The sequence below is a fragment of the Poromitra crassiceps genome (genome assembly GCF_964638095.1).
Source record: "Poromitra crassiceps genome assembly, chromosome: 10".
Classification (NCBI taxonomy): domain Eukaryota; kingdom Metazoa; phylum Chordata; class Actinopteri; order Beryciformes; family Melamphaidae; genus Poromitra; species Poromitra crassiceps.
In genome coordinates, this window is record NC_139631.1 from 31,743,898 (window position 1) to 31,868,930 (window position 125,033).

The following is a 125,033-nucleotide window of genomic DNA, read 5'->3' on the forward strand; positions in this document are numbered from 1 at the left end:
AACTCTGGACCAGTCAGGAGGCAAAGCAGCTTCAGAAGGACACAGAGACTCCACATATTAAAGATGAACAGGAGGGACTCTGGATCAGTCAGGAGGGAGGGCAGCTTCCAGGGCCGGAGGAGGAGGCTGATATCACCAAGTTCCAATTCACTCCTGTTTCTGTGAAGAGTGAAGATGGGGAAGAGGAATCTCAGTCCTCACAGCTTCATCAAAGCCAAACTGAGGAGAAGAGAGAGGCAGAGCCTCTAGCCAGCAGCTCAACTGAACAGATGAAAACAGACGCTGATGGAGAGGACCATGGAGCATCAGAACCAGCCAGTGCTGGCAAAACTTCAGACTCTTCTGAGACTGACAGTGATTTTTGGCCAGAAACTACTAGTCAACCTCAGTCAGGTTTAGACTCACAGAAAAACAGTGACATTGTTGGGAATAAATACTTTAGTTGTTCAGTTTGTGGTAAAAGATTTGTTGATAACAGTCACTTGAACAGACACAAGAGAGTCCACACAAGAGAGAAGCCATTTAAATGCTCAGTCTGTGGTAACAGTTTTGGTTGGAAAGGAAACTTGAAACAACACATGATAGTCCACACAGGAAAGGGACGATTTAAATGCTCAGTCTGTGGTAAATGTTTTGGTTATAAACAAAACCTGAACAAACACAGGATAGTCCACACGGGAGATAAAGTGTTTAAATGCTCAGTCTGTGGTAACAGTTTTGGTTGGAAAGAAAACTTGAAACAACACATGATAGTCCACACAGGAAAGGGACGATTTAAATGCTCAGTCTGTGGGAAATGTTTTGGTTATAAAAAAAACCTGAACATACACATGATAGTCCACACAGGAGATAAACCATTTAAATGCTTAGTCTGTGGGAAATGTTTTGGCTATAAAAAAAACCTGAATACACACATGATAGTCCACACAGGAAAGGAATGGTTCAAATGTTCAGTCTGTGGTAAATGTTTTAGTTACAAAGGAAAACTGAAGGAACACATGAGAGTGCACACAGGAGATCAACTGTTTAAATGATCAGACTGTGGGAACAGTTTTGCTCATAACCGAACCCTGAAGGTACACATGATAGTCCACACAGGACATAAACCATTCAATGCTCAGTCTGGGAAATGTTTTGGTTATCCTCAATCCCTGAAGAGACATGATACTCCACACAGCAGAGTTCACTTAATATTGGGCTAGACAATATTTCAATATCATTGTCCATCAGTTGAAACATATTGTGAGACCATTGATTGATTGATTTTCATAACAATTCCGTTCTAAATTAATTATAAAATGCGAATCATTGTCTCAAAATTAGATTAAACAAATGAGAGAATATAATTTTAAAATTATGTTTGTATGAATGTATCTTATATATCCTGCATTTCAATTGAAATGTAATGGGGCAATAGTCTCCACCCCCTTTGGCGTTGGTAATGGAGCTTGGCAGGGGGGTACTCCCCACTCCCCACCCCAGCTCTCTTTAATTTATATATGGATGAGCTAAGAGGCTGACTAGTTGTATGATCGGCAACACCTTGGACACAAAAACACAATTGTCCTTAACTAATAATTATTTTATATTGTTGCTTTTAATGAATTGATCCGTATTTAATAATTATTTTATACTGTTGTAATGTAGTTTTTATTTAACAAATTTAACACGAGAGGGAGGGGGTTGTGGGCACATTTACCACTGGTACAGGGTTGTGGCACGAGGCGAAGCCGAGTGCTATAAACCCTGTACCAGTGGTAAATGTGCCCACAACCCCCGACCTCGAGTGTTAAATTTGTTTTCTACAACAGCTACCAAATAATATAACAAATACACAATTGTAACATCCAATTCATTTATTTATAATCATTACTGGTTTCAGAATGCATTTATCCTTCCGCCACAGAATATAGTTCCATACACAAGATCAATGATTGCACTAAACATTTAGTTGCCTTTGAGCCAAAAAACAACTAACCTATTCCTTAACGGGATTCAGTTATTGATACATTGCCTGTAAAAGTACAGTTATTTAAACAGTTATCTAAAGCAGCCCGTTTTGGTGGTGGTGTGTTGATATCTGGTGACGGACGGCAGAGGGCGTTTGTTTGTTTGACAGTCCCAGGTTCGGGGTCCGGGCGCTAGTCCGAACTCGTGACAACTCAAGCTCAGCCAGTTCTCTCTCCCCAATTTCACCATGTCGTTCTTTGTTCACTTCACCTTCATCTAACCACTGCTCAAAACTCAATCCACCCAGTAAATCAAACGTTACTACGAAATCGGACATTTCCTTGTGTTAGAGATCGGCCATTTCCTTGTTGAAGATTTGCAGACTGACAGACTAACAGTGGGCGGAGTCAGCACAGGGAATGGAGTCAGCATCAGGGAGCGGAGTGATACCAAAGAACTTTTATGGAAAGAACTGACAGCTCCATATTGCCCCATTGCAACATCAGCGCCCAGCAGCCTCCGCCATTTTTTATTTTTGGAAGCGTGACAGCGCCAAAAGAACCTCGCACAGGCTCGCAGTGGTCAGCTGCGGTAGCGCGGGCCCCTATAATCAGCCTCTCTAAACAGTAACTCAACGGGAGAACACTCTAAATTTCGTGGATTCACATCTTTTCTGGGCATACTGCAAATCTTGATTGAAGTGGTGTAGTGCAGGGATGTAAAACAACAACCATATTGTGGAAACTAAGCAAAATTTTTCGTTTTCTTTGTTTAGTTTTTTCAAGATAAATAGCTAATGCGGCTGTCGTCCACTCCGTCAGAAGTGCGTTGCCGTGGTTTTAACCTCGGGTCCTTTGCATTTACTATTTATCTTGAAAAAACTAGTTTCCACAATATGGTTGTTGTTTTACATCCCTGCACTACACCACTTCAATCAAGATTTACAGTACGCCCAGAAAAGATGTGAATCCACGAAATTTAGAGTGTTCTCCCGTTGAGTTACTGTTTAGAGAGGCTGATTATAGGGGCCCGCGCTACCGCAGCTGACCACTGCGAGGCGCATTCTGTTTCCAAAAATGGCCGGAGTGTCCTCTCTTTCCTTCCATGCTCTTTGGTGATACTGCGGTTGGAGCCGAACTGTAGATTGTTGGCGTATTTACCCAGGGCCGTTCCTGGCCATTTGGGTGCCCTAAGCGTAATTGTTCTGTGGTGCCCCCCCCCCCCCCCCCCGTAAAACTTTCAATAACTGTCAAACGAAAGACTGCAAAATCATTAATTATGAACGATACTAGTGTATCTCACATTTCATTACATGTGGGAAACAAACAATTGTTAGAATTACTGTACATGTCAGCAAACAAGTGATTGTTAAACTGTACATGCAAGCAGGGGCGGACTGGGATCATAATTCAGGCCGGGCATTAGATACCAAGCAGGCCAGGCCGATACAGGCCGACGTGCGTGCCGGCGTCCGAAGGGCGGCGGCGAAAAATTTGGGCTGTTTGAAGCCCAATTTGGGCCGTTTGAAGCCAGATTTGGGCTGTTTGAAGCCAGATTTGGACCGTCTGAAGCCCGATTTGGGCCAGTTGAAGCCAGATTTGGGCCAGTTGAAGCCAGATTTGGGCCGGTTGAAGCCAGATTTGGGCCGCTTGAAGCCCAATTTGGGCCGCTTGAAGCCCAATTTGGGCCGAGTCCAATTTTACAATGAGATGCACGCACCCTGAATAAAGTAATAAAACCACTAGTAAACCAGTAGGCGGCGCCTGGCCTGCTGTTCAGTGAGTGGCCTGACTGAGGGCACCAAAAAAAAAAAAAAAAAAAATTTTTTTTTGTGCCCTCAGTCACGTGATGCCCTACGCAGTCTGCGTACTCTGCGTAATGGGTTGGAGCGGGCCTGTATTTACCACTGTTGCTAGCCAATCAGAATCCAGTATTCACTCATGCCGTTGTAGAAGTAGTTTTTTTTGCTTGTTTTAATGTTTTGCATGTAAAGCACTTTGAGCTGCATTATGTATGAAAGGTGCCATACAAATAAAGTTTATTATTAAGTGTGAATTTGACATTTCGCCAACTGAACAGCAATGCATCACTATATCTCATGCTCTCTTCCCACAGTTAAAGCAATGCCATAACTGTTAGTTGAAAACAGTTTGCTTCCATAAAACATTTTCATTCTACAGGGTGTGGGTATCTTGTAGGAATTTGTTAACTTCAATTGATCCATTCCCTCCCTTGTTTTTATGTACTAATGACCTTAATGTGTTCTGCTATTTGATCACAGTTTTGTTTAACTTCATTAAAGAGCTCCAGTTTCTCCTGTAAGGGCTTCAGCGACTCCTGAAGTTCCTTCTTGTGATGCCGTGCAGCTTCCTCGATGGGTCTGAATCTGTGGTCGGTGTGTGTTTCTGAATCTCGACAGATGATACACACTGGCTGCTGATGGTCCAGACAGAAGAGCTTGAGTTTCTCAGAGTGCAGACTGCAGAGAAGCTCAGATCCTGCTGAAGCTCTCTGATCTCTCTCCAGTAAGAAAGCCTCACACATGTTCTTCAACACCGAGTTACAAGGTGGTTTACTCTGTGAAGATGTAGCCCTACACACTGGACAGGCATGTATTTGTTGACTTCTCCACCATCTCTGCAGACAGGCTTTACAGAAGCTGTGGCTACACGACAGGATGACTGGATCTTTAAAGATGTCATGGCAGACAGGACAGGAGAGATACTCCTCTGATCTGGAAGCCATTTTCTCTCTCAGTTAAGCTGAAGACAAACCAGACAGAGATGAGTTATATTAAATGAGGAACGAAAGGTAATTACTGTAGATAGCTAAATATTGTATATTATTAAGACTATGTTTTTTTAATCTCACGGTTATCGTCATGAGACCCCTAATCCACACGTCCCTTTTCTTGTCCCTACATTTTTTACAGACAATGCTAAAAACAGGCACTCTCCTAGCAATGAGAACTACTAAAGCATATTTTCTTCTTCAGAGATCTGAATTGCCTGGTTATTAAACCCCAGAGAATATAAAGTTGAGCCTGTGCGATCATCTGTGGAGTTTGAGTACCTCTGGGCAGACAATCGTTCTGATTCTGTTACTGGCACACATGAGGCCTTACATTGACCATTGTTACTCCATCTAGGCCTAGAATGGACACTGCTTACACCCAGTCTGAATTGACTTTAGGGAAAAGAATAGGACATTAATATAGAATTTGCTGTACGGAAATAGGAAACGGATAGTTTCTTATATGCCTTTGGTTTGTTATCATTTTAATGTAAATACTAATTGTAGAAAGGATAAATCAAAGTGTGAACTTTGAAACAAAACCAACTCCCCATGTCAGTAAAAGATCAACAGTCTGTGGTTTTCTGACTCATAACCTCTGATCATATCTCTGCAGAGGTCGGGGGGGGGGGCAGCTTGATAGAAGTCCTTGTAGTTTTTTTAAATACAGCTACTGTAAACAGATGACATGCTCCCATGTTCAAAACATATTTTTCACTTATAGGCAGATATACTCAAGTAAACATCTATTATAATTAGAGCTGCTGCACAGTGGTGAGTCGAGGCAGTCATTTTGAGGAGGAAAAAGAAAGAAATGAGAAATACATGAGGGTCCATCAACGAAACTTTATTGCTCTAAAATGTCATTAAACCTTGAAATAATGTGTCTCTAAACTGGGGACCCCCCCAAAAAAAGAAAAGACAAACCATCACAATAGTCTTATCTATAAAATATGAGATGAGAGAGTTTGTGCATAAATGAACATTCCAGACCATCTATATCCATTTATTGCCATTTGCACAGCACATTAACTGAACTTGCTTTCATAGGCTGTATATATCGTTACATACCAAAATACCCTAGTAAAGGCTTGGGCAATATTTAGGTATCCGGATTCTGACTTTATTCTCAGAATCCTGTCTTAAACTCAGAACTCAAACAAATGTTTCACATGTGGCTTTAATCCACTTTGGTAGTTTTAAATTGTAAAAAAAAAATCAGGCGACCCCAAGGTTGGGAACCACTAGTGTAGAGAACCTACGAATCTGGAATAAAGTCAGATCAAATAAATTTAACACTTCAGATGAAGAACCGAAGAACACAGGATGAATTGTTACCTGCAGTCTAAATAGAGAAAATGACTTTAACAAGTAGAACTCGCCTACGGTATGGCAAAAATAAGAAGAAAAAAGTTGCCTATTTCAGCTCAGCACCAGCACTTCAAGTCCTCAACATGTTGGTTGGTGGACATGTCCCTAACTGTGCTGGTCCACTGTTACAGAGACCTTCACATGTATAATATTCAGAAAATCTTCATCCCAAGTACAAATGTATGGAAACAGCCTGTCGGTGAAAAAGTGTGTGAAGGTGTGTATGTGTGTGTTAGTATCAGGATCAGAGAATGACAGCCTTCCTCTGTTCCAGTCAAGATGCACTCTGACCTTCTGGGGCTGCTTCTCTAGTGAGACATCAGTATAATATGATAGCGAGACTGCTCTGTATTCACCCATACTGAACCGTATTACCCATAATTCAGACTCTAGAAACTCTCCCTTCCTCTGGACAGATTCTGGTGCCACACCTACATCCCAGGCTTCACTGTCTCCAACCTCAACAACCCAGCTGTGAGTTCCTGAGTTGAAGCCCTCAGAGCCAAGGACAGAGCAGGAGTCACAAAACCTCTCTGGATTTTCAGGAAGATGCTCTCCATCTCCAAATGCTACACTGGTCAGATCTTCAGACAGCATGAGGCGTGGGCCAGCAGTGTTGGGGTCCAGAATCACAGGCGTGTAGGAGACCATCTCCTTCATCTTGTCCCAGACTGTGAACCTCAGGTTGCCCAGGTGTTTGGCCTCATCCATCAGAGCTCCTGAGACCGGCAGCTGTGGATCATCCAGAAGGGTGTGCTGGACTCTTTCCACTGTAGCCTTATAGTTCTGCAGGAACCAGACAGCGTCTCCAGCATCTACAGCTCTGATTGTGTCTGAAAGAGCTGCCATCTCTCTGCTCAGACCCTCAATCTTCTCCTTCATCATCTGACTCTTCTGCTCCTCTTCCTCCCTCAGTGCAGCGATCCTGGCCTCCTTTTCCTCTTGGAGAAACTGGCGAAGCTTCTTAAACTCCGCATTAATCTGCCTCTCTATGCGTCGGGCCTGGACCTTAATGTGTTCTGCTATTTGATCACAGTTTTGTTTAACTTCATTAAAGAGCTCCAGTTTCTCCTGTAAGGGCTTCAGTGACTCCTGAAGTTCCTTCTTGTGATGCCGTGCAGCTTCCGCGATGGGTCTGAATCTGTGGTCGGTGTGTGTTTCTGAATCTCGACAGATGATACACACTGGCTGCTGATGGTCCAGACAGAAGAGCTTGAGTTTCTCAGAGTGCAGACTGCAGAGAAGCTCAGATCCTGCTGAAGCTCTCTCATCTCGCTCCAGTATGAAAGCCTTACACATGTTCTTCAACACCAAGTTACAAGGCGGTTTACTCTGTGAAGATGTAGTCCTACACACTGGACAGGCATGTATTTGTTGACTTCTCCACCATCTCTGCAGACAGGCTTTACAGATGCTGTGGCTACACGACAGGATGACTGGATCTTTAAAGATGTCATGGCAGACAGGACAGGAGAGATACTCCTCTGATCTGGAAGCCATTTTCTCTCTCAGTGAAGCTGAAGACAAACCAGACAGAGATGAGTTAAATGAGGATCAAAAGGTAATTACTGTAGGTAGGTATTGTATAGTATTAAGACTGTATTTTTTTAAATCTCACGGTTATATCGTGAAACCCTAATCCATACGTCCCTCTCTTCTTGTCCCCATATTTTTATCACACCACACCAGATTTCTTGTGCGCCTTGTTTTAAGTTCTGCCTCTCCCTGTCTGCATTTTACTTTCAGCTCCCAGCTGCTCTGCTGGGTTCATCTTTAGAATTGAGCAGTATGAAGATGTTCTGTCTGACAGCCCGGGCTAGTCTAGGAAAAACGTGTATGTGTGGTCCCAAATTATCCTAGATGCAAAGTTGAGATTTTATTGAAATAAGTGCTGCCTCCAATGTGCCTATTAGCCTGTATGTTGAGTTATGCCGAATTGAAGGCATCTCATAACAATTCTAAATAGCTCTTCGCTCATATTAAACCTGGCCTATAAGCAGGCCCGTTTTTTTAAAACTGTGTTTCCAGTGCTCTTCATACAGACACGAGACCGTCACATATCATGGCGTCCTGAGCTGAATGTCCGATGTTCGTCCTACTATGATTGATTGATTTTCTTTATTTAAGTGTCATGCTTCCAATGAAGCCCATGTGGGCTTACAGGACACTTTTACTGTTCATCATTTAAACAAACAATGATCAAACATAAAACCAACAAAAACACCCAAAATACATATAGTGAAGTTGTACAGCATGAAAACCACAGCCTGAACCTACTTAAAAGAGCTGTGCTTGCCTTCTATTCCAGGCCTTAGAAATAAAGTTAACAGTCTTAAATACCTCAGTCTTAAACAACCACTCCAACTTCTGCCCAGAAGAGCTCAGGTGTTTGCTTTTGCATTTCATCAAATAAGGAAATCCATACAATAAAACATGACATGAAACTAATTTGCAACATCCTTTAGGTCACAGACATTGCATATCCTGTTCTCTTCTGGTATAGACCAAATCACCGTGACGTCACCATGTAAACAAATTTACTTCCGGGTACCACTTGGGGAAGGCGGCAGGTTTAAATGTGCATGTTGTCAAATAAATGCTGTCAAACCCTCTCGTTGTTTTCGGCCGACTACTTTCAATTTAAATGGTTAAACGGTTGGTAAACATGCTTGTCCGACGTATCTAGCCTTTCTTCTGTGTTTGTTTTATGTAGTGTTAGCTAGCCAGGGGCGCCGTATAGGGGGGGAAAGGTAGGACGATTCTAAGGGCCCTTGAAGCTGACAGGGGCCCTGTCAGCTTCAAGGGCCCTAAAAGCTTGGACACTAGGCAATTTTTTGCAGTATTAAATTATTAACCTATTGTAATGAATATACTATTTTATTCAATGTACTAGTAAAACGAATTGCTTCTTTTTGGCAAAAAAGAAAAAATCCTCTTGCATACACACCCCCCTTCGATTTTCAAGAAATGGTTTCTCCCTGCCCAACACTGACAGGAAAAATAGGCACGCCTCCCATCCAGGCAGCGTGGGGCAGCAGCAACACTACGCAGTACGCGCTGAGATCAGATGAGAGGAGAGAGCAGAGAGGAGACGCAACCAGCAACATGCCAAAAGCAAAGTCAGGTTTCAAAAAGAGAAAGGATAGGCAAGAAAGAGAGCAGAGAGAAAAAAGAGCACAACAGTGCCTCACGCAGTTTTATAGGAAGGCAGGTGAGTGAGCTGGACTGGTGCAGCTGTCTGCCTGTCTCTGTGTGAGGCAAGGCAGATAGCCTACGCTACGTTAATCACTCTGTTAACCTAGAGAACTGTCTAGTCTGTCTGGCGCCATCAGAACATTTATTCAACTTTTCTTAACTACTGGAAATGACCCTGTTAGACCTTAGTGAAATATGCTTACTTCACAAAGTGTTTACATTTCCCTCCTGTCCTGTCTAGCAAACATTTAATCAATGCAAACAATTGTTTGCAAGCCGTTCATATAAATCAGTTGTCCCTCCCTGCCTGCCTCTTGCCTAACACAACAGATGCAGAATCAGACACAGCCCCCCCCCCCCCCCCACCACCGGCACCTTCCAATGAACCAGTCCTCCTAACTGATGAAGGAGGTGAGACACACACACAGGAGCAGTATTGTGTTGAATGACATGGTAGTTGGCACAATTGCAGTGGGTCTGTGGGGATTTATTTGTAATACTAATAATAATAATAATAGTAATAAAAAAATAAGAAGGATCAACACAATTTATTTGTCCACATAATGACCATTATATGAAAGGAAAAGCAGCCCACAAATGACAGCCAATGAGAAAAGGAGAACATAATGATATTAAGACTGAATAATGATATCACAACAGTCTCATGCTAAACACTCTCCTGTTGGACTCCACATGTGTATCAATATTATTTCTAGTCATTAGTTGATAGTATTTCTTTGTTCCCTCTGGTGTATTCAGAGCAGAGAGAGAGTATGATGATTCAACAGGGATGGTGGTGAGATGAAGGTGGGTGAGAAAAGGAGCAAATATTGATGGTTAAGACTGAATAATGACAACACTACAGTGTTATCCTAATATAATTTAAAATGCGATATTATCCTCTAAATCAGCTTCAAACAGCCCAAATTTTTCGCCGGCGCCCTTCGGACGCCGGCATCAGTGGGGCCCATGCTATGTCCTGTCATGGGGCCCAGAATCCCTGGCGGCGCCCCTGTAGCTAGCTAATAACCTTTGTTTGTCTGTCAAACTCGCTGTTTTTTTACGTTACAGACAGAGTAACCTCGCGTCACCAGGCTCTTCTCGGCGAGAAAGAGCCTGGCTCTTCTCGGCGAGAAAGAGCCTGGTACAGACAGAGCTATAGCTTCAAGTCTACTCTAGTCTGGTCCAACAGGTAAATTAGCTAGTCTGGTCTCCACTAACGTTAGTGAAAGTGTTGTTATGAATGATATTAAACAACAACACAACACGGACGAACCATTTTTGTCTTCTTTGTCTGTTTTTGTCTTCAACACGTCAGTTTGTGCCGTCCACCGCCATTATAATGTGTGGACCTCAGGGGTACCCGGAAGTAAATGTAAACATCCCGCTGATTTGGTCTATAGCTGTGAACCGCCCTACTATACTTCAATGGCAAGAGGCAGGATACTTCTCAGCTGAGCACATAAAGAACTCTGGTTTCTGGTTAGAAAGGAAGTAACATAGGGCTCAGTCAGGACCAAAACGCTGCTTCATCTGAACATAAGCGTAGGTTTAGACCTATGTCGTTTGCCCATTCCTCTCTTGTTTCACCATATTAACGTTACGGTTACAGCAAAGCATGTTGTGAAAAATATATACCAGGTCTGCCTCTCTAAAAATGTCCTTTATACAGGAGTGACGGGGTAAAATGTGACTATGAGTGAGCTTTGTCCCAGGTGAAAGAAGGTCTAAAGTAAAGCCTAAGTATCAAAATCTACTAGATTTTGATAACATCTAAACAAAACATCACACATCAGAAATATAGCTAAATACTTACAGTAAATAGTCGTTTTGAGCAGATTGAATGCCGTTTACTCACAGCTGTTCCGTGTTGGTGGGAGCTATTTGGCGCGCACACATGTGCACGCGCGACCGGAACACCTTCTTCTTCTTCTTCTTCGGATAGCTTTCCGGCAGACTAGATGCCTTACGGCACATTGCTGCCTCTCACTGGTCGGAAATATTACTGTTTATGGTGTTTCTAATTCCACAGGAGTAATCCTGCTGTGGCGATGAATTCAAGGACTGCTTTCACAGTCCTTGCCTGATTCTCAGTGGGATTCAGCAGGCTCTTCATTCATATAGTCTTTGTGCCCAGGCTTAATACAGCAGCATACAGCCTTTCTCTTTCTTGTGTGTAACAGTTACATTCCATGAGTACGTGTTTCACAGTTTGTTGTTTTTTGAATGTTGCACACAATCCATCTTCATGTTTTCCCATCTTTGTCAAGTCCCATGCCAGTCCACAGTGCCCCAGTCTCAATCTAGTCATCACAACTGTGTGTCTTCTCTCACTCCCTAAAAAACAATGCTCTTTTCTTACACTATTTTGATTATCGAAGTAGTGCCGCCCCTTCTTTTCATTTTCCCACTCTTTCTGCCACATAGCTTTATCCTTCTTTTGATAATGGATCTACACTCATACGTCCCAATGGGCACTCTCAGATCGACAGCTCTCTTCAGGGACTTTTTAGCTGCCATGTCAGCTACCTAGTCCCTTCCTTCCACTCCCACATGGGCTGGCACCCACAGAAACCCCACTGAACCTCCAGCATGCTCAATCCTATACAACAGAACCAACAGCTCCACTACAAGATCTGAGCGGGCTCCCAGGCTTCCTCCCCCCATATTATAGCAATTAGCCTAGTTCTGTTGTATAGCCTGCACTGAAACCCCCTCAGACAGTCGTCTAGATTTCACAATTTCCAAATCTGGAACGTAAAATGCAAATCCATATTTTCCAGTTTTGGGATACCTACTTTACTATAATCCGTATTCTCATGTTTTCTTATTGTTTCTAGAACAGTGAAATCTATTTCTGGTGTAGGTAAAAGCCACGGTGGTACAGGCCAGTGAATTATAGGGGGTGGGGCCACCCTACCTGTCCCAACTCTTCCATCTCTTTATTTGAATATGAAATACTCCTTTGCTCCGGTAACGCTTTAGAATACAGCCCGCAAATAAGCATGTAGTTAGAGTATAACAACGGGGTTTAGGGCTGTAGTTATAGTCTAACTACGGGGTTTAAGGAGTGAATTATAAGATCTGTACTTATAGTCTAACTATGGGGTTTAAGGAGTGTAGTTATGGTATAACAACGGGGTTTAAGGAGTGTAGTTAGAGTATAACAACGGGGTTTAAGGAGTGTAGTTAGAGTATAACAACGGGGTTTAAGGAGTGTAGTTAGAGTATAACAACAGGGTTTAAGGAGTGTAGTTAGAGTATAACAACGGGGTTTAAGGAGTGTAGTTAGAGTATAACAACAGGGTTTAAGAGTGTAGTTAGAGTATAACAACGGGGTTTAAGGAGTGTAGTTAGAGTATAACAACGGGGTTTAAGGAGTGTAGTTAGAGTATAACAACGGGGTTTAAGAGTGTAGTTAGAGTATAACAACGGGGTTTAAGGAGTGTAGTTAGAGTATAACAACGGGGTTTAAGAGTGTAGTTAGAGTATAACAACGGGGTTTAAGAGTGTAGTTAGAGTATAACAACGGGGTTTAAGGAGTGTAGTTAGAGTATAACAACGGGGTTTAAGGAGTGTAGTTAGAGTATAACAACGGGGTTTAAGGAGTGTAGTTAGAGTATAACAACGGGGTTTAAGAGTGTAGTTAGAGTATAACAACGGGGTTTAAGGAATGTAGTTATAGTCTAACAACGGGGTTTAAAGGAGGACTTACCCCCTAGATATGTATTAGAACAGTGATTTGAAAATACCTATGGAAAAAACCAAGAAATGACATATGCTCTTGTCTATACTGGACTCTTTGGCTGTGTTGAAGTCCAGATTTTTTTTCTGAAATCGACGCCATTACAGTTTGCCTATTGCCTCAAAAATAATTTATTTGAGAGGGGCCATATCTGTATAAATATCAACAATTAGCCAACGCTGGTGGCCTGTATGGAAAGAGCTTTGCTCAAAATGGTTGAAAGTTATATAAATTTGGTAATTCAGTGGCGAACTAGAAATTTAATTATTTTTCTGCATGTAACTCTATGGAAACTACTCAAACTACGTTACTAGAGCAAAGTGACATGGGCTCGTTAACAGCAGCACACCCACAATAGGACAAACCTCTCGCTCTGGGGTAACACAATGCGAGATTTCTCCACGTAATTCCCTCGTCTAACTAGAGATAAACCGCGCAATGAAATCCGTTTTTAATTTGCGTTTCGTGATTCTTGTTAAAAGTTACTGCAGGCAGGGCAGTGTCAGACCTGTGAAGAGCTCCGCCCGCGCGTCCCCGCTGCCTGAGCACACAGCAGCTCGTGCTCGCGCTCTAAAAGGCAGGGTGCCTACGAGCTGCTGCGTGGCCGCAGAAAGGGCATCAGACTCGGTGTGATAATCCTCTAACAGCATTTGAGCTTATTCAGGTAAGATATTTATAATGTAATGACACATTCAGCGATAAACTGTCTACAATGAAGACATATGTCAAATATGACAACGTGGTGTTCAGTATTTTAAGAGCACAGGAGCTACTTCCCTGATCAAATCCATTCCGCGCAGCAAAACACACACACAGCGAGTCCCCCCCCCCCCCCCCCCAGTCCCCAGTCCCCAGTCCCCAGTCCCCAGTCCCCAGTCGCTGCTGACATTTCCTGAAAAGTTGGTGTTGCTTGTACACAGTGACGTTATTATAGTAGCCGATGTGTTTAGACCAGCTTTGTCACGTTGTCACGTCGTAGTATAGCGTTATATTTTACATGTGCGCTGCGATAAGATTTGTTTGCGGAAGGATGAAATTGAGGCTCTCACTTTGATGCTGGGCTCTCGGAGCTGATTGCTGCAAACACACAATAAACCCCTCCCTCCCTCCGGGCAGTCAGTGCAGCAGCTCTGTGTCCCCAGCGAAAAGGGGCACAGAAGACCACCAGTCGTCCTTGAGAGGATTCCAGCATTCGTTGTCTCTCAACCTAATTATATGGAATTCTGGACAAAATCATATCTAGGCTATAAAAAATAAAAAATAAGATTTACATGAGACCAAATCTCATCATAGGGCCCCTTAGTATGAAAAAGGTTGGGAATGATTTACTTGCTATGTCCTTCCTTTTATGATTATAGGGGCGTTTATTGATAGTATTGTGTTACATAGGAGTTGGTAGGAAAATAACAGGCGATTGTAATAAATTAACAGGTCAAGTGACATCATGGCAATAGGCTTGGAGTTGTGAGGAGCCGAAAGGGTACAGGGGGAGTAGGGGAGTAACTATCTTGAAATCCCATAGTCTTTGGTTCACCATGACGTCATGACGTGTCAAATATCCCATTCATTTGAGAAAAAAAAAAAAAGCAGTGTTACACCCTTAGAGGGCGCTTATGCCAGGTATGCTGCTGAAAAATGATACAAATGGTAAAATGGCAACAGTTTGGTGTCAAATGTGGAAATTTTGACCAGAATTCTTCACACATCACCCCCAAAGTCATATATATTGGTTAAAAGCTGAAAAAAAGTGTTTTGGAGGTAAGTTCTCCTTTAAGGAGTCTAGTTAGAGTATAACAACGGGGTTTAAGGAGTGTAGTTAGAGTATAACAACGGGTTTAAGGAGTGTAGTTAGAGTATATAACGGGGTTTAAGGAGTGTTGTTATACTCTAACTACACTCCTTAAACCCCGTTGTTATACTCTAACTACACTCCTTAAACCCCGTTGTTATACTCTAACTACACTCCTTAAACCCCGTTGTTATACTCTAACTACACTCCTTAAACCCCGTTGTTATACCATAACTACACTCCTTAAACCCCGTTGTTATACTATAACTACACTCCTTAAACCCCGTAGTTAGACTATAAGTACAGATCTTATAATTCACTCCTTAAACCCCGTAGTTAGACTATAACTACAGCCCTAAACCCCGTTGTTATACTCTAACTACATGCTTATTTGCGGGCTGTATTCTAAAGCGTTACCGTTTACTTATGTATTCCATTGCTAGTTTTGTTTGTCGTATTCCCAATGGAGTTTCCCCCATTTCTACAAGTAAAGCTGGAATTGGAGAGGTACGGAAGGCCCCACAGCAAGCTCTCAGTGCCTTTGCCTGCACTAACTCCAATTTCTTGAGAGATGATTTGGCTGCTGTTCCATAACATAAACACCCATAGTCTATTCTTGATCTTATCATTGCTCTGTATATCATCAATTGTGTGTCCTGACCTGCACCCCATGTACTTCCTGAGAGGGACGGCATTACATTGACTACCTTTTCACACTTTGTGACTATGCTGTCTATGCTTTTTCCATGTTAACCTTTCATCAAGGTGCACTCCCAAAAATTTGAATTCTTTTACCCTCTCAATTGCCTGCCATACATAAACAAAACCTGACACTCAGTTTTCTTATTATCAAATACAACATACTTTGTTTTTTCCACTGATATCTTAAATCCCCACCTGCTTCCCCAATCAACTATTTTATTCAGTGCTTCCTGCATTCTCTCAGTTGTGTGTTTAATATTTCTGCCTCTTTTCCAGACTGCCCCATCATCTGCAAATAGGGAGAGTCCAAAACCAGCCCCATGTCGTGAAATATGTCATTTATCATAATGTTAAATAAGACTGAACTAATCACACTTCCCTGCGGTGTTCCATTATCAATAGTCTACTTGTACCTACAGAAAAAATTTAAGCCTCACCAACCTAACCTGCTTTATACAGCTTTATAATCAACCCCTCCTTCCATGTCGTACGCATTTTCAATGTCAAGAAACATGGCGACTACTCCCTCTTTATTTATCATGGCTTTAATTTATCAGAAAGCGATCACATGGTGTTCCTCCCTCTGCGAAACCCACTTTGCTTTGGAGTAAACCACCCCTCCTTCTCCAGTTTATACACTAACCTATCAGTGACCATTCTTTCCATTATTTGACATAATACCGCTGTCAGTGCAATAGGCCTGTATGACCCTGGCTGTGCTGCGTCCTTCCCTGGTTTTAAAATGGGTACCACCACTGCTTGCTTCCAGGATGTGGGAATATATAATGTCAGACCACAAAAAAAAAGAAAAAAGACTGTCAGACCACAGCTGTTTTTTCATGAATGAGATTATTAACTTCAAGAAAGCACTGAAATAATTATGTAAAAACCAAACAAGCCTTGAGTGTGTACCCAAACATATTTCTGATTAGAACTCTTTTTTTTTTTTTTTTTTTTCTATTTATAATTTGTTTGTGCCAGATTTTGTTAACAGAACAATAAATAAAAATATCTGAAGTTTTCAGTGGTGCATGATAACATCCAGATGGGCGGTGTGAGTGTGGAGAGCCTGAAACTGTCAAGCATGTTTTCCTAGAATGTAACAGGTATAGGAAAGAAAGGGAAATCTTTTATAAGAGGTTAACAGTATTAGGAGTTTCGGTAACACTTCATAATACTGTAACACAAAAAATGGGTAGTTACTGAGGAACGAGTAAGGAACGAACCATTAGTTCATGAATAGTTAATGATTAGTTAATGAGTAGTTGATAGGTAGTTCCTTAATGGTAGTTACTTAAGAACTGACCATTAGTTACCATGTTAACGAACCAGTAAGTAATGATTACTTCCCTAAAAAAAACTTTTTTTCATTTGTTTTCATTCACTAGTTCATTAATAGTAAATTGGTAGTTCCTTAAAGATCCTTAATGGTAGTTACTTAAGAACTGACCATTAGTTCCCATGGTAGTTACTTAAGAACTGACCATTAGTTACCATGTTAACGAACCAGTAAGTAATGATTACTTCCTTATTTATTTTTTTATATTTCACTAGTTGTTAAGTAATGGTAAAGTAAGCAGGAAGTAATGGTGTATTCCTTAGTAACTACTCGGTAAGATGTACTGCTTTACTTGAGGGGGCACAAACATGGGAACTAATGGTAAAGTAAGCAGGAAGTAATGGTGTATCCCTTAGTAACAACTCAGGAAGATGTACTGCTTTACTTGAGGGGTCACACACATGTTAAGTAATGGTAAAGTAAGCAGGAAGTAATGGTGTATTCCTATAGTATATACCGAGTTGTTAGTAAGGAATGCACCATTACTTCCTGCTTACTTTACCATTACTTAACATGTGTGTGACCCCTCAAGTAAAGCAGTACATCTTCCTGAGTTGTTACTAAGGGATACACCATGACTTCCTGCTTACTTTACCATTAGTTCCCATGTTTGTGCCTCCTCAAGTAAAGCAGTACATCTTACCGAGTTGTTAGTAAGGAATGCACCATTACTTCCTGCTTACTTTACCATTACTTAACAACTAGTGAAATATTTAAAAAAAAAATAAGGAAGTAATCATTACTTACTGGTTCGTTAACATGGTAACTAATGGTCAGTTCTTAAGTAACTACCATGGGAACTAATGGTCAGTTCTTAAGTAACTACCATTAAGGAACTTTAAGGAACTACCGATTAACTATTAATGAACTAGTGAATGAAAACAAATGAAAAAAAGTTTTTTTTAAGGGAAGTAATCATTACTTACTGGTTCGTTAACATGGTAACTAATGGTCAGTTCTTAAGTAACTACCATTAAGGAACTACCTATCTGCAGGAGTGTACTCCCGGCCACTAGGGGGCAGTGCAGTACTGCCTGTGGAACAGTCTAGGTTAGTCTTTAGAGTGAGTTGTTGTTGCCACGTCCTTTTCCTTCCGGTCGTGTGAGAGTGTGCATTTTGTCTCTCCTCTCTCTTCAGCATGTGATTGCTTGTTTGATGTAAGTCTGCTAATATTTATATGCTTTATGTTACAAGATGTATGTTAACAGTGTTCACTCATGTTATAGTGTTTTGTCATGCATTCGCTCATATATGTTATGTCACCCGCAGGGTGTTCTCATCTTTGTCGGAAATAAAATTGCTAGCAGACATTGAGGAGTCTTTCTTCATGAGAACACCATCATGCTGGTCAAATGCCCCTTCCCCGGCTGCGACTTTGAGACCGGAGACGTCTCAGAGGGACTTGCCATCGCGCTGCTGACGGCCCACGGACATGCCCATCGGGATGCAGCGGCCCGGCCCCCAGCTCACCAAGGCCCGAAGCTGGAGCGGCCTAGAGTCGACACCGGCATCTCGACAGAGGAATGGAATGTGTTTGCCCGGCGTTGGAATGTCTTCTGTGCAGGCTCGGGCATAGGAGCAGTCCAGGCCCCGTTCCAGCTGTTTCAGTGTGCCGGGCCCGAACTTGGTGACAGCCTACTGAAAGCGGACCCGGACGCCGCCTCCGGGACTTTGGCTGACCTACTCGCCGCTATGCGCTCGCTGGCCGTTGTTCCGGTCGCCACATGCGTCCTGCGCACAGAGCTGCTTCAGTTGCGTCAGGAACGCGATGAGACATTCCGCGCCTTTACCGCCAGAGTGCGTGGGAAGGCAGAGACATGTTCCTACGTTGCTGTCTGTGAATGCGGCAGGGATGTGAGCTACACCGATCACATCATCCGCGATGTCCTTGTCAATGGGATCTACGACTCAGACATACGCCGCGAGGTGCTAGGCACACCTGACATTCTCACAAAGCCCGTGAACGATGTGATCGCACTCGTTGAGGGCAAGGAGATGGCTCGTAACGCCCTCCCGTCATCCGCCCTGTCGGCCCTCCTTGGCCCCGAGCCCAGCTGATATGGCGAGACGAGCCGCGTGCCCAGGATGTCAGAACGCCTTTCCTGTCTTCACAGAGGGGTCTCGTGGATGGAATACCAAGCCTCACCAGCTCTGTATCGACTGTTTCAGGGCCCGCCGACGCAAGCGGCGGCCGCCACCATTTGACGGTCAGCACGCCACCATGGGATCCGAGGAGCGGTTGCAGACGCCGTCTGATGGTCAACAGGCCGCCCTGGAGTCAGAGCCGATCTCCCAACTCTCGACCATTCAGTCTGAGGCGCACCCAGGCCACGATCGCGGGAGCCGTCGCCAACGCCGCACGGCAGCACCAGTCAGACTCGAGCACCATATCTTCTCCAAGGGCGAATGGAGGCGGGCCAGGCTGAGGGAACACCCCCGGGCACTGATCACCGTCTCGGTTGACAATCCAGTCAGTCAGGGGGACGGCGTCGGCTGTCGGCCATCGGGGATCAAGGTGAAGGTGTCTGCTATCGCAGACACAGGTGCGCAGTCGGACATTTGGTCTCTAGAGGAGTACCTCGCCTGCGGATTCTCACGTGACGACCTACGCCCTGTCAGCCTCAGCCTCTCGGCTGCCAACCGCTCCCCCATAGCCATTGATGGCGCATTCTTCGCTAGACTCTCTGCGGTCCCCAAGAGCGGCGGGGGGTCGTCCTGCCGCTCCATGGTGTATGTAAGCAGCTCGGTCCGGGGCATGTACCTCTCCTATGGGTCGCTGCTCAACCTCGACCTCCTGCCCAAGGACTTCCCGACAGGTGGTGCGGGGCAACCCAGGGACGAGCGCGATTCCGCCACCCCCTCCTCGCCGGACCTGCCCTTGTCTGTCAATGCAGTGAGGTACGCCAACGGCGGCTGCGACGGCCATGACACCCATGGCGCCCGGTGCTCGTGCCCACAGCGCGCTGTCCCTTCGTCGCGCTCCGCGGCACTGCCATTCCCCTGCACGCCTGAGAACAACGACCAGATGAAGAGGTGGTTGTTTGAGAGGTACGCCTCGTCCACATTTAACACGTGCCCCCATCGGGCGCTGCCTTGCATGGAGGGGCCGCCCATCGAGATGCACGTGGACCCTGCCGCCACTCCTAAAGCATGCCACACCGCAGCCGGTGTGCCTCTCCACTGGCAGCACAAGGTCCGCGACGGCCTTCTCCGGGACGAGGCCCTCGGTGTCATCGAGCGCGTGCCATACGGCGAGCCGGTTACATGGTGCCACCATATGGTGGTTACCCGGAAGCACGACGGGTCCCCCCGCAGAACCGTGGACCTTTCCCCTCTCAATAAGTTCTGCCAGCGTGAGACTTTCGCAAATGAGTCCCCATTCCACCTTGCACGTCGTGTTCCGAAGGGCACCTGGAAGACTGTCACGGACGCTTGGAACGGTTATCACAGTGTGCCCCTGCGCGAGTCTGATCGTCATCTGACAACCTTCATCACTCCCTTTGGCCGGTGGCGTTACACCAGGGCGCCACAGGGTTTTCTGTCGTCGGGTGATGGCTACAACCGCCGTTTCGACGCTGTCCTCTCAGACTTTGAACGCAAGGAACGTTGCGTGGATGACACGGTCCACTACGACACCGACCTGGAGCAGCACTGGTGGAGGACCATCGACTTCCTGACACATGTCGGGCGGTCGGGCGTCGTGTTGAACCCGGACAAGTTCCAATTTGCGCAGAGGAGCGTTGATTTTGCTGGCTTCAGGGTGTCGGAGGCTACTATCGAGCCACTTCCTAAATACCTGGATGCCATTCGGGACTTCCCCCGCCCGGTCTCCACGACGGATATCAGGAGCTGGTTCGGCCTCGTCAACCAGGTGACTAACTACGCCCAGTTGCGCGACACTATGGCCCCTTTCAAGCCCTTCCCCAGCCCACGCTGCAAGTTCTCGTGGTCACCTGAGCTGGAGGAGGCCTTCCAGGCGTCCAAGCATGTCATAATTGCGGCCATTCGCGAAGGTGTGGAGATCTACGACATGCAGAAGCGCACCTGCCTCCGCCCGACTGGTCCAGGCGAGGCATTGGCTACTTCCTTCTCCAGCAGCATTGCAGCTGTGCCTCAGGCGTGCCGGACTGCTGCCCGGGGGGTTGGAGAATCACACTCGCTGGGTCGCGCTTCCTGTCCCCGGCGGAGCAGCGTTATGCGGCTATTGAAGGGGAGGCCCTGGCCGTGGCCTGGGGCCTGGAGCAGACACGATACTTCACGCAGGGATGCGACAACCTCGTCGTGGTCACCGACCACAAGCCCCTGGTGAAGATCTTCGGGGACCGCACTCTCGACGAGATCACGAACTCACGCCTGTTCAGGCTGAAGCAGCGTACCCTCCCGTGGCGTTTCGAGGTTGTGCACCTTCCTGGCAAGAGCAACCATGCCGCTGACGCTGCCTCGAGGCACCCTTCCCCCTCGGGCTCGGCTAACGGCCTCTCTCTGGAACCGCCAGGCGTGCCTGACGCCGTGGAGTTGGCGCTCATGGCTTCGATCCGCACCGATGCTCAGGAGCTCGGCGCCGTCTCCTGGCCCCTCCTCGCACAAGAGACAGTGGCTGACGCGTCCCTCGGCCGCCTACTTGGCATGATTGAGCACGGGAACGGGGTGGACGCGCATGACCCTGCCGTGGCGAGTTTGTCACCGGTCTGTGACTCCTTCTACGCGCAGGACGGGGTCTTGCTGTACCAAGATCGCGTCGTGGTTCCCCTGTCCCTCCGTGAGAGGGTCCTTCGGCACCTTCATGCTGCCCACCAGGGGGTTTCAGCGATGGAGCAGCACGCCCGGGCCATAGTCTACTGGCCTGGAATGTCAGAAGATATCCGCGCTGTCAGGAACGGGTGCGCAGACTGCAACCGCAACGCTCCATCACAGGCGGCCACGCCCCCTCTGCCATCTCCGCCACCGTCCGCCCCATTTGAGGTTTTTTTTGCTGACTTCTTTGACTACGGGGGCCGCCACTACCTGGTCGTCGGGGATCGGCTCTCGGGTTGGGTGGAGGTCCTGGGCGCTGCGGCCGGGACTGATGCTGGAGGCGCGGCTGGCCTCGTTCACCACCTCCGCTCATTCTTCCGTACCTTTGGTGTGCCTGAGGAGCTTTCGAGCGATGGCGGCCCGGAGTTCATGGCGAGCCACACTCAGGACTTCCTCCACCTGTGGCAGATCAGGCATCGCGTGTCATCCGTCAGTTTCCCGCAGTCCAACGGGAGAGCGGAGGTCGCTGTCAAGACTGCGAAGCGCCTTCTGGTGTCCAACATTGGCCCGGCGGGCAGTCTCGACCAGGATCGCTTCCTGCGCGCGATGATACAGCTGCGCAACACACCCGACCCGGACTGCAACCTCTCACCGGCGCAGATCATCTTCGGTCACCCCCTTCGAGGGTCGCTCTCCTTCGTCAACCGGCTTGAGAAGTTTTCGAACCCACATATCCGTCTGCTCTGGCGTCAGGCATGGGCTGCGAAGGAGGATGCCCTTCGTACGCGGATGTCCCGCACTACCGAGTCTCTGGGGGCTCATTCGAGACCGCTCCGCCCTCTGGCTCTCGGTGAGAGGGTGTTCGTCCAGAATCAGCAGGGCCCGAGCCCCAACAAGTGGGACAGATCCGGGGTGGTGGTAGAGTCGCTTGGCCACGATCAGTATCGGGTGAGAGTCGATGGTTCAGGACGTCTGACTTTGCGCAATCGGCGGTTCCTCCGTGGCTACACGCCGGTCGCCCCCTATACCCAGCAGCTGCCGTCGCCGCCTCCTCCGCTTCCTCCCTCCCTGGGATGTCTGCCCCCGGCTACCCCCCCTGGCCCGGTGGTGCCCCAGGGTGACGCACGGGAGTGGACAGACGGGCCCCGTGATGCAGATTTGGGCCCCTCTCTGCTGGCGCCCTCAGGCGGGGCGACGTCTCTCCCCGCGCCCCTTGTTCCCGCTGGTGTGGCCCCTGCTACAATTCTCCCAGCACCGTCGCCAGTGCGGCCCGCCCCTGCTGCATCTCTTCCTGCGCTGTCGCCGCTACGGCCCGCCCACCCGGCCCGCGCTAGGGGGCCGCCTAAGCGTTACGAGCCGGAGACCGGCCGATGGACTTTGAACTGAGACCGTTAACCTGCGGTGGTTCGTGGCTTCCCGGTCTGGGGGGGATGCAGGAGTGTACTCCCGGCCACTAGGGGGCAGTGCAGTACTGCCTGTGGAACAGTCTAGGTTAGTCTTTAGAGTGAGTTGTTGTTGCCACGTCCTTTTCCTTCCGGTCGTGTGAGAGTGTGCATTTTGTCTCTCCTCTCTCTTCAGCATGTGATTGCTTGTTTGATGTAAGTCTGCTAATATTTATATGCTTTATGTTACAAGATGTATGTTAACAGTGTTCACTCATGTTATAGTGTTTTGTCATGCATTCGCTCATATATGTTATGTCACCCGCAGGGTGTTCTCATCTTTGTCGGAAATAAAATTGCTAGCAGACATTGAGGAGTCTTTCTTCACTATCAACTACTCATTAACTAATCATTAACTATTCATGAACTAATGGTTCGTTCCTTACTCGTTCCTCAGTAACTACCCATTTTTTGTGTTACAGTACCGGAGTTTCTTCTTTCTCTCTAAAATCTTTCTTTGGCCTGAAGAATAAGAACCACCAGTTGATCACAGAGGCAGTGCTGAAATTTCTGCATGAATCAGAGTTGTACCAGAGGATATAATGTTTATTTTTATTTATTTATTTATGCGTAGTTAATTTTTTCTCAATTGTGGGCGTAGTTGAAGTATAGAACCTGAGGAGGGTAGTAATACGCCATGTAGCGTTTACACTGCCGGAAATAAGAAAGAAGAAGAAGAAGAAGTGGTGCATGATGGTCATTGTAGTTTAAAGGAAGTAGGTCAGCAGTTGTTTGTTTACTCGGCGGGTCAGGGAGGACGGGGCGGAGTCGGACCCTACTGTCGACAGCAGTTATTTTGTTTAGTTGTAATATTTGCCATCCATCTACGGAATCAAGATGAAATTATGAAGCACTGAGGATCTGTATATTATCGTCGCGTACACCGTCGCCTTCTTGGGCAAGGTAAAGACTAGAGACGCTTTCATAATCTATTTTACGCTGGCTAATGTTAGCTAGCTACTGGCTAGTGACCGCCGCGCCCACAGCCATTTGTTATTTGTGGCTCCGTTGTTGATTTTAGGTTAACGCTAAGGAATATTTTGAGGGAAGGGCGAACTAAATCAAACGAACCAAGCCCAGCTATTCTGGGAAGTCAAATAACGTTAACATTAGCTATCGTAGCTAACGCTTTAGCGTTATGTTTGCGTGAGACAGTTGACCTAGTTTTGGTTCTTCCGCAGGAACCCACTAGCGTTATGCTAACGTTTAATGTTACTTTAATTCTCTCCAGTTATCTTAGTCGGTATATAATTATGAGTTCTCACTAGTTTATCTCGGGCTTGTTCTATGTATTTGTTTTTGATTTATGGTCTGGTTTATGATCTGGGTTTAGTAGGTTGTGGGTCGACTTCATGATATCGACACCCGGTGGGTGTGGTTTAGGAGACCAACACAATGTCCCACAATGCCCTCTTCTCCCCTCTCGAGTTTTCACTTGGACCTCAACACAGAGCCGCTGAAATATGATGTTGTTTTTCAGGATGAGGGACCTTCAGAGCATTGACAGCTTGCTCTTGCAAGAGCTGAAGTCATGTTGTGCAAAAGAGTACAACTTTCTTCCCAGGGAAGCTGGCCTGAAGATGATGGAGTCGCCTCCTGCACAGGTAGCCCACTGACCTATTTTTACATTTTTGGCTGTGTGTGCACTGTGCAGGCAGCAAGTGGAGATGGTTTTGCAAATGTCTGCTATTTCCCAGTGCTTTTGAGCTAATAATCAATTGTGTGTTTTCAGCATCACAATGGCATATCAGCAAAATGCAGAAATGCCAAAGTGGAGGACCTGCGGGGCCTGACCAATTTCTTTGGCTACAGCACCCAGACTTTTGTTCAAGCTGTCAATCTGCTGGACAGATTCCTCGCCATTATGAAGGTGTGATTTGAATAAAACAGCACAGCCACATGTGTAATATGTATTTTCAGCTTTTTTTGGTTTTGTTGTGTCTTAAAGGAGCACAACAACAATGTCCTGACCTCATTTGACATCGCCTCATGTGATGTTGACTCGCGTATCCCTGTTGTGGTATCTTGACAGGCGCAGCCCAAACACTTGCCCTGTATTGGAGTCTGCTGTCTCCACATTGCAGCCAAAATGGTTGAGGAGAAGTGCAATATCTCACCCGCCCATGAACTCATTCGCATCAGCCAAAGCAAGTTCACCGTATCTGACGTCTGTCGCATGGAGAAGATCATCTCCGAGAAGCTCAGCCTGGAGCCCAAAGCCGTGACAGCCTTAACCTTTCTACACCTCTACCACTCAGCCTTTGTATCCCTGGCTTTTGGAAGGTAAACCTTTTAATTGTCTTATTTTTTTTGTAATTATTGATGATGCATTACCCTGGCATGACGTTGGTCAAAAGGATTGTGCTTCATGAGCAATATACTGGAGGATCACAAGTAGGGATGCACGATATATCGGCAATCATATCGGTATCGGCCGATGTTAGTCATTTTTTAACATATCGGTCATATCGGTATCGGTCAGATGTTGCAATGTTAATATCGGTTATCATTATCAGCCAAATTCTTCACATTGATATGAAATAATGCAGTAAATCTATGATTTATGGGCTTTTCCAAAGGCTTTGCAAATAAAGAAATGCATAACTTTTTCAAATTCAGTGTTAACATGTGTTTTTCAGTATGTACAAAATGTGATGATCATAAAAATGTGGTTTTATACAGATCATATCGACATCGGTAAATATCGGTTATCGGCCATAACAGCAATGTTAATATCGGTTATCGGCATCGGCCAAAATTTTCATATCGGTGCATCCCTAATCACAAGGATTCCTTCTGTATTTTAAGGGAGGAGATCCCAAGCATTGGGAGACTGGAAGCCCAGCTAAAAGCCTGCTTATGCCGACTTGCTTTCTCTAAGGCAAAAGTAAGGATGGTTCTCAGGTGACAATTTCACAGCATAGCAACACTGACTGCGAGTCACAGGTCTCATAAAGTCTGTTGTTTTTTTCTCCCGCCACAGCCATCGGTGCTGGCACTGTCCCTCATTGCTCAGGAGTTTCAAGCCCTCCAGTCCAGCACCATGTTGAAGATTGTAAAGCAGTTCCAAAGACACCTAAAGGTATGATCAGGACTATGTATTGACACAAGTTAGTCCTTCATTATGTGTGCTGTTGTCTCTCGTGTTCTTGACAAATAACCAGCAAGGCCTTTCTTATTCTCATAGCTTATTAGCATATATTTATGCTAATCATGGCAGAAAACTAAAGCCCCAAACGCACTGGGAGTGTCTGATGCTTGCGTTTTGAAGTCCACCCGTTGTTTTAAACGGCCGAACGTGCACCAAGAGCGTTCTGACGCGCGTCAAACCCTTACCACAGTTTGGGAACCACTGCTATATGGCTGATGTTGTGACTTACTTGCCTGGTCATGTGCAGATGCAGTGATGTTGTGACTTACGATGCAGTGATGAGGGGCGGCTGTAGCTCAGGAGGTAGAGCGGGTCTTCCACTAATCGCTTTGGATAAAAGAGGTCGGTGGTTTGATTCCCGGCTCCTCCAGTCTGCATGTTGAAGTGTCCTTGGGCAAGACACTGAACCCCAAATTGCTCCCGTTGGTGTGCCAGCACCCTGCGTGGTAGCCTGCCGCCATCAGTGTGTGAATGGGGTGAATGTACCTGACTCTAAAGCGCTTTGGATAAAAGCGCTATATAAATGCAGGCCATATACCATTTACCATGATGTTGTGACTTACTTGCCTGGTCATGTGCAGATACAGTGATGTTGTGACTTACTTGCCTGGTCATGTGCAGATACAGTGATGTTGTGACTTACTTGCCTGGTCATGTGCAGATACAGTGATGTTGTGACTTACTTGCCTGGTCATGTGCAGATACAGTGATGTTGTGACTTACTTGCCTGGTCATGTGCAGATACAGTGATGTTGTGACTTACTTGCCTGGTCATGTGCAGATACAGTGATGTTGTGACTTACTTGCCTGGTCATGTGCAGATACAGTGATGTTGTGACTTACTTGCCTGGTCATGTGCAGATGCAGTGATGTTGTGACTTACGATGCAGTGATGATGTGACTTACTTGCCTGGTCATGTGCAGATACAGTGTTGTGGAAACAAACGTGTGACACACAGTGACCGCGTATTTCAAGACTATTTCTGTCCTCTCTTTCGCCGGCCTCTCAGCTGTTTTCTGTTCCTTTCCTTCACAGATCAGTGACAGTGAGCTGCTCCAGTGGAGGGAACATGTGGCCAAGTGCATGGCCGAATACTGCTCAAGTGAATGTACCAAACCAGACAACAAGAAGCTTGTTTGGATCGTGTCCAGACGGACAGCACAGAATCTGCAGGCCAATCACTTCAGTGTACCTGGCCTGCCAACCATTCCTGAGGGCAGCTGGGATGAGAGCGAGAGGTTAATAGTCCAGTTCCATTTCACTCCTACTGCACTTTTTCTTGATTGAAAACACTGTTACTGTATAATGAAACATTGACAAAATAATCAATCCAGAGTGCCATGGCACCCATAGAACAAAACTGATGACTTTTAAATCTGCAAGCTTGAGTAGTTTTTGGTGTCGGTCTCTTAGGCCATGTTCAGACTAGGAGGCCAAATCCGATTTGTAAACTTTAATGACCTATTAATGATTCTATCCAGATTGGTTTTATGAGTCTGGACGCTCCAAGTCTGATTTGTGTCACTTGTCCCAAACCACATAGGGAGGTAGTTTCCAATCTGCTTTTGACTGATGTGACTTCTGTGTGGACGCGCTGATCACAGAAATCAGATTTGAGAGTGTCTTTTGCAGGGGGCGGGGACTTGAAGAGCGGAGAGCAGACATGCAAACACTGCCAGAAACATTGTATGTTGGCTCATTGCATCTGGACACACAGATCCGACTTGAACACTTGCCCAAATCAGATTTGTGGCAGTGCGGACACACTCCCAAATCAGATTTGGGAAACCAATCAAGATAATGACTTTAGCAGCAAATCGGATTTGCCTGCCTGTAATGTGAACATGGCCTTACAATGGAAGTGCTAGGGCTTCTTTCTAGACCCCCCGTTTTGCCCTGACATTAAACAATCCTACAGGAAGAAATCGATCATAGAAGAGCAAGAGATTTTAATTTCTCCACTGATAGTAGTCTCAATAGCCCAGAATGCAAAGCAGCCACAAGATGTGTTGCATAGAGTAAGGGACGTGAGCCTCACTTATTCTTGACTAGAAACACACTCTCCACCTAAAGGTACTGCTCAGTGCAATAATAGAGAGCCAAAGTCCCTCCCCCTTCTGGTCAGGGCCGACACACACCAGCGTCTGAAAAATAGAAATGTTGGTGAATGGGGAGAGACGATATTTTTTTGGATCCCATTTGAATTATGCCATGAGGTACACACACACGTTTGTCAATTATAACTTTGCAAGTCAAGAAAGTCGCAGTTTGTCGTAAAACTGCTGCACTCTATAAATCAGAAAGATAATGCACAACCAGTCGCATAAATGACTTCACTCTCACAACGCCATGTTGGAGTTGGTGTGACGTTTATTGTGCGAGACAAGGGATGTAGTTGATTGAGCGATATCGTACAAACGTTACATATCAGTTTTACGACCAGCAGCGACTTTCTAGAGATGCAGTTATCTTTTATCTTTTAAATTGAGGGGAAATCACGTGTATTTCATGGCACAATTCAAACTGGATCAAAAAATTATTGACTATGTTTACATGCACACAATATTCCGGTTTTTCCCATATTCGGAAAATGACAATATTCAGACTAAATGAATAATCCACTAATATTCCTGTTTACATGCAGCCGTAGCTCGTCCTCCCCGACACATGAGGGAGAGGGGAGAGGGGAGAGGGGAGAGGGGAGAGGGGAGAGGGGAGAGGGGGGGGGGCAGGATAGTAGCATACGTTGTTACCTCGCAGCATTTTGGACTTCCGTGGGCACCACTCTCTCTTTAAATATCTCTCCTTAAATCGATGTTTCTCATCTCCTCCCGATCAGAAATGTGGACTTTTCTTTTTGCATGCCAGAGATGATGGATTATATGATTATATCGCCTCTTGTAGTGCTTTCTAGCACACATCAGCTGACCGCAAACAGGCAACATGCGTCGCAAACTGCAGTAAAAACCCTGATTGAGACGCATATTCCGAATGCGCTGTATACATGATCAAAGAATCCTAAAACCCGAATAATACTGGAATAAACCACGTCTTAATCCGAAAATGCTAAATTCGGAAAAAAGCCAAAATCGGAAAATGCAACTGGAATACTGTTTACATGACCCTTATTATCAAATTCAGAATATTGTCATTTTCCGAATAACAGTGGAATATTGTGTGCATGTAAACGTAGTCATTGTCTCAGCGTTGACCACCACTCGTATTTTTTTCGAGGCTGGTGCGTAGCTGAATCAATAAGTAGCTGTTCTCTGTCGGGTGGGGTGTCAAAAATGAAATCTGGGAAATGTAGGATATATGAGTAACTGAAGTGGAAGTAGACAAGGCAGATTGAGGCAAAGTGGGTTCTCCCAAAAAAGTAAATTGCACTTAATCACAAAAGAAGACCTGGGATGCACTGAACATGACAGATTGATGATAGGTAACAGTGTGAGAGCGTCTGAGGGAGGATTTCTCCTTTGAAGTTAATGTGTCACAGGCTCGTTAATGATCTCCTCCTCCTCCCTCGTAGTGAGGACTCCTGTGAGGACATGAGCTGTGAAGAGGACAGCCCGTGTGGCTCTCCGGGGAGCGACGCCGAAGGAGCCTTTTTCCCCTCCGCCTTCCACAACTGCAGAAAGTGATGGTGCTTCCTCATCATCTGGTAGATGTGTGACTGTCCCCTCAAGTGTAACTACTTTAATGTGGTCACAGACGCCATGTTTCTGATTTCCTTTTTCTTGTATTGCCATATCATGTGCACCGTGAGGAAGCTAAGTGACAGGTCTGGGTCATCAAGTGCCTGTGTTAATACAGTTCTCTGTTTCCCTTTTATTTTTTATTTTTCTCTCTCTTTGTTGTAATCACACAAAACTGAAAATTGCAATATATTGGCAGCTTCCGAACATCCGAATGTCTTTTTTAAGATATGTGTGTCAGTCCGTGTCCAACCTTGACACATTCCAGGAAACATACTACAGTACAATGGAAACATTTCTCGGTACGCTAACTGTTGACCTGCTACTAGCACATCCTCAACTTTTTTCTTTGTATCTTTTTTTAACAAGTTTTTATACTCTAAAGCGATACGTATTGTGCAAATTTGTGTAATAGCTACACAACTAATGTGACATGTATGATATCGTAGTGTGAAAATACAGGACTGTATATGCATGGAGATTTTGATGGAAAACTATTATTGTGAATGGACGTTATGTTGATTAGTCTATTGTAAAAAAATTTTTTTTCAAAAACAGAAAAAAATGTACATAACATGTAAAAAAGAGAAAAATATATAAATTTGTTTTGTGAATGCATTAGTGTCTTGTATATCAACGTCTCAAATGAAACATGTTGCAGGGAATGAATCCCTCCAAATAAATAAATACCTCTTTATATAACAGTTTTGTCTTAATTTAGCTTTTTGTATTAAGCCTTTGCCTAATGCATTATACGGAATTTTCGACTTTAATGGTGGTGAACTGAGGCATGAAGGGATTTATTTTCAACCCATTCACTTTATTATTAGACAATCATTCCTTTATGCTGCGAGTTGAATGGCTTGGTACGGGTGGGAGGGGGCTGGGTGATGGGGGCGTCTTTGCTGGCTGGATGTGTTGACACGCATCTCCGATCCATCTCATGATTAAACTGGCTGCCGACCGAGAGAGGGATTGCAGCGGGGTCTGAGAGCCAGGGGCTGGGGCGCACACAGTCACAGGCAGGGATGAGAGAGGACGGAGACGCGGCATCACCATGCAGCCGACCACCATCGTCCATTTTTATTACGCGATATGAAACGATGAAATCGACCAGAGATGACAACCTCCTATGCCGACGACGTATCGCTCGCAAACAGGGAATGAAATAATACTCCTGCCCAAGATGGTCCGCATCGCAAACGCGCTGGGTCTGGTTATTCTGAGCGTCGCTCTCCTCATCCTGTCGCTGATTAGCTATGTATCGATCAGAAAGGACAGCTTCTTCTCCTCCTCTAAATATGACATGGGGGGTCCGAGGATCATGTTCCATGCTGGATTTCGGTAAGTACATTTTAATTTCAATGCACAATTGTTTTTGCTTGATGAGATGCTGTGTAAACATAAAAAAACAGCCACATTAGGCCTGCACGCAACCTGCAGCAACACAGGAGTCCGGCCTAGTAGTGTGCATAAATCAAATGGAAACTGCATGATACAGGCTTATAAAGGGGAATGGATCGCTTTCCCTCCATTCAGCCTTGTTTTGAATAGGCCGTCCTTCCATCAGCCTCCTTTACAATCAAAACCGGAGAGCTGTCCAAGGTGCTGAGATTTGTAGTCTGATTGAGGTGCTGGCCAGCATGACCTAAGGCTGGCATGATCATATGTCATATCATACCACATTCACGTTTTGTTGCTCAAGTATATATTTTTACATAACGACATTGTTGTTCTCAGGTCTCAGTTTGCCATGAATTTCCTGGACCCGTCCTTCATCCCGTTAACGAACGCCCTCAACGAAGAGCTGCAAGGGAAACCTTCCAGGTGGAAATTCAATAGGACCGCTTTTTATCAGCAAAGGTAGGATCATGCTCTTAACTTATTCTGTTTTGTGTTACACCACCATCACCATGAAACCAAACCCATCGATTTGATCCATTAAAGGGTGGTTTATATGGGATATTATATTCATGAGTTGATTCGTGGAGATGCCAGTAGACTAATTAGCCTACTTTTTTGGGGGGTCTTTGTTGGGGGTATTGATGGAAAGTTTCGGCCTCTTTCATTATATTATATTATATTATATTATATTACAGAGGAGTAGTCAAAAATCAAGGCGGGGGGGGGGGGGGGGGGGGGGGGCGATAGTGTTTTAACCTCTCCCCAATAACTCCCTAATTTCATGTAGATTTTGAATTGATTTTCTATTTTATTTTTTTGCAGTGTCACAGTCTCAGAAAGGTTGTGCATCCCTGAATAGGCTTTCTGTCATCCTGAGGATATGCCATACGCAGCCTGTCCACAGTGAGAGGGACAGGACAGTTTCCTGTCAGAGGGACAGTTTGACCTATCGGTTATGATATGAGGATCCGGTGTTGGCAAGCAGCCGCCCTGCTGAGGTGTACCTTAGACACTAAATCCTGTAGCAGCTCCAGGAACTGCTCCTCTCTGGAGTTGGGCCCCTCCTCTGACTTCCCTGATGAGGGAGGGGGGAAGCAAAAAAAAAAAAAAACATATCACATTACTATAGTATTGCATCTTTAAAGGAACACTTCACCCTCGGATACTGTTACACGGTTGTATGTCATCAATCTGTGACGTTCAATCAATGCACTCCATTATTTTGTGATGAAGCGTTGTAATTTACTTCTTTGGTTGTACCCACTTTCCCCGCAACCTGCCTTATCTATTTCCAAGATTGCCTTTAATTCCCAGAGAAGGGATGTGAGCTTGTTACATTCAGCTGTGGGTAGATTATGGTCACGTAAGAGAAATTGATATTTTCACTTGCATTCCTCCCATTATGATTGTGAATGTGGGTGCAAAAATGCTCGAGAATGAGGTCCTTGCTCTATCTTGAGGGACTGACTCCAAACCTGACATTTACCGTTGATGATTTAGATAGGTGAAGGTTTTCTGCTATTAAACTCCATTGTAGGTGCTGGAAATATGTAGGAAGTATGTGGAAGTGATGTTACATTGTCTTGTTTGGCCAATAAGAAAAAGACACCACCAAACAACAAAATTAACACAGAAATGCAAGGTGCATCACCAATAACTGTTAGGGCTGGATGATATGAACAAAACAAAATACCACAATATTTTTTGATATCAATATTGAAACAATATTGTAGGGATGACTAAATTGACTATTGGTTTTACAAAAGATTTTCGATGAATAATCATCAGTAATATGGATATAATGACTAAGTGGATAAAGGCAAATAATAGAACAGCTAGAACAGTCTGTAAGTTCAGAAAATTACATCACTTTACTGTAATGCAGCCTTTAAAACCAGGAAAAAGACAACACTTATGCCATATCACGATATTAAGATATCCAAAATCTAAGGCGATATCTAATCTCATATCATGATATCGATATATCGTAATATTGATGTATTGTCCAGCCCCAGTAACAGTGTTGAAGTATTTTATGGTGGATTTCCCCCTCCCTGTCTTTCAGGAAAGAGATCTACACCTTCATTGACATCGCCAACAACTTCTCCCTCACCAAGAGCGGCGTGCGCGTGGGCCAGCTGATGCACTTTGACTACTCCAGCCACAAGTATGTCTTCTCCATCAGCAACAACTTCAAGTCCCTGCTGCCGGACACCTCTCCCATCATCAACAAGCACTACAACGTGTGCGCCGTGGTGGGCAACAGCGGCATCCTGACGGGCAGCCGCTGCGGCAACGAGATCGACCAGGCCGACTTTGTCTTCCGCTGCAACTTTGCGCCCACGGAGGTCTACTACAAGGACGTGGGCCGGAAGACCAACATGACCACCTTCAACCCCAGCATCCTGGAGAGGTACTACAACAACCTGCTGACCATCCAAGACAGGAACAACTTCTTCCTCAACCTGAAGAAGCTGGAGGGCGCCATCCTGTGGATCCCCGCCTTCTTCCTCCACACCTCGGCCACAGTAACCAGGACGCTGGTGGACTTCTTTGTGGAGCACAAGGGCCAACTGAAGATCGAGCTGGCCTGGCCGGGCAATATCATGCAGGACGTCAACAAGTAAGCAATGTTGACCTTATTTTATTTTATTTATTTATTTCAATTTTAACAATATATATGAACAAAAATGAACAAGCTCAGGCACAGTAACGGAAAACAAACAAACAAACAAAACATACATATATCAACAGTTATCATAATGTGGTGCTACCATCCGTATAAGGTGCTTATATACTTGTAAGAGATGTCGCACATGGGGTCCCACGCAAGGCGTCCAACAGAAACCAGCCGGGCAAGTCACCCACCGCCCCTAACCTCGTCGAGGACGTAGGCCAGAAACGGCTCCCAAATAGCGAGAAACTTCTTAAGTGAGTTGGTTCTCGAGGATCTGAGCCTCTCCATCCTTTGAATCCAGAATGTCCGTCAACCACGCAATGTTGACTTTATTGTTAGTTTCGTTTTTGTACAGCTCAACTGGGTAACAGAACCTAAATGGCAATACAACACAACAGCATTAAACGACATGGGGGGAAGAAAGTCATTTCAAATAGACCTGATGGAGAAAATGACTTAATAAGAGAGATGAGATATAGTGAAAAGGTTGAATTTCAGATGGAAGGGATCACTCGTGGTATTATCCTCACAGTGTTATCAGATACTGCTTTTGTTTTTCAGAGAACGCTGAAGCCATTTTGTTCCTAGTTTCTGTAAGTTCTAATTTGGTCATTTATCCGCCCACAGATACTGGAAGACTAAAAACCTATCCCCCAAACGGCTCAGCACTGGAATCCTCATGTACACTCTAGCCTCCGCCATGTGCGACGAGATCCACCTCTACGGCTTCTGGCCCTTCGGCTGGGACCCCAACACGGGCAAAGACCTGCCCTACCACTACTACGACAAGAAAGGGACCAAGTTCACCACAAAGTGGCAGGAGACCCACCAGCTGCCCAGCGAGTTCAAGCTGCTCTACAAGATGCACGGGGACGGTGTGACCAAACTCAGTCTGTCACACTGCGCTTAGACATTCCGACGGTCAGGAGGCGATGTCAGAGACCCGCCGTGGCCCAGATACATCGCGACTCAGCTCAGCTCATCTGTTGTGACGCACACCTGCAATTGCATGATAAGCGTTAAGACATTTCACACACACACACACACACACACACACACACACCCTCCCCCCCCCCCCTCATATTCTAGAAGACACACACTCATGTCGCCAACACTGCATCTAGCCTCTCTCGGCCAGTCACATGGTTCTTCGCACCAGGACGCTGGGGACCTAAATGATTGACTTGTCACAGCTGTGTTGTTGCTCCTTTGGTAATGTTGTGTTCAGGTTAGACACGTGCTGCTCACTCGCTTCCCATGATCCTCCTTTGCATGGCTGCTGGTAGTGGCTAAACGTCATTGAGTAGAACAAACGTCGTGTATTTATCTTAACTGGAGTCCGCAGGGGATTCAAACTGTGGAAAGTACACGAATAATCAGATCTTCCCAATTCCATTTTGAAAGAGAACAAAGTATCGATTGAGGTACAATGCTACCATTAAGCCTTTAAAAAAAAGGTATACTGATTCTGTACACTTTAATCACTGCCTAGTCTCAGGGAAGGAGTTAGATCAGTGTTTTTTTGTAATCAGATTCAATGCCTCGATGGAGGTGCAAATCCTGTGTTCAGTCCTATGTTCCCCTGAAGGTGCCAGGCACCGCTCCGGAGGTGCCAGACACCGCTCCGGAGGTGCCAGGCACCGCTCCGGAGGTGCCAGGCACCGCTCCGGAGGTGCCAGGCACCTCTCCGAAGGTGTCAGGCACCGCTCCGGAGGTATCAGGCACCTCTCCGGAGGTGCCAGGCACCGCTCCGGAGGTGCCAGGCACCTCTCCGAAGGTGTCAGGCACCGCTCCGAAGGTACCAGGCACAGCTCCGGAGGTGCCAGGCACCGCTCCGGAGGTACCAGGCACGGCTCCGGAGGTACCAGGCGCCGCTCCGAAGGTACCAGGCACGGCTCCGGAGGTGCCAGGCACCGCTCCGGAGGTGCCAGGCACCGCTCCGGAGGTGTCAGGCACCGCTCCGGAGGTGTCAGGCACCGCTCCGGAGGTGTCAGGCACCGCTCCGGAGGTGCCAGGCACAGCTCTGGAGGTGTCAGGCACAGCTCTGGAGGTGTCAGGCACAGCTCTGGAGGTGTCAGGCACCGCTCTGGAGGTGCCAGGCACGGCTCTGGAGGTGTCAGGCACAGCTCTGGAGGTGTCAGGCACCGCTCTGGAGGTGCCAGGCACCGCTCTGGAGGTACCAGGCACGGCTCTGGAGGTGCCAGGCACCGCTTTGGAGGTACCAGGCACCGCTCTGGAAGATGGTATTTGTTTACAATACTGAACCTGTATGTATGTCTTTTATCGTCCTAAGACAGCACGACTGTCCACGTCAAATCTTTTGGAATAAGAATCAACATTCCAACAACAAGCCATAGACTCACCTTATTTTCGGAGGGACAATAGTATCTTATCATTATAATACAGAATTTCAGAAAAAGGTATAGGCCTACATTAGGTTCTGAGATTATAAGACATTTAAAATATCTTCAAAAACATTATCAGGAAATACGGTTTATCTAACAGTTTGAGCACTCACATCATTTTTTGAAATATGTCATATACACCAACAACTGATATTGTTGTCGACCACCATTTCATTCTTACTCAACCACAACTGACACCTTGAATCCATGAATTGGGATTAGTTATCAGAGCTTTTGTTGACCAGAGTTTTTGTTGGCCAGCGGGGAAGTTATTTATTCAGCACATAACCATATCACTTCCAATATTTGACACAGATCAGAGAAATGAACTGTTTAATGACCTACTGCATCTTGTTTAAAGAGCATGAGCCAGTATTTGAATGGCATTGCATGCAAGAGGCACTAACAAAATCTTTTTGGGACGTTTTGTACAACCTTTTTGAAGATTGTTTTGAGGGTAAAAATTGAGTTATTTGCTATTGTTTATATTATATTCCTGATGATATTCCTTAGAATGTTGCCAGTGACTTTATATGAGAGATGTTTCGAGGAAGAAGAAGAAGAAAAAAAATCCTATTCCTATATTCCACATGGGACCAAACCTCTTATTATTGCTCATTTCGTCTCAGACAGAAACAAAGATCCGACTTTATTTTTGTATCTGTAACGTTAGATTATCTTGGCTTCTCAGAAAACAGGGCAACCCTATCATGCCAAACTGAACTGAAGGGGACCAGAGTCGACCGGCGTGTCGGGGGGGTTGGGGAGGGACCAGACAGGCATGTCGGGGGGGGTGGTGACTGCAGGAAGACTGGGCCCAAACAGGGATAGCCAGCCCCATGATTCCCTCATGACTCGCAACACGTGCTCATGTTGAAAGTCGAGCTTTAGTCAGTCAAGTGTACTGTGGTGGTATATTATGCCTTTGTTGTTCAGCTTTAGCATGGTAGGCATACAGATCCGTTTCTTTTCTCCGTGCAGCGAGGTTAATCACTCACACGTCTCCTCTCCCAATCACAACAACAACACACATCACGAAAAACACAAATCTGACATTTTAAGTTTTAATAGTGGAATCTTAGGCTATCTAGTTACCGTCATGAATGTGTATATTTAAAAGAGTAGCTCAATTCTATAGTCACACTTAATGTTTTTGTAACTACACCAAAGAGAAAAAGGTTACCATAATGTGGGGTGATTTCAGATGCTGTATGACAACTACTAGTACATGTTATCGTAGAGGAATATGGAATGTCATTGTCGTTCTCCTTGATTTGATGTAGGATGTTGTGGCACAAAGGGGAATTCTAGCTACTGTGTGGTAATCATGAAAAACTTGGCTTTTTTGGCTTCATTTCGGTGGAATTGTAGCCTACTGTCTGTCTGTGACCCCATGAATGTCCTCTTAAGAATAGTTATGTTCTTTGACAAACACACCAGCACTCACCATGAACTGGACATTCCCCCCCCCCCTCTTTTCAAAACCAATATATAGAATGTGTGTAAAACAATGATACTAATGGAATCTGTGAATATTGTAATTCCATTCACAATAAGAGTAAGAGCTTTCTGTGCATTACTTTTTCCCATGACAAGCGGCATACATCGTTTCAACATAAAAATGACTTTATTGAAAATGCAGCTTGACACACAGCTCCAGGAACCCTTTAACATTCTTGTACTTTCTTCAATCTGCATGGCAATTTTGTTCCGTCATCCATAAAAAAAAAGGCTTAGCTGCTTATGTACATGTCGTATAAAAGTCAGAACTCATGTAAGGGACTTTGTATCTTGGTTGTTCTAACAAAAACTATTGTCCATATAACGAAATGTAACCATGACCTAAATGTTTTTTGATTATACTCCATGATAAATATGTTATGTGCCTGCATATTCTTTCCATCAATGCCTCAATGTGTCAAATTAAAAACAGTATTTTTCTCTGATATGACTTTTTCTGAACCCAACTTGGTGTCGTGTTAAAACACAGATCCCAGTTTTTCAGCAGGATCTATTTCCAGTTCCTATTTACATATTTCAAAAAAGGGATTTGACTGTGCGGCACACTGTACTGTGCTTTCCTGAAACATTTGAATATGGGCACCGAACAATACACAGGTTGTGGAATAAATAGCATTACAGTGCAGCAAATACCAAGAGAGGAAAACACACTGTATAAACAGTAGGGCCAGCTGTCAAAGCTCTACTACTCTCAAATGTGGATTTTGGTTCATTTTAGCATCTGGAATAATCTGCTGTGTTTATCTGAGCAAGCCCCACCCAGCCAGCACCCCAGACAATCTCAAAATACAGTGTGACCTGGGGCAAATATGACAGGGTGCTATCATGTCCGCATATCTTTTTAGGAATGATCAAATCAATTCCATCAATCAGTCAGCAGGCGCACCACTTCCTGATGGGGGCCTCCTCCACCTCGTGGCTGGCGACAGGGCTGCCGTTGGGTTCGATCATGTGACCCCCAGCTGTGCTCTGCTCCATCCGCTTCATCACCAGGTCCAGCAGGGTGGTCACTGCCTGGTCCACCTCAGCACCTGTGGCCGCGCTCGTCTCAAAGTAGGGGATCCTGAGGAGAGGAGAGGAGAGGAGAGGAGAGAGAGGACTCACATTGATCTTGGTTCATCTTGGCTTGATCTCGGAAAGCCACATTCACTGTGTTTATGAGCGGTGCAGCTCAGTGCCTCCATCTACTGGTGAACTGATAGAAATAAGCGACATGGGGCAAATGCAAACCTATCTACAGCATAATTCAGTGGTTCTCAAATAGTGGGTCACGGGATCATTTCAGGGGGGGTGGGGGTGGGGTGGGGGGAGTCACCTGATGATTTATTGGGGGGGGGGGGGCACACAAAAGAACAACAACACATATTCATACTTTACCAGGGCCGCGGGAAGTAGGGGTGCTGCCTAGATTTTTTCCTTTTTTTTTTCTTTTCTTTTTTACAAATGTAATTAAAAATATTTTGCAGTGCACTATGTTCCTTTCTTGTTTAAGAATGTTTTGGGAAATGATTGCATTATTGATATACTGAAAATGTAGCCTATTTAAATAGAATTATCAACAATAACAATCAAGGAAGTTACATGCTTGTAGGCTAGAGAAGAAGAAGTTGTGTTGAACCAACCAACAACCAATACGAATTGTTTAATCTGGCAATAAAGAAATGTGAACTTGACATGCTATTTTAATAGCCTACTCAAAAATGCACCTCCCACTATACAGCAAAGAGAGGAGTAAATATTTCTTGATATATGCCATTCAGATCAGAATAATGAGTCTAGTCATTAAGTTTGCTGATAATATTTCTATCATGTTAAGTCTGTGTCATGTTAACTGGTGTATTCAGAGCAAATAGGGAGATATAGAGCATTATCATCATGCTATATATCTCCCTCTTTGCTCTGAATGAGTGAGAAAAGGAGAAAATACTGTATAATTACATCACAACAGTATCATAATGTTAATTTAAAATGAGATATTCCTCTAAATATGGCAAAAAAAGGTAAAAAAAAACACACCAAGAGAGTCCCTTCCTCCCAGCACCCCCTGCTTAAAGTGACTTCCAGCGGCCCTGTACTTTACAAATGTATTATTACTGTAATATGTGTTTTGTTTTGTTTTGTGAAATACTGAATTCGTTTTCAGCTTCTAGTACCGCTCTTATAATCTAATCAATGAAACTAATAGTCCATGGGCCAGACCAGATATCGGTATCACTCAAGGTGGCAAAATCTAGTCACATTTTTTGAAAAGGTACATGTCCATAGATGATATTTTGGTATGATAACCTTTGCTAAGTGGTAGCTTTGTCACAGTTATCAGCACATTAATTTAACCACCCCCTACAATAAATTGGTATTTAGGCGCTGGTGCATATCCTACTTTAGGCTCATTTTCAGGACCTTTACTCATGTTTTATGAAGGCATGTTTGGTCTAATTTTGAAGGGTAGACTCATAGGTTCATTTAAGCACAGTTGTGAGTTTGTCTAATAAACATATAGGTCACATGGGCTCTTCAAAGTGTCAACAACATTCGTTTTTCCACCATTTCCGCCTAAACTATAGTCTTTATTTGAGCATTGTGACATGTAGGAACATCACTGACACAAATAACAAAACCTGAAATACTCACAGGACTGTAACAACTTAGGAAATGTATAATCTTCCCATATTATCCCACAATGAAGGCTGATTGTGGGCCTTAAAGTAGAATATGAACCCGGGCCAGAATTTTCACTAATTGGTAGCACCCAAGTTGACAAATTCTAGTTTTGTAGATGATATTTCAACTTGATAAATCTTCCCAAGTGGTATATTAGTCACAGTTAACCCACAATGACACCAAATGTTGATCCAAAGAAAGAGACAATCGTGTCACTTTATTTGAACAGAACATGTGATAGAAAAGAATCAAGAATTCTAACTTTCAATCATTTATTTAACCAATGATCTTTATCATCACCACTATCACAAATATAATATTAAACAGTATTCATAATCTGTTTTATTCATTATCATCATTATCATCATAGTCATCCAGGGCCACGGCAACTTCTACATCCAGGGGGAGCATACGGGTATTCGCCTCCTCATGGGAAGACTTTAGCTCTTCAACAACATTACAATCTTTTTTGTTGAGACAATAGCATGTCTCTCCACAGGTTGCAAATAGCTGCTTGTCATGAAGCTTTACCCAGTTCTGTGGCAGCTTTCACTGGTCCACGATGAATGTTATCAAGGCAGTTTTCCTGTCTGGATTACATAACATTTTTCTCCACTGCACGACATTGTGTCCTGGGGCAATGTTCTTCCATTGAGTGCTACTACTTGCTGAACCACAACTGCATCTCTCGGCATTCTTGATTGATGTTTTCCAGTACACATCAAACACCACATCTATTCAGTTACTGAGTAACTGAAAGAGAGAGAAAGAGTAACTGTTACTCTTTCTCCTTCATGCAAAGCTAGGTTCAACACAGAACCAGAAATCTCAGGGGGCATGGTGGCTCAGTGGTAGAGCTGTCGCCTCACAGCTAGAAGGTCCTGGGTTCGATTCTCACCTGGGACGCTGTGAGCGCTGAAGGAATGCGTGCATGTCCTCGAGTGCCCACAAAAAGGCCTTTCTGTGTGGAGTTTGCATGTTCTCCCCATGCCCCCTGGGGGTTTCCTTCATATAGGAACCCCTCACCAAAACATGCAATATCCTGGTTGCTAATGTGGCGCCTCCTCTGGTCGTTACGAGCGCCTGTTCGGAGGGAGGGGAACTGGTTGGAATAGCGTGAACCTCCCACGTGCTATGTCCTACCGGTGAAGCTTCCCCTGTCAGGTGAAAAGAAGCGGCTGGCTAACTGCCCATGTCTCGGAGGAAGCATGGAGCCATTTTCGGCTCTCCCCAGATCGGCAGAGGGTGGAGCAGCAACCAAGATAAATAAATTAAATTAGCACTAATGGGGGATAAAAATGGGATTAAAAAAAATCGGGGGGAAAAAAGAGAGAGAAAAGAACAAGAAATCTCTCCAAAAGTCTTGCCATCATCTTTCAGCATGAGTGGTCTCCAATATCTTCAACTGCTAATGTTGATTTCTCTAGCGAGTGCAGCGGCTTTGTTGGTTTTCCGCAATGAGACATCTGGATTGAAAGTGACCAAGGCAGTGGACCATGAGCCCCATGACATCTTCAATGTGGAGATCTTTATTTTGCGAAGCAATGATCATATGCCCAAAAATATTTCTATCTGGTTTCAAGACCAGCTCCTTGTTTTGTGTTTTGTTTCCTCTATCTCTTTTTGTGATGACTGAGAATCTCTTCAGATTCTTTTTTTCCTCACTTTGTCATGGAACTTGGTTGCTGGTTACTCTTTCTCTATATGATTGTTCAAAGTGTTATTATTACTACTGTAATTGCTACTGTTGTGTCAGCTAGAATTAGCTAGACATATTTTATGTGAAGTCCTCTGAGACATGCTTGTGAATTAGGGCTATACAAATAAACTTGACTTGACTGACTTGACTTGGTGACACAGCAATTCCTGTGGAAAGACTGATGATATTAGACTGATCTGGACCTAGAGGGTTTACCCAGCTTTTCTCCATAAGCTCTACAAAGGCATTCACATCTGCCCTATCCTTCTCTATTCTGGGCTTCTGTAGATCGTGATGACTGAAACAGTCTGTGGACTTGTTGCCTCTCATGTCCCTGAGCTGCCTCAGATACTGAAGTGACTGCACCAGTTTTCAGGCTGAAACTCTTGGTTCCTCCAGCAGTCTGATTGTCCTTGTTTATGGTCTCCTCAATTGTCTGGTCTACCATAATCTTTCCAATATGGAATAATTTGTCTGCAGGACGTATGCACCGTCATCCAGTGTATGTGATGCCAACAATCTTTGCTACCTGCTGTTCTGCACCAAATGTCTTCGAGTGCACACCGCCCGGGTGGGGTCGTCAAAAGGGCCTTTCTGTGTGGAGTTTGCATGTTCTCCCCGTGCCCCCTGGGCGTTTCCTTCATATACGAACCCCTCACCAAAACATGCAATATCGTGGTCACTGAAGTGGTGCCTCCTCTGGTCGTTCGGGGCGCCTGTTCAGAGGGAGGGGAACTCATTGGAATAGCGTGATCCTCCCACGTGCTATGTCCTACCGGTGAAGCTTCCCGTCAGGTGAAAAGAAGCGGCTGTCTACACTACACTGCCCATGTCTCGGAGGAAGCATGGAGCCAGTTTCAGCTCTCCCCAGATCGGCAGAGGGTGGAGCAGCAACCAAGATAAATAAATAAAAAATTAGGACTAATGGGGTCTAAAAAAAATAGAAAAAAGAAGAAAAAAAATTGACTGTTTAATATTATATTTGTGATAGTGGTGTTCTATTCAAATAAAGTGACAAGATTGTCTCTTTCTTTGGATCAACGTTTGGTGTAATTGAGGGTTAACTGTGACTAAGATACCACTTGGGAAGGTTTATCAAGTTGAAATATCTAAAGGTACAGACCTTTTCAAAATACAAAACTAGAATTTGCCAACTTGGGTGGTACCAATTAGTGAAGATTCTGGCCCGGGTTCATATTCTACTTTAAGGCCCACAATCAGCCTTCATTGTGGGATAATATGGGAAGATTATACATTTCCTAAGTTGTTAGTCCTGTGAGTATTTCAGGTTTTGTTATTTGTGTCAGTGATGTTCCTACATATCATAATGCTCAAATAAAGACTATAGTTTAGGCAGAAATGGTGGAAAAATGAATGTTGTTGACAATTTGAAGAGCCCATGTGACCTCTATGTTTATTAGACAAACTCACAACTGTGCTTAAATGAACATATGAGTCTACCCTTTAAAATTAGACCAAACATACCTTCATAAAACATGAGTAAAGGTCCTGAAAATGAGCCTAAAGTAGGATATGCACCAGCGCCTAGATACCAATTTATTGTAGGGGGTGGTTAACTTGATGTGCTGATAACTGTGACAAAGCTACCACTTAGCAAAGGTTATCATACCAAAATATCATCTATGGACATGTACCTTTTCAAAAAATTTGACTAGATTTTGCCACCTTGAGTGATACCGATAAGTGAAATTTTGGGCTTTGGCCCATGGACTATAAATGAAAAGGGGAAAATAATGTTTCGGGGTGAGCCGTCACTCTGAATAAGAAGCCTGTGACCGCTTTGAGAACCACTGATCTTTGTGGATTGTGCGCGTGAAGCAAGTTATAGATATTTGTGTGATGTGGTTCAGCTGAGGGAAATCACTGCCAAATCAAAGTGGCCATATGCTTTTAATTTGATTCACGTTTCCAAATAGATTTCTGATGTAACTTGCACCAATGCAAATAGGTGCAACAATGTGTTGAAAGGGAAGGGGTGGACGTGGGTGAGAAGGCCACTTTCATCCCAGATGATTTATTTTGGCCCATGGCAACCCCAAAAAAAACACCCGCCCCGCCACACATAGAAGATGTATATTTATCTAAACACTCGCCCACAGATAATAGCAATTTATGCCTCACCCATATCTGTCGGCCAGATCTTTGGCCTGCCTGGCATGAACATCTCTCATGTCCTGCAGGTCTGCCTTGGTACCCACCAGCACGATGTCTGGGCTGTCACAGTACGCGTTAGCCTGTAGCTGACCTGAACCAACACAGAGACAATCATTTACTCCCATATAGCGCTAATTAATGTGTGCAACAGAGCAAATTTGAACCCATGTCTGCCAGTTAGGACACCAAGCGCACAGCTAGGGATGAAACGAGTACCGGTTTAATGATAATCGGTGATCAAATTCCTGACGGTTAGTATTACCGTTTACATTTTCATTATCATTAAAGGCATGTTATTATGAATACCGTGTTGCCGTGATTACAGCTCTGTGAAAAACGGTAAATGCTGTCACTCATCAACCAGTTTTCAATATAAAACTTGGGCGAAATGAGTGCATCAGTACTTTTTGAAAATTTTCAGTACGATAATACTGATAATTTCGGTCACTATCGTGAAATGAAATTTTCATACCGTTTCATCTTTAAGCACGGCATTACAGTCCGTCAGCCATCAGTCGATGAATAAATGTTCAAGTTTTGAAGGTTATCATGTAGGCTCACTAGGCTGACTGACATAGTGAACTTTACATCTCACTTTTTGCAACAAGAGGGAATACATTTTTAATTTTTAATAGCATACTCTTGACTGAGGGAGACCAGGTTTGAAGTGTGATAGAGGCAGTCTGACTGAAGCCAGACCATCGATCTACAACACAACAGGCTACTTGGATGACACCTACTCATCCAGTTCCTGACGTTGAGGAAGCTTTGCTGATTGGTCAAGTCGAACATCAGCAGAAAGCCCATAGCGTCTCTGAAGAAAGCTGTGGTGAGGCTGCGGAACCTGAGGAGGAGTGCAAAGCTTTTATTACACAACTTAAAATTACCCTTTCTAGATTTCCCAAGTCTATCAAAATACTTGTAAATTATATACAGTATACACACCGTATATGTGGTGGTGAATGTAAGGGACACGAAATAACAAGAGGAGCTCAACTGAAATCTTTAGTGAACATCTAGTCATAGGGTGTGAATACCTCTCCTGTCCCGCTGTGTCCCAGAGCTGAAGGTGAACACTGAAGTTCCTCTCGGTGGTCCCATCAGCACCCATCCCCGTGTACATCTGACGCAAAGCACAAAGCATCACAGGCCAACACATGTGACTTGCATGCAAAGACATAAAACACTGGTTTGCTCCCGAGCTGTGACAACCTCTACACACTTCTGTGCTGGAGGATATTTTAAGACACATGACAAAGACATTGTCAGTTATAAACAACAAGTAATACTGTAGCCTTTAAAGTCACACTGAAATTATTATTATTATTATTATTATTATTATTATTATGCCTTTTTAGGCCCTTTAACTCTCATACCATACACATATTTTACAAATTCTGCTAAAAACCAAAACAAATAAACGCAAATTTTCATGCAATTCTAGTTCAAAATCTTATTACTTCTACTTCCTGGAAAACTGAAAATGTTTAGTGGTGACTTCATCGTGTACCAGGACCGCCCTTCAACCACATAAAACATTATTTCTTTCCCCAACTGAAAAACCCATTGATTTAAGCTGTTGCATGATCTCCACGTTATGTCGCCCCCCGCCCCCAATACCCTGTTTCAACAGGAAATACATCACATTACAGAGGCAAGATGCTCCCAGAATACAGTTGTGTTGTGACATGTATGTATGACATATTTATGTACCTGTATAGCAATAAAGACAATTTATTTTATAATGCAATTAAGATAACAGTTGTCGAGTTTTTCCAGTGCACCACCCACTCACCACTCGCTTTTCCCTGAAGTCGATCCCCACTGTGGTGGTGAACTTGCGGTTGAACTTGTTGTCGGTGTACCTGTAGAGGAAGGTGGTCTTGCCCACTCCCGAGTCCCCCAGCGCCAGCAGCTTGATCAGATAGTCATACTCCCCGGCGTCGGCCATTGTGCAGCTGGTTTGCTCACCCTGCCCTGGAGCTGAAGTCACAGTACCATCCTATGCTGATTCCATGCATCATGTACCAAAAACTCCCAAGCAATGAAACTCGCTGGAGGGGGTCACTCCAGCACCTAAATGCACTCTTTGTTCTGACGGCGCATCACTACCCTGTTAACATGACAGTAAGTGCTTATATAGGGCGAGTCTACTAGAATAATGTGAAATAGTTCCACGTTCGGAGGCATAGCTGACCATCACACACAGGCTTAGTGGGACGTCATAACTCCCCGCTCATTAAGACGGCGCTGATCACAGAGCAGCACATGACCGGAGCCGCCTTCCACATGAGCAGTCAAATGCCTCTCGAGACTTTTCTCTAACGGAGCACAACATTGGCCCGTTTCACAGACAGAACTTCTTTTATTGACTATGGCCAGCCAGCTCAACGCTGCGTGACGCCACTCGGCTCAATGCCTTCAGTTACACTTGCGGCTTATGCAAGACGGCGTATTAACGGTGCCACGGGAAAATCATATTTAGTTTAAAAAATTCATAGCCCCTCGTGGGCAGAAATAACCTTAAAGGATATCAGCTACTGTCATGCAACTCAGATTGCATTAGAACAGCAGTGACATGAAGATCCTCCCATGAAATCTACAGTCATTTCCCAAGTGCGTGATTAAATGTATTGGATTCTATACAATCAGCAGAGCAGGAGAGGGAGGGCAGAGGCAACAACATCATGAGACTAACCTCTAACTAACAGCAGGTACTATAATTGTCTGACATTTATCTGACATATAACAATTTCCTCGAGTAAATTACAGGTTTGAAATTATCTTTGTAGAGGAGTATCAAATTGTCTTTTTGGTTATTTTGTCAAACATATCCCACAAGGCAAATCAAATCCAGACGACATCAAAACTCATCACGCAGCACAATCACGTTTCCCCTCCAGTAAATATGGCCTGGAGTGGACCCAGTATCCAAACGAATTATCACAGCAAACCTGAAGATGAAATGATGAAAGCCAACAGCAGTGCCCACGGCTCGCTTGAGCCAACTAAAGGTAAAAAAAAAAAAACTATCTCACCAATCTAGCCGGAAGAAGCACCAACGTCCATTCAGAAGGAGCTCAACTCGTTCTGGTCAAATAAAACAGTCACTATCATGATGCGACGGGACAGAACTACAGTGAACCTTTCCCCCCTCTCACATGTGATTCCAGGGAGGAGTTTCAGGTTAACGCAAACCAAGCAGGGCTCTGTGTTCACAGACCAAGCAGGGCTCTGTGTTCACAGACCTTGTGTTTTCTGGTATTTCTCATGAGGAAAGAGGCTCTGTGTGCCTCTGTGGATTTCAGTGGAGATCGTCCAACCGGGGGAACTGGCCCCACTTCCAGAGGCTCAGGGAAGTAATCCGTCTGCCTGAAACAAGGGTGCACAACAAGACAAACAGAGTGAACCTCGATCTATAAACTATCAATGCTTTGCAAAATATTGCCATTAATATGCCTGGTGCACTGTGCAACTGTAGAACAGCCGCAATTAGCTTTATAATAAGCGATGACATAATGAGGGCAAAGAGAGACTTGATTTTGGGGGAGGAGGGACTCCACAGTGTTTAATGCGCGTGCAAAACCAAGCGACTTGCCAGTGTTTTTAATTTAATATTCAGTTTCATAAAAGGAACTGAGTTTTATTTCCAAAAAGGTAACTAATCTGCATATTTACATACTGTATGTACAGTTCACACCATATGAGAGAAATGTAGAATCTCCGAAACAAAAATATGATGTCAAAATATGTGTTTGTCCGCATTTAGCATCATCTTCAACTGTCTTTGGTGGAATCCAGTTCACAATGGGCTACGCTAATTGGGTTTGAAATACTTGAGCAAGCTGTTTGCCTGACTGCCCTTTGCTGCAGCCTTTCTGCCTTTGGTCACTGAGCTCCTCCCCGGTTTCCTAGAGGAGGGGGTCTTCATAGAGGAGGGGGTCTTCATAGAGGAGGGCGTCTTCATGGAGGAGGGCGTCTTCATGGAGGAGGGAGTCTTCATGGAGGAGGGAGTCTTCAAAACTGGCTTCCGTTGCTCCCATTCAGACATCAACTCCCTCTGGACGTCCGGGGGGAGCTGGGAGAACACCTCAGGGTCCACGTCTACCGGGAAGCGACAGTCAGAAGACCGGGCAGACGGCGGCCTCCCTCCCTCCATGACGGTTTCTCCTGGTGCTGCTCTCGGGCCCGGAGGCCACTGCTGATTCACGGTGATCATTTTGTCAGATGAATCCAAGTCGCTTACAGTCTCTTTGCTGTCTTTGAGACTGTGTGACTCGGTGTGTGTGGGGGGACCAGTGTCTTCTCTGTCTTTGAGACTGTGTGACTCGGTGTGTGTGGGGTGACCAGTCTCTTTTCTGTCTTTGAGACTGTGTGAGTCAGTGTGTGTGGGGGGACCAGTCTCTTTTCTGTCTTTGAGACTGTGTGACTCGGTGTGTGTGGGGGGACCAGTCTCTTTTCTGTCTTTGAGACTGTGTGAGTCAGTGTGTGTGGGGGGACCAGTGTCTTCTCTATCTTTGAGACTGTGTGAGTCAGTGTGTGCGGGGGGACCAGTCTCTTTTCTGTCTTTGAGACTGTGTCTTTGAGCCTTCTGAGGCTGTGGGGCTGCTACAGAGATGGCAGTGCTCTGCTTTGAGGGTACTCCGTGTAGCGCTCTCTTCACTCTGGGAGAGCTTTCAGCAGGTATGGTCATTTGTAAAGTATCCTGAGCACTCGTACCCTCTGTGCTAATCCCACCTGGAGAGAAATTGTCCTATTGGAGAAAAAAGGGAGAGGAGCACAACATGATTCCCAGAATTTTAATTTTAATTAACTTTGATTTCCAGAGGGCTTCAAACCTTCAATCACAGGCTGATCGGTGCTTATCAGGAGGGACATTCAGTACTCATCACATGTAGCATAGCAGCAGAGGATGAACGGATGACATTCTAAGCAAATTCCAACACATTACGAGTCCCGGCTCCCAGACAATTGGATATCTCCGCCTACCAATCGGCAAGGAATGCCCATCTTGAAATCAAAAATAGTAGTTTGAACGGCAGTGAAAATGGCCGATAACAAAACTTTGCATCTTTGTCAAGTTATCGGAAATTACGCTCTCTCCCCCCGTTATCCTCCGCAGCAACGTCCCGAGCAATGTTACATTATTTGATTCCGTTTTATTTGTTCACAAGCACAGGATGTCTGCATGTCACCGCCCCCTTCTGCATAAAGACTCTGGATTGGTTCTGCAATGCAGGTTTTTTTTAAACTCTCAAATTGTTTCCACCCAGTTTCAACTACGAAAGCTGGGAGAAAGTTCTCGCGGATAGAGACTGAGAACTGAGTCTACATTACTCACAGATAACATCAACATACTGTAAGTTTATACATGTACCTTCAAGGTAGAACTGAACAATGAATACAATAAAATCTCAATATGAACTTCTGCAATTTACAAATCACAGAGGCTGCAATTAATCAGGTAAGGTGTTCTGTCAAATAATCACAATTAAAAAATGTTGGTCAATATCTTTCAGCCCTAATTCAAAGGACTCTCAAAAGAAAACAAACAAACAACTGAAAGGTGATGACAAGCCTGATGGGACAGTGTTACCTGACTGTCAGTTATGATTAGAAAGTCGTACCTGGTTCTGCGAAGCGTTCTGTGTTTTTCTGGGAGAAGTGAAGAAGGAGGTAATGGCGCCCTTGCGGCTGGCTGCAGCCCCTCTGGCCTGCAGGTTAGTGAAGCAGACGTTGATGAGGGTGAGGTGGAAGGCTGTGCCGCCGTCCACCATCTTGTGAAACAGCTTCATGGACAGGGAGAGCAGCTGGACCGGGGCATCACTGCTGCCTACAGGAGAACAGATTTAACGGTACTTAATTTCATCACTACATTCATGGGGAAAATAATAAACAATAAAAAACAGGTTTCCCACACTCACTCAGAGATCAAATTAAAGATTTCTTTTTTAAAAAATTTTGGGGAGGGCATTTTTGCCTGTATTGGATAGGACAGTAGGCAGACAGGAAAGGTGGGGAGAGAGAGAGGAGATGACATGCGGCAAACGACCACGGGTCAGATTCGAACCGGTCGCGCGAAGGACTAGTCTTTGTGAAGGACTAGTCTTTGTGAAGGACTAGTCATGGCGAAGGACTAGTCTTTGTGAAGGACTAGTCTTTGCGAAGGACTAGTCTTTGCGAAGGACTAGTCTTTGCGAAGGACTAGTCTTTGTGAAGGACTAGCCTTTGTGGTACGCATGCTACCAGGTGAGCCACCGGAACGCCCCAAATTCAAAAACTTTTTAATGACTTTCAATGTCTTGTTTTCGTGAATTTCAAGCACTCAAAATTGGCCCGTATTAGAGTCAAACATGTTATTGGTCAAAATTGGGACCCCACGGAAGCCTCATTTTATTGACTGATCTATTACTCATCTTGTCAAGCTAAGAAATCATGGAAAGAAAAGATTTGAAACACTAACTCCCAAACCCAAAACTGTGTAAAGCCTGACCTCTAATGGTCAAAACTAAGCATGCTACTGAAATACTGTAGCTATTGTTCTAGAGTACCGCAGGGATGACATTATTTTTGTAGCCTACTGTAGGCCAACAAAGAAGCAATTTGTAGTATTTTCTGTAAATCGTGATCTTTAAAATTTGCATTTACGCTTCACAAAATATCATAAAAGTGGTCCTCATTTGTGAAGATGATCTTGCTGAACACAAGGTTCGCAGTTTCATAAACGTTTCATAACCACACAGACCTTACAGTATTTTCAGGCATTTAACCCAAAATCCCAATAGAAAAATCCCATTGACTTTGAGACGAGGGACATAGAAATGCTAAAATCCGGGTCTTAGGACTCGTTCCTGCGGTTCTCTATGGCTGATCTTTGGTACCAGGTCACCTTGAGTACAACAGGTGGTGACATCACCTGGTAGATGTCAGGCCTGGTGGGGTTTCGTTAGTCTTAAAAAAAAAGGGAGGGGGGGGGGGGGGGGGCATCCGTTCATCTTCCAAAGATTCACACACTTTCAAAGGTTTTTCAGAGCCAGTGGGAACTGTGATAAAATGCCTACATATGATATGGGATGGGATAGAGACACTGCATGAAATAGGCCACGCCCATCACGGGGGAAAAGCTCCGTTCATTTCCACACCAGCGTCATTTTCCTTGAATTAAACATAGCTAAAAGCTGTTGTGTGGTGGGGCTGCGCAGACAACAAATGTAAAAAAAATCGCCAGTTAAAGTTTTTTTGTACTCCCGAGGAAAACAAGGAAGTCATTGAGAATTGGCGAGAAGAAAAATGTGGATGTTGCTGCCAATGAAGTAAGTTGGAGTGTTCATCTTCCGTATATATATATATATATGATATATAATATTATAATATATTATACATTATAGGTATGCTGGATTTAATGGTAGCCAAGGTGTTTGAGGTGGGGGCGACCTGTTGTCGGCCAGCCAGTAACTGAGCCGGTGTCTCAACCGACCCTGTATTTTATTAGATTTTATTTTATTTTATTTATTTTACTTGATTATATTTTATTGTACGTATTTTATTAGGATTTGTTGGGTTTATTTTTAATTGCACTAATTGTCTTTTATTTTATTTTATGCTTATTTTTATTGATTATTCACTGTGCCCTACTTCCCCATATTATCCTCCCCCCTGCGTGGCAGGCACACCCACGCGTTACTCGCAGACTCTGACAAGTGCTTGATGCACTCATACTGTTATACACTTACACACATCCAGGCATACACACAACAGTGCACATTTTATCACAGTCATCTTAAGGACCGCAATGGAAATAAGCTGTTAGCTTTATTGCGTTTTTTTATCCTTTTGATAATGGTGGGCCTGTGTATGTATATATGTATATATTGTTTGTTCATTATCAATAAAGAACTCAATCAATCAATCAATCAATATAGGATATTTTTGTGCAACACCCGACCATGCACGCGACATAGGAGAACGCCAGGATTGGACGGGAGTTTGTGTTTTTTCCCCCGTTTTGGGCGTGGTTTCTGAATGATGACTCGCTCCGCAGTGTCTCTACGGGCCTACAGGACAGCATTTCTACAATAGACTTCCTCGTGTGGACGAGCCTACCAGAGGTGACCTTCTGCCCTATGTGGTTGGGGATGGGACACTGGCGACTCTCCCGACTGAGCCACTTGTTGATGGCGGAGTATCTGCGGATGGTGAGCCGGAGGGTTTGCGGCTGCCTGCCGTCCTTGTGCATTCTGGTGTTGAGACAGATTCAAAACAGCTTTAGATTCAGTGGCTCACATCCTAACGGCTGCCATGACAGATGGAACAGGCTGTGAAATGATCCCACCTCTCCACCAGACTGCTCAGCAGCTCTTCAATCTTTTGCAAAACCTCTTTAGTTGAGGACATTTTCTTGAAAGAGTCTTCGTCGCTGAGAGACTGAAATATCAAGGACATACGAATCAGAAACAAAACAAAAATGATAGTGCAATGTCCGTGCAGTGTGTCAGGCTGCAGTGTGTCAGGCTGCGCAGACATTGTTAGCTCACTCACACACAGAAACTTTGCATTCTTATTATAGTTCTGATCGTGATACGCATTCACTGGCAATTTAATCAGGCCTTGCTCACAGAGTTGGCATGCAGAGGGTTTTCATCGTAGTTCACTTCCCTGGCTGATTCCAACTCTCAGCTGTGCTCCTCGACTCAGGTGAGCTCCATCAGTAGCTAACGAATGGAGCTCTCCATGGTGCTGAACCTGTGTTCACTCATTTTGGTCCGCTTATTAGCCATTTTTGCCCATTTAGTCAGCCCTACTTACCTGATTAAAAATCTGGCTCTGTTAGGTCACCCGCAGGGGTGCTCTTTACACTTCCTGAAAGATTCAGACATAGAATGGCATAGCCGTGGCTGAACACAATTTGCGTGCGCGCATGCACACATACACACACACACACACACACACACACACACACACACACACACACACACTTTGCATTCTTATTATAGGATTAAAGGGTCAATATATATATTTTCTGACTTTCTCACAGCACAAAATTACCAGAAAATGTGTGTGTGTGTGTGTGGGGGGGGGGGTGTGTGTGTGTGTGTGTATGTGTGTATGGTGTATGTGTGTGTGTGTATGTGTGTGTGTGTGTGTGTGTGGGGGGGGGGATGTGTGTGTGTGTGTGTGTGTGTGTGTGTGTGTGTGTGTGTGTATGTGTGTGTGTGTGTATGTGTCTGTGTGTGTGTGTGTGTGTGTGTGTGTGTGGGGGGGGGGGGTCAGATGGGTTTGCTGCTCAATATCAATGAATCAACAAGTACTTTGCCAGATGCTGAGATTTTTTTGCTTGATTTTTTACTTTCAAAATTAACGTTTTTGGCCCATAGAAAATATAGTATGGTCTGGTAGAAAGTGTAGTACCGTTGAAAGAAAAATCCCCTTCACATTGGAATTATGAAAAAATATAAAGAAATACAAAATGAGGAATGCCTCAAGGCAGCAGTATGCCTCTACCAGCTGTCCTTATGAATCTGTGAAAACAATGGAAGCCTTTTGTCTTCCAGAAAGTCGGGGAAAAGTGCAGTACAGAGAGCAGGAGCTTCTGACTGTGACTAATGCTGCCTTCAAGTGGGCTCGTGTTTACCGTGAATACGACATAAATCCACTTGAACGGCCCCCTCATGTGGTATTCACCACTTGGTATGTGGAATCTTTCTGAAAGCTCCGAAGCTCACGACTTGTGACGTGCCTGTGACTTTTTCACAAAATGGCGGGCGCCATAGACGTTGATACAAAGTAAATATATTGACATTTTAGCTATATAGAGCTTTTCATAGTCATTTTATAATTATGTCAGGGACATGTTGATATTCTCAACAGTCTCATCTTGTTTACTCTGTCATTATGCCTTTGCATCTCCTGCATTAAATTAGTTAGCGGCTTGCTAGCTAGTGGTAGCTAAATGGTTAGCCTCGGTGGCTTCTAGTCAAGTGCGCATGATCACGAGGTGACCACTTACTAGGTGTACACGACTTCTGGTCTCATATTCACAGTAAACGCGAGCCCACTTGAAGGCAGCAATATACATAGCAGGCTCTAGAGACCTTTCATGGGCATTAATGTGACAGGAAAAAAATAAAATCGTACTATTATCCTTTAAGAAGATCATTTGATTGCAGGCCGATCCTGCCCTACCTGTGGTGCCAGGCCAGTAGGAGTGACAGGTGAGTCATCGATTCCCAGAGACAGATTCTTCAAGCGCTGAGCATTGGAGTCTCCGAACTCTGTTGCCAAGTCAGCCAATGGGAAGAGCTGCAGGTCCTGCACACTGACCAATCCCAGGGCCTGAAGCTTCTTACTGGTCTGGTGTCCCACCCCTGAGAAGACATGATGGAACCATATAGGGAAGAATAACTACTATGAACCGCATGGGACAAAGAATGGGACAGAATAATGATGATTATGAATACATAAAAAAATACTGCCCTAAAAAGCCAAAAGAGAGCAAAGAAAAACATGTATGATTGACGATATATGTCGGGGGTATGTTTTTTTTTATGTCATTATTGTATAATGTTTGTTCTTTCCCAAACACAAATAAAACAAAAGGAAAATAAAGCGCAAGAGCGTAAAATAGCGAAACTGAGAAACATGAAAAATGACTTATAGTATTGTCGGTACATACAAGTCCACCCTAAGTACATAAGTCATTTAACAGCATTAATGGATATAGCTTTTGGTGATAGTAAATCTAAGGCTGCTTTCTCACTGGGAACGATTGCTTTCGTTCCGTTCTGTTCCGCACTCGGGAACGATTGCCCCCCCCCGCCCCTCTCCCCCGCTGGTCAGCTTTCACATTACAGCATTTCTTCCGCGCTCGGAAACGGAACAGGGTGCACTTGCATCATCAACTATGCCCGGAGTTTATCGTCGCCTGTTTGGGTTAGGGTTAGCTTTGTAACGGTTGGCTTGCACACTCGCAAGTGTTCCGTGCCCGGGCACGCCAAAGCGCTCCCCAGACCACCTATTCAAGTGGATCCTGTCAGCGTTCCCTGTTGCGCGCCCGGGCGCGGAACAGAACGGAACAGTACGCAACGTTCACAATCGTCAAATGTTTCCGAAACTGGGGTCAATTTGCATGGGGACAAGTGCGCTCGCGAACGGTACCGGGGCGCCAGTGAGAAAGCACCCTAAACCTGAGTCAAAGCCACCAACAGTAGTTTTTAGGACAGGATCAATAGCTAACTTCTGTACCTGGCACTTTGCGTAGCCCGCTCAGCCGGCCCATGATGTCGCCGACGTCCTCCGGCAGCAAGCTGGTCTGCTGGTTGGGTTTGAAGGAGCCCGACACCAGTTTGGCCAGCAGCTTGTTGGTGGCGATGCCGGCACAGCCCGTCAGGCCCAGTTTGCTGCTGATGGCGGCTCTCAGCTCTGCTGCGATGTGTGAACCTACAGCCAGCCGCGGGTGATCGCTGGCTTCAGTATCTGCACCTGAACAGACCAAGCGCCACAGAACCGATCTGAACACTTGACAATATCTTCGAGAATATACTTGGCATTCTTCAAAAGATTAGAGTCCAACACAGCGAAATACTCGCTGCATAGAAAATGCACCTTTTTCACCAATTTTCCAGCGATAATGAGTGTTGATATTTTCAGTTATTGGGAGTTGACAAGAGTTGATTAGAGTGTAGTTTGTCCACTCCTATAGCTGATATGGCTCTGGGCCTGGCTGTTCAAACTATCCATAATTGTTAACTTATAGACCAGGGGTTTTCAAAGTGTGGCAGAGTGAGCCTCCCCTCAGAGAACATATAGACAGCTATAGAGAGCAAAAACAACACATCAACACTCATTATTACCAAAAAAAACCTGCCATGAACCTTCTATGCAGCTGGAAACTGAGAGCCCTATGCAAATCTTTGATCGTTTTAGCCACTCGGCTCGTTTCACAACGCATTTCCTGGTTTCTATGAGCACTCTGTCTCTGGGCACCGAGGTGACTTACTGACATGGTTGTAGACGTGGCCTTCAAACGAACAGCCGTCAGACTGTGGTGTGTGTGTCAGCCTTCTCTCTACCATCTCTGTGACGTCCACAAAGTTCTCGTCAAATCCAAGCCTCTCCACTGATGGACAGCAGGACATCAGCAGCTCTGCATGAGGGACAAGACAAGATGAGGCGAGGTGAGACATAGATACTGTAGTTAGTAGCAGAGCTGGACGATGATTCAATATTATAATATCATTCATCGTCTTTAGGTGGAATCATATGGTGATGATATGGTGATTTTGAGATATGGTGATTTTAGGATATTGTGATACGCAATTCTGCTGTCAAAGCAAATTATATTTAAAAACTCTGACTAAAATGAGGTATGGTGGGAATATTATTTGAAAAGTTCAGTTTCGTTTGACATCACAACCTAACATTAGCCTCCCATTTGGTTCAATGGGATGAAAATGAGGGTGTATTTTCCCTGTAATGTTTTGTTTGTGTTGATTACTGTGATGACAGACAGTAGAGATACTACAGTACCTGTGACTTTGTAGGACATTTCCCTGTAGTGAGTCAGGTCCTCTCCTTTAACGAGCACCAGCTGAGGACATTTCTCCTTGGCATCAGTCACAGACATCATCTTTGTGATGCCCAGGTCTCTTGCCACATAGTTGCAGGTGACTATGATATACTTCTGCTGAACACCTGTGTGTGGATTGCAAAAGTCACTGTGCCATAAAAAGTCTCTGCTTTACCACAAACACATTTGAGGACCAACTTTTTTCTACCAGTACATTAGATCTGATAACTACCTCTTGTGCAGATCTTGTGTGTATTTTTCATTGTTTTCTCGAGATATTGAGTTCTTTATGTCATATTTTCTCGAGATAATGAGATAATTTGCATTTAAATTTATTTTTTGTAAACATTGGCTATGATCATTCTGTGGTGCAATGTCAGAGTACTACTGTAGGACTACATTGACATCACATTTTTCTTTAATCAAAGGACTGGCACTTGACTTTCACATCATCATAATGTGATGCACCTGGATGCACCAGGGTTGGAAATCTTTTAATTTACTCTTGTTTTCTCGAGATAACGACCTTAATCTATGCCCATTACTTTGGTATCATCTATACTAGAGACATTTAACGTAAATAACGCGTAATATCCAGAAAACAATGAATTTGTTACCATGATGAGTGGTATAAATAAAACATATAAATATATGTCCTCAATGTGCTTCTATAGTGTATTCTAGAGGAATAGATTAAGTATTCAGTTCACCTAAAGGGACATTCCTCAGTTTGGGGTTTCTGATCATTTCCACCTGGGCATAGAAGCAGTCCATGTCAAAATGTAGGATGACTCTGTGTGCAGGTGTTGGTGGTGGTATCTTACTGAAGCTGCTGGGCCCTGAAACAGAGAATTATTAGTAACAATTAGTACTCAGTAATGCATTGCCATGACAGCTGTCAGGCAAATGCTTTCTTCTGTTTGTCAAACTAAAACTCTCTAAATAGATACTGCTATATGGGTGTCCCAGGCTTTCCATAATGACGGTTTACCAGCAGCCGCAGCAACAGGGGCAGGAGTGAAGCTTCTCTTCCACTCAGCTTCATCCTCGTCCACTTCGTCCTCGCTGTTCTCCATTTCAAACGCCACAAGTTATCTCGATTTTTGGATTTCTTACACGCCAATGGAGTTTGGGTGATCAGAGGAACATGTGTAAAAAAAAAAAACAAGATTAATGGACACTATTTCAGATATCAAAGCAAGACGCTTCAATTTCAACTCACTTCCTGTATCTGTGCCACCGAGCGAGGTGAGTTTCGCCATTGCCACGCCTACTTAGGAGACTGGTCAGCCAATGAAGCTTCATACTATTGACAGACAGCCAATCACAAGCTGATAACCACGCCCATTTAAGAGACCGGAAGAGTACAATTTCTTATTGTTGGCGGAGCCTGGAGTGGAGTGTCTCATATATTAAAGGTCTCTGTTTCAGTTTTGTGGTGCACAGCCGCACAGCCTCTACCTGCCGGCCTGGAGGCTTTACTGCAACACAATAATCAACGATTAAACTGGGAGGGGGTAAATGTCACCGCAAAAAGTGAAACTATTACATGTGTTGGACAAGAAATAATAATATTAATCTTGTAGATTTTTTTTTTATTAATTCCAAAACACATAGAAGGAGTTAAACTGCCTCCTCCTCGCGTCCCGAGCGGTCCCGAGAGGCGATAAAGACTGACGTCAGGCCAGGCTGACGGCCACACGTGTCAATTGATTAACCAAGCGTTGCTGATAGTTGCTGATGTTGCCGCGGTCTGGGCTCTTTGCTGATATCGCGTGTCCTTTCTTGAAGCGTGGACTTTGTGAGCGGCCTCACTGTTTGTACAAGCATGCCAAAGAAGTGCGGGATATGTTTGGTGCCTCGTGCAAAGCATCGGTAGTTGATTTTGCAGGTCAGTGCTGCTTTTCTCATCAATTTAATTTACCTCAGGTGTGCGTTCGCGGCCAAAGGAATCGTTTTACTTGTGGACCTGGATCAAACCAAATGTAGGTCTGTGACTGTGTGTAGGTCATTTTCACTGTGTTTTCAGTTAACCCAGTTCAGTTTCAGTTAAGTTGAAAAAAAGTGGAATAACATTACATTCGCTGGTGCCTAAACCTTTTTTGGGCTGAGATTTCTAGTAGGCTACACATGCCTCTCTAGCTAGAGCTATTCTCTGCTGTCTCTGCCTACCCCTCTCTGTCTGTCTCTTTGTCTCTGTTCCTGTCTCCCTCAATACAATCTAATTTAATTTTTTATTTTAATATTCTTTCCCCCCTTATAACGAGGCTAACTTCCCCCCACCTTTTATTACCCCCACAGTTAGAAAGTGACTGATAATTATTCTGATAATGTTTCAAATATAATTTGCTTGTTATCAAATTAGACCTATCCCAAAATCACCATATCATCACAATATGATTACCAATGAAAGACGATACACTTGTTTTGAATCATCACCCAGCCTTGACTGTGTATTACTGATAATGAGAATATTCCAATGCATTCCCTCTGTGAGCAGGAGTCCAACATGTCTATCCCTCTGCTGCCAGTGGGCCACCAGTGAAGGCTGAGACCAAAGATGACTGCTTCCAGCAACTGGAGCGGATCAACAAGGAGATAGAAGCCGCGAAGAACGAAGTGGAGAACGAGCGAAGGAGACTGTCCCGCTACCAAACGGTACAGATCGGCGGTCAGAAAGCTCTGTCCAAGTTCTCCGTTTCCAAGTCGGAGACGGCAGGTAAAACTGTAGACGGAGATTATTACAGACCGTCTTCACACACAGACTTCAGTAAATGTAACTCCCTAGTGAGGAAGTACGTGGTTGACAATTCAAAACCTAGGACTGATTTGGAATATGACCCTCTGTCCAACTTTTCTGCCAGCTTGCGGTCTTACAGCTCATCGTCGAAAGACCAGAAAGCCAAAAGTGGACAAGGTGTGAAAAGAGCGAGAGACTCTGTATGTAGCGACCAGAAGCAGCTGGTCCTACGTGAGGCCCAGGTTGCTAGATCAGCCTCTCCAGAAGTACTGGATGACTCTAAAGAGGAAGGGGTCCTCATCATAGATATTCCTCCCTCGCCGGACAAAAAGAGAAGTCGCGCTGAGAAACCTGGTGAGACTGCTGCTAGCAAACCCCAGGATATAACAGACGAAGCCAAGGAGGTCAACCCAGCTGATTCTCCACCACCCCGACCTGCAAGCCCCGAGGTGTTCAAGGCCAAATCCCCACCTGAAGCAAATAAAGTTAATCATAATTGTGCTGAAAACACTCCAGATCCTTCTAATTTCTCTGTGAAGCAGGAATGTGGAAGTAAACTAATCAATGTAAGCGTGTTTGACTTATCTAGATGTTTGGAAGGCCTGAGGAGTGAAAGTGAGACTGCCGACCCTGTAGTCGAAAACGGTCTTGAACCAGAGAGTTTTCCTCGGACGTCCGACTCCCTCGAAGATCACCATTGTGAAGATTTGTTGGTGAAGCAGGAAGTGAGTTCATCTCCTGTTGAATTGTCTGAGAAAATGCAGCCAATGCAGCCACATAATGTCTCACAAAAAGCCACGTTTCCTCATAGGAATCCGGCTACCAACTCGTTCTTGTCTCATCACCACACCGGCCAAGCCCAGAGAACGGAGCAGCCCGTCCAGGATGCGCTTCACAATCACTGGTCTCCCGTGCCGAGTGTGTCGGGGCCTCCATATGGTCAGAAAACCTCGAGCCAAACGCCAGGACAAATGCAAGGGATGCCCGCTGTCAACCGTGCTTCACCTGCAACTTCAAGCCAACCTGGGCGAGCAGAAGCAGCTTCAGGCAGCAGCCAGTGTCAAGCTCCACAAGCTTCATCAACTTCTGTCCATTCACATTTGACTAATCTAGTGCAATCAGTGTCTGCAATGGCCGGGCCACTTCCTGTGGAGGCAGGAAGTGAGGGGGTGATCGTTATCGACAGCTCACACTCAGATGTGGACTTGTCAGACAGTGACCCCATGGAGGAATGCTACAGAATCTTCATGGAGGCCAAGGAGGAAGAGAGGGCAGTTTCAGAGCCGCCACCTGACGTACCAGTAAGTGTACTGTAGTAGTGTGCTACTTATAAATGGACGAGACGTGCAAGAGCCAGATGATTGAGTGTTGCTTTTGTTCCCTTAGAGATGTTTTTACACCTTTTGGATATTAATATTTTCCCCCCGATAGAAATCTCCAGTAGGTCCTATTGTGTTAAAAAACAAGTATACACCCCTTTGTTATGCCTCTGATCTTTCATTGAATGTTTAATTCTGCTGTATTTTTGGTAGTTCTGCCTAAAACCATCAGCATTCGTTGGGTTTGTAGACCACAGGATAAAGAGCAACACCTTTTTTTCCCCCCTGGTCATTATGATTCAGGTGGGATCTGCTGATGTGGAAACACCAGAGCTTCATGTCAAACCTCCAGTTTTGTCAGGACAGAAGAGGGTGGCTCATCAAGCCAAACATCCCGAGGTACTAGATGGATCATCTGAATTTCACATTTCCGACCATACATTCAGACTTTTAACTGAGATACTGAGTTCCAAAAAAAAAAAAAAAAATCCACAGGACTTTTTAAATGAATGACATTTCATCCCTCCTCCGGGAAATTTCCCATCGCTAAGTAGAACTGATGGAGCTTCTTGGATGAGTGGCGAAACCTCTTCAGCTCTTCATAGCCTACTAAGTCCAGTGGATTTTGTTCCTTTTATTACATCTTCCTACCTGAGTGACTGACTGAAATAAATCGACACAGACACACAAGATAGTGACATTTTTTCATGGACTGCCCTCGTTTAGGTGGCCAAGAGCCAAATTCAGCCCCAGATACTGGTTCCCCTGCGGGGGCCAGTGGCGCCGGGCCCGGCCTCCCAGCTCTCCATTACCGCCAGGATCCTGCAGGGGCAGCAGAGGGCCTCCATGCTGATGGCTTCCGTGAAGGGAGGCCAGGCCTTCATCTCCCCCGTGCCTCAGAGGAAGGCAGAGATCAGGACTGCTCCTCTTCCACCTTCTCAACCCGCAGCAATTAAGCCTGTCATCATACCAAACGGTAAGTAATGGTTGGGTGATGCGAAAGGGAGATTGATATGGGATTAAATAGGGCAATTGTTTAAAATCATTGTATGCCATACAGGAAATTTTACGCCACCAAAATATTCATATTATCCAAGTGTGTGGGCAGTAGTAAAATAAGTACTTTAAAGGTATTTATTAATTTAAGTTAATTGAATACTTTTGTATCATTAGTTTTGCATATCGAGTGCCTTTTTTTGTCTGTTTTTACGATTTTTGTTAATTTACCAGCAACAAATTTCAGTAGTGCCTATTAAGTACCTGTAAGTACCTGTAAGCACCTGTCCTGCCTTTTTATACTCTGCGGGTCCACACAACATTTCTCTCTTGGAGCAAATTGTTCTAACAATTTGTAGCCATGCTGTATTTTGGTAGTTGTGCATAAACACGTTAGAATTAAATGTGCTAGAATTTAATTTTGTCCCCCCCCCAGGTTATATATATATACTGTATATGTATGTGTGTGTATATATATATATATATATATTGTCCCCCCCAGGTTATAAATATATCGACGTGGGCAACAACTTGCACTTGATCCTGCCAGAGGGCTACCCTCTGCCCATCACCTCCATCACCAGCCCCATGACTTCAGTCCTGACCCCGCTCATTCCGGTGCAGACGAGCCCAGTCATCCCGATACACACGTACCATCCCGTCGCTGTTGCCCCTTTGCACAGATACCGCCAAACCCTTCCTCTCCCCGTTCCTCTACACATTCCCGCTCCGGGGCGAAGATCCTCTTTGACCTCGTCTTCTATGTTTGCGTCGGCACATGCGAGTCCAGCCACCTCCTCTGCTCCACAAGCTGCCATCAATGTTCCTGCAAAGGTAAGAAGCAAGCAACAAGATAGGGGAATTTGTACTTGAACTAGACCTTAGAGTAGACTAACCTTCTGATCTGGGTTAGAATTGGTCATTGACATGTTGCAGTGAATCAGTGTTCAGTAGTGAATTTAGCAAGTAAATGATTCATTTCTGCCCTTTATTATTATTTTTTAGCCCGTGTCCACTAAGCGTAAAAAGCAGCAGCGCTCTGAGGGAGCCAAAGACAAAGTGCCCCATGATGTCCGACAGCGCTACGTCAACATGTTCACGGAGGAGTTCCTCAAAACGTCGCCCACGGTTAAAGACGCTTTTGAAAAGGTGGGAGCTAAAGCCATCAAGAATTTCGATCACAAGGATCTTCATCAGAATGATGAAGATCAGAATGATGAAGATCCTTGTGATCGAAATGTCCATAAACTGACCGGGAGCTTGACACTTCAGTGTGCCGACTTTATTTCTTTATTGTAGTTGATCATTTATTTGTCCGGCACCTGCCTACTGGGTGGATGTGCGCGCTCTACTTTCATCTTCATTGGCTAAAGCCATCAAACCTCATCCTTGCCCTCACTGATGAACAAGGCACTGGGTATTCAGATTTCTTTTTCCCCACTGTTATTGTCAATAGGCCCTCGCTGAGGAGAGGACTGTGTATAACCGCAGTGTCAACAAACTCAAATATCTCAGTGTTGCAGTGAACGCAATGAAGAGACTGAAGAACCAAAGCGCTGTTGCTGCCAAAGGTGACTCTTTTCTTTCTTTTTTTTAAACCTTTTATACGGGGAGTCTCACTTTTCTTTTTTGCCCCTTGTTCACATTCACACCTGGAAGCTGACTAGTACAACCACAGCCTGATCTGCTGACCACTGAGCAGTGCCACTGGAGTGGTTTGGGGTTAAGGGCCTTGCTCAAGGGCACCTCAGTGGTGGTAATGAGAGGGAGGGGCAAGCACTGCCTTTTCATTTTGCCCACCCAGATTTATCCTGCTGGTCCCGGCAGGGATTGAACCTATGACTTTGTGGTCACAAGCTCGCTTCTCTAACCTTTAACTATGGTTGAAAAAATGCAAGGAAAGCTGCGCTGTTCTACATCAAACGTTTGTGACTTATGTCAAATGTGACGATCGCGTCGCTGAACGTTCTTCATTTACGCTCTTAATTTCTCTCCTGGTGTAGATCATGAGAATAAAGTCTGCAGCCAAAGATCTAAAGGCACTATACCCCTCTGCTTTACAAAGCTTACAGGGGACGGTGAGCACGAGTTTCCCTTCGAACACACTTCAAAAGTTGAATTCAGTATTATAAAAAGATTATCATTTTTGATCAAGTGAATGCACTTTTTTTCCTTGACTCTGGCAGGTGATGCAGCCTTGTATGAGAGTTTGAAGGAGCATGTTTTGACTGAGGAAACGTTGATTGAGCGTAACTTTCCTCTTAAGCACCCAGAGAAAGCTGACAGTGCTGCTCTTTTTGCTGATAATAAGAAAGGCACCACAGACCGTAAGTGCAGTACACGATTTTCTTTTAACCATTTAAAATATCTCTAGAAAAAAAAACTATTCCTTCATTTGTTGACAAAGATGCCATGCTCGGATCATGTCACTAGAGGGCGTACTTAACCTATGCTGCACTTAGACTAATTGGGTTTCCTTGTCTGTCTGTTGGTAAAAGCCCTGAAGAGGATCTGCTGTCGATGTGGAGCGACATACTCTGTGAGCCAAATAGGCAAACACACTCGCAAGGAGGAGTGTACCTACCACTATGGGAAAGGAGTTGAGAAAAAGGGTCTGTATACTATAGTTTGATGCATTTTTAGATGTACAAAATACTCTTTTTGGGGGGTTGGCAACAGAATCGAGCACTTTTTAGAATTCCAATCTACTAAGTTCCTAGCCTGGGTAAACCCAGCCCCCACGTGACCTGCTCTGAGTTCTCAGTCACTGGGCGCTGGGTTTACCCAGGCTACTAAGTTCCTAGTGTAAATGATGGCACCTAAGTTTAATGAATGCTCCAGTGGATGGCATTCATTAAAACCTGTAGGTGACAAGAGACTCATTCTGAAGGAGTGCAAGTCCCCCTCTCCGCCTTCTTTTCAGCTGTGGCTGACGGGACATGGTTTCGGATTTCTAAATCTGATAATTGACCAGAGGGGAGAGTTTTGCAAAGTCTGATGGTTACAATAATTTGGACGACTTAACATAACGGGTCCATTGTTGAATTATGAAGAAGGAAGTAGCTCATCAGCGGACTTTATTTCATTTCTCATTGTTAAATGACCATGAAATTGAGAAATGAGTCGTTTCACTGTACTTTTTTTTTTTTTTTAAGCATTGTGCCTGTTTTCACACTGTTGCAGTCCCAGGAGGGGTGGAAACCCGCTACAGCTGCTGCGAGCGCGTCATGGGCACACCTGGATGCCAAGTCTTCAAGGTAGAAGCAAGAACAGAGCGAGATATTCCCATCAGTAAATGTTCTCATGGGCTCGAAAATGGACTGGTTTCATGCGTTTCTCTCTTCCCCAGCTGCATGTCCATGATGCCGTCAGTCTGGACGGGTTCCTGTCCACCCTTCCCAGACCGGCTTCAGACGTGAGCTGTCCGGGGGTCTACTCTGTGGACTGTGAAATGGTGATGTCACCCTCCTCTAGGAACTGCTTTAAAATATTTCTCATGTCGAACTCCAAGCCGCAAGAAAACTGCTCCGTCTTTAGTTGATCAGTCCCTCCAGGAAATGGCGATTTTGTGATCGCAATAATTACTGCAAATTCAACCAATCTCCGCAATATTAGCAGGGGTTTGCCATTTTTCTAAATCTCAGTGATTTTGGCAAAGCAGGTTCCTCAACTTGCAACTTGCAAAGTTTTATTTGCCATGAGATCAAAAAGTTTACGAGCGAACAACACATTATGCTTCCTGCTTCTTCACGTTCGCTCTTTGCGGCGAGAATCAGTATTATGCAATAGTAGAAATAGCAATTTGGAATGGAGTGCTTCCAGTTGTTTCTACTACTTGCCAAACAGAGTTAAATTAATGCACGTAGATTTGCAACTTTTAATTGTGCAAACAGGCGAGTAAGTTTTCAACATTATTGTGTTGACTCTGATGAAGACGATAGTGTTGACACTTTAGTCACCTGTTGGCACAGTTAAAAGCTGCAAATCTTATCAGTGTGCTCCAGCCCCTCCTTGCTGTCCTTAACCTGAGAAGCACCTGATCCAGCTGCGTTTTGCTGGAAGGTGCACGGAGAACCCTTTTTTCTACCAGGGTTGAATTAATACTCGGCTCACTTATTTTTCTTTGAAGTTACAATGCATGTTCACACTTGACTGATGTCAGTAGTGATTACCGGTAATCACATGGAGCTGGAAGTTGAAATACAAGAATAGTGATTATGAACTTTCATGTTGAGTTGGTCTTGATTCTGCTAACTTGATGATGTGAAATCAATGTGTGTCCTCTGTCTCTGTAGTGCTACACCACTCATGGTTTGGAGCTGTCCAGAGTGACAGTGGTCAACTCCAGTCTGCAGGTGATCTACGACGCCTTTGTCAGACCTCGTAATGAGGTCATCGACTACAACACCAGGTAGTCTTAACTGGACGCTAGGCTCTTAAAAAAAAAATCCTTTTTATAAGTGTCATACAAGTAATTTGCATAATATAGTGCAAGTCACTCAGAATTGTCTGCAGTACTAATGTCAGAAAAATACATGAAGGGGGACTACTTAATGTATTGTCGTACACGAACGGCATTTATATTCTCGTTTTGCACTGTTCCTATTCAAGGATGGGGGGAAGGGATGTCTAAAATAGACTGAAGTGTCTGGCTTTACCTGTTTTAAGCCCGCATTGTATCATAATCTCAGCAATTATGCAGATGGACATTGTTTACCTTGTGTATAAGTTTTCTCCATCAAGAAATACACACTCGTCTGCTTGCAGAAAGTCCGCCCCTGCCAGCTGGTATGGGTAATTAAGGCTCTGATGTAATTCTCAGTGGATGTGCACATACAGAAAAAAGAAAAGATCTGTAGTTGGATCAGTCGCCCTCGAGCAGAACAGCTGTTCACTTCCGTGTCCAGAATGACACGGTTTGCGTCATTCCGGACATTCTAACATGGAGGTGCCTGGAATAAACTGCAAAGCTCTCAGCGCAGGAAAACATGAAGACAAGATAAAGGCTGTTCATCTGCATATATTACCTACATTATAATATTTACCTATCTAGGTTTTCAGGCATCGGTGAGGAGGATGTGAGGGGAACCAGCACCTCCATCAGTGAGGTCCAGCAGACCTTGCTGAGCTTCATGAGCGCTGACACAGTTCTGATCGGACACGGCCTGGAAACGAACCTCTCTGCCCTGAAGGTGACATCCAATCAAACCTCTGCCCTGAAGGTGGCATCGAATTCAAACCTCTGTGCCCTAAAGGTGACATCCAATCACTTTAGTTTTGTCCAGCTCGGGTCATGTGTTTGGTCCCCACACCATCGGTGTAACATGACATACTTGAACATCTAAGAGTTAACTATATTTACATCGACAGTGGGTGCCGGGTTAAGAGCTGAACGTTAGTAAAAAGTAGAACCCACATACACAAATATGATTTAACTCGGTCGTTCAATAGAGTTAAATCATACTTCGGGGTGCGGGTTCTACTTTTTAACTTTAGTCTTTCTCATCACTAGTTCTCAAATTTCACATTTAATCAGTCTAATGCTGTGTTCAGGTCATATTGGAAGAATGGCATGACAGTTTGTTGCTAAAACCTCATTCAAAAGCATTCACACATTTTAACATTCGTTGGGACTGCTCGCATCCAAAATAATTTTGTCTTCTTGCATTTATAATAAATCATGAGAAAACCGCAGCAGGTAGTGCTCACATTAGGCTTGATTGTTTTCATGTGAATATAACTGTGATCGGATTCCCTGGCATGGTTGCCACTTAGATTATGGCTAATCAGGCCACCAAGTGCATCCTGAAGAAAAAAAGAGAAAAAAATCCCACATATCCTACTGTAATGATCATTACCAGGTAGACTACCTATGAAAGTCTGCTCCCAGTGATCAGAGCTTCAGCGGTCTCCCTTTTTTCTTATAGTTGCTCCATGGGACGGTGGTGGACACGTCGGTGGTCTTCCCCCACCACCTGGGCCCCCCGCACAAGCTGACCCTCAACAACCTGACCGCAGACTACCTGAGGAGGATCATCCAGGAGAGTGGTGGGTCATGGATAACTACAGCTGCCACACCAGTGTTTGTTATCTGAATGTCCATGAAATTTAAACTCTTTGATTACAGGTCCATTTGAAATGAAATCTCACCAAATAAAGGAATAGATTGCAATAAGTTCATTAGGAAATTAGGAAAATGTGATTAAACTTTTATAGAATTGCAAGAGATTGGTTAGAGTGGTTACGGGCAATAACTGTAACGGGCATTATCTGTAAGGGGGGATTTAATTATCTCTTGTCCTGAGAAAAGTGATTCTTGTTACAGAAAGGGATAATTGTAGCACCTATGGTTCTAATTTTTAAACTTGAGTCATGACTTCATATTTTGTTTACACAAAAACTAGTTGCTGCTGTTTAGCCCCTTTAGGGCAGAATAGTGCTGATGATTGGTTGTCGGGTGTTGACTTAGCAGTATGCGTGTTAATATGTTACTGTCCCTCGCAGTTTGTGGCCATGACACTGCAGAAGATGCTGCTGCTTGCATGGAGCTCATGGTATGGAAGGTCAAAGAAGATGGAAAATTCAAAAAATGATCATTGAAATAAAACCTAATGTTGCTCTCTCTGTTCATACATAAAAAGACAGGTACTGTGCCTATATATGTTATATGTCATATCTTTGAAGCTGCTTCTTGCTAGCCTGGGTAAGCTTCTTGCTGCCTCTGTGGTTGAAATGGACATGGGAAGGCTGCTTTTTTGTTTTGCATTACATCACTTGATCTATTTTGACTGAATAATCTTTCCTTGAATTTTCTTTTTTATTTTTTTATTTTGCAGTCTATTCTTCCATGCCTGTGAGTATTTTTTGTTTGCACTGTGCTGGGAAAACTTGAGATGTGGGTGGGGAAATCATTTCATTTTCAAAATAAAAGCACAGGATGAAATCCTTTTGTGTGGCTTTTTATTTCAACCAGCCAATGAATGCCTTTCCTTAATGCAAATTGGTATCAGTTATGTACAATTATGCAAATTAGGAAACCGTTAAGTGTGCACCTGTTGGCAATTGCAATCATTACTGCATAAGGTGATTCAAAGCATTCCTGGAGCAAACTGGGGGGGAGGGGGACTGAATGTCAACATAGAAAAACAAATCTATGACATGAGTCTATATAGGTGCACATTAAGTCTTCACCCAGCTGAAATGCTCATAGTGCGCAGACATTTGAGTTTAGTGATATCGCACTGTAAAAAAAAATCAAAAATGGACCGAAATCAGTGTAGCTCCTCCCCCCTCAAATATGCAAACTACACTGACTGGAGTTTCTAGAGAACACACTGTAAACTATTTCTCTTAATCCTTTTCTAAACAGTTCTCCGACACAATTGGCGAGTCAATCACTCCGCCTTGTGCTTTGTCCTTCCCTTTGTGCCGCAGCACCTCCGGACGCAGAAGCTGCAGCTCTTGATGAAGAGGAGGATGAGGAGCAGAGCGACGGCGAGGAAGAAGGCGAAGACGTCCAGGCTGTGGTACTGGTACCAGGTGAGCTCGTGGGCCTGCACCCTCAGGTGCTTGGCTCCGTTGTTTCTCATGGTGTACTCGATCCAGAACACGGCTTCGTCCAGAGGGCTGATGGGCCTGTCATGGTGGATGGTGGACAGCCGCAGGGCGTTCTCCTTGTACCTGGAAACAAAGTGATGTAGTGATGGGAAATATGAATTAATATGCAAAATACTGGGGTGTAGGCCTACCATGGAAATGCAATGCTAAAAAAAATCTGTTTTGATTGTTTTCTTTTCTTTACCAACAATGGAGGGAGTTTTCAGGATCCTAATTTTTCAACTCAAATACCTCAAAAATGTCAGGAAAAATGACCTAAATTAGATTTAGCTCAACTTACGATGGCTCGTTGATGACAGCATTGCCTTAAGGCACGCGCAAACAGGTGCGCAAGCGCTATTAGGGGATAGCGCCTGTCGGGAGATAGGGCCCTAAATGACCTACATTAGATTTAGCTCAACTTACGATGGCTCGTTGATGACAGCATTGAGCGCATCTGTAAGATCCTGTGTCTGCATGAAGTTGAAGTCCATGATGAGCGCAGCACCCTTAGCCTTCATATGGACCAAGTTGTCCGGCTGGTCAGCGAACATGGGGATGCCCACCATGGGAATGCCATGGTAGATGGCTTCATAGATCCCATTTGTGCCACCATGGGTGATGAACGCTCTGGTCTTGGGGTGACCTGATGGGGCCAAAACACACGAAACATACGTTACATTCTCCCCTTCACTCAAGACAGGATGTTGTTTAATTTGTCAGCATTGTATGACAACACTCCCAACTGTATATATTGAGCATTGGCCGAGACTTGTGAGAGGAAGGTTGCCAGATCAAATCTTAGACAGGCTTGGAATAAACCAGCCAACAAGAGTCTCCACTCACTCAACAATGAATGTTTTAGATGCAAGGCACTCCTTTATTTGTCCAATTCAAGCTACTCAGTGGACCTGCCTGTTCAGTTCCCTGAATAAATAAACGTTTAAAAACAATAGTCTCTGCTGGCAAAATATCAATTCTAAGGACGAATGTTCTTTCATGTGTTTTCTCCTACTCTGTTTCTGTTTCAATAATGGACAAAATCTAATGTGGTAAAATGTCCTCCCTCCTTTTAAAAGTACCAATCAGCAGGATAACTTTTGAAGGCCTGTCCATTACAATAGTTTTGACCAAAGCCTTATGTACCCAGCAGGTCATTCTGAGGGATCCAGTCGTATATTCTGGTGTTGGCACCCAGAGTCTTTGGTTTTTCTCCTTTGTATCTCCAAAGCACCTGTTAAAAGTGAGTAAAACACATTTAGACTTTCACACTGTAGAAATCCTGCTGTATACAGCATTATTAATCTGCTGGAGACAGATTTTAAAGTTGCAATGAATTGAAAACTGACTTTTTCACCTTGGTGGCTAATTTCCCATGTCATAATATTAATATACCAAAGCCTACACCTATGCAACAATAAATACTAAACATGTACATTTCTATTTTCTTGTTTTTATATCAAAGTCCCATTACTTTTACAGGGGCATCCCAACCAATAATACCATCACATATTAATAACGACTGGCAAACACGTGCGCTCGATTCCTAGGCTCACCCGCTGCGCGTGCTCACGACTTCGCCTGCCCTACAGCTCGCTCGCTGCGCATTGCATACGCAGCTCGGCTGCGCGGCCTCGCCCGCAACTCGGCTGCTGCGTGGCCTGGCCTGCTCTATTGGCACCAGGAAGGATGGCATCACTGATGACATCACATCATTAGGTAATTAGGGCAATCACCTAATTAAAAAATCCGTCTCCATTAGGCATAGCTGGGGCCAGACAAAATTCTGCTCACTCACACACACACACTCACACTTCTCATTCCCAGTCTCTCTCTCTCTCTCTCTCTCTCTCTCTCTCTCTCTCTCTCTCTCTCTCTCTCTCTCTCTCTCTCTATATATATATATATATATATATATATATATAGCTGACTAGAATGGTCCTGACCTTTTGTGGGATCTGAGCAAGGGCCGACGCAATCATGTCCCCCTTCTCTGTGGTGATGTTAGTGATGAAGGACCCCAGAGAGAAGACCACGATGCCAGCATCTCCAGAACTCTGCACAAACTCTTCCATATCCTGGAAGAAGAACAGATTCAAACAAACGCAACCAGCAACATTTTCTTTGACTTTATGTGATAAAGTCTCGGCTTGTCCTCTTTGTCCTCTTGGTTGCGTAAGCCAAGAATACTGTGGAGATGAATAGGGTTATAAATGGTGGAGATATCCAGACCTCTGGTAAGGACTTGGCTGGTCTGCAGTGGATTCCACCAACAAACTTGAAGTTGGGGAGGAAAGGACGAGGGAAGTCAAAGTCCCAGTAGGTTCGTATCAACCAGATGTCTGCTCTGCCCATCATCTCACAGAAACTGGTGGGTTTCCCTGTCGCAAAGCAAATGGATGACAATCAAGTTTTGTGGGAAATGATGGTGAATGATGATAGATCTTTGATGTAAAGCATAGTGAAGAATCCAAAGCAATGAAACAGAACAGTTCATGGCACATTGCCCCCAAATAGCTGAGATGCTCACCTTTGAAGTCGCTGTAGTATTTATCCATATCATTCCAAAGATTATAAGATATCATGTCCTGAGAAGCATAGAACAAAAAGTTCCACAGTCTATCTGTGAAGTTCATTTTGTCTGTCAGTTTGCTCATGGCACCGGGGACATAGGAAGGTGGAGCGGGGAGCTGACCGCACAACCTCTCCCAGGTGTGGGCTATGGAGAAGCGCAGGGTGAAGACCAGGGGAACGTCCAATAGCTCTGCAACCAGCTCACTGCCGGGGAAGATGGGGTCAGCCAACATAAGGTCAAACTTGGCTTCCTTCAGCCTCGCCATGATGGTGTCTGACTTCACCAGGCCATCCAGGTACTGCAGACAGAACTGTATGTCTCTCTTCATCAAATCCACGTATCTGATGTAGAGCTGGAGATAGTTCATGTGATCCACCTCGTACATGAAGAAGTGAAAGAACTCCTCAAGGAACGCTTCCATGCCCTCCATCGTCGTGGAGACGTTGAAGGGTTCGTAGCGGAAGTGCGAAGGCTCGCTGGCGTTCATGAATATGGAGGTGCTGGGGACCAGGACCGTGACCTGGTGCCCCCTGTCGACCAGCGTCTCCAGCACCGGCTTGAGGTTGATCCAGTGGCTGCCCTCGGTGTACCACACCAAAACGTTGCCACCGTTTCCACTCCCTGCCGTACAGAGCAGCAGCAGCGTGAACACAGACAGGCTCTGACACAGCTTCATGGTGACTGTCAGGGCAAAACCTCTTGTGGCCTGAGTCTATTTCAAAGGTGCTCAACCAAATAATGATTAACTCAACAAAGCTGAACTCTGATTTGTTGCGCTTTCTGAGTACGTAACATGAGATAAAGGACCCACCCCTTAGTGTTTGGAGGTGAGAGGTAAGGTACAGTCAACAGACAGTATGAATCAATCTGAACATCTCTAACCTGCACTGGAGACACATCTCTAACCTGTACTGGAGACACACAACATCTCTAACCTGCACTGGAGACATGCAACATCTCTAACCTGCACTGGAGACACATCTCTAACCTGCATTGGAGACACACAGAAAAATCCCTCATGGTACAGTGCATTCGCTTCAAAACACAACGGGTGCTAGCAGAGATGCTCACAAGTCTTTTTTTGCAAGTCCAAGTCAAGTGTCAAGTCTTTGAGGACAAGTCTCAAGTCACTGTGTGTGTGACGCAAGTGCGACTCAAGTCCAAGTCCCCATCCCTGGGTGCTAGTGGTTGTGGGAAGATGAAGTGAAATACACAAAGGTGCTGGGATCCTGTTGTATTTTTAAGGATTATTCTCATTATTTTTACTCAAATAAAGGTGCAGCTCAGAAACCCGCATAGTCCCAGAGCAACCACATTTGGCACATGGGTTGACCTCCCAGCTCCCACTACTCAGGCAAGGCCATTCCCCCATGTCGACCAGATGGTGGCGCTATAACACGAAGTCCCACTAAAAATGCCATAACTCCCATGGCTTAGGTCCAACTGACACAAAATCGAATAGCCTACCCATATGCAGCTGAATGTGCTCTACAACTTGGACCACCCATGTCTGCCATACTGAATTGCTGCCGTTTTGTGCAAAACAGTTCTTAACCATTTGTACAATCCTCATGAAACTTTGCAGATATGTTGTGTAAGAATAGTGAACCAAGTCTGTTGTGTTCTCTGCACGCCCAACCCGTATGGACTCTGTGCTGGCAGGCTCTGCTGGCACTGGCAGGCTGGCACTAAATCACACAATGTAAAAAAACTCAAAGCAGGTGTTTGACTGTCAATAAATACCTGAATGCCATCACTGATTGGGGTGTGGTCAGACATTTCAACCCATGTCCCATGTGACTTACTATTGTTGTATTCATAAGTGGAGAGTACTACAATGTTATAAAAAGTGATTGTCAGTCTGTCCGTCATAGGTTGCAGTATCACACTACTTCGCCCTCTAGAGGGGCATAGTGGCGCAGTGGTAGCGTTCTTGCCTCACACTCTCGAGGTTCGATTCTCGCCTGGAATGCTGTTGGCACTGTCTGGGGGTATATGTCTCCCCATGGCTTCGTTTCCTAGCGCCCAGGTGGGCTATCTCGTCAAAATGGCCTTTCTGTGTGGAGTTTGCATGTTCTCCCCGTGTTCCCCTGAGGTTTCCTCCATAACATCAATATGGACCCCGCACTATGCAAGACCAGCACAACATGTGGGTTTTTGTGTCTTTCTACTTTCTATAATGTTTTGTCTATATGTCTTATCAAATTGTGCTTGGACCAGCTTGTGCCTATATATTTTTATTTGGGATTGCATAATTTTCCTTGTGTTAAATTTTGATTCAATTTTTCCATGCCTGTGGATGGGTAGAGGAAATCATCAATATTTTCAAATTAAAAGCACAGAATGAAATCATTTTGTGTGACTAACCAGGCCATCCAGGTACAGCAGAGCGAACTGCATGTCTCTCTTCATCAAATCCACGTATCTGATGTAGAGCTGGAGATAGTTCATGTGATCCATCTCGTACATGAAGAAGTGAAAGAACTCCTCAAGGATCGCTTCCATGACCTCCAACGTCATGGAGATGTTGAAGGGTTCGTAGCGGAAGCGCGAAGGCTCGCTGGCGTTCATGAACATAGAGGTGTTGGCGACCAGGACCGTGACCTGGTGCCCCCTGTCGACCAGCGTCTCCAGCACCGGCTTGAGGTTGATCCAGTGGCTGCCCTCGGTGTACCACACCAAAACGTTGCCACCATTTCCACTCCCTACCGTACAGAGCAGCAGCAGCGCAAACACAGACAGGCTCTGACATGGCTTCATGGTGACTGTCAGGGGAAAACCTATTTCAAAGGTGCTCATCCAAATAATTATTTGGCTGCTGTTTAGCCCCTTTAGGGCAGAATAGTGCTGATGATTGGTTGTCGGGTGTTGACTTAGCAGTATGCATGTTAATATGTTACTGTCCCTCGCAGTTTGTGGCCATGACACTGCAGAAGATGCTGCTGCTTGCATGGAGCTCATGGTATGGAAGGTCAAAGAAGATGGAAAATTCAAAAAATGATCATTGAAATAAAACCTAATGTTGCTCTCTCTGATACATAAAAGGACAGGTAGTGTGCCTATATATGTTATATGTCATATCTTTGAAGCTGCTTCTTGCTGCCTCTGTGGTTGAAATGGACATGGGAAGGCTGCTTTTTTGTTTTGCATTACATCACTTGTTCTATTTTGACTGAATTATTGTTTCTTGAATTTTGATTTGCAGTCTTAAACTTTTTTTTAATTTTGCAGTCATTCTTCCATGCCTGTATGAGTATTTTTTGTTTGCACTGTGCTGGGAAAACTTGAGATGTGGGTGGGGAAATCATTTCGTTTTCAAAATAAAAGCACAGGATGAAATCCTTTTGTGTGGCTTTTTATTTCAACCAGCCAATGAATGCCTTTCCTTAATGCAAATTGGTATCAGGTATGTGCAATTATGCAAATTAGGAAACTTAAGTGTGCACCTGTTGGCAATTGCAATCATTACTGCATAAGGTGATTTAAAGCATTCCTGGAGCAAACTGGGGGGGAGGGGGGCTGAATGTCAACATAGAAAAACAAATCTATGACATGAGTCTATATAGGTGCACATTAAGTCTTCACCCAGCTGAAATGCTCATAGTGCGCAGACATTTGAGTTTAGTGATATCGCACTGTAAAAGAAAATCTAAAATGGACCGAAATCGGTGTAGCTCCTCCCCCCTCAAATATGCAAACTACACTGACTGGAGTTTCTAGAGAACACACTGTAAACTATTTCTCTTAATCCTTTTCTTAACAGTTCTCCGACACAATTGAGCCAGTCAATCACTCCGCCTTGTGCTTTGTCCTTCCCTTTGTGCCGCAGCACCTCCGGACGCAGAAGCTGCAGCTCTTGATGAAGAGGAGGATGAGGAGCAGAGCGACGGTGAGGAAGAAGGCGAAGACGTCCAGGCTGTGGTACTGGTACCAGGTGAGCTCGTGGGCCTGCACCCTCAGGTGCTTGGCTCCGTTGTTTCTCATGGTGTACTCGATCCAGAACACTGCTTCGTCCAGAGGGCTGATGGGCCTGTCATGGTGGATGGTGGACAGCCGCAGGGCGTTCTCCTTGTACCTGGAAACAAAGTGATGTAGTGATGGGAAATATGAATTAATATGCAAAATACTGGGGTGTACCATGGAAATGCAATGCAAAGAAAAATCTGTTTTGATTGTTTTCTTTTCTTTACCAACAATGGAGGGAGTTTTCAGGATCCTAATTTTTCAACTCAAATACCTAAAAAATGTCAGAAAAAATGACCTAAATTAGATTTAGCTCAACTTACGATGGCTCATTGATGACAGCATTGACCGCATCTGTAAGATCCTGTGTCTGCATGAAGTTGAAGTCCATGATGAGTGCAGCACCCTTAGCCTTCATATGGACCAAGTTGTCTGGCTGGTCAACGAACATGGGGATGCCCACCATGGGAACGCCGTGGTAGATGGCTTCATAGATCCCATTTGTGCCGCCATGGGTGATGAACGCTCTGGTCTTGGGGTGACCTGATGGGGCCAAAACACATGAAACATACGTTACATTCTCCCCTTCACTCAAGACAAGAATGTTGTTTAATTTGTCAGCATTGTATGACAACACTCCAAACTGTATATATTGAGCATTGGCCGAGACTTGTGAGAGGAAGGTTGCCAGATCAAATCTTAGACAGGCTTGGAATAAACAAGCCAACAAGAGTCTCCACTCACTCAACAATGAATGTTTTAGATGCCCTTTAGCAAGGCACTCCATCATTTGTCCAATTCAAGCTACTCAGTGGACCTATGAGTCCATTGTAAGATGGCGCTCCTCTTGAGGCGAGAGGAGGGTTTCTGCATGAGCTAGGATAGAGAATCCCCCCTGTGGGGGATTCTTCAGGAGTCAAGACTCGTTGGTGGTAGACTGGGGAGGCGGGTGGGGTGAAACAACAGCTTTTGAGTATGGTCTGGGGGGAACGGGCAGCCGTGATGCCAACTGCTGCTATGATCCGCCAGAGGTGTGGGGGTGACGTAGGACCCTTGCTATATGTACTAGGATGGACTGACGTGACGACTGACGTCAGAACTGACGTCATACTGGACAGGATCAACTGACGTCATCATGACTGACGTCACGCTTGGGCTTGACTGACGTCACGGGCTGATCAGGTAATGTGAATATGGCGTCCTTCCTGATTGAAATTTGGTTGAAACCTCACTTCAATCATGAGAGACCGGTCGGTAGGTTTAACAAGATACTTTATTTAGCAAATGGCATGCATGGCAAGTACTTTGGCGTATGACTCCATTGTAAGATGGCGCTCCTCTTGAGGCGAAAGGATGGCTTCTGTATGAGCTAGGATAGAGAATCCCCCCACCTGCCTGTTCAGTTCCCTGAATAAATAAACGTATAAAAACAATGTAGTAGTAGTAGTACTTTATTGGCATATCGAATCTCAAATCGAATGTGGTAAAATGTCCTCCCTCCTTTTAAAAGTACCAATCAGCAGGATAACTTTTGAAGGCCTGTCCATTACAATAGTTTGAGCAAAGCCTTATGTACCCAGCAGGTCATTCTGAGGGATCCAGTCATATATTCTGGTGTTGGCACCCAGAGTCTTTGGTTGTTCTCCTTTGTATCTCCAAAGCACCTGTTAAAAGTGAGTAAAACACATTTAGACTTTCACACACTGTAGAAATCCTGCTCTATACGGCATTATTAATCTGATGGAGACAGGATTTAAAGTTACAATGAAATGAAAACTGACTTTTTCACCTTGTTGGCTAATTTCCCATGTCATAATATTAATATACCAGTAAGCCTACACCTATACAACAATAAATACTAAACATGTACATTTCTATTTTCTTGTTTTTATATCAAAGTCCCATTACTTTTACAGAGGCATCCCAACCAATCATACCATCAGATATTAATAACAACTAGCAATCACTCGCGCTTGATTCCTAGGCTCACCCGCTGTGACTAGAATGGACTTGAGTGATTATCTAAAATAATTATATTAATACTAATAATTATTATTATATAAACAATAATAATATATATATATATATATATATATATATATATATATATATATATATATATATATATATATATATATATAAATTATTAGTTTAGATCATCATTCAAGTCCATTCTACTCGGCTGTTGAAGGCTGACCTCTGACCTTTTGTGGGATCTGAGCAAGGGCCGACGCAATCATGTCCCCCTTCTCTGCGGTGATGTTAGTGATGAAGGACCCCAGAGAGAAGACCACGATGCCAGCATCTCCAGAACTCTGCACAAACTCTTCCATATCCTGGAAGAAGAACAGATTCAAACAAACGCAAACCAGCAACATTTTCTTTGACTTTATGTGATAAAGTATCGGCTTGTCCTCTTTGTCCTCTTGGTTGCGTAAGCCAAGAATACTGTGGAGATGAATAGGGTTATAAATGGTGGAGATATCCAGACCTCTGGTAAGGACTTGGCTGGTCTGCAGTGGATTCCACCAACAAACTTGAAGTTGGGGAGGAAAGGACGAGGGAAGTCAAAGTCCCAGTAGGTTCGCATCAACCAGATGTCTGCTCTGCCCATCATCTCACAGAAACTGATGGGTTTCCCTGTCGCAAAGCAAATGGATGACAATCAAGTTTGGTGGGAAATGTTGGTGAATGATGATATGATAGATCTTTGATGTAAGGCATAGTGAAGAATCCAAAGCAATGAAACAAACACAGAAACACATGGGCCCCAAATACAGATGCTCACCTTTGAGGTCACTGTAGTATTTATCTACATCATTCCAAAGATAATAAGCTATCATGTCCTGAGAAGCGTAGAAGAAGAAGTTCCACAGTCTATCTGTGAAGTTCATTTCGTCCGTCAGTTTGCTCATGACACCAGGGACATAGGAAGGCGGAGCGGGGAGCTGACCGCACAGCCTCTCCCAAGTGTGGGCAAGGGAGGGACGTGTTGTGAAGACCAGGGGAACATCCAGTATCTCTGCCAGTAGTTCGCTGCCGACGAAGACGGGGTCAGCCAACAGAAGGTCAAACTTGGCTTCCTTCAGCCTCGCCATGACGGTGTCTGACTTCACCAGGCCATCCAGGTACTGCAGACAGAACTGCACGTCTCTCTTCATCAAATCCACGTATCTGATGTAGAGCTGGAGATAGTTCATGTGATCCATCTCGTACATGAAGAAGTGAAAGAACTCCTCAAAGAACGCTTCCATGACCTCCATCGTGATGGAGACGTTGAAGGGTTCGTAGCGGAAGCGCGAAGGCTCGCTGGCGTTCATGAACATGGAGGTGCTGGGGACCAGGACCGTGACCTGGTGCCCCCTGTCGACCAGCGTCTCCAGCACCGGCTTGAGGTTGATCCAGTGGCTGCCGTCGGTGTACCACACCAAAACGTTCCCACCGTTTCCACTCCCTGCCATACAGAGCAGCAGCAGCGTGAACACAGACAGGCTCTGACACAGCTTCATGGTGACTGTCAGGGGAAAACCTGTTGTGGCCTGAGTCTATTTCAAAGGTGCTCAACCAAATAATGATTAACTCAACAAAGCTGAACTCTGATTTGTTGCGCTTTCTGGGTATATAACCTGAGATAAAGGACCCACCCCTTAGTGTTTGGAGGTGAGAGGTAAGGTACAGTCAACAGACAGTATGAATCAATCTGCAACTCTAACCTGCACTGGAGACACACAGAACAATCCCTCATGTTACAGATCTGTTGTGTAAGGATAGTGAACCATGTCTGTCTCGTTCTCTGCATGCCCAACCCGTATGGACTCTGTGCTGGCAAGCTGGCCAGCGGGGACAGACATATCGTGCCTTGTTTGTTCCCCAGACCCATCGTAAAATTAGTCAAAAATAGTTCCCCAACATATATAAAACATGCACATATATGTGTTTGATGTAGCCTACATACAAATAACTGCCACGATCAGTCCATAAATGTGGGCATTCTTAGATACTGTATACTGTGCTTGCATGCCTTGCCAACTGCTAGCATACACCATGCCAGCATGTATACTGTCTGGGGGTATACAGTATGTCTCCCCATGTCTTCGTTTCCTAGCGGCCAGGTGGGCTATGTCGCGAAACGGGCCTTTCTTTCCCCCCCCCAACAGGATATTGCATGTTTTGGTGAGGGGTTCCTATATGAAGGAAACCCCCAGGGGGCATGGGGAGAACATGCAAACTCCACACAGAAAGGCCCTTTTTGACGACCCCACCCGAGCAGTGGGCACTCGAGGACATGCGGACGGGCACGTACTCCTCCATAACATCAATATGGACCCCGCAGTATGCAAGGGCGATGCACGATCGTCGTCTGACCAACACAACATGTCAGTTTTTGTGTCTTTCTACTTTCTATAATGTTTTGTCTATATGTCTTATCAAATTGTGCTTGGACCAGCTTGTGCCTATATATTTTTATTTTGGATTGCATCACTTGATCAAATTATATTGACTGAATAATTCTCCTTATGTTACATTTTGATTCAATTTTTTCATGTCTGTGGATGGGTAGAAGAAATCATCAATATTTTCAAATTAAAAGCACAGAATGAAATCCTTTTGTGTGACTTCTTATTTTATTTCAACCAGCCAATCACTGCCTTAATGCCAACTGAATTGGCATCAGGTATGTGCAATTATGCAAATTAGGAAACCATTACGTGTGCACCTTTTGGCAATTGTTATATCAGGTGATATAAAGCATTACTGGAACAAACAAGCAAAACAAAAAAATACTGAACGTCAACAACATCGAAAAACAAATATATGGCATGTGTCTAATACAGGCACACATTAAATCTTCATCCAGCTGAATATGGTCATATTGCTTAGACTAGAGTGTATAGTGTATCAGAGTGCTTAGAGTTTATAGTGATATCACACACTAGTCACTATAAAGAACTTTAAAAGTGGACAGAAATCCGTGTAGCTCCTCCCCCCTCAAATATGCAAACTACACTGACTGGAGTTTCTAGAGAACACACTGTAAACTATTTCTCTTAATCCTTTTCTTAACAGTTCTCCGACACAATTGAGCCAGTCAATCACTCCGCCTTGCGCTTTGCCCTTCCCTTTGTGCCGCAGCACCTCCGGACGCAGAAGCTGCAGCTCTTGATGAAGAGGAGGATGAGGAGCAGAGCGACGGTGAGGAAGAAGGCGAAGACATCCAGGCTGTGGTACTGGTACCAGGTGAGCTCGTGGGCCTGCACCCTCAGGTGCTTGGCTCCGTTGTTTCTCATGGTGTACTCGATCCAGAACACGGCTTCGTCCAGAGGGCTGATGGGCCTGTCATGGTGGATGGTGGACAGCCGCAGGGCGTTCTCCTTGTACCTGGAAACAAAGCGATGTAGTGACGGGAAATATGAATTAATATGCAAAATACTGGGGTGTACCATGGAAATGCAATGCTAAAAAAAAGATCAGTTTTGATTGTTTTCTTTTCTTTACCAACAATGGAGGGAGTTTTCAGGATCCCACACATGCCAGAATTTTTCATCTCAAATACCTCAAACGCCAGGAACGCCATATTCTATTCTAATGAGGAAAAATGTCAGAAAAAATGACCTAAATTAGATTTAGCTCAACTTACGATGGCTCGTTGATGACAGCATTGACCGCATCTGTAAGATCCTGTGTCTGCATGAAGTTGAAGTCCATGATGAGCGCAGCACCCTTAGCCTTCATATGGACCATGTTGTCTGGCTGGTCAAGGAACATGGGGATGCCCACCATGGGAACGCCGTGGTAGATGGCTTCATAGATCCCATTTGTGCCGCCATGGGTGATGAACGCTCTGGTCTTGGGGTGACCTGATGGGGCCAAAACACATGAAACATACGTTACATTCTCCCCTCCACTCAAGACAGGATGTTGTTTAATTTGTCACCATTGTATGACAACACTCCCAACTGTATATATTGAGCATTGGCTGAGACTTGAGAGGAAGGTTGCCAGATCAAATCTTAGACAGGCTTGGAATAAAACCGGCCAGCAAGAGTCTCCACTCACTCAACAATGAATGTTTTAGATGCCCTTTAGCAAGGCACTCCATCATTTGTCCAATTCAAGCTACTCAGTGGACCTATGACTCCATTGTAAGATGGCGCTCCTCTTGAGGCGAGAGGAGGGCTTCTGCATGAGCTAGGATAGAGAATCTTCGGTAACACACTTTACAATTATGGTGCACACATGTGCATGAATTGATGCTAGCTTAACTCATAATGAATTAACGCATTCATTGATGCTTACCACATCATCAACTACGGTAATGAAAGGTATGTTTGATGAACAGACTGAGTCATATATGAATTACTATTAATTAAGTAGGCTATGGCTATATCATCATGGATTAATTCATCATCAGCACCTAGTAAGGGTGTCACGATATTTTGTCGCACGATATATCGCGATATCGAAACGTCACGATATGCGTATCGTCAGAAAAAAATTATATCGTTATTTTTTTTATTTTTTTTTGCTCCTGAATAATAATAGAACAAATTTAGCAGAATCAACACGCATGAGTGAGGGGGTAGACTACTACTGGCATGGCAAAACAGCTCAAGGGGTACATAAGATTACATAAGTTTAGGGACTATTGAGCATGAGTTATTTAAGAAATAGATTGTATACTTTATTTTTCTTTCACCATGCAACAAATATTTAGTTTGTGACAGTGTGACACATTCTATTGCAAGAGAAGCATTATCTTCCATGTTGTTTTATAGTTATTATAATAACAATTTCCAAAAACAGCATTTGTTTTGTATTTTGTGTATTTCAAATGAAAGACTATTTTTCCAGTATTTTCCCAGGGCTCCCTTGAAAAGAGGTTTCGATTTCAACGGGACTCACATGGTTAAATAAATGATTAATAAATACATAAAAATTATTTACTTTTGTTAAAAAGAATATTGTTAAAATATCGTATCGTATCTTTATCGTGAACCCAATATCATGTATCGTATCGTGAAATTAGTGTATCGTGACACCCCTAGCACCTAGTATTAATTAATACCGTAATTAATGTGTTAATTACCACTATTAACTTCCAGTCGCCTGCAACCCGGAAATCGAGTGAGTTTCCCCTGTTGCATAACGAAGACGGGATCCGCTACCCAGGAGAACGGGGAAAACATACTCTACTTCGGGGAAAGAGAGCTCTCTTTTGACCGGTGCCTAGCTGGCTGTAAAGAGAGGCGTTCGGGGTGCAGCGGAGTCGCATCTGCTGTTTACGGTAGTTTGTCAGTGGTGGTGGCCTGGCGGGGACACTGGTGCTATGTATGACTGGGAAGCGTGTGTGTATGGGCACCTCGCTAACTGGGTTGTGGGGGTATGCGCACCCCGGCCGGCTACGGCTATTTCAGCAGCTGTGCTGTAGTCTATCAGTATCATTCTGATGACTTGTTACTAGTGTAGTGTACGCTATTTTATGGAGGTTCCTCTCGTGGTTCAGGCTGATCGAGTGATTGATGCTTGGTGCGCACCAGGTAAACTCAAACTGACAGTAGCCTAAAAGAGGCTTGCCCATGGGCTTGGCCAGTCTGGCATCCGCTGCATGTATCTTTGGGACTTTGTGCCCCTGGTAATCTGAAATAGACCAGAGAGGCTAAAAGCGCACTGAGCGTGTACGCTATTAGCCTCTCTGGTCTATTTTGGATTACCAGAGGCCTGGGCCACTGTCAAGGTAGCCACGAGAAAACATATGGTTTCCGGCCAAGACTTTCAGAATAAAAGTCAAAATTCATGTTGTAACCAGCTACGCAGTACTGAGCTCTGCGTGCTTTTATTTTTGATGGCAGGCAACGGAAGTAATTGTTTGTGTGCCATGTCTTTCTTGACACTTATTCTCGTGGTCTAGCAGCCCCAACATCAAAGGCAGCCTCCGTGTTTTTATTCTACGAAGAGTGCAAACTGCAAAGCCTAAAGAGTCGGTCACAGTGGTGGCAGTGTTGGATGGATACCAATCGCAAGAGGAACGAGCGGGTTTGTTAGAGTTTCAGGTAGCTAGCGGTAGCAATTTAGCATTAGCAACTTAGCTAGCTTGGGTTGATCCGTGGCGTTTGTTGTGTGTGCGTGGAGACGTGTCGCTACAGTCACGTTGGTTCGGGAACTGAAGAGCAACACAAGTGAAAAAGAAGGACCAGAGCTGGAAGTTGGAGGAGGACCCGCTGGAGAGAGCAACGTGGGCGATGCAGAGGAGAGGGGATAGGCCCTCACACTTCACCCGTTAGAGGAGACTCACAAAACTCAGGAGCACCGGAAAGCGAGTCCTTGCTCCAGGAAAGAGTTTGGGGACATGTTCACAAACTTGATAAATAAACATGCTTTTATAACTCCAATGATGGTCTTCACTGATAAATATATATTTTAAATTGGTTCTCAAGTGACTGGAATGCATGCATTTTTGTTGCTATACTATCTAAAAGTGATTTCATGATCAGCATCTGCATTAGCTAATGATTTGTGAGGATATCATTGTCGTGACTTTACTTTCTGTGGCACACAACTATTAATTAATACATAAGTATGTCGTGACTTTACTATCTGTGGCACACAACTATTAATTAATACATACGTATGTCGTGACTTTACTATCTGTGGCACATAACTATGAATTAATACATAAGTATAATAGTCACTTTGTGAGGCACAACACTTAACTCATACATATGTGGTTCTTGGCATATAGAGCCTACAAGCCATACATCCAGTGTTTGAGGTCTGTTGGAGAGATGCACAGTGAACGTCAGAGAATGGGTTTGAGTTGGTCTGGTTCGGGGCTAGTAGGAGCTACCAAGTTGGGCTACTACACGCATAGCCTATATCAGAGCAGCAACATCAGAATGATAGCTACAGCTGCTGAAATAGCCGTACCCGGCTAAGAGGTTCTGGAGGGGGTCTCGGCCGGAGGTGTGGGACCCAGGCAAGGTGAGGGGCAGGGCGGGTGGGGGTTGGGTGGTGGTAGGGGGGCTGCCCTGGGTGTCGGGCCGGGAGAGAGGCACCTGGGCTGGGTAGTGGTTGCGTGGTAGAGGGGGGCTGTCCTGGGTGTCTGGTGGCCGGGAGAGAGGCTCTTAGCCTGGGTGGTGGATGGGTGGTGGTAGGGGGTAGCTGGCCTGGGTCGTGCATTTAGACACCCGGTAAGATAGGCACAAAACACCGGTCACATGGTCCATTAGTGCTAATTTTAATTTATTTATCCTGGTTGCTACTCCACCCTCTGCCGATCTGGGGAGAGCCGAAACTGGCTCCATGCTTCCTCCGAGACATGGGCAGTTAGCCAGCCGCTTCTTTTCACCTGACAGGGGAAGCTTCACCGGTAGGACATAGCACGTGGGAGGTTCACGTTATTCCAACCAGTTCCCCTCCCTCCGAACAGGCACCCTTAACGACCAGAGGAGGAACCACATTAGCAACCAGGATATTGCATGTTTTGGTGAAGGGGGTTCCTATATGAGGGAAACCCCCGGGAGGCACGGGGAGAACATGCAAACTCCACACGGGCGGTGGGCACTCAAGGACATGCGGACGGGTACGCATTCCTTCAGCGTTCACAGCATCCCAGGTGGGAATCGAACCCAGGACCTTCGAGCTGTGAGGCGACAGCGCTTACCACTGCACCACCGTACCCCCCAATTAATACTAGGTGTTGATGAGGAATTAATCCATGATGATATAGGCATAGCCTACTTAATTCATAGTAATTCATATACGACTCAGTGTGTTCATCAAACATACCTTTCATTAGTTTATGATGCGGTAAGCATCAATTAATGGCTTAATTCATCATGAGTTAACCATCAATTCATGCACATGTGTGCACCAGTATTGTAAAGTGTTACTGAATCTTCCCCCGTGGGGGATTCTTCAGGAGTCAAGACTCGTTGGTCGTAGACTGGGGAGGTGGGTGGGGTGAAACAACAGCTTTTGAGTAGGGGTGGGGGAAAAAATCGATTAACTTAAGTATCGCGATTTTTAATGTCACGATTTTTTTAATCGATCTTTTATTCCAGAATCGATAATCGCAAAAAAAGAAAAAATCAGGCCACTCACTGAACAGCAGGCCAGGCGCCGCCTATTGGTTTACTAGTGGTTTTATTACTTTATTAGTTAGTCCGAAGTAATAATTACACTTCAGGGTTAAAGTGGGTGCATCTCATTGTAAAATTGGACTTGGCCCAAATTGGGCTTCAAACGGACAAATTTCACGCGCGTCGGCCCATATCGGCCTGGCCTGCTTGGTATCTAATGCCCGGCCTGAGTTATGATCCCAGTCCGCCCCTGTTTTTAACTATATCGCCCAGCCCTACTCATGATATAATATACAGTCTCTAGTGTATGATTCAACTTTTCCCATGTTCTAATCTAGTGTAAAAAGCAAACAAACTGAAAAAAGAAAAGAAACAAAAATCGTAATATCGAATCGCAATAATCGTAGAATCGCAATACTTAAGAATCGCAATATATATCGAATCGGCACCCAAGTATCGTGATAGTATCGAATCGGGAGATAAGTGAATCGCCACAGCCCTACTTTTGAGTATGGTCTGGGGGGAACGGGCAGCCGTGATGCCAACTGCTGCTATGATCCGCCAGAGGTGGGGGGGTGACGTAGTAGGACCCTTGCTATATGTACTAGGATGGACTGACGTGACGACTGACGTCACAACTGACGTCATACTGGACGGGATCAACTGACGTCATGACTGACGTCACGCTTGGGCTTGACTGACGTCACGGGCTGATCAGGTAATGTGAATATGGCGGCCTTCCTGATTGAAATTTGGTTGAAACCTCACTTCAATCATGAGAGACCGGTCAGTAGGTTTAACAAGATACTTTATTTAGCAAATGGCATGCATGGCAAGTACTTTGGCGTATGACTCCATTGTAAGACGGCGCTCCTCTTGAGGCGAGAGGAGGGCTTCTGTATGAGCTAGGATAGAGAATCCCCCCACCTGCCTGTTCAGTTCCCTGAATAAATAAACGTTTAAAAACAATAGTCTCTGCTGGCAAAAGACCAATTCTGAGGACCAATGTTGTTTCATCTGTTTTCTCCTACTCTGTTTCTGTTTCAATAATGGACAAAATCTAATGTGGTAAAATATCCTCCCTCATTTTAAAAGTACCAATCAGCAGGATAACTTTTGAAGGCCTGTCCATTACAATAGTTTTGACCAAAGCTTTATGTACCCAGCAGGTCATTCTGAGGGATCCAGTCGTATATTCTGGTGTTGGCACCCAGAGTCTTTGGTTTTTCTCCTTTGTATCTCCAAAGCACCTGTTAAAAGTGAGTAAAACACATTTAGACTTTCACATAGTGTGTAGATCTACACACTGTAGAAATCCTGCTCTATACGGCATTATTAATCTGATGGAGACAGGATTTAAAGTTACCGGTACAATGAAATGAAAACTGACTTTGTCACCTTGTTGGCTAATTTCCCATATCATAATATTAATATACCAGTAAGCCTACACCTATGCAACAATAAATACTAAACATGTACATTTCTATTTTCTTGTTTTTATATCAAAGTCCCATTACTTTTACAGAGGCATCCCAACCTATATATATATATATATATATTAAGGGTGGGGGGAAAAATCGATTCACTTAAGTATCGCAATTTTTAATGTCACGATTTTTTGAATCGATCTTTTATTCCAGAATCGATAATCGCAATTTTTTTTTTTTTTTTTTTTTTTTTTTTTTGGGTGCCCGCAGTCAGGCCACTCACTGAACAGCAGGCCAGGTGCCGCCTACTGGTTTACTAGTGGTTTTATTACTTTATTAGTTAGTCCGAAGTAATAATTACACTTCAGGGTTAAAGTGGGTGCATCTCATTGTAAAATTGGACTTGGCCCAAATTGGGCTTCAAACGGACAAATTTCACGCGCGTCGGCCCATATCGGCCTGACCTGCTTGGTATCTAATGCCCGGCCTGAATTATGATCCCAGTCCGCCCTTGTTTTTAACTATATCGCCCAGCCCTACTCATGATATAATATACAGTCTCTAGTGTATGATTCAACTTTTCCCATGTTCTAATCTAGTGTAAAAAGCAAACAAACTGAAAAAAGAAAAGAAAAAAAGAAACAAAAATCGCAATAAATCGTAATATCGAATCGCAATAATCGTAGAATCGCAATACTTAAGAATCGCAATATATATCGAATCGGCACCCAAGTATCGTGATAGTATCGAATCGGGAGCTAAGTGAATCGCCACAGCCCTAATATATATATATATATATATATATATACCGTATATATATATATATATACCGTATATATATATATATATATATATATATATATATATATATATATATATATATATATATATATATATATAATATAGCCGACTAGAATGGACTTCAGTGATTATCTAAAATAATTTTACTAATAATTATTATTATATAAATAATAATAATAATATATATTATTATTATTATTATTTTAGATCATCATTCAAGTCCATTCTACTCAACTGTTGAAGGCTGACCTCACCTTTTGTGGGATCTGAGCAAGGGCCGACGCAATCATGTCCCCCTTCTCTGTGGTGATGTTAGTGATGAAGGACCCCAGAGTGAAGACCACGATGCCAGCATCTCCAGAACTCTGCACAAACTCTTCCATATCCTGGAAGAAGAACAGATTCAAACAAACGCAAACCAGCAACATTTTCTTTGACTTTATGTGATAAAGTCTCGGCTTGTCCTCTTTGTCCTCTTGGTTGCGTAAGCCAAGAATACTGTGGAGATGAATAGGGTTATAAATGGTGGAGATATCCAGACCTCTGGTAAGGACTTGGCTGGTCTGCAGTGGATTCCACCAACAAACTTGAAGTTGGGGAGGAAAGGACGAGGGAAGTCAAAGTCCCAGTAGGTTCGTATCAACCAGATGTCTGCTCTGCCCATCATCTCACAGACACTGGTGGGTTTCCCTGTCACAAAGCAAATGGATGACAATAGGTTTTGTGGGAAATGATGGTGAATGATGATAGATATTTGATGTAAAGCATAGTGAAGAATCCAAAGCAATGAAACAGAACAGGACATGGCACATTGCCCACAAATAGCTGAGATGCTCACCTTTGAAGTCGCTGTAGTATTTATCCATATCATTCCAAAGATTATAAGATATCATGTCCTGAGAAGCATAGAACAAAAAGTTCCACAGTCTATCTGTGAAGTTCATTTTGTCTGTCAGTTTGCTCATGGCACCGGGGACATAGGAAGGCGGAGCGGGGAGCTGACCGCACAGCCTCTCCCAGGTGTGGGCTATGGAGAAGCGCAGGGTGAAGACCAGGGGAACGTCCAATAGCTCTGCCACCAGCTCACTGCCGACGAAGATGGGGTCAGCCAACATAAGGTCAAACTTGGCTTCCTTCAGCCTCGCCATGACAGTGTCTGACTTCAACAGGCCATCCAGGTACTGCAGAGCGAACTGCAAGTCTCTCTTCATCAAATCCATGTATCTGATGTAGAGCTGGAGATAGTTCATGTGATCCATCTCGTACATGAAGAAGTGAAAGAAATCCTCAAGGAACGCTTCCATGACCTCCATCGTGATGGAGACGTTGAAGGGTTCGTAGCGGAAGCGCGAAGGCTCGCTGGCGTTCATGAACATGGAGGTGCTGGGGACCAGGACCGTGACCTGGTGCCCCCTGTCGACCAGCGTCTCCAGCACCGGCTTGAGGTTGATCCAGTGGCTGCCCTCGGTGTACCACACCAAAACGTTCCCACCGTTTCCACTCCCTGCCGTACAGAGCAGCAGCAGTGTGCACACAGACAGGCTCTGACACAGCTTCATGGTGACTGTCAGGGGAAAACCTGTTGTGGCCTGAGTCTTTTTCAAAGGTGCTCATCCAAATAATGATTAACAAAGTTGAACTCTGACTTTTTGCGCTTTCTGAGTATATAACACGAGATAAAGGACCCACCCCTTAGTGTTTGGAGGTGAGAGGTAAGTGTAACCCTTGTTGTTAACCCTTTCTGACCAGGTCACAATTCGATAATGCATGTTATTATGTGTCAATGAGCAGCCTAATTGTACAACTTCATGAATTTATTTATATATCTATTTATTTAATAACATGTCTATAGCCAGTTTCTTTCAATAGTAAAAGGGAGCTGTAGCCTAATTAAATAACCATATTAAAAGGGATTTGTAGCCTAATTAAATAACCTTATGACCTGGGTTACATAAGGTACAGTCAACAGACAGTATGAATCAATCTGAAACTCTAACCTGCACTGGAGACACACAGAACAATCCCTCATGTTACAGATCTGTTGTGTAAGGATAGTGAACCATGTCTGTTGCGTTCTCTGCATGACCAACCTGTATGGACTCTGTGCTGGCAGGCTGGCCAGCGGGGACAGACATATAGACATAGACAAAAATAGTTCCCCAACAGATGTAAAAACATGCATAATGTGTTTGATGTAGATACAAATAATTGCCACGATCAGTCCATAAATGTGGGCATTCTTAGATACTGTATACTGTGCTTGCATGCCTTGCCAACTGCTAGCATACACCATGCCAGCATGTATACTGTCTGGGGGTATATGTCTCCCCATGTCTTCGTTTCCTAGCGCCCAGGTGGGCTATGTCGTGAAAAGGGCCTTTCTTTCCCCCCCAATTTTTTATCCAATTTTTATCCCCTATTAGTGCTAATTTTAATTTATTTATCCTGGGTGCTGCTCCACCCTGGCTCCATGCTTCCTCCGAGACATGGGCAGTAGCCAGCTGCTTCTTTTCACCTGACAGGGGAAGCGTCACCGGTAGGACATAGCATGTGGGAGGATCACGCTATTCCAACGAGTTCTCCTCCCTCCGAACAGGCGCCCCGAACCACCAGGATATTGCATGTTTTGGTAACCCCCAGGGGGCATGGGGAGAACATGCAAACTCCACACAGAAAGGAACTTTTTGACGACCCCACCCGAGCAGTGGGCACTCGAGGACATGCGGACGGGCACGTACTCCTTCATCGCTCACAGTGTCCCCGGTGGGAATCGAACCCAGGACCTTCTAGCTGTGAGGCGACAGTGCTACCACTGTTCCACCGTGCCCCCGAAAAGGGCCTTTCTGTGTGGAGTTTGCATGTTCTCCCCGTGCTCCCCTGAGGTTTCCTCCATAACATCAATATGGACCCCGCAGTATGCAAGGGCGATGCACGATCGTCGTCTGACCAACACAACATGTCAGTTTTTGTGTCTTTCTACTTTCTATAATATTTTATCTATATTTCTTATCAAATTGTGCTTGGACCAGCTTGTGCCTATATATTTTTAGTGTGGATTGCATCACTTGATCGAATTATATTGACTGAATAATTTTGATTCCATTTTTCCATGCCTGTGGATGGGTAGAGGAAATCATTCATATTTTCAAATTAAAAGCACAGAATGAAATCCTTTTGTGTGACTTCTTATTTCATTTCAACCAGCCAATCACTGCCTTAATGCCAACTGAATTGGCATCAGGTATGTGCAATTATGCAAATTAGGAAACCATTAAGTGTGCACCTTTTGGCAATTGTAATCATATCATATCAGTGATATAAAGCATTACTGGAATAAACAAGCAAAACAAAAAATAGTGAACGTCAACAACATAGAAAAACAAATATATGGCATGTGTCTAATACAGCCACACATTAAATCTTCATCCAGCTGAATATGGTCATATTGCTTAGACTAGAGTGTATAGTGTATCAGAGTGCTTAGAGTTTATAGTGATATCACACACTAGTCAATATAAAGAACTTTAAAAGTGGACAGAAATCCGTGTAGCTCCTCCCCCCTCAAATATGCAAACTACACTGACTGGAGTTTCTAGAGAACACACTGTAAACTATTTCTCTTAATCCTTTTCTTAACAGTTCTCCGACACAATTGAGCCAGTCAATCACTCTGCCTTGTCCTTTGCCCTTCCCTTTGTGCCGCAGCACCTCCGGACGCAGAAGCTGCAGCTCTTGATGAAGAGGAGGATGAGGAGCAGAGCGACGGTGAGGAAGAAGGCGAAGACGTCCAGGCTGTGGTACTGGTACCAGGTGAGCTCGTGGGCCTGCACCCTCAGGTGCTTGGCTCAGTTGTTTCTCATGGTGTACTCGATCCAGAACACGGCTTCGTCCAGAGGGCTGATGGGCCTGTCATGGTGGATGGTGGACAGCCGCAGGGCGTTCTCCTTGTACCTGGAAACAAAGTGATGTAGTGACGGGAAATGGACTGGAACCTTTGTCTCACATGTCATGTCCCCCCTCTCTCTCCCCACATGTCCTGTCTCTCCTGACTAATGTGTAATAATGAGCGCTAACCTTTAACCCCACAGCTTATTGGTGCATTCAGCTTTATGGCACTACCCACATCCCCCTAGTCACTGCCCCTACCCCACCCATCAAACCCCGACTTCCTATCCCTATAGCTACGGCCCCTATTCCCTAAACTCACTAAACGTCCGTGAGTGACTTTCCCATCTTCTGTCCCCGGCGGGGCCAATGGCCCAACGCCATGGGAAAAAAAGACAAAAATCCCTCCCCCACCCCTTGAATCCCGACTCTACCACCTTCCTATCCCTAGCTGCGGTCCCTTTTCCCTAGCCCCCCCACTTCCTCCACCCCCACCACCCATATCCCCCTAGTCCCCCCTACCAACCCCTCGAATCCCGACTCGCTACCACCTTCATATCCTATAGCTACAGCCCCTATTGACCTTGTCTAAAAGGCAGGGTAACCATAGTCTCTGCCAGACCCCTGAGAGTTCTTCCGCTGATACACTACTGCATGCTGCAGATCTCTCTGTGGGTCTTGGTCAGTAACGACTTTGCGATCAGGGAGCAGACAAAAATCCCCCCCCCCCCCCCCCACACACACACAGACACACACAAGATAAAGAAAGCAAGATACAATTACAGTTTTGATTGTTGTTTTCTTTTCTCTACCGACAATGGAGAGAGTTTTTAGGATTCCACGCTTGGCCAGAATTTTCAACTCAAATATCTCAAACAGGAATGCCATATTCTAATGAGGAATAATGATATCCAGGATTTTTATCTCCCTGCTGGCTCAGATGTAAACCATGTGACATGTGGCATCCTGGGTTTGAATTTGGCCTGGGAGCTTTGTTGCATGTTACCCCCCCTTCTCTATCCTCCCGTCTTTCTTGTCTAGTTTTACTGTGAACTCTAATCAAATCAAAATGCCACGGGGGAAAAAAAAGTCTAAATGACCTAAATTAGATTTAGCTCAACTTACGATGGCTCGTTGATGACAGCATTGAGCGCATCTGTAAGATCCTGTGTCTGCATGAAGTTGAAGTCCATGATGAGCGCAGCACCCTTAGCCTTCATATGGACCAAGTTGTCCGGCTGGTCAGCGAACATGGGGATGCCCACCATGGGAACGCCATGGTAGATGGCTTCATAGATCCCATTTGTGCCACCATGGGTGATGAACGCTCTGGTCTTGGGGTGACCTGATGGGGCCAAAACACATCAAACATACGTTACATTCTCCCCTTCACTCAAGACAGGATGTTGTTTAATAGTTGACCCAATAATCACAATTCTGTCAATATATACAGTTGGTGCTCATACAATGCTGACAAATTGCACACTCCTAAAGGAACAGTTCACCCAAAACTCAAAATTATTTCATCATCTATTCTACTCCCTCCCCCCTTGCCAGTTGAAACACAGGTGAAGTTTGTCCACAACAGAGTTGCCAGCACAACTCCATAGCAGCCTTCTCCAAACCAGCTGAAGTCAATGGGGACCTAGTTCTTTAGAGTTCCAAAACCAAAACATCTACACAATCACACTGTGAATAGAAAGACATATACATCATTATTTGTTGCAAAATCAAACAGCTGTATGATTTGCACTAAATGATGGTGTGAATAGAGGTCTTTGGGAACTGGTGTAATGGTTTACACTGGTCCCCACTGACTTCAGTTGAACTGGTGTAATGGTTTACACTGGTCCCCACTGACTTCAGTGAACTGGTGTAATGGTTTACACTGGTCCAGTGAACTGGTGTAATGGTTTACACTGGTCCCCACTGACTTCAGTGAACTGATGTAATGGTTTACACTGGTCCAGTGAACTGGTGTAATGGTTTACACTGGTCCCCACTGACTTCAGTTGTTTTGGAGAACGCTGCTATGGAGTTGTGCTGGCAACCTCCCTGTGTGTTACAGTATATGGACAAACGTCACCTGTGTTTCAACTGGCATCAGGGGGAGGAGATGATGAAATAATTTTCAGTTTTGGGTGAACTGTTCCTTTAAGAGTATGCAATTTGTCAGCATTGTATGACAACACTCCAATCTGTATTTGAGCATTGGCTGAGGTTTGTGAGTGGAACGTTGCCAGAACAAATACTAGACAGGCCCGGGCTAAACTGGGCAGCAACAGTCTCCACTCGCTCAACAATGAGACTTCATCATCATTTGTCCTATTCAAGCAGTGCCTGTTCAGTCAACTTTCTCTGAATATACAAACATTTAAAAAATAATGTGTTTTCTCAGAATTTCTGTTTCTCAGACTTTCCTACAGTCTGTTTTAACAATAAAAAAAATCATCTACCGTAATTTTGAAAGTAACAATCAGCAGGATAACTTTTGAAGGCCTGTCCATTACAATAGTTTTGACCAAAGCCTTATGTACCCAGCAGGTCATTCTGAGGGATCCAGTCGTATATTCTGGTGTTGGCACCCAGAGTCTTTGGTTTTTCTCCTTTGTATCTCCAAAGCACCTGTTAAAAGTGAGTAAAACACATTTAGACTTTCACATAGTGTGTAGATCTACACACTGTAGAAATCCTGCTCTATAAGGCATTATTAATCTGCTGGAGACAGGATTTAAAGTTACACCTATGCAACAATAAATACTAAACATGTACATTACTACGTTCTTGTTTTTATGTCAAACTCCCATTAGAGGCAGACATAAATATTCCAAATGCCATCTGATAACAATTCCGCCCCATCCACCATTCCCATCAAATAAAACTAAATAAAACTGCCTTTCTTCTCCCTAACTGATATCCAATTTTGAATGATCCTTCACCGCATTAAATGCTCTAAAAATGCCTCTTCATTGTGACTTTAACCGAAGTTCAGAACCAGCAGATGAGCCTTAAAAAACAAGGTTGACCTCTGACCTTTTGTGGGATCTGAGCAAGGGCCGAGGCAATCATGTCCCCCTTCTCTGTGGTGATGTTAGTGATGAGAGACCCCAGAGAGAAGACCACGATGCCAGCATCTCCAGAACTTTGCACAAACTCTTCCATATCCTGGAAGAAGAACAGATTCAAACAAACGCAAACCAGCAACATTTTCTTTGACTTTATGTGATAAAGTCTCTGCTTGTCCTCTTTGTCCTCTTGGTTGCATAAGCCAAGAATACTGTGGAGATGAATAGGGTTATAAATGGTGGAGATATCCAGACCTCTGGTAAGGACCTGGCTGGTCTGCAGTGGATTCCACCAACAAACTTGAAGTTGGGGAGGAAAGGACGAGGGAAGTCAAAGTCCCAGTAGGTTCGCATCAACCAGATGTCTGCTCTGCCCATCATCTCACAGAAACTGATGGGTTTCCCTGTCCCAAAGCAAATGGATGACAATCAAGTTTTGTGTGAGATGATGGTGAACGATGATATGATAGATCTTTGATAGAATGGCATAGTGAAGAATCCAAAGCAATGAAACAAACACAGAAACACATGGGCCCCAAATACAGATGCTCACCTTTGAAGTCACTGTAGTATTTATCTACATCATTCCAAAGATAATAAGCTGTCATGTCCTGAGAAGCGTAGAAGAAGAAGTTCCACAGTCTATCTGTGAAGTTCATTTCGTCCGTCAGTTTGCTCATGACACCAGGGACGTAGGAAGGCGGAGCGGGGAGCTGACCGCACAGCCTCTCCCAAGTGTGGGCAAGGGAGGGACGTGTTGTGAAGACCAGGGGAACATCCAGTATCTCTGCCAGTAGGTCGCTGCCGACGAAGACGGGGTCAGCCAACACAAGGTCAAACTTGGCTTCCTTCAGCTTAATCATGACGGTGTCCGACGTCACCAGGCCGTCCAGGAGCTGCAGCTGGACCTCCAAGTTTCTCTTCATCAAATCCAGGAATCTGAAGGACATCTGCAGGTAGTTCATGTGATCCATCTCGTACATGAAGACGTGAATGAACTCCTCAAAGAACGCTTCCATGGCCTCCCTCGTGATGGAGACATCGAAGGGTTCGTAGCGGAAGCGCGAAGGCTCGCTGGCCTTCATAAAGACGGAGGTGCTCGGGACCAGGACCGTGACCTGGTGCCCCCTGTCGACCAGCGTCTCCAGCACCGGCTTGAGGTTGATCCAGTGGCTGCCCTCGGTGTACCACACCAAAACGTTGCCACCGTTTCCACTCCCTGCCGTACAGAGCAGCAGCAGCGCGAACACAGACAGGCTCTGACACGGCTTCATGGTGACTGTCAGGGGAAAACCTGTTGTGGCCTGAGTTTTTCAAAGCTGCTCATCCAAATAATGATTAACTCAACAAAGTATGTATGTAACACGAGATAAAGGACCCACGCTTAGTGTTTGGAGGTGAAAGGCAAGGTCAAATCAACAGACATTATGCATAAAACAGAATATATCTAACCTGCACTGGACATCCACAAACAGAAAATCCCTCGATGGTACAAACATTGCCCTCAAAACGCACATAGCAGTGGGCATTGACTGCTAGTAGGAAATACACAGAAGCACAAAAGAGGTAGTGCTGAATACCTCTGGGCACACTTCCGCATGCCTTCGCGAGACGTGTTTTTGTAAGAGACAGACCCATATTTGGTGTGTGGAGGCGTGTTTTTGTGAGAGACAGAGCCATATTTGGTGTGTGGAGGCGTGTTTGTGAGAGACAGAGCCATATTTGGTGTGTGGAGGCGTGTTTTGTGAGAGACAGACCCATATTTGGTGTGTGTGGAGGCGTGTTTTGTGAGAGACAGACCCATATTTGGTGTGTGGAGGCGTGTTTTGTGAGAGACAGACCCATATTTGGTGTGTGTGGAGGCGTGTTTTGTGAGAGACAGACCCATATCTGGTGTGTGGAGGCGTGTTTTGTGAGAGACAGACCCATATTTGGTGTGTGTGTGTGTGTGTGTGTGTGTGTGTTGGTGGGGGGGGCGGTCGAGAGAGGTACACAGCAAGGCTGCAACTTTCTACTTGGTGCACGTGTGGTCATGTTTAGCATCACTCTGAATGCATGTGTGTTCAAGAGCAAATAGTTTGGGATACGCTTTTTAATGCATATCTCAAAAGTCCCAGTATTCTGCTAAACTTCCCCATTCCACCGGTAGACACTTCCTCTCCATTGTGCTGTTGAGAGAAGTGTGTACCGGTGGAATGAGGCAGCTGATTTCAGCGCGGGTTCGGGGGGCCACAGGGGTCAGCGCTGTGTGAATACGTGGGGGTCTGCCCAGCTTCTTTTTAGGAACCAGCAGCATTGTGGCTGTGTTGCTCCTGGGAAACGTCACCTCTAAATCTTACTTTTGGCACTTTGCCCCCCCCCCTCATTAACATTGTAGATTCCTTTTGCCATGGGACTCAGGAGCGTCTGGAAAAACAATAAGCATTTGAATGTTGAGTTCAATGTCCCGTTGAGGGAGGCAGCGGCCATTCACGCTGTGTTAAGCGTGCGCTGTGTCCGCAGACCTCCCCGAGCGACAGAGGAAATGTGTCGATGTAAACAAACTTGGGCCCGCTGAGAATTGATAGGTAAATGAGGTGTGTGTGTGCTGCATACAGAAATGCAGGGTGACTGCGTATAACTTGTTGCCAGTGGGTGGTGGACTGTTTTCTCTCTCCATGGGTATAGTTTATACACAGTGGTTCTCAAATGGGGGTCCGGGGACCCCCAGGGGTCCTTGAGGGGGTTCCAGGGGGTCCCCCAGCAAAAAAAGGGGGTCATTTATTTTCACTATAATTCCATTCGTAAGTAACACAATGTCTATTTTGGTCATGGGTTTTATACACTTTCTGTAATAAAACATCTAGCGTCAATCTTATTATCATATGGGGGACCGTGGGACAAAATCCTATCAAATGGGAGTCCGTGGTCTAATCTTTGTCAGTTTAGGGGTCCCTCATGTGGAAAAAATTGGAGAACCACTGGTTTATAGAGCTCTCTATCCCCGGTGCTCATCTTCCTTGTCGGTGCCTCCTCTCCCTCTTCCTCTCTCTCTCTTTCTCTCTCTCTCACCCTCCATTCCTGTATCAATCTTCCTCATTGGTGCTTCCTCTCCTCCCTCCCTCCCTTCCTGCCTTCTCTCTCTCCATCCCTGGTGCCAATCTTCCTGGTCAATGCTTCCTCTCTCTCTCTCTCTCTCTCTCTCTCTCTACCACAGGCTAAGGGTTACAGCGTGTTGCTTTTTGAAGTAGATATTTGCATAATCAGATTAGAATACGGGAGTGTCAGTGGGCTCCCCCCCCATCAGAGAGTGCTCCAGAGGAGAGAGGGTGCTGTCCAGCCCAAACAATGGAGGACTCCCCTCCTCTCCCACAGCCTCCAACCAGCCCTGCACCTGCATCCCACCACCCACCACCACCCAGGCTGCAGGTCGGCTCCGCACAGAGAGGGGCGACTGCAGCGATGGAAGAGAGGAGAGGGAGGAGAGAGAGAAGACGAAGGAGGGGGGGGGGGGGGGGGGGGGGGCTTGGAGTGCAGGATGGGAGTGGGAGGGCAGGGGTTGAGCTGAAATATTTAAACATGCAGAGTGTGAATTGGCTTTAAGGGGATAAAGAGCTCAGGGCCTATCGGTTGGCACCCAGCTCCAGAAATTCTTTTTCATGGGCGCCTCAGCCGGGAGAGCGAGGGGCTGCCTGCACTGATCTGGCCCATTGTGATAAGAGATTCAGACAGTGTGCTAGACGCTGATAAGGAAATGTGCTCTCAATAGACGATTACTCCACATACTTGGGAGAGAATAGTCAATCAGGCAAAATATACTTGGCCGAGGAGATGAGAGGCACGCACAGATTCGGTTATTATTTTGGAATACAGAGTTTCATAATAATCCTGCTGGAAGTTGAGGTCAGAGTTTAATGCTCCTACCGAGATTGGATGTTTGCTGTAAATAAGGTGTGATCAGCAAAATGACAAACATTTCACAGTTCGACACGGTGCCAAAGCTGTCACATGATGCCGCACTACTAGCCAATTCCCAAATCACAATTTGTTGACAAAAGCAAGCCAGAAATGACACCACCACGTTCACCCAAAAACACCAAAAGCAAGCCAGAAATTACACCACCACATTCACCCAAAAACACCATCTATTTTATATTCTTCTCATGATACCAGAATATTAAGTCTAGGAGGACGTTGAGCTTTTTTTTTTTTTTTTTGCATTATTGCAATTCACCATGAAATTGCACAAGGGCTAAATTAAATACCCCCTATAAATAGAGATTGTAGGAGAAGCAGTGGGTTGTAACGTACAGTCGTATCATTCTCCCAGTACAATATGACTCATTTTGTATTGCTGCAGGATTACAAGGAGTCGTCTGTCCGTTTCCCACAGTGAGTGTGTCCAGCTGCCCTCTGCTCCGTTTACACACCATTAGCCGATTTAACTGCCGGGGTGAAAGCACCCCGAAACCCTAAACCAACGCACTGTTTACTCTTCAGCTCAGTTAGCTGCTGCAGCCCATTGGCAGAAAACGGCACACATTTCCACAGCCACAATAGGCGATCAGGCACGTAAATACATGACCTCGGCGTAAACGGCTCTTTGCTGATGACATCACAGCAAACGGTGAGACGGATACAAACAAAACACGTTGGCAACAGGGCTGATTTTACAGCTGTTTTTGTTGTTGTTCTTGGTTAGGGTGATTCGATGGTATTTCCCACTGAATTTATTTGATTGCAAAGGTTTTGTACATCCATAAATCAGATTTCACGGTTTATGGCTGATGAGAATCTAGTAAGAATGAATTGGTCAAAGCTGTTTTAGCTGTATTTTCTGGCAATATTTAAAAGCATTTCCTTAGATGAAACTGATGGACGCACTATTGGATGCATTGATTCTGTATCTGTGTGCGCTAACAAAGTGACACTTTGAGCCGTCGATGGGGGGGGGGATCTCTTGCTCCATCTAGATTTTTCTCAGTGGTCAGTGTTTGACTCCAGAGTGACCTTTGACCCTGGGGTTCACAAGTTAAGCTGCTCCTTTCTCCTCACCTCGCTCTGGCCTCTGGTCAGTGGACAGAGAGCAGAGGGCAGTCTTGTGTCCACACCGTTATCACAGGACTTGGAGTGGACGAATGTCGCTTGACCAATTGAGCAGAAAGAAAGAGTTTGTCCACACAGGCAGGCACAGCAGCTGTAGCCTACTCTTCACCTCAGCTCAGTTGTTTCTTATACAGAGTGAAATATTAATATTGTCATTACTGAGTGTGCAACAAGACAGAATATCCGCTAGCTCTAAATGTTTTGTAACACTAAGGCTACTATAGGTAGAGTGACCTCTTTTTCATAATACGAAAAATGATTCAGACAGTGGTTTATTAAGAAATCATTTATTAAATAAATAGTTCAAATAAATAACGTACTGTATATTCACAAGCAAACAAAAATAACTTACAAAAGAGGTATCGGACGGTAATTAGAACAATATTCTTGACAGTAGACAATTCATGATCTTTGGCTATATGACATGCTTATTGTACAAAAAGAGCAAAATTAATATAGATTCAAATTAGGAGACTGTTGTTTCTAGGAAGCACACAATTATTTAAAGAGGATTGTCAGTTTTGCCGAAATTCCTCAGACCAATAACTATCGCAAATGGATAATCAATAAATTACTGAACATTGTTATATTAAAGGGGTGGGAAACAATGTGTTAGGCTTTAAAGAATGCTTTCTCAGAAGAGATTTCTCTAAAGAACATAAATGATAAATAGAGATAAATGAAAAATCAATGTCAGTAGTCTCCTCAGAAAAACAGCATGTCGATAAAAAAAAGTGCCCCAGGCTATTTCCAAACGATGACAGTCTGTAGTGAATTGGGTGATCTGTTATCTATTCATAATGCCTTGGTGAAACTATTGCTTGAAATGAGAAAATTCCTTAATCCCCCTCCATTTTTCCTCGGCAAACCGCCCTCTTATTGCAAAGCTAAATGAGTTCCAGCCGGGCCAGCAACCAGGAATATTAACACCAAGACATGAAGGGAATACTGTACATCCAAGATTTACACACCCATGCGGAATACAAATTCATTTTCGCCTGCAAATAATATTTCAACACTGATCAGCGCCGGGCGGAGCTGCATCCACATTTTCAGCTGAGAGTGAACCATCGGAATCCACAAACATCACACAACATCGTATCCTCTGCACCGACACGGGTCAGAACCAAGTGCCTCGGTGGTAAGCGCAGAGACAAAATGGAGTCTTGGGAAAGGGGCGAGATAGGTTTTCACCCCAGGGCAGATTAAGGGTTTAAAGGAACAGTTCGCCCCAAAAATGAAAATGCAGTCGTCATCTACTCACCCTCATACCGATGGAAGGGTGGGTGACATTTGTGGAGTTTCACAGCAACACACTGTTGCAGAATTCTCCTAAACAATTGAAGTGATGGGGTCCAACTTTCAAACGTAAAAAAAAAAGGAAGATACCTCCATACTGCTTGCCTGGTGTAATACAAGTCTCCAGAAGCCCTGAGATGCCAATTTCACTTGAAAATATGTTATTTACACCCTGTTTTTAGCTGAAATCTTCACTGTGAAAGTGAAAACGCGACTTTCAGCTCAAGAATGAATATGTCAGCATCTCTGGGCTTCTGGAGACATGGCTCATGCCAGATGGGGGAGTATGGAGCCATTATGTGTGTTTTTTCTTTCTTTCATCCTGTTGTTGTTGTTATTGTGGTGGTGGTGGTGGTGGTGCTGCGTTTTTTTTATGTTTGAAAGTCCATTCGCTTCAATTGTTTTTAGGAGAATGCTGCAACTGTGTTTTAATGTGAAACCCAGGACTGTTTTGTGGACTACAAAAATTTCACCATCCTTCCATTGGCATGGAGGTGAGTAGATAATGACTGAATTCTCATCTTTGGGTGAACTTATCCTCGAAGAGAGTCCATCCCTGGAAGTAGGTTTTGCGGCCGGGAGCCTACCAGGCCTCGGAGCTGTCACAGCTGGATCCAGGGGAAGGAGCCTCGGTGTCGCTGGTCAGGGCCCAGGCGTGCGGGGAGGAGTGCAGGCGCTCCACGTTGCCCCTGAGGAAGGTGAGCAGAGCGGTGGGCGAGTGGCTGGCCGGCTGGCCGCCCTGGCTCTCCAGCAGCTGCACCAGGAAGTTGATGTAGCGCATGGCCAGGCGCAGGATCTCGTTCTTGCTCAGCTTCTTCTCGGGAGGATGGGTGGGGATCAGCTTGCGGAGCTCGGCGAAGGCGGTGTTGACGTTGTGCTGGCGCCAGCGCTCCCTGGTGTTGGTGAACACCTTCCTGGTCATGATGCTGAGGCGGGTGGCTGGAGAGAGAAGGCAGAGTGTGAATGCCTGTGATAGGGAGGGAACTGTGGCGTCAATGTGGGTGTGCACATCAAAATCGATCATACTGTTAAGAAATGAGTGACAAAATCCTACAAGTATTGTCCTTTTTTTCTGTTGCCTTCTGCAAACTACTATCCTTATCTTGTCTCCCTGTTATGTATTATTACTACTCTTAATCTATTATTTTATTTTCTCCTTTACCCCTAATTCTCCATCAAGAGGTATTTTGGCTCTTGCCAGGCTGTCACTGTAAATACGAATTTATTCATAAGTGATTTGCCCGGTTAAATAATGGTTCTAGTACATGATTATTATTATTAAAATGTTGATATTCCCTTATTACAAAGCCAGTAATGTATATATTCTCATCAACATTTATTATCACTATGCATCACACAACTCCAAGTAAAGAGTAGGCTACACAATATCTCCACATGATGACATTTTGCCTTGTGTTACATATCGTTGGTTATTTTCAAAGCAAAACACATGGCCTGAAAGTAAAAAAATAAAATCAGTATATAGTACAAAATCCTCACCTGTGTGTGTGGGCTAACCAATGTGCAGAGATTTCAGTTGCAGCCTCTGTCCTCCTCAGGTCATCAGTGTCCACTGCTGCTGCAGTAGTCCAGTGTGTGAATGTCCACTCAGCCTCGTCTTCTCATGCTCGCTCGGAGATCTTGTGTGCGAGAGAGCAAGAGAGGGAGAGGGAGAGAGAGAGAGGGATGGGGGAGAGACGGGGGAAGACTGGCGCATGGTCGCATCTCACATTTTATAGCAGGGTTGAAGCCCTATTGTGTGACGTGTGCTGCTGTGGTTGAGCCCCTCCGCTCGCTGGCATTGTGCGGGGCTGGTGTTAACTCGAGAGTGATTGTTAACACCAGGCTGAGGTGCCCCCCCCCCCCCCCTCCCATCCATAGGGTGTATTTTATCCTCTAAACAAAGAAACAACCTAGGCAGGCTCCAGGGAGTGTGATGATTATATATGGTGCATACATTCTCAGTTGAAATGATTTTCAGAGGTAATTCGATGTGAATTTGGAAGGTATTCGGGATACTTCAATCAGCAGCTTTTTAAGCGACTATTTGTGCCGCTTTTATGATTCATTGCTCGTTTAATCCTTGAAGGTTAGCGCTAAAGGTGACAGATACATTCCCATTGAGGTGAAACTGAGACGTTTACCTCTCTGATCCTGCCCTTACTGCTGTGGACACGTTCCTTTCTATGCCTCTGACATTAGCCATGGATAACCCCCCCCCCCCCCCCCCCCCAATGGTAAAGACCTTGATATCGCTGGGCTGCAATACTATTGAATTCAGCCTGATTGGACCACAAAAGGTAAAAATACCATATCCAGATTGACAGTCGAACAATATGGGTTTTGTTATGACTATGGTAATCTTGTTGAGCCATTCCAAGGGCCACACATAAATTACAGACAAAAACGGGGAGAGCCCAGGGTCCCGAGTCACAAGCCACCTCTCTCCTACCTCTCCTCGCTACTCCCTCCTTCCCTCCCTCCCTCTCTCTGCCTCCCACTTTCAACCTCCGTTCAGATCAAAAACACCCAACGTCTAGTTTAACCAATTGTCACTGTTCTTTTTACACCCTTCAAGTGTTGTTTCAAAGACGCAGCCTTCCATAAAAGTCTCTCTGTGTGGAGTAGGAATTTGCATAATCCGATTAGGGGCTGGGATTAGCCCTGGGCCTGGAGAACAGGCCCGATATGGGGGCTGTTTCTGAATCGGCCATTCATGGGCCTTGCTGCACGTCCAAGAGGCTGCACCTGCAGGCCGGGCGCCACGGCTCTCTGGCTCCATCCAGCCTCCACTGCAGACTTCAGGTCTGCAGACGTGCTCTCTGCAGAGCTCCATCCAGCCTCCACTGCAGGCTTCAGGTCTGCAGACACTCTCTCTGCAGGGCTCCATCCAGCCTCCACTGCAGGCTTCAGGTCTGCAGACGTGCTCTCTGCAGGGCTCCATCCAGCCTCCACTGCAGGCTTCAGGTCTGCAGACGCGCTCTCTGCAGGGCTCCATCCAGTCTCCACTGCAGGCTTCAGGTCTGCATGCAGACACGCTCTCTCTGCAGGGCTCCATCCAGCCTCCACTGCAGGCTTCAGGTCTGCAGACACTCTCTCTGCAGGGCTCCATCCAGCCTCCACTGCAGGCTTCAGGTCTGCAGACATGCTCTCTGCAGGGCTCCATCCAGCCTCCACTGCAGGCTTCAGGTCTGCAGACGTGCTCTCTGCAGGGCTCCATCCAGCCTCCACTGCAGGCTTCAGGTCTGCAGACACTCTCTCTGCAGGGCTCCATCCAGCCTCCACTGCAGGCTTCAGGTCTGCAGACATGCTCTCTGCAGGGCTCCATCCAGCCTCCACTGGCAAACTTCAGGTCTGCAGACATGCTCTCTGCAGGGCTCCATCCAGTCTCCACTGCAGGCTTCAGGTCTGCATGCAGACGCGCTCTCTGCAGGGCTCCATCCAGCCTCCACTGCAGGCTTCAGGTCTGCATGCAGACGCGCTCTCTGCAGGGCTCCATCCAGTCTCCACTGCAGGCTTCAGGTCTGCATGCAGACGCGCTCTCTGCAGGGTGTTTACTCTCAGGGCACCAACAAGCCCAGGTGTAGATGACAGCTAGTCTGCTTTCACTTGTCTGTCATGATAGTAGGGGCTAAAAAACAAACCTGACAAGTTAATCAAAACTACACGTTATAGAAATATTTGCAAATATGGAATTAAGCATAGCATTTGATGTGTAAGCAAATTATGATAGGTAGCAGCTGTCAAAAAGAATCAGCAAAATGACGACTCGCGTCTCTTTAAGTCTTGAGAATCAAAGTCTAGCAGTTATATACGGTATACAGACTTATGCAATATCTTTTTTACATGATTTTTACTACTCGGGACATACTGCCGACCTTTAATTATTGCTTATTGGGCAAAATGTTGAATGGTGATTGGGGTGTGTGTGTGTGTGTGTGTGTTGGGGGGGTATGAGTCCTGGTTGCTGCACAAGTGCCTCCTCTGGTCAGTCGGGGCGGGCGCCTGTTCGGGAGGGAGGGGAACTGGGGGGAATAGCGTGATCCTCCCATGCGCTACGTCCTGCCAGTGAAACTCCTCGCTGTCAGGTGAAAAGCGGCTGGCGAGTGCACATGTATCAGAGTGAAGCATGTGATGGTCTAACAGCTCTCCCCAGATTGGCAGAGGGGGGTGGAGCAACGACCAGGACAGCAGGGGGAATTGGCCAAGTACAATTGGGGAGGAAATGGGAGAAAATACGGGGGGAAGAGACAAGAAAAAGTCAGCTGATTGTACAGAGCATCTTATTTCTTCATGACTTTTTCTCATAGCATTTTGTTATGAAGTTCATTCAGGTTTGTTGCTGCTGTGACAATAGACCCTTTTCACGGGTGCCATTTTGTGTCGAAAAGGCAGAATAAACATAGGTGCAAGCAAAACACTAATGAGGGTTTCCAAATTCCAATCACGGAAGTTGGGAACCCTCATTAGTGTTTTGCTTCCACCTGTGTTTACCCTGCCTTTTTGACACAAAATGGCCCCCGTGAGAAGGGTCTATTCGTCCATCACTCCGGTCTAAAAACAGTTTTGACCAAAAAATTCTATCAGGGGTAATAATAGACCTGCATTGGGTCTTATTTATAGAGAGGAGAGGAAACACACAGGTGACAAACGGGTTAACTGCTGCCTGCGATGAGAGATAACAGCAGTCTGACCTTTAGAGCAGCAGCCAGAGTCAGATCTCGCTCCTAAAGGATGGCTTCGGTTTAAACAGCCTGTTAATTCCCACAATATGTCTCCTGTCCTATTCAGTCCAGCGGCAGGGCATGGTCGGGGCTAATTACCACACCATCACCCCACTGTTTACCTAGCTTCCATGCGGGGACTCTCCTCTCACCATCCTGCAGACAGCTTTTGTTCCTGTGCCATTTTAAGGACAAACGGTTTGGGCCGTCTTTTTGTTTGGCCTGTGCTTGTTAGGAGGCAGTACGGCCAGAGAGAGTGAGAGAGAGGAGATGCGCTGTAAAAAAAGACTAGGGGGCTATTGATGGTGGCGAGCCAGCATGGGATAGGGATGGCCAGAGGAGGGGAGGGAGGGGAGTCGATGTCCCCGGGGCCGTCTTTTGTCTGGGGATCATTCCTGAGGGAGCTGGCTTCACTCTGCTGGCTCGTGAAGATAAGCACTCTCTCCACATGCTGAGAGACGGCGATAAGGGGATTTCTTCACTAAACGAAGAAGGGGGGGGGGGGGGGGGGGGGGGGAAACACGCTACCATTTGAGCTGCTAAAATAAGAGAGACTTTATCAGTTTAGCTGGGAAAGACCCCCCCCCCCCCCACACACACACACACACACACACACACACACACACACAAAATGCACACACAATAGTAAGCTATCTCAATGTTTAATCTAACCTTGTTTGGAAAACATCTAATTTGGTTATAATTTATGTTAATACTAAATTATAATAGGATTTCAAATATAATAAGCATAATGCGTGTAATAGTACATATAACAAAGAATTTGGAGAAAAAGACTGGACAAAAGCTCTGCTGACCGTTACAACTAGATTTAATTTGTCTAAAATGTTGTCAGTTCATTCAAAGCATTCATGGACATAAATAGCGAAATTTAATTTGTGTCAATACACCTTTTGGAGTTCATTTACAGTTTCAGTTAAATTTCAAACCAGGCTCACACTTGTGTTCAAGGTAAGTAAAAGAAAAACATGGCTCAACTTTATCGCAGGGAAAAACCTGGATTTAAAATGTAATGGAACGAATGAATTATTTCATTTGATAATTCAAATTCAACTCATTTAAGGCAACAGGAACATAGGCAGTCCTGCCTAGAAAAACCGAAGCCTCGTCTGTCCATCGCTTCTGCCAGGCACCCTCTCATAGCTCAGCTTCCCCTTCTTCGACGGTGTCAGCACTGCAAAGAGAACATGAGCAAATATATATGTATATACTGTATGTGTGTGTGTGTGTGTGTGTGTGTGTGTGTTTGTGCATATGTATGTATGTATATATGTATATATATATATCCATATATAAGGACCTAGCCTTACTCTGGGCATATACAGTATATATATATATATATATATATATATATATATATATATATATATATATATCATATATATACTGTGATCATATATATATATATATATATATATATATATATATATCCTTCCAATTAATCAGCCAAAAATACATCTTCTTCAGAGCAAAAACAGACACTTTAACCCAGCTCTTACCTGTGCCAACCAAGCCTGCAGCCTGGCTGCTCCTCTTCCTCTCCTGTCCCATACAGCTTTTGGAGCCGTAGTTGGGGGAGATTCCTGTCGACCCTGTGCTACTGGAGGGACTGTCACTGCTGCTGTGACCTCCGACCCACGGCGCGGCTCCAGTAGGGGCGCTCAGGCCGTGGGCAGTGTAGCAGCTATCCGGAAGCTGGAGGTCATTGTAGGCTGCAGTGTAGGAGAACATCTGCCCTTCGTCGGAGTAGGCCGGCTGCTGCAGGCTGCCACTGAAACGGAATGCGGATTCTGTTTCGAAAGGATTGTCGGCGGCCGCGTGTGGGCGCTCGGCGTGGGCGTCGCGGTTTGTCGGAGCCCTCCGCAGCCACTGGTCGCTCCCTCGTTCTGTATGTCTTCCCGCTGCCCTCCCTCTTCTGCTCCAGCTGGCGGACTTCAACTCCTCCTCGTCTTTCCATGGATCGCCGTTGGTCCAGCTCTTCTGGTGATCGGTGTCAAACGAGCAACTCAGGTCAACTTGGAAATCGGCACTGCCATCCTGCGTGGCCGTGCCCGGGACTTGCTGACAGAAGCTGCCTGCTACACTCTCAGCGCCGGCCAGGAGGTCGGCGCTGTGGTCGCTACCGAATGGTTCTGCTTGGAGGGCAGAGGGTGTGTGCTGGAGCTCCCTACTGCTGGTCCAGAGACTGTCTGGTGGATGGTGGTCTGTCCCGGGGACTGCTGCGTCTGGCTCAGGCTCAGGCTCAGGCTGGCTGTGGTCAGTTTGTCCAGGGGTCAGTCTGTACAGGGCGGTGGTGTCACTGAAGAGCTGAAAGCCGGAAAGGAGAACGAGGCCGTTAAATGCTGCGCTGCCCATGGAAAGATCTACACATTGGGGATACAAAGTCATCAAGACATTTGGCGTTTGCGATTCAAGGTCAAGTTTCACATCGAATATAATATAAATTGTGACACACTTGTAGGATCATTTTTGGGAACTGTGACAGAGTTAGGTAATTATTTTTCAAATCACCCAAAATCAACTAGAAAAGTGCCCTCAGTAGAGTGCAGATCCCCGCCAGGCACCGCTCCGCCTAACCGTGGCCAAACCAAAGCCCAACTGTGAAGGGAACCGCTTGCTTATGGCAACATTAAAACACTACATTTCTTTAATTGAGTTTGACGTAAGGCAAAGATGGACGCCACGTATCGTGCATGACAGAGCACGATGGAAATAAAGATAATTATTCATGTATTCATTAAGCCCATAAATGGCTGTGTTCGTGTGTGGTGTACTCTATACAGTATAGTCTCTCAAGCCAGTCTATCTCTTCCACAATCTTCAAATGCTCCAGAAACAGTCTGTACTTAAGACCATTAAAATTTGGCCAGAGGAAGTTGTCATTTTCCAAAGAAGTTCAACGGTATACAACCAACCAATGTAATGTAAACATGTAAACAAATCTGATGCCAATGATTGGAGAAATTAGCGGATTATGACCAAGTATCTCTATGAAGTACAGACGGGTAGAATTACGGGAGCCAACATGTCTGTTTTAAGAGACTATGGTGTATATGGAAAATGCTGCGCTTTCACTGACATACACTGAAATAGCTATATGAGATGAGAGTGTGTTTGGGTATGTATCCCGGGTCACCTTGAGGACTTTCTGTGGCACCTCAGGTAGCAGCTCCTTCAGCTGGGAGAATGAGGCCCTCAGGAGCCACTGGATGGATGGGGCCCTGCTCAGCATCAGCTGACTGACCAGGGGGTTCATGCATGGGAACTGTAACAGACATTTTTCTTCCTAGTAGGGAGGGAAATATATATATATATATATATATATATATATATACACACACATATACATATACATACACACAGCAGCACACAAACATGTATATTCATAGGACATGGGGGGAGGGGGAATCACATGCATCAGTCTTGGGGAAAATTGTGTTATGTTGTTTTATTGAATTAAAAGATAAAGTGACAGCCATTGCAGATGTTTGTTTATTTGAGCACCCAGGATGCAGTTATTTCATATTTTAGCTTCAACATCTTATTATAATCTTCAGAGGATTTTGAGACCTGGTACGCTGCTTCAAGAGCATTTTCAATCTCCAATAGTCGCCTCTCTCTTTCCTTCTTGCAGATGCATTTTTGATGCATTAACAGTACAGTACCCTGCATCTATACTGCAGGCAGTTCCTTCTGGAGTGTTAGACAATAAAGCCAAAGAAAAACTTGAATGGCTCTCAACCGACTAATTACTAGACAAATCCTTGAAACTTCCAATGGCTAAAAAAAAGAGATATCCCCCCCAAAACAACAACAACAACAACATTTGATCACGCATCCATGCAGTAAAATGTGGGTCTTTTCTCCAATGGCTCCCCTCTGTGAATGTCTGTTTTAGTGATGTGGTGTTCACCTCTGAAGGCATCACAGCCAGCCAGTCTCTGTCCAGGAAGCGGAGAGGGTCCGTGTCACTGGCCACCAGACTGTGGAAGCAGATCTGGCTGATCCACTTTGCTATCTCCAGCACCTCCGACACGATCAGCACCTGACAGACAGGGCAGGAAACTCAACAATCATATACATCACATTGTAACTGTTGGCCATGGTGTATCAAAATGTGCATAATACAACACATCTGAGGGGAAACTAATGTTATTGAATCAGCCACAGTGGTTGAACGGTCTCCTAGTAGTTAGAGTGCAACTGGAAAGGTCACAGGTTTGATCCTCCTAACAGCCAATGCCCCTAATGACAGCCATGTGTCCAGTGGCGAGGTGTCCTTGAGCAAGGCATTGCACCCCCTACCTACCCACTGATCCCTCTGGAAGAGTATCAGCCTTAAATGTGGCTGGTGGTTCATCCAAATAGCAACGAGTCTCTTCAACTATTTTCCAGCAACTACATTTTTAGAATTCAATCCAAATTATATGATAGCAGGTTGTTTAGGAATAGACACATTTACGAGTCATAGCTGAGATTTACCAGCATATGGCTGGCGATAATTTCCCACCCTGTTGAGATCATGTATGACAGGACACACAGGGGAAACTGGCAACAGTTCAGACTATTTAATGTGTTGTACCTTGACGTCTAGATCCTCTGACTTCATGCCGAACAGCACCAGAGACGAGTATACCAACACCAGGTTGCTGAAGGCTTCGCTGGAAAAGCTGCCATTGCACAGACACAAGCAGTGATGGTGAGCATTTGTGTGTGTTCTACCTTTTTTTTTACATCAAAAGTCCCACTAGTGCACATTTTTTAACCCATCTATGCAGCATGGGATAGCAGCAGCAGCAGCATTGCCTTTTAAACTTTTAGATCGCACTCTTCTCAGACAGCTGCCAGCCAACAAAATAGAAATTTCTGGTTAAAACTTTCCAAATAATGTCATTTAAACAAAGTAAATATCCTTACTGATGCATGTTGGAGGAGAAAAGGGTGTTTTAACAAAGCAGCAAACCTTGTATCAAAATACTGATGATGTAAAGATTACATTAGGTTATTCAAGCTATAATTTTGTCGTATCTTGATTATTGTCCAGTGGTGTGGTCTAGTGCTGCAATGAACAAGCTAAGGAGACTGCAGATGGTACAAAATAAAGCAGCTAGGATTGCACTTCATTGTGATAATAAAACAAATGTGTCAGCCATGCACAGCTCCTTGGCTTGGTCATTTGTAAAAAATAGACTACTCACTTCTTATGTTTATGTGGAATATTCTTGACACTAAAGACCCCTTATCTCTGTATGGAAATGTATCTCTAAGTCATAACAGGCACACATACTCAACTAGACATGCTACTGAGGTTTTACACTTCCAGTAGTTAGAACAAATGCGATGAAAAGAACTGTCATGTTTAGAGGTATGCAGGAATGGAACACCCTTCCCACATATATTACACAAAAGAAAAGCAAAAAGCATTTTAAATTCTTGGTAAAACAGCACTTACTACTGTGATAATGCTATGTATGTGTGTATGTATGTGTATGTATATATATATGTGTATGTGTGTATGTACTGTATGTGTATACATACTGTATGTATATAGAGCATATTGAAGCATGTACATAGCTAATATATATGGTGATGGTAATAGTTATATGTATAATTATATACAGTATATAAGATATGGTAATGGTATATATATAGGTATACATAATATGTGATGTAGTTGTATGTATATTCTACACATCTGTAATGGTATGTAGGTAATTCTGACTATGCAATATCCTAAAAGGTACAGTATGTATGTATGTATGTATGCATGTATGTATGTATGTATGTATGTATGTATGTATGTATGTAATATCTGAAGTTGTACCGTTTGTACAGAATGTATTTTTATACAGAATGTAATGTGATATCTTAAAACTATGCAAGTTGTTTGACCCCAGGAAGAATAGCTGCAGCTGTGCTGTAGCTAATGGGGATCTTAAACAAAGACAAAGACATAATGAAGTGAAACCGTGGCTGGAAAGCATTACTCAAAATTAAAATGAATATTAACATTACAAGAAGGGTTTTATTTTGAAAGAGCTAAAGCGGATCAATGACCTACTTACATTGTGGCTGACTTGATGCAGTCTATGCATCTGGCGCTGAATGAGTGACTCGTGCCAGAAACCGTCAGGAAATACATTAAATCCAGAGTATAGAAGAAGAACACAGGGCAGAAAATAACACGTTGGACCACCGCCAAGATGTATATCAGCAGCCGAGCAGAGGCGTCGCGTGACTAACCCGCCTCACTTGCAGGGTCGCTCTATCAGCTAAACGGGACGGCTTGGCAACTTTTAGACTGAAGAAAATGCCAGTAGTTTGTGGATATTAGTGGGATATTTGGCCAATCTAAAAGAGGCTTTAGAGTGAAAGAGTGTGAGTGCGTGCAGAGATCTAGAAATGTAAGCCTATTGTTACTTCAATTTTAACTCGGCTCTGGATAAGTGTCAGCTTAAATGCCTACAATTTGTGTGTGTCACTGTCTGTCTGTCTGTGTGTGTGTCTGTGTGTGTGAGTGAGAGAGTGACTGTGTGCGTGCGTCACTGTGTGTGTGTGTGTGTGTGTGTGTGTGTGTGTGTGCGTGCGTGCACACCGACCCCCCTCCCTTGATGTCTGGGCAGTGCAGGATGAGCCAGCAGCAGCTGTACTGCAGAGACAGCGCAGACAGCCTCATCGCCACTCTCTCACAGGCCCGCTCCCATGACAGCTCCTCCTGCTCCTACATACACACACACACACACACACACACACACACACACACACACACACACACACACACACACACACACACACACACACACACACACACACACACACATGAAACACATCAAGAACACTCTGTTGCCTGTCATGATTGTTCTTCAGAATTTCAGTGCAATACCAAAGAAGCTCAGTAGAGGGAGACAGAGAATGAGGGAATGTGTGTGTGTGTGTGCAGCAAGATTCAAATAATCAAATATTACAATCTACTCTTAGAGTGGCCTGCAACTTTTTTCCCTTAACATTTATTTATCCATGGAAAACCGGTGTCTTTCAGCACACACCTGCAAGCTGCTCAGTACAACCACAGTCAGCAGCAGCACTGGGGATAAAGTGCTGTGCTCAAAGGCACTTCAGCAGTAGTACACGTACAGTAGTTATTTTGGGAGCTTAGATCATTTGCCATTCATTTCCCCCATTTGGATTCCAACTGCAAGCTGCTTTTCTAACCTTCTCGGCTGCAGCGTCTCCACCACAGTACCTGAATGATGATGGCGGTGCTCTCGTCCACTGTGATCACAGCGTAGTGATGGGTCCCACCCAGCATCTGCAAGGATGGACAGTGACTCCTCTCCAACATGGTAATATTAAACCTACAGCACAACACACACACAAACACACACACACCACTAGATGGCATCTAACGCACAGCTTATCATCACTGGTAAATATGGTCAAATCAAATCAAACCCTTTCTGTAACATGTGTTTTGTGAAGGGAGAACATTGCAATCTATGATGTGCTGCCTTCACCCCAAAATCTCAACCAGTGGCTAAATGAAGAGCCCACATGTCCTCTTGTGTTCAGAGACAGCAACGCTTAAGGCGTCCCGATGGCCCACCTGGCAACACGCGTACCACAAGGCTCAAGTCCTTTGCGTGCCCGAGCCGGGTTCGAATCCGACCCGTGGTCCTTTGCCGCATGCCATCCCCTCTCTCTCCCCACCTTTCCTGTCTGCCCACTGTCCTGTCTAATAAAGGCAACCCCCCCCACCCCCCAAGAAAAAACAGCAACACTTAAACCCTACCTACAGTATGTAGCCTCTATAACCTTTACTTTATTTTTTACTTTATTGTCATTTAGCAGACGCTTTTATCCAAAGCGACGTACAACAGATTAAAATACATCACACAATTAAACATAGCAGAATAATGGAAATAGATTAAAACAGACAATATGTGATCATGATAAAAAATATGCATAGATAAAAATGATCAAGAGTGCAGATTATTACAGTGTATGAACAGCAGAGGGAGAGATAGGAAAATGGACGGTGAATAGATGAGTTTTTAGTTTTCTTTTAAATATGGGCAAAGGTGTGGCCATTCTAGCTGCAGGGGGGAGCTCATTCCACCATGTCGGGGCGAGAACTGAAAAAGTCTTGTTCGAGCGCCCCCTGTAGGGTCGCGCAGGGAGGGAGGGGCGAGACGTCCTGCACTAGTGGAGGGGCGGAGGGAGCGGTAGGAGGTTTGGAAACTGACCAGTGGCTGTAAATATGGAGGGGCTGTTTGATAGACTGCTTTGTAGGCTAAAACCAGGGTCTTGAATTTAATGCGAGCCAGGATGGGAAGCCAATGTAGATCGCGGAGGAGGGGGGTGACATGGGAAAATTTGTTTTGATTGAAAATCAGACGGGCTGCAGCATTTTGAATGAGTTGAAGTGGTTGGATAGTGGAGGCAGGATAACCATTTAGACATCTTTGCTCAGTGGGATTAGATTTGAGTGAATGAATGGGAAGGCTTACATTGACTCCAGTATCTGTAGCAGCAAGTCACAGTTGAGAAGCCCCTCAGTCACAATCAACACATAGGGCACGTTGTCCTCTAGGCACCAAGAGGCTGTATCACTCTCTTTTGGAGGAACACAAAATACAAAACGTCACTTTATCGATCAATCAATTTTATTTTTATATAGCGTCAAATCACAAGAAGAGTTATTATCTCTTCCCGACAAACTTGCAATAGTAGTGTAAAACAGGTATATCCTCCGATAACTGACCAGCGTTGGGGAGGACGGTGTGGAAGGTGAGGTGACCGATGCTCCTCTCCCTGCAGACCGCGGCCCACGGAGAGTGGCCTGATTGGTCGTACTCCACCAGCAGAGAGAAACAGTGCCAGGGGAAGTCGGCGCCTATATGCTGGCCACTCACCACCGCACACACACTGTCACACACGCTGGGCAAAGAGAGAGATGCATGGCTTTCTCAAAGTGACTACAGAACTTTCTTCAATACGGTATCGTGGATTATTTAGCATTTTCATACCACCATGTAGTTTGGTGGCCACAGCGTGGCCGAAACATGTTGGAGTTGGGAGTTGCTGTTTTCTTTTAAACTAGCTATGAAATAATTTTATTTTTATTTTTTTTGGCTTGAGGAATGCTTTGGAATTCCTCCCTTTTTCACTAAGCAACAACTCAAACCAAAGAGTTATTTGAACTATGAGTGTAAATGAGTGCTGCTTACAGTTCAATCTGTAACGACACTACAAACCCACCTGTTCACCACTCTGGCACCAAACAATTTGGATTCTTCGGGACACACCGCTGTTACAGCTGCACCTGAGATGACAAACAAAACTTCAAGATACTTCACTGCTTTGGCTCGTGACGGGTTATTGTGATGGCTGGGATGGGAGAACACAATTTGTTGTATCCCAAAGTCAGAAGTGATCATGCAAGCTGTGCAATTCTACTGGATCTAGAAACTGCACTAGGCAAGATTTGTATGGAAAATACACACGTTTATTTGTTTATTTAAATGGATCCCCATTAGCTGACGCCAAGGCGCCAGCTAGTCTTCCTGGGGTCCAGGCAGCTATATACATCACATAACAGACAATCAATAGAATATAATACACAAATAGAATATACAAATAGCATCAACTAAAATATGTATATCATTAAAAACATGCCTCACATAAAAAAAGACAAAAGAAAACAATGGGTAAAAGCTCATTTAGAAACAGATAAAACAATCTGGCAAGGTATGCAAGACAGTAAATATATACAAAAATATATCTTCAGAGGAAGACCCTCAAGGGTGTCCCAGAGACCACAGTCAGGCTACGGACTAAAGTTGTGTGTGTGTGTGTGTGTGTGTGTGTGTGTGTGTGTGTGTGTGTGTGTGTGTGTGTGTGTGTGTGTGTGTGTGTGTGTGTGAAGTCTAGTATTCCTTTTGAAGCGAGCCTTTGCTTTGATGTAGCAAACATCACCAGGAAGGCTGTTCCACGATACGATTAGACTTAGGTCAGGGTCAAGTTATCAGACCACCACTTGCTCCTCTTGTGGAGTGTGTATGAGTTTCTCCTATTTGCCCAGGACTCGCCAACGTCACATGTTTTTCCTCACTTGTGCTTTGGTATAAAAACGATCACAGACTGTCGGGGTTTTTAAACACGAGTGTGCTGTGTGCAGTTTACCGGGTTTAAACTGGTGTTGATAAGAAGTTGGTTGAAAGACATGAAGACTTCCTTACCAGTCACTTGGCTCAGGCCTTCGGTGAGCGTGGTTCTGGCATCGTCAGAGTCCACTGTTATGACTAGAACCTGTAACAAAACACATCAACCAGGATCACAGTGGGTTTAAAAGAAAATCATATCATGGATACAGGTAGAACTGCATGACTATGGCTAAAATGCTAATTGTGATCATTTTGCTAAATGTTTTCAACATGATTATCAGTCATGATTAGTCTTTTGTTTATCTTAAATTATTTTTACTGCACCATCTTACAGTAGATTGCAACAGCATCCGTGCCTACTTTCAACTGCAGCAGGCATTTTAAATGAAGTGAAACAAAATAGGATGTGTCAAAATCACCAAATCATATCGACTAAATTTGTGGTGTATATGATCACACGTTATTAATTTGTTCAGCCGAAGACCTGGGCATAGTTTTGCTCTTGAGGTGAACACTGACTCTGTCCATGTTGTTGTGTCCCTTGGTGCTGTGCAGCCATGCAGCCAGCTGGTCCTGCATCTCCAGCAGTTTGTTGTTGGCCTCCTGGTTCCTGTGACTGATGAAGAGGAGGATCTGCAGCCTCCTCACCAGCTGCTCCAGACTTTGACCCGCACACGCCTCTGCTGCCTTGGCCAGGTATTCTTGTTGTAAGGCCAGACGTAAACAGAAGAAAAAAGGCTGTTAAATATCACAACGTTAAATGAAAAACATCCTCAGAACTGGAGTCAATGTTTTGACCTGTCAGCAATGGTCGCACGTTGTTACTGACCCACAGCGGTGCGGAGGTCGCACTTCAAGAGCAGATCCCTGACTGTCACCAGCACATGGATCACGGCGACCTGGTTGAAAAGTTGTTCCTGTTCTGCAATGCAACAACAGGAAGGGATTTTATTTTACACCCTATGCATGTGGATTTAGCGGATTAATAGCTGCATACTAAACATTTCCTTGCTGTAAATAAAACCTCTGACTAGCTCCTCGCCGTGTCCCTGTGTCCTGCACAGCTGCTTCTCCTGCTGCTTGAGGAGGAAGTGGCTTTGGTCTGGGGCCAGGCTGCTGAAGTCTCCCCAGGCCGGAGAGCTGAGGCCCAGCTCCTTGGCTCTGCAGAGACGGGGCTCAGCGAAGGACAGCAGCTCACAGTAGGCGTGCCACTGGCTCTCTGCAGGGCAGCGGGAGAACATGAGGCTTACAAACACAAACTTCCAACAGCATCTGAAGTTCAGCCAGAGACACTTATGTAAGAAGTTAAGGAGTTTGAGCCATTTATTTCAACAAATGGTTATAAGTGTGTATTTCTGCATGGTGTGCAATAAACCCCCAATGGCAGAGTAGATATGAAGTATATCGTTCAATATGATATGACAGCTATAACATGCAACCATGCATAATTCAAAGATAGCTTGCACAAACATCCTGTGTACGGATTAACAACAGGAAGAGGCTGGGTGAGGGGGAGTTTTGCAGAAAGCGGCAGTGGCATGAATGAACACTAGAGGGAGATTGTGAGCTGTCCGATTATAGAGTGCTGGGTTCGGCATGGGACCTAAGGGATTTCATTCCCCATTAATTCTCCCATAGACGTTTTGAAAAATCCCTAAAAAAATAGTTTTAGTTGGTCAAACTGTTGCCTCGCAGCAAGAAGGTCCCGGGTTCGAACCCCGGTCTGTCCCGGGTCCTTTCTGTGTGGAGTTTGCATGTTCTCCCCGTGTTCCTGTGGGTTTCCTCCCACCAACAAACATACATGTATGTTAGGGGTTAATACTCCTGTCAGTGCCCCTGACCAAGGTACTGGCAAAAGAACTGGAGTTGGTCCGCGGGCGCTGCACTGCGGCTGCCCACTGCAGACCAAAACTAAATGGGGGTGAATCGCCTTTTTTTCTTCTTTTTTTCTCCTGATTCTGAATATCTACTGAATCGCATGGTTTGACCAAGTACAACTCTTTTTATAAGGATTTTTCAAAATGTCTGGAAGAATGAAAGGCAATGAAATCTCCCATGCCAAACCCAAACGAGGGCGTGACTTAGGCACTCTATAAAGACTGCCTCATTGATTTCTTTGAGTGTGATTGGTTATTGAGAGTCAGCTGGTACTGATCAGGTGATGTGTTGCTTGGATGGCATAGCTGGCGTGCACGACTTCAGTGTTCTGCCTGAACTAATGTATTTACTGCTTTTGCCGAGAAAGATCGTGTATGATACTCTAATTTGGATACTCGCAGTTGTAGGTGACGCGATCGTGCTGGGAATGTCTCGTACCTGTAGCCTGGACCTGAACAACTTTGCTGCCCGGCCTGTCCTGAGGCACAGGTTGACCACTGCCTGGTTTGTGCTCTCTGGTAGCATTTCCTACGACAGCACCACTCGTATACATAGGCGCCCTATCTGGTCCCTCCTCTTGCTCTGGAGTGGGCTGCTGATCAGGCTGTGGCGTTTGTTGCTTCACCTTTGGTACTAATAAACACAGGGGAAGGTGAGGTTACGGTACAGACATGTAACACAGGGGAAGGTGAGGTTACGGTACAGACATGTAACACAGGGGAAGGTGAGGTTACAGTACAGACATGTAACACAGGGTAAGGTGAGGTTACAGTACAGACATGTAACAGTACAAGACCTCTTTTGACCTTTAAACCAGTGTAATCTAAGTGAAGTCACTTAAACATAAAACATGATAAATTAAACATTAAACCAAGTCATGATTGATCAGAAGAATGTTGCATTAGTTTGTGTTTATATCGTTTGATATTGTGTATTATCTTAACCTTGTGATTGAGTGTGCTGAGACCCTTGTTGGTGATGATGCACTTTAAATAAATAAATAAATGGATAATAATTTGAATAAGTAAAAATAATTTGATGGACCCAACTACAGGCTCCCGACGCACATACTGAAAATGTGTTGCGGCAGGAGAAATCTACAGCCGAGCAGAATGGCTGCAAGAACACAAGAGGGCGCTATGAGAATTGGCTTTGGGCTGCGCTTCACAGCCACATGGCGACAGCATAGTCTACCTGGAGTGCTGGCACAGCTCTGAGGTGATCCAGCGACAGAGGCTGTCAGCTCGGTTCTCAGACTCATGAAGGTGGACAGTAACAGAGGGTTCGGGTCCTTCTGTGGTGGACGTCTGGCTGCTGGAGACTGGAGACTCCCGGGACTGTTTCTCCCACAGAGTCTGGGAAGGACGGCGTGTTTGGGAAGCGAGGGAATCTGATCGGGTCGGCTCTCACCTTCAGCTCTGATGTCCTCCTTAAGAGTGGAGGAGATTGTTGCACATACTGGAAATATCTTTCCAGTACTGTCTTCTAGAGTGTTGGTGTTTCCACTGCTTTCTTTCTCATTATTTGGGGTGATGGCGTGCACCGAGTAGGCGTTCCCAGAAGTTTTGTATTTTTTGTGAGGGGAAGCACTTGTAGCAGTTTCAGCAGGAGAAACGGCATTTGCAGATTTCTCCAGGTGAGATGATGCAGTTGGGTGTAAGGGGTTCTTCAGGATGGACCTGGGTCCGACCCCGCTGACTGGGAGTAGGCCTGGAGGCGATGGGGACAAAGGCATGGAAGTGTACAGTAACAGTATGTAAGACATTTGCTGCAATGATACCAAATTCAACTTAAAACACAAGATTTTTTTATGGTCCCAGACGGGAAGTCTGGTGAGTCATTAAACAACATAAAAAATAAGCAATACACGTTCAATAATAAAATATGCTTTTATGAAAATTACATTCAGATCATAGAGAAAATGTACAGCCATACTCGTCATATACTCTAAGACATCAGGGACGCCTGAACTGACACAAATTAGACCATCGGCCCCCATTTGATAAGACTTTGTCCCAGGGTCTCTCATCTGATAAGACTTTTGCTTTTAGATGGTTTATTACAGAAAGTGTATGAAACCCATGAGCAAAATACATACATACAAATACATTCTGTCACTGTCATCCCCAGACCTCACTTTGAGAACCTCTGCTCTAAGAACCCTGACGAGAAAGATACTGAAGCTCAACTCACCATCGATGTAGTGGGGGGTCAGTGTTGTGAAGTTTTCCACCTTATCCACCGTGGCGGCACGAAAGGTTGAGCTCATGCTCTCTGTGAACTCACGGGAGCGGGACAGGTACACCTCTGGCACCCCTGTCCCCGTCTGGGACAGCAGTTTGTCACCGACACTGACAAAAGCCTCTTTATCCATCTGAAGTAATTTCAGGGCTTCAGACAGAGGCTGGAACTTGACAGCTGCTTCACATACTTGAGGCTCTGATGGAAAATAGAGCAGTTTGGATTCTTAATGTTCTGTGGTGTAATAGAGAGGCAAAGTGAACGTCACTTCCTGCTTCAGCACTGTACCAGAGATTTTATTCCGCAATTTATTTTCCCCATAGACATTTCATATAAATGCTTATAAAAAGAGGTTTACTTGGTCAAACCAAACGGTTCAGCTATATTTAGAATCGGGAGAGACCATAGAACATTTCACTTCGACCAAAACTTGAAAAACATATTTTCATTAAAACCCGTTACGTTTTGGTCCGAGTTAAATGTTATGCGATCTCTCCTGTTTCTAAATATATCTGAACCGTTTGGTGTGAACAAGTAAAACTCTTTTTATAAGCATTTTACGAAATGTCTATGGGAAAATAAATGGCGGATGAAAATCTCTGGTACAGTGCTGAAGCAGGAAGTGACGTTCCACTTTGGCTCTCTATGTACAGAGGTTCAGTACAGTACGTTTGGTTTGGTGGTCCTGTGTAGCTCAATGGTTAGACCATGACACCAAAACTGCCATGGTTCATGTCCCACTGACTGAACCACCCAGGCTAAAAAAATTCAAGATTTGCAATCAATTGTTCAACAAAAACGGTTTGCTGATAAACAAACAACCCATTAGAAATTGTGCATTCATATGAACATTCTACACCAAAATTTTGCAATTACCTGCCAACCTAAAGCGCATCACAGAGGTTGGGTGCTTCTCTGCATTCCAAAGTGCCAGCTCCATCAGCTTCTGATCTCTCTCTGACACCAGCTCCATCAGCTTCTGATCTCTCTCTGACACCAGCTCCATCAGCGTCTGATCTCTCTCTGACACCAGCTCCATCATCAGCTTCTGATCTCTCTCTGACACCAGCTCCATCAGCTTCTGATCTCTCTCTGACACCAAATATCTACAGAACAATTATTAGTATCACAAGAACTTGATTTCCTTCCTGGTAGCAGCCTGTAATTGAGATCATTTGCACAGTGATACATATAGCAAGGATAATCGCTACTATAATCTCACTTCCCCTATGACTGTCTTTTTCTATCAGAGCTATTTAAATGTATTTTATTTCCCTTGCCATTTTATACATTTTGAGATTCTGCCATTTTCCACCTTGTTTTCATATCAGTTCTGCGTTCCGATTCAGTTGTGTTTGCTTTTATTTGATTTGAGGTGAGATTTATTTTTAAATAAGCCCCTTGTTTTGTTTTCTCTTGTCTCCAGGACAAATCTGACTATGATATCTAGTAATAATAATAATTGGATTTATATAGCGCCTTTCCAAGTGCTTCACAGAATCATTATTCGTTCACACCATTCGTACTGGTGGTTCGAAAGCGTGGCAGTTACACATCGGCGCTCAACGGCCCCTCCGACCACCATCATTCATGTCTACATTCATGCCAATCATACGAGGCAAGGAGGGTTAAGTGTCTTGCCCAAGGACACAACGACAGCAGCTGGGAGGGAGCGGGGATCGAACTGCCAACCCTTGCGTCATTGGACGACCCGCTCTACCTCCTGAGCTAAAGCTGCCCCCAGCAGTCTATCAGCAGTTTGACCACAGTGACCTGTTATCACTCACCGTGTGCAGAGTGGAGACAGCTGTTCCTCTTGGAGCTCAGAAATGGACAGACAGTGAAGGGCTAGACTGGCCGTGGAAGTAGGGGACAGAGTGACGTCCTGCTCCAGTTCAGTAGGAAGCACCATGCGTCCTTAGAGAGGAATTGAAAGCATACAGTAGCTGAGACCATGGGTAGGAAACTAGTATTACCAGCCACCAGCCAGATCCTTGTCAATCTGATTAGCAGCCACTCTGGAAGAAAACCATGCATCATTTAGAGCAGGGGTTCCCAACCTTTTTTGTGCCACGGATCGGTAGATAGATGGGTGGAAAAAGTTGCGGACCGGTTGTCAATTTTAATTCAAATAAAATAAAATAATAATAATAATAATAATATAAAAACATTCCCAGAAGCCTAATAATATAATAATAATAATAATAATAATAATAATAATAATAATAATAATAATAATAATAATAATAATAATAATAATAATAAACATAGGCTATAATATTATAGGCTGTGTGGTAGTTGAAACATAGTTTCAAGTTGACGTTTATTTATGTTTGTAAAAAAAAGTTTGTAAAAAAATATATAATTTTTGGACCGGGCTCGGCGGCCCGGTGGTTGGGGACCACTGATTTAGAGGCACTATTTTATTTAAAAATTCTAGTTGGCTGATAAAATAGTGGAAGTGACTGACTTGGTCGTAGCATCAACCATATATTCACTGACTAACACACACGAGGAATGACATTAAGTGCATGTTGACTGACTTATACCTGCAGACTCAGTGTCTATGAGGCATCCATTCATCTTGCAGTCAGCGATGGGCTCCTGTGCTACGTCAAACTGGGAAATATCCGCTGCGAATAATGCAGCTGAAGGGGAAGCTGAAACAAGAGCAGGAGTCAGTTTGCTTTGCGATGCAGTGTAGCTGTTTCCCATTTGCCATTTGCTCTGAGAAACGGTTCCATCCCTCTCACCTTTACGAAGCACATCCAAGATTGGAAGTTGTTCCTCCATCACTTCAGGAGCAACATTCACAACTCCCCAAATGTTTGGAAAGAGGGGGCAGACTTCTCGTTTCGGTGCGAAAGTGTCCAGTTCAACCGGTAACATGAGAGACTACAGAGGAAAAGGATCAGCGGTAAGAGAAAGTCATTTCATCCATAACCAAATCATTTGGTCTCTTATCTATCTGTCTAGATTACCTCAGCGTTGATCCGCGTCTCTTTGCCAAACTCCTCGTAAATATATGAACAGGTCTGGATGTCACTGGTCTGTACGTCAGGAGGTGGCTCATAAGACGCATAGTGCCTGAAAGATCTGTTAGGTTGGGACATTATGATTAACCTAAACTAGGAGATGAATGGGGCGATCAGGGCAGGTGAATACTAAAATGCAGCAGCCAACTTGACTATCTCATCAGAAAACTATGATTAAAACTATATATATATTATATATATTCTGCCTTTAGGACAGTGGGCAGACAGGAAAGTGAGGGGATGACATGGGGCACAGGACCAGGGGTCGGATTCGAACCCGGGTCGGCCGCGCTAAGGACTAAGCCTTTGTGGTACGCGCTCTACCAGGTGAGCCACCGGGACGCTCCGAGCAAATGATGATTTTAAGAATAGAAAAGGAAAGTGGACGATGAGACAAACGTGTCCTTACCGTGTTGCACCAAAATATTCCTAATACCAACCACACTGAAGAAAGTACTGCAGCTTCTGCATCTCTCTCTTTCTATTTTAACAAGCCAACTACGATGGGAGGAATGGGACTTGTGAGCGATGGCTGGCTACCTGCCAATGTGGCTGAGAGAGTCAAACTTAGCAGCCAGTCAGGGTTGACCTGCGTTTCACTGCTGTGGCTGCTGTTCACTTTGCCCCGCGGGCACCAATATTGCCGCCAGTAAATCCTGAACTGCTTATCTGACCAGTAGCAAGCCAGCAAGAATTAAGATTAGACTTTTGGTCAACGTTTTTCCACAGTAAAATGCTATCTAAAAAATGTCACCTGAATATGGTGTCTTCAGACAGAGTGTCTCCTGTGGAGCTGAGCAGAGGGTCGGCCACGGGCAGGTTCCTCAGCCTGGACTTCATTGTCGTCAATGTGGGCAAATGTCTCTTAAATTGTGGCAGGCGATCAAGAAGCATAACCTCTTCTGGCAGCTGGAGATCTTTGAACGAGTTAGTCAATTCCCAACATGTTTCCAATAAAGCACTGCCAAAGTATGGTCATTTTGATGTATTCTAAACAATCATGCGACCAATATAGGGAATGGTGAAATTAAAATAACTAAAATAAGGAAATTCTATAAAAACGGAAGCATACACTATTACTTCTAATAACTTACCCATGTCCTTATTCGTGGAGTACATCTGGTCAGTTG

The 125,033-nt window shown here is 44.7% G+C and overlaps 9 protein-coding genes and 1 pseudogene across 11 annotated transcripts; 3 read left to right on the forward strand and 7 right to left on the reverse strand.

Annotated features, from left to right (window-relative positions):
* Nucleotides 1-5,970: 5,970 nt before the first annotated feature.
* On the reverse strand, nucleotides 5,971-11,218 carry LOC310783362 (E3 ubiquitin-protein ligase TRIM39-like). Its single transcript, XM_083644213.1, has 2 exons — nucleotides 11,126-11,218; nucleotides 5,971-7,631 (listed from the first exon to the last, which is right to left on the reverse strand). The coding sequence occupies exon 2, from the start codon at nucleotides 7,612-7,614 to the stop codon at nucleotides 6,220-6,222; it is 1,395 nt and encodes a 464-aa protein (XP_083500339.1). The 5' UTR covers nucleotides 7,615-7,631; nucleotides 11,126-11,218; the 3' UTR covers nucleotides 5,971-6,219.
* Nucleotides 11,219-23,819: 12,601 nt separating this feature from the next.
* Nucleotides 23,820-30,592, forward strand: LOC310783057 (cyclin-G2-like; the record flags this gene model as incomplete). 2 transcript variants are annotated; one of them, XM_083643842.1, is made up of 8 exons in its annotated part: nucleotides 23,820-23,963; nucleotides 24,541-24,664; nucleotides 24,793-24,930; nucleotides 25,099-25,343; nucleotides 25,869-25,947; nucleotides 26,044-26,142; nucleotides 27,248-27,450; nucleotides 29,742-30,592. In XM_083643842.1, 7 exons carry the CDS (start codon nucleotides 24,542-24,544, stop codon nucleotides 29,851-29,853), a joined length of 999 nt encoding a protein of 332 aa, XP_083499968.1. In that variant the 3' UTR covers nucleotides 29,854-30,592. The 2 variants fall into 2 exon arrangements, with proteins under 2 accessions (XP_083499968.1, XP_083499967.1); XM_083643841.1 differs by lacking the exon at nucleotides 23,820-23,963 and having other exon boundaries at nucleotides 24,527-24,664; nucleotides 25,093-25,343.
* Nucleotides 30,593-31,093: 501 nt separating this feature from the next.
* On the forward strand, nucleotides 31,094-34,898 carry LOC310783622 (alpha-N-acetylneuraminate alpha-2,8-sialyltransferase ST8SIA3-like; the record flags this gene model as incomplete). Its single annotated transcript, XM_083644524.1, has 4 exons — nucleotides 31,094-31,251; nucleotides 31,648-31,770; nucleotides 33,377-33,934; nucleotides 34,616-34,898. The coding sequence occupies 4 exons, from the start codon at nucleotides 31,094-31,096 to the stop codon at nucleotides 34,896-34,898; spliced, it is 1,122 nt and encodes a 373-aa protein (XP_083500650.1).
* Nucleotides 34,899-37,753: 2,855 nt separating this feature from the next.
* On the reverse strand, nucleotides 37,754-46,414 carry LOC310783550 (ras-related protein Rab-27B-like). The gene is made up of 5 exons (XM_083644437.1): nucleotides 46,245-46,414; nucleotides 45,487-45,572; nucleotides 45,190-45,293; nucleotides 44,417-44,540; nucleotides 37,754-38,977 (listed from the first exon to the last, which is right to left on the reverse strand). The coding sequence occupies exons 1-5, from the start codon at nucleotides 46,398-46,400 to the stop codon at nucleotides 38,788-38,790; spliced, it is 660 nt and encodes a 219-aa protein (XP_083500563.1). The 5' UTR covers nucleotides 46,401-46,414; the 3' UTR covers nucleotides 37,754-38,787.
* A 1,691-nt stretch (nucleotides 46,415-48,105) lies between these two features.
* Nucleotides 48,106-58,089, reverse strand: poli (polymerase (DNA directed) iota). The gene is made up of 10 exons (XM_083644914.1): nucleotides 58,006-58,089; nucleotides 57,725-57,853; nucleotides 56,975-57,139; nucleotides 56,445-56,591; nucleotides 55,691-55,927; nucleotides 54,632-54,813; nucleotides 52,782-52,873; nucleotides 52,553-52,686; nucleotides 50,077-50,282; nucleotides 48,106-49,202 (listed from the first exon to the last, which is right to left on the reverse strand). The coding sequence occupies exons 2-10, from the start codon at nucleotides 57,786-57,788 to the stop codon at nucleotides 48,267-48,269; spliced, it is 2,163 nt and encodes a 720-aa protein (XP_083501040.1). The 5' UTR covers nucleotides 57,789-57,853; nucleotides 58,006-58,089; the 3' UTR covers nucleotides 48,106-48,266.
* Nucleotides 58,090-58,754: 665 nt separating this feature from the next.
* On the forward strand, nucleotides 58,755-68,662 carry LOC310784387 (uncharacterized protein; the record flags this gene model as incomplete). Its single annotated transcript, XM_083645395.1, has 17 exons — nucleotides 58,755-58,905; nucleotides 59,515-60,306; nucleotides 60,566-60,813; nucleotides 60,909-61,055; nucleotides 61,800-62,049; nucleotides 62,572-62,903; nucleotides 63,075-63,218; nucleotides 63,526-63,640; nucleotides 64,073-64,147; nucleotides 64,256-64,396; nucleotides 64,568-64,681; nucleotides 65,253-65,326; nucleotides 65,419-65,523; nucleotides 66,365-66,480; nucleotides 67,123-67,261; nucleotides 67,997-68,117; nucleotides 68,574-68,662. The coding sequence occupies 17 exons, from the start codon at nucleotides 58,755-58,757 to the stop codon at nucleotides 68,660-68,662; spliced, it is 3,153 nt and encodes a 1,050-aa protein (XP_083501521.1).
* Nucleotides 68,663-69,463: 801 nt separating this feature from the next.
* On the reverse strand, nucleotides 69,464-72,916 carry LOC310783483 (UDP-glucuronosyltransferase 2A2-like; the record flags this gene model as incomplete). Its single annotated transcript, XM_083644346.1, has 6 exons — nucleotides 69,464-69,749; nucleotides 70,092-70,311; nucleotides 70,812-70,899; nucleotides 71,612-71,743; nucleotides 71,898-72,046; nucleotides 72,196-72,916. The coding sequence occupies 6 exons, from the start codon at nucleotides 72,914-72,916 to the stop codon at nucleotides 69,464-69,466; spliced, it is 1,596 nt and encodes a 531-aa protein (XP_083500472.1).
* A 3,113-nt stretch (nucleotides 72,917-76,029) lies between these two features.
* LOC310783484 (UDP-glucuronosyltransferase 2A2-like) lies at nucleotides 76,030-79,712 on the reverse strand (the record flags this gene model as incomplete). Its single annotated transcript, XM_083644347.1, has 6 exons — nucleotides 76,030-76,315; nucleotides 76,527-76,746; nucleotides 77,780-77,867; nucleotides 78,408-78,539; nucleotides 78,695-78,843; nucleotides 78,992-79,712. 6 exons carry the CDS (start codon nucleotides 79,710-79,712, stop codon nucleotides 76,030-76,032), a joined length of 1,596 nt encoding a protein of 531 aa, XP_083500473.1.
* A 1,584-nt stretch (nucleotides 79,713-81,296) lies between these two features.
* LOC310784388 (UDP-glucuronosyltransferase 2A2-like) lies at nucleotides 81,297-96,566 on the reverse strand (annotated as a pseudogene). The gene is made up of 13 exons (XR_014554071.1): nucleotides 96,014-96,566; nucleotides 95,716-95,864; nucleotides 95,429-95,560; nucleotides 94,933-95,020; nucleotides 93,521-93,740; nucleotides 92,180-92,461; nucleotides 90,508-90,512; nucleotides 89,349-90,074; nucleotides 89,052-89,200; nucleotides 88,765-88,896; nucleotides 87,445-87,532; nucleotides 81,842-82,061; nucleotides 81,297-81,582 (listed from the first exon to the last, which is right to left on the reverse strand). The product of XR_014554071.1 is annotated as a UDP-glucuronosyltransferase 2A2-like (transcript).
* A 5,861-nt stretch (nucleotides 96,567-102,427) lies between these two features.
* tal2 (T-cell acute lymphocytic leukemia 2) lies at nucleotides 102,428-102,766 on the reverse strand (the record flags this gene model as incomplete). Its single annotated transcript, XM_083644487.1, has 1 exon — nucleotides 102,428-102,766. One exon carries the CDS (start codon nucleotides 102,764-102,766, stop codon nucleotides 102,428-102,430), a length of 339 nt encoding a protein of 112 aa, XP_083500613.1.
* Nucleotides 102,767-125,033: the final 22,267 nt, after the last annotated feature.

Coding starts and splice junctions, on each gene's coding strand:
- LOC310783362 (XM_083644213.1), bottom strand. CDS start 7,614: ATGGCTTCCAGATCAGAGGAGTATCTCTCCTGTCCTGTCTGCCATGAC.
- LOC310783550 (XM_083644437.1), bottom strand. CDS start 46,400: ATGGCCGACGCCGGGGAGTATGACTATCTGATCAAGCTGCTGGCGCTG. Junction 45,573..46,244: donor ACTTCAGGGAAAAGCGAGTG/GTGAGTGGGTGG, acceptor GCTTTGCGTCAG/ATGTACACGGGGATGGGTGC. Junction 44,541..45,189: donor CAACGTCAGGAACTGGATGA/GTAGGTGTCATC, acceptor GTGTTGGTTCAG/GTCAGCTACAGGCTAACGCG.
- poli (XM_083644914.1), bottom strand. CDS start 57,788: ATGGACTGCTTCTATGCCCAGGTGGAAATGATCAGAAACCCCAAACTG. Junction 56,592..56,974: donor AATGTCCTACAAAGTCACAG/GTACTGTAGTAT, acceptor TCCCTCATGCAG/AGCTGCTGATGTCCTGCTGT. Junction 52,687..52,781: donor CTGAGCAGTCTGGTGGAGAG/GTGGGATCATTT, acceptor TCTCAACACCAG/AATGCACAAGGACGGCAGGC.